This window comes from Phaenicophaeus curvirostris, chromosome 2 (genome assembly GCF_032191515.1).
Source record: "Phaenicophaeus curvirostris isolate KB17595 chromosome 2, BPBGC_Pcur_1.0, whole genome shotgun sequence".
In the NCBI taxonomy this organism is placed as follows: Eukaryota; Metazoa; Chordata; class Aves; order Cuculiformes; family Cuculidae; genus Phaenicophaeus; species Phaenicophaeus curvirostris.
The window spans coordinates 74841074-74960743 of NC_091393.1; the positions used below are offsets into that span (position 1 = coordinate 74841074).

Sequence of the window (119670 nt, forward strand, 5' to 3'; positions counted from 1 at the left end):
GGTTGCCTGCTTGTATTTCATAGAATCATAGAACCATAGAGTTGTTTGGGTTGGAATGGACCTTAAGGATCTTCTAGTTCCAACTCCCCTGCCATGGGCAGGGACACATCCCATGAGATCAGGCTACCCAAGGCTCCATCCAACCTGGCCTTGAACACTGTATTTGATTCTCCTGTCAAATTAGCAAAGTCTTTTTTAATGCAAATGACCATAGGGTGTCATTTAAATCCAAGCATAGTCCTGGAAGGCTGATATCCTCTTTTTTGCCACCTCTGGGGTCCTCCTGAACTGGTCTAATTTCTCAGAGCAGGCTTTTCTGTCTCTTCTCAAACCCAAACACTGGTACCTCTGCATGAGTAATATGATCCAGGAAACACATATATCTGACACTAATTCATGTCCTGGGCTTGCAAGTTCTTCATGAGTAATACCATACTCTGTGATTAAAGGATTGACAGCTACTAAGCCGCTCAAGAATATGCCATTATTCACTGCAAACAAAGGTAGCAAGTTTGATCTCTGTGGGAACAAAGTCAGTGGGCAGACATCAAGAAGTCCCTAATGGTAACACTTGGAAAAGTAAAGGAAGACGCTCAGGTCTGGTTCTGGTGTATGTTACCACAAGTTACAGGTGCTTTTCCAATGAACCTGTCTTTAACACTGTAAGCCTAAAAGGTGAAAGAAAATGACACAGTTTTCAGAAGTTCATTAAGTTAGTTTCTTTACATATTCAGAAGAGAACAGTCTGATCTTAACTGATGTAATGTTTGGGATAATCCCACCGCTATACCTTTTAACTAGGTATCAAGTCCTCTCACTCCAGCAGAGTCAATGAAGACATTATCTCCCCCAGGCAATGATTCACAACACCCAAGCTGGAAGCCTACAATCCCACACAGGAGACAGGGATGCTAGAAGTACACTCCAGTGAGCCCATGTCCATCCATTAATGGCATATGCATCATTTACGGCCAGGCAGGAGACAACCATGTTTGGACACTGACCTGCAATGTCATTCCCAGAACCTGAGTTATCCTGTTTGAAAATGTCTCATATCAGCTCCAGCATCACAAGCACCTCTTAGGTTGTTTTCTAGTCTACTTCCCTACTTTTCCCAAGTTTGCCTTGTGAGATTACACATAATATTGTCCCAGACACAATTCCCTACTATATCAAACACACCCTGTGTGTTTGGGCTGAATTTTTTTTCATCCTGCAGTGTTGCTACTATGAGAAAAAGCCCTTCACTACATAGGGACGTGTTGCATTTTCACACTGTGTGGTAAAAGGTGAGGAGGCTGCCAAGGAATTAATTTTAATGGATTCACGGCAGCCTTGCTTGGGCCTGAACTGAGACTGGATGGAGTGGGTTTCCCCTGTCCAGTGGAGTGGTGAGAGGAGGAGCAGCTCCACAATTCCACCCCCTCCTTGTTCTCCACACTGTGCTCAGCAGCCCTCCAGAGCTAGTCATGGGCTCCCTCTGCCCACAGGGCACTGGATATCACACCTGTGAGGGAGAACTCTTACTCTCTGGTAACCCCAGGAGAATTCTCTTCCTCATCTTCCTTATCTTCATCCTTTCTGACAGGCGACTGCCACAGTTTGGGATGTTACATCAGAGCAAAGCCCTCCTTACCTAATATGTCCAGTCACACATGCGTAGCCATGAGTTAATCTGTTTTCTGTGAAAGAAACTCCTGAAATGAATCCAGTCTTCCTGTCAAGAAAGCAGCTCACAAATGATTTGGAAATCTGCCTCTGCCAGAATAGTATCTCTGCCATTTGACCAGAAAATCTGTGTTTCATATCTCTGCGGGAACAGAAAACCTGTCCTTTCGCCAATTACAAACTTGGAAGGCATTCAAGTAAAGGAAACCAAGAAAATGTTGTTCACAGGAGATTTCTTTAGATGTGGGAAGCTGGTTCCACCAGGCCCACAGACAATTTTAAAATACCAGCAAACGTCGCTCCTAGGATAAAATGCTGGTTTGGAGAAATTAAAATACATTCGTGTCTCAGTGGAGCCACTCAATCTAAATCCCCTCTTCCCTCTGCTTGGAATTTATCAGTGGCATTCCGGTAGTAAATAGCAAAAATGTGTATTTCAGCACTGAATGTACTAATCCTTCCTTCTGTGTGACTGGGTGAAACCTTACCCTTGTGTGTCCTGGCAGCCTCACACACCAAGAAATGTTTCTGCCGGTGTTAACTAAGCTATGTTAGTCAGCCCTTGTACTTGTGATACAACTTTGATACAACTTTTTTTTCACAGCCAGCAAGCTAGAGGCTCAGTCCAAGGGTTTATTAGCATATCTGCAGACAAAGTCATAAACAGCAAAACACAGTGACTGTCCCAAAACTGAGATTGATGCCCTGGAGCTATCCTAATAACTCTGGGCTGAACCCAGGCTTGGCAATCATCACTTTGCAGCATGTCAAATGGTGATATTCTCCCTGACTTCAGCAAGGCTCGGGTTTTGCCTGTGTTTTCTCTGTTCAGATACATTAGTGGCCTGTAGTCAGTGATTTTCAACACCTTTCCTACTCAGCATCCAGCCGTGTGTTAGCCATAACAACTCAGGTGAGCTTCTTTTCATGAAGCAATGTTGCTGCTTTCCCCTGTTTCTGACTGAGATACTGTTTCACAGTTTTTTTCAGAATTTCTTCTCTGCCTATGTCTTGGGCTTGGGCTCTCATGCATTACCTGCAAGAGAGTGTAGAATAGACTGAGGTTGTACCACTATGGTTTTCCCTTCTTTTTGTAACAATAGCAATGTTTTCCAGTCTGGTTTAGCCACCAGCTCAAGTACAGACTGCCACTCCTGCAGCCCAGCTGAGAGTATCTGCCCTTCTGGCCGATTTGATTAACTTAAAGTTTGCATTGGTTTTCTCTTGTTCATGTGATCAGAACAACCTTCTTGAAGAGCTTCCTCTCCTTCAGTCCCCTCCAAAGTCTTCTGAAATGTGCAGTGTGTTGTATGGATCTGTGTCAGCAAGTCTAGCATCACCTTTCAGACTCCACTTGAGCTGGCAGTTCTTGAGCTGTGGCTTGGCCCTGCCATTGCCTGCCATGCTTTCCTCTGCTGCCTTTAAAATGGATTTCAGCATCTGCCCTCCATTTGGGGTATATGAGCTTGAGGCTCCCTGGGATGCTGCAGCTGGGTTTTTGCCACTTTTGGAGATGCAAGTCTGTACCCTGCATACTTCCATTATGCACCTACCCAGCATGCAGCCTACAATTTCAGGAGGAGAATACATGCCAGGAAAGAAAACTAACAAGAGTTTCCTGCTCTGAAAGCAAGTAAAGTTGGAAAAGACCAGAAAAGAGCTGAATTCCCACTCTTCAGCAGGTCACAGAGAAGGTGAATGCAGAGGCAACCTATTTATATCCCCTGAGAGGAACAAAAGGGTCAGCTTCTGCTAGGGCAGGGGGTCTGTGGCAGGATCAGCTTGCTGGGGACATCAGTGCAGGTCAGACAAGTGGCTCCATATAAAGTTCAATGACAGTAAGAATCAGGAAAGCTACATGGGAAGGTCGCTGGGGACTTTGAGGAGGGAGTTCAGGATGATGTGAAGGCAACAGCAGAGTCAGAGCTCCATGCCCAGAGAAGTCAACACCATCAGCTTTGACAGATAGCAGTGGATAACTCTGCATATTCAGGATGTCATCCTTGCTCTGAGCATGGTGTTATGTTCCCTGAAGTGGGGTGATGCTAGCTGTTGATTATAGAATCATAGAATCATAAAATAACCAGGTTGGAAGAGACCCACCGGATCATCGAGTCCAACCATTCCTATCAAACACTAAACCATGCCCCTTAGCAACTCATCCACCCGTGCCTTAAACACCTCCAGGGCAGCCTGTTCCAGTGCCCAATGACCCTTTCCATGAAAAATTTTTTCCTAATGTCCAGCCTAAATCTCCCCTGGCAGAGCTTGAGGCCATTCCCTCTTGTCCTGTCCCCCGTCATCTGGGAGAAGAGGCCAGCACTCTCCTCTCTACAACCTCCTTTTAGGTAGTTATAGAGAGCAATGAGGTCTCCCCTCAGCCTCCTCTTCTCCAGGCTAAACAACCCCAGCTCTCTCAGCCGCTCCTCGTAAGACCTGTTCTCCAGCCCCCTCACCAGCTTTGTTGCTCTTCTCTGGACTCGCTCCAGAGCCTCAACATCCTTCTTGTGGTGAGGGGCCCAGAACTGAACACAGTATTTGAGGAGCGGTCTCACCAGTGCCAAGTGGCACTGGTGATGATGGGCTGTGACTCCCCTGGGGCTCTCTGTTGGCCAGGGCTCTGTTTAGACCCCCTCTATCTCTGACTTATCCCAATATGAATGAATGACTCCTAGCTAGAAAAGCTACCAAGAACAAGTTTACTAATTGGACATCCTTTATATGATAAGGTGGATTCTGATGCTGCTCCAAACCTACAAGTTTGTCTAAATTTCTTCTGTTCTTGTAATCCAGACATCATCTGGTTAAATATAACTAATTGTTATCATTAATTTGCCACCAATATTTAGTGAAACCAGTCCACACCACCTGGCCAGACTCTGGGTTTACGGGGCAGCTGATGTCATAGCACCGTGTGTCCTTGGGTTTTCACAAGCTGTGAGCACTTCTCGTCTCAGGTCTATTGACACTGCATCATTGCTGCTGCTCAGAGGACATGATGAGCCCTTTGCTAGCCCCAGCCATCCCTGCTCCCCTGGGTGAAGCTGCAGCTGTGAACTGAGTAAAATGGATTTTGAGTAAATAAAAGGAATTGTTTTGCTTATGCCAGACGCCCTGGGCAATTACTGAGTCACAGAGATGGCAAGTCTTAACTGCAGCAGCAAGTCTGCCTGGGCATCCCCCAGGAGGGTTGCGAGCATGTAATGGTTTTTGATGAGAGCACCACACTTCCTCTACCCAACACACTTTTGTTTGGGATTTTCTGCTGTGCTTAAACTCCAAGAGGAGGAACAGCCAAGGAGGGATGACTCACAGCCATGCTGGAGACCAAGCCATGACTCAGAGGTGGAGCTGGCTCACAGACCCGCTGCAGCCTTATATCACAGAGCTGGCGTGGTTGGCTCAGGCAGTGGTGGGGCTGGAGAGGCTCCCAGCACACTCTCCTCACTAGCAACACTGACAAAGGATGCAGTCACTTCTTATTGGCACCTTTTAGCTCATTCTTTGCCAAAGAATGTCTCAGATGTTCACCTGCTTCCATCTGACTTAACTTTCCCTGAATACGAGTGACCAGGCTTAGTCACGGGATGGTGGGCCAGGGCTCATCCTCTGCCTTTACACAACAGCATCAAAGCCCACTGCAAATGCCTGGCCTTACAAATCCAACAACTACATTTACGCTGTTTCCTGTCTGTATCACTCTGAGGACTCATCACAGTCCTGTGCTTGATTAGTGCACCATAGTGACCATCCATGTCATCAATCAAGGGATCTCTGTGGGACTTGGAAGGATCTCCTGTGGAGGCTTCATCCAGCCTGGAGAACTGCTCAGCTTTGGCAGACGATCCTTGCAAGAAGCAACCCTTGGTTGTTTTAGGGAAGAGCTGTTTTAGGGAAGTTGTCATGAGAGCTGCGTGCACGCTTACTCTCCTGAGGTGGATGCAAGGCTGTTCCCATCCTGCTGGAGACAGTCTGTCTCTATGAAAACATGTCACCCAGGTGCTATGATGGGATATGGCAGGAAGGGCTAAGAAACATATTCAGAAGAGCTCAAAGAGTAAAGGAGACTCCTTCCCCTGGAAAAATTATAGATACCCAAGATAGGACACAGATTTATTTCCTCATCTTTTCTTTGAGTTGAGGAAGGTAACAGAAGCAATAATACATTATTCTGAGTGGAAATGGCAAAAGCAAAGGTATTTTGGGCCTGTTCCTCTCTGAGGAGCAAGAAGAGCAGAGGGCAGGTGGCTGAAGGAGCAGCTCATTCGCAGCACATTGTCTGAGCTTGGCCAAGCTCTGTGTGTCAGCTACTCTTGATGCTGGGTTTGAAACTCTTTGCTATTGTCTTTTATTTCTCTTGACTTGAAGGATTTCTTAATTTGAGAAAATTGTGTTTTGGTGATGTTTTTGTCCCTCAATTTGAGGCAACGTTGACAGACTCACTTCCTACCAACTGCAATGCTGTTATTGCTTAATACAGACTGTTGTCACACTACTAGTTTCTCAGACAGAACATTGCAAGTTTCTAATCAGTCATTCCAATGATTTGATGAAACTAGGATTGTTTTATTGCTATAGCCATAAACATCTAATGCTGTACAAGTTTCAGTCTAAAAAGCCTAAACCTCCATTTAATTCAATAAAATATCATGACTAATTTGTATCTTTCTGTTTGAGAATGCGTTCACACATGTAAGAAATTAACTGTTTTCAGATAAAATTACTTATTACCAGTAAATGACTATTATTTTGACTTGCACTAACAGTTGCTAATAATGCAATATGGGGAGGGAGAGGAATGTGTCTGAAGCAGCTGTTGTTTCACTTTTATCCAAAAAGCATGAAGAAGTTGTTGGCAGTCATCACAAAAAGATTTTCTTTCTTCCTCTTCAGGCACAAATGTAACAGCTGTTGCCTCTGGCAAGTGTAATTTTTGCCCTGTGGATGCTCATCCTACACAGAATTTTATAACAGACAAAAAAACCCACAACCCCAAAATATTAAAAGTTGTGCGATAAATCAAACTAGTTTCCCATGGTTGGCACCCAAATAAGAAAAAAAGAATAATCTGGCCACATGAATATGTAATGGCCCTGAAACCAGACCTGTCCCTTTCATTAAGTTAGGAAGAAGGGCAGCAGCACAAGAAATTATCACCTGATGACACTCAGCAGGGCACTGCCTCAGATTTCCTGCAAGTCCTTTTCTGTTGCTGCATCAACAACTGCACTCCTCCTTGGCAGCAAGTCACTTTCTTGATAGAAACTTTATTTGCTCTTTATTGAGCCATAATAAAATGCCCACCGTGTAATAATTAAACAGCAGATCAGGGATCCTCTGCACGTGGCTGCTCGCCTGCTCTGCTCTCTGCTGCTGGCAGACACTTGCAGACTCTGGTTCAGAAATATGATGACTCCTTACCTGAATGGACAAAATAGATGGAAACAAAGCACTTTGGTGGTGCAAACAGTATTTTCTTGTAATTGTTCAGTGTCATAGCCACAAGAACAGTTTTCTCAGGGGAAGCTCTGTCAAGGCAGCCTGGGTAGTGTAGCTACTACCAACCCATGTAGTGCTAGCCCTAGAGAGCAGCTAAAACTTTGCTGAGCAAACCCAATCCCTATTACTATGCATCACAAAAAAAAAAAAAACCAAAAAAAAAAACCACCTTCTCAGTACAGGGAATGCCCGAGTTCTGATTTTTCTTCTATTTTTTGCTGCCAAGACGCTAAGTTACTGTCTTCAGCAACACCTCTGATTTTCCTCAGCTGGCGGTGGTTTTAACACCAAATATAAACTCTGCAGTTTGGTTCCTTGCTTCTCCCCTTTTCATCCTGAGGACCTCACCTTTGTCTCTCTGTGTGTCTCACCAGCACATTGCACTGTATCCTGGTACTGTCCAAAAAGGCTTCAGGCTGAGATGAAACAATTTGAATCAGCTCACTGCAAAATAGTCTTAAGAGATTGACTAATATTAAGGACTTTGAACTCCCTTATTAAAAATGCAGTGGGTTAACCACAATAGAACTGTTAAGTATATAATTCTAAGTGCATGCCCAGGGATCAAGTGTATTAATCTCCGGGGTTATAATTCTTGAGTTATAGCAGTACTTTTTTCTGGCAGACCTAATGGAAAACACAGTCAAAACCAAATTCTAGACCTAATCCTCCTTCCCAGTGAGCTGGTTTTGATTGTAAATCAGAAAGTGCAGAGCAGCTAAGATTGATCAAATACACAAAAAGCTAAAATAATTTTTGATACTTTGGGACAAACTACATTCACTCAGAAGGGTAGGGGGGGGCTTGGGAGTAGGGTTTCCACTCCCATGATTTAACTCCACCTGAAGTGAGAGGTGTTCAGCTAGCATGCATACTCTAGCATTATAATTTGTCATTCAACCAAAAATCACAATCTTCATGCAGAAATGACTAGGTAAAATCCAGTGATTTGTTCTCATGCAGAAAGAGGGATTAGAATACAGAATTAGACTCTTATAGCTTGAAAAATCTACACATCTTTATTCTCCAAAGCCAGGGCCAAGTCACAGCAATTATTTTTAGGTTGAATTCCCTCTTGAAATCAAGGGTGAATGTCACTAGAAGCCAATAGTGCCATGTGACCCTTCGATAGGTCCTTGCATTCTGTTAGCATTGCAAATTTCAATGAAGGTGATGTAAATCATCCAGCACAAGCAACTGCTGCTGGAGCTGTTCCTTGGCTGAAGTGCTGCTCAGCCAGGGGCCAGCAATTCCTCCAAAGCATATTTAATTCAGCAGTGTAATTTTTTTCATATTTCTTAAGAGGCAGCAGCCACTGGTATGAATAAATACACAGATCCACCTGCTACCCACTTTGAAAGCAGGTCTACTTGGACAAGTGACAACAGGAACTGGGATTCCTGGCTAGTGTTTTGGCCCACCATTTAATCTGTTGCATGAATTTTAGCAAGGCATTTCTCATTATACATATTTCCCTTCCAGTCTGTCAAGTTGCAAGCACTTTGTGAGACAGACTGCATATAATCCTGTCTTTATATGACACCTAATGATCTCAGCCTGTGCATCTAGACCAAACCTGTTGAACTTAGGTTTTTTTAGCTAGGTACATCTGAAAAAAAGGCATGGCTCAGCAGCCTGCCTCCCAGCAGCAGCACAGCCAGGGACATACTAAAGTAACTGGGAGACTGCAAAGAAATCTAGGATCACCTTCAGGACTACAGGACAAGTCACATAGTGAAACCAGGCAATACTTGCTTACAGTGAGATCCCTGACCAGAATCCTCTCACAGACTGGTGCTGGTTTAGACACTACTGTAATATAAATGATTGTAAGTGACATCATACAACTTGCTCATGACCAGTTGTGGATCACACAACTGGTGATGTTTCTAACAGGACACATCTAGTGGCTTTTCTTCCTTGCTCTGGAAATCCCTGCCAGGCTTTAAATGCTCAGTCATTTACCAAATGCTACGAAATTCTGGATGGAAATAACCATCTACAGGAAGAAACTAAAATATCATACAGGTACCTGCTACCAGGGTGCCAGTGTGGCATTCCTGTGTTGCCAGTCCCACACAGATGTGTTGAATGTGGTGGCATCCAGGAAGAGAATCCAGCTCTGCTGGAGGCACTGGCAGTAGGGAAGCAGCACTCTGCCCTGCATCCCTACTCAGCTATCAAAATAATTCCTAGATTTGTCCACTGCTTGAAGCTTAGATTGCAAGGAGAGGGTAAAACCCCAAGAAAATAAATTGCTGTTTTGTCAGCATTTTTTCAGGCAACTCCCATGATTTTCCCACTGCCTCATGCTGACAGCCATACAAACCTGGGGCAGAAACGTTTGTTAGCAGAAGAGAGGGAATAGTAAATATACCCATTTGTTTCTTCACTTAAAAGAAGTGTTTGCTTACAATCAGCAAAGGAAAAGCAAACACAAGTCAGCAAACAAACTCATTTTAAATGCTATTGGTACAATATCAGCATCCATTTTGTTCCTGAAAGCTGCACTGACCTGTTTGATTAGCATGGTACAAGCTGCTGGTATGGTTTCTAGTGGAGATGATCCAGCTGATTCCTGCCTCAGGTGATGCATTCCAGTGGTGCTACGTACAAGCTGGGGCTCCCTGGCAGGAAAAAGACCCCTTCCTAGAAAGCCCCTAAGAGCCTCAAGCAAAGAACAAAGTCTGATGCAGGTCAACCAGTGCCAGTGGTGGGAGCTGCTCCAGTCGTGCCGTGGACAAGATAACAGCACAAACCAACTCATGCATGCAGGCAGGGGCTGCCAGGCAGGAGGGCAAAGCACAGGGTCTTGCTTTCACAGCTGGCCTTGGAGCACCGCTGGGCATCATCCCATACCTGAGGCTGCCTAGGGAGACCCACCACTCAGTTCATTCCCATTATGCCTCTTCCAGAAAAATATTTTCTAGCTTTGAAATGAAAGAGTAAGAGAAGCTAAAAAGACTGTTTACTCACAGGGAATTTTAATTCCAGCAGCTAATTAGCAGATTCAGCAGACTGAGTGATGTCATCTTCTCTAAACTGCAGGTCATAGTGGCTCTTTTGAGGGCTCTGGCTTTGTGTTATTTATCTCCATATGCAGGAGGATGGATAATTTTTATTTTTCAGTATTTGTGTGTCAAACCCAACAAAGTGCTGATCACTTCCTGCAAGGTATCAAGCACCCATTGGCAAATTAGGTTACTTAGCACCTCTCAGGAGGTGTTCAGCATCTGGCAGAATGAAAGGCTGCAGAGCTGAGCTACTCAGACAGCCCACACAGCAATAACCTAGGCACTGCAGCTGCTGTGCTGGCAAATTAATCTCTCAGTCAGCAGTGCTTCTCACACACATTGACATTAGACCTTACCTGCACAGGGAAATGACTCTGTCTCTCAAATATTTTCCAGACCTAGTCCATTGCAGATAGTTTGAGAAAATGCAGGATATCCTGCTTTACCCTGCACATGGCCATGAGGAACTCCTATAATTTGCCTTGTCTGCTTAGAGAGAAACTGCTGGATACTGCATGGTTTTTAAAAATCTGTACTTGACAGTCATTTCAACATATATATATGACAGCATTCCCTGTGAAAGGAAGTTTGATTTACTTTTGCAGCTTGTGTTTTCCAACATTCAGGTTTCTGCTGTGTAAGTTTGGACTTGATTGCCTCCAAGTTTTCTAGTTTATACCTTTTGGTATTTTGGCATAAGGTCACACATGAAGACTATAACAACCAAAGAATGCCTAATACCAACAATCTCAAGTTGATCCCTTCTCAGCTCAAATTGTGTTAAATTAGGGCACTCAAAATTTGAACACGGTATTAACCACCTTACACATGCAGCGTTTGCATAGTGATAATGAACTGCAGTCAGCAGAGTGATTTTGGTGCCAATGAGACAACTTTCCTCTTAATTTTTGGAGTGTTTTTATTTTAGACCTCACAAAGCACCTGCAGGCTAGTTTGCAGCAGCTCAGCATAGCAGCCCACGGCTCATTTCCAGCACATTGCCTATTGCTATTGTGCTGCATAAACCCAGTTTAAAAATCCCTCTGCACCAGAAATCATGGGGAAACTGTATTTCAAAGATAGCTTTTAAGACCTTACTCTTTAGGATTAATTTCTTTTTTTTCCCCAAATGCACAAACTCATTATTCCTTTGTTTCAATATGAAAGGTGATCAGGGTTTGTCAGAGCTGTGAAAGAGACCAGAAATGGAACCTCAGATCTGAATAACTTCTCTTTCATGGGAAAAGTTTGATTTTGGACTAATGAGCACTGAGCTTTATCAGCAAAACTGTAGGCATAAAAAACCATCATGCTCAAACAGCACAATTAATTAAGCCACATTGCACACGTGCTATGCAGGGACTGCTTTTCCTTTCCTACGTAAAGGATTATCTGTTGTTCACACCACCAAGTGTAAACTCTAATTTTCTCAAGATATGTGATGCAGACCAAGTGCTACAGGTAGAATGTGAATGTCCCACTTTCATTGTGTGACTTTAGAATCATAGAAAAACCAGGTTGGAAGAGACCCACCGGATCATCGAGTCCAACCATTCCTATCAAAAACTAATCCATGACCCTTAGCACCTTGTCCACCCGTGCCTTAAACACCTCCAGGGAACGTGAATCGACCACCTCCCTGGGTAGCCTGTCCCAGTGCCCAATGACCCTTTCTATGAAAAATTTTTTCCTAATGTCCAGCCTCAATCTCCCCTAGCAGAGCTTGAGGCCATTCCCTCTTGTCCTGTCCCCTGCCACTTGGAAGAAGAGGCCAGCACCCTCCTCTCTACAACCTCCTTTCAGGTAGTTATAGAGAGCAATGAGGTCTCCCCTCAGCCTCCTCTTCTCCAGGCTAAACAACCCCAGCTCTCTCAGCCGTTCCTCATGAGGCCTGTTCTCCATCCCCTTCACCAGCTTTGTTGCTCTTCTCTGGACACGTTCCAGAGCCTCAACATCCTTCTTGTGGTGAGGGGCCCAGAACTGAACACAGGATTCGAGGAGCGGTCTCACCAGTGCCGAGTACAGAGGGAGAATAACCTCCCTGGACCTGCTGGTCACGCCGTTTCTGATACAAGCCAAGATGCCATTGGCCTTCTTGGCCACCTGGGCACACTGCTGGCTTATGTTCAGTTGGCAACCTTCATGTTGTACAACCTTCATGTTGTACAATGATCCACATCAGTCATCAAAGCTGGGGGGCAAGTGAAACACTGCTGGAGAACTTGGGAATTTATTGTGTGGTCAACTAACAAAAACCCCTGAAAATAAAGAAGCTGTCTTACGTGTATTAACAGGTGTAAGGCATATCCACCTTAGCACAGCCTACCCTTAGTTTATTTTGCTATGTTGGTCATTTTAGACACATTGAAACAGTCACCTACCTTCACATTCAAGAACCTACAAAGAAACATAAAAGGAAGGGTAAGCAAATGTGGGCTATGAACTTTTCTGTAAAGACCTGTGATATGTAATTAGAGACTTCTGCATCTGGGGAGTAATTTTGTCTTTTATTTCACTATAGATAATTGCAAAGTCTTAGAGCAGCGTAACAAGGGCAACATATGGGAGAAGCTTGCTTTATGATTTAATTGACTGTGCACTAAACAAAGTGTAGCATGTAGCAGCTTCCTTGATGAACAGAGCGATTCCTCCCAGCTACTGGTAGCTACCTAAAAGTGAAGCACCCCTCCCTGCAATTTTTCTAGGTTCCCTCTAATGTTAGAGGGAGATCCAAGCACCCTAGAAAGACATTCATGTTGACCCACTCAGGTGGTTCTCCTGTGATGGGACAAATGAGGTCCTGAAGTGCGTACTCTTTCCTCCAGCTACAGAGGGAGCCAAGATGACTTCTTTAACTTATTGGCAGTGGTGCTGTAGGTGGTAGGGTGCAAAGCACAGGGCACTGCAGGGTTTTAAGTGTGGGAAACCTGATTTATGGATCAGTCAGCATAGCTGAAGAAAAACAGTCTTTTGGACACACTTAAACTAGATATTCCTCTTTAATACAGCTTAAGTTAGATAAGATAAATCCTGTCATAATGACCAGTTTGTTTCCAGAAGCTTCTCCCTGGAAGGTGCATCTGCATTCCTTCTCAGCCTTGCTATTAACAATATGAACTTGGGGTTAACATGAAGGTTATTGCATTGTAAAGAAATGCATGTACTTAAAGAGAAAAAAAATCTGCTTTTGTGGGCAATGTAAAATACTTGAAATCTCTCGTTTCCTCACTTCTAAGTGGCTGCATTTTGTAGATTTTAAGTAGATGACAAAGTGTCCCTACATTATGAAATGAAAAGCCTGAATGGCATTAATCAAGCTACTAATATTACTCAGAGGTTCCTGCCTCCCTGAAGCCAGACTTTACAGATTTTGTCTTCTCTCTGCTGCTCTATTAGGAATATGCGTATGTAAACTAAGTGTCAGAGCAAAGACAAGTCTTTTCAGCACCACAGCTCACACCAAACCTTCTAACTCCATATTTCTCCAATTGCCACGCATAGCAGAGAGGTGACAGAGGATCAGATTCAGAAAACATCTTCCTGTTTCAACTTGACTCATGAACAGAAAAGCCACATTAAATCAGCAAAAGGAAGATGTCTAGGCTTCAAACAATTACCTCCAGTGGGGAAAAAAAAGCTTCATAATATATAACTTTGTTATGCATAAAATGCAGCTGGTGGTAGCTCTGACAATCCAGCTGTAACATTTTTTACAGATGAAATCAAGATGCAACCAATACGTAGTGTGCTGCTCAAGAAAGCAGTTTTCAAGGTCTCCTGAGGTCCCTTTTTCTTCTTGAACTGAAATGCAGAAATGCAGACACTTCTTTCTCTCTCTTTTTTTTTAAATGGCTGCATGACTCTGTAGCAACCACCATTTAATTTTCTCTTTCTCTGGGAGATTCTGGTGTGCCTCTCTTTATATTAAATTATTGCTGCTCTAGTGGAGTATAGAAGAGATCTCGTTATGCTATTTTTGGTTCATTAAGTTTCTAATTACTTTGGGTTTGATATTGAAAAGCATTAATTAGTGCTTTTAAGGTGCAATGTTAGTAATGCCCTACAATTCAATTAATACTATTTTAAAGGACAAATAGAAAATATTTATTCCCGATGAAATATATAGTAGAATGAAAGGCTGAGAATATTTAAAAATTGTTAAGAGTAAAAAATGTATAGGACTAATCAGTAGTATCTCATAACCAGGCATTCTGAATCTGGAATATTAAATTAAGATTAGTCATCTATAAAACATGAAACAAAATAAAATTCTCAGTTGGAACAATTCACAATGAAACCTCTCAAACAGCCCAAATGGTTGCCTGTTGCTTCTGAAGCTTTTTAATATTTGGCTTTAAAGACACGGACATGTTTTCCAAACGTATTCCTCTTATGTAATTACTGGAAGGCAGTATTTAATTCTTGTTTTTAAACTTGTATCCTTGTAATTACATATTTAGATAAGTGTAACCACATCTCTGAGCATCCTGTGTTTATAAATAATCCTGTGCTTGAAAATAATTATTACGCCTCACCAGCATTTTCTTTTTTGTTTCACCTTTACATCCCTGATATACACTTCCAGTCTGAACTTCATTTTAGCACAAGGGCTTTCTTCATCTGAGGATTTGCTTAACTTTGGTACAGCTTACAAAAAATTTCAGATGTGAGTGCCAACTAAGAAATGTTTGTAGAGTATGCTACTGTATTATCTTTACAATGTTTTGAAAAAATTATTATCAAACATGCATCCCATTCCATTTCAGCTTTTTGAGGGAGATTCATAGATACATGAAAACAACATGAAGGCAAAAGTGGATGATGACTGATTACATCAAAGCAACAGCTACACCTCAATGCCAGGGTGGCACAAAGCAGGAGACCATGCTAGTGAGCCTCAGTTCCAATTAAATATTGACTTACTCACTTGGAAGGAAGGTCGTGTTGCCCAGGATGCCACTGGGGAGCCTAAGTCCCACCTCCAGCTTCCCTTAAATTCAAAAACTGCTTTGGGTCTCTTCCCCCCAGCTCTCCCAGAGGAGAGGGTGTGCCTCAGTGTGGAAGGTGGTGGCTGCAGTCCTTCCCCACACCCAGTGCTGTGTTCAGACTGGCCAGTCCTTTGGGGAGCGTGCATCGCCAGGGCTGGTTACCCCATAGGGTCCATCAGCACTGAGCACCCAGGCACCTGCAGTTGTGACCAGCTGAGTTAGTGCCTAGGTTTCAGAGGCCCCATTTCAAAACTGCTGCAGAGCTGACTCTGCTTGTTCCTTACTCAGCCCTAACAATTAGATTTGGCGATTATTAACTTATCTAAATAAGAACATTAGCTTTCAAATATAGCTTGTCCACCAGGTTTTCAACAATCTTAACTACATGAAACCTGACATCTTGCATGCCAAGCAGACTGATTTTTCCAGCTTAGCTGAACATTCAGTTTGCATACAATTTCAGCCTTAACAACTCCCCTCTTCACTGCATCTTCCTTCATTCTTTCCTTCTCTGTTTTCACAGTATCTCACCATTTCCTTTCAGTGTTTGACCCTGGATCCCAATCCCCTCTGTCTCATATCCACTTCCACTTATTCCTCTCCAATTCTTTGTTGGCACTAGAGAGATTTCTCTCCCTTGTTTTTGTCCTCTTGTGCCTCTGCTTGCTCCTGGTTCCACCTTCTCTCATGTCCTTAATTGCCTCACTCTCATTTTATCGCTTTAATCACTTACCCTTCTTTGGGCCTTCATAATTTCAATAAATGCATCTGTTAATCCTCTTATTTTTTACAACCAACCAAATTTCTGCCCTCTCCACCCCCCCCCGATAAGTATTTTTTATAAATTTTCTTTCTTTTAACTAACATGTACCTCGTTTCTCTTTGCTTTGTAAATTCAGTGAAAGCCTGGAGTCCTCCTGCTGCACTTCCTTCTCCCTCACCTGGCCTCTGCGCCAACATTCAGTCAGCGTTGCTTTTGCAAGAGCCTTGAATGACCTCCTCTTAGGCAGCTCCAGCTCTCCCCTACATCTCAATTTGCCCATCGGGCTCTTGCCACAAGTCAGCCAAGCTTCTCTCCTTGAGTGGTTATTCTCTCTGTCTTTTGCAGCTCTACCTTTCTCTTCCCTCATTCAACCAGTGCGGCTTTTGGAAGTTTCTCTTTATCCAGACTCCAATGCACGTGGTATAAAGCTCTATCCTTGTCCTCTTTCCCTTCGATGACTTATCTCTGGGTAATCCCAACTGTAAACATTTCTTCTCAGTAACTTAAAGATCCAGTGCTCTATTCAGATCAGTGTCTCAAGCTCAGAATAACCTGTGCTGAATCCAGCTAATCCTACAGGACATATCTAAAGCATGTTGGATGAATGGCAACCAGGAAAAGCCTGTTCTCCTCACCTACCAAAAAAAAAAAGGGAGCCCAGGTTAGTAGTTCTGATGCTGATAACTGCACTGTAGATACTTAAAACCAGGCAAGATGAATGCCAGGCCTTCTTTCCAAACATAGCCTTGTCCACCTCTCTGATGCTTGCCCAGATAAATCTCGCTGTCAGCTGAGGCTCAGCTAAACCAGATCACTTTATCATGACGCTCCCTAGTCACTGTTTATTTAAGTCAATGATCATGCATGCATATGACTGGAGAGGGGAAGAACATCTTTGGTCCAGGTCTCTTCTTGTGTCCTTATTCAAGCCATGCCTGAGCCTTGCGAGGTTTGCTTTCTACAAAATTCCTGAAACAAGCCTTTCTGTATCCATCCATCCAGCTAAGACTATACCCAACCTATTTTCACTTTGAATAGTGCTTATGGCAGAAGTACTTGTCCTGCCCTTAATAAATGCAGCCCTGTCCTGCATGTAACCACTCTAAATGCCTGGGTGAAAGATATGGCTTTAGCTGGTCCTCTGGTGCTGCCCTGCTAATCTGTGCATTTCTCCCCTAGCTCCCTATTCTCTGTCACATCAGATGAGATGCTTGTCCTCAATTTCAAGACCTTTTATAGTCCACCCCAGCTCTGCCTGTCTCATATACAGCCTCTCATGCATAACAGAGGGTCAGTCCTGCCATCACCCATCAGCAACTTGTATCACCCAATCCCTACGTTCTCATACACAGCCCTGTGGGCATCATGCTTCCCAGCATGTCTGGGAGGAGCTGTCTGCACACAGCTGCCAAAAATAATGTACCTTCAAAATTCCCCTTTTTCTCTCACGAAACATTTGACAACGGTTGGGCTTACTTGTTTTTGCAGGCAAATACTCTCTCACTCATGCCTTGTGCTCCCTCTCTGACTGTGTGCACAATTACTTCTGTCAGGTTAGGAGCCGGGCTGTCCCATGAGACTTTATCGCCTGGCATGGGGTTGTGTGTATGAGTGCTTCTTGTCCACAATCAGCACTCTCATATGCTACACTTGAATTGATCTAAAGTGGCAACAGCAGCCACCAAGTCATGATTAGCATTTGCATAATAATATAAAGAATGATGGACTTAACCTTAAGAGACACAGCTGTAATTTAGAGATAATGTATGCCATTAATAGCGCTGGGAGAAATCGAACGTGTTTGTCACACCTTGGATGATCCTGCCACTTCTTAGAAGCATTGCATATTTGTTTATTAATATCTGAAAATGTCTGTTTTAAAGTCAAAGAATATTACAATACATACACTCAAAGGCATTGCATTAGACTGGCCCTTTTCACTTCATCCTTAATTCCTGTCCTTTCAGTGACTAATGATGTAACCTTAATTTTATGTTAACTCTGTTGGGTCTTTACATATGCTTTCTTATTAAAAATAAGAGGAAAACTGAGGCTAAACAGCCTACCCCTTTAAAATCCAGAGGGACTTGGGTAGGGGCAAGCAGTTACCAGGCAAATTTGGGATATTGGTAGGGGCTTCCTCTCCTGGGAAAGGAGTGAAGAAAGAGGTGGGTATCTGCTAGTCATCCTTGAAGCACACATCTTAGATGGTTTGTGTAGACTGTATTCTAGATTGTTCAGTGGAAAAGTTTTATATTGAGGTTTTTTTCTTCAGAATATTGTGTTGAATAGTTTTGTGTCCTTAAGAAACTCTGAGTCTAACAGAGAGTGCTTGCTGTGATGGGAAACAGATTAGTCCTTACTTACAAGAAGCTATTGTTCTGAAAAAGTACACAGGAATTTCAAGTAGGGTCATTTACTGTTATTACCTGGTTTGATTTTTTTTTTAGTAAACCTTTTTTTAGCATATATTACTGTGACATGGGTTTAAACAGTCATCTCAAAGTTTACCTGCTTTACTCCAAAATCAATTAAACTCATTATAGGTGTGATGAAGAGGTCTAGAATGCAAGAACTGGCTTGTATTCTCATTTTCACTCTTAGTGTTTGTAGGGTATTTTAGGATATACATGTGGGAGTGTGAGAAAAAAGGTAGGTATTAAACTGCTGGATTGACATTTAATACCTCTGGTATTTTCTGGACAATCTGTAAATTGTAATGAAAATTACCTTGAATGTGATATGCAATTAATGTCTTTGTGAAGGATACTATGAGGGTTGGAGGAAAAATAGCATAAAAGTGAAAATTCTGTTAAACTGCCAAAGACCAAAATTCTCTCCTTTTGTTTTTAAAGTTGAGAATAGAATACGTAGTCCCTTGGTTTAAACTGATGGATGAAAAGAAATTATGCTGCTGGCACTACTGTAAGTTCAGTGAGCTTTACTTAACTTGTGACAACAGCAAAACAGTTATGTAAAAGAAATTAGGTGGCCGCCATTTAAGTATGTTAGTGACTGCATTACGCTCTGTTGAAACTGGGATGGCTAAAGGATTTCTTTTATTTAAGATAAAAGAAATTGATCTTTTTTGGTAGCTGAAATAAAAGGAGTACCATATTCTGTATAGGCATGTGCAGATTGATTAAAAAGTGTTGATGGAGATGAAAAAACATCATAAAAAAGAACAAAATGCCTGGTGCTTGGCTACCTGGAGGAAAAAATGGGGTTCCAGCAGTGATTGTTAGATGAAAAGGGGTTTTGGAAATATCTTGTCATCTAATTCTTGCTCAGTACCAGAAAGTGGGACTTTGTTCATTCTTTGTATATAGAGTGTTGCACAAGAGATACATCAGTCTGTTATCACCTTCTCATCCCAACTGAAACAATATCGACAGCTTCAAAAGTCATGAACTAGGATTCACTGAACAATAATTCGCAAGTACAATGATACTTCTTTCTCCTTATATTGCTTATGTTCTACCTGCAAGAGGTAAAATCCTGAAGGGTATCTTGCTGAGGTGATGACAACACGTACCTTGTGTTGTAAAGTAAATGGAAAGAAGGTCACAACTTAGTTTGGAATATCAACACAAGGAACTCTCATCATGATGGTTGTAAAGAATGGTTTTGTATAGGGAAGTACCTCCAGCTGCCCTCTTTTCAGTGGTAAATGTGTACAACAGTCATTGGTTTTGTTTGCAAAGAAGTGCTTATTTATTTTTAGTCTAAAATTTTATCTAATATCTAGAGCTAAAGTATTTTAAGTATTTTTAATTGCTGTATTATTTCCTTAAAATCTAGCTATGTTTCTGCTTTGTTGCTGTTTAGACCTTAGTCTACTAGAAACAACTGCAATAAACTAGGCACCAGGTATCAAGTGTGCCTGGAAAGCTGTTCATTTACCAAATGTCTTAAGTCCTCTTCTCATTGGCACTTAGCATACTTTATGAGCTAATATTCCTGGCATAAACCCAATCCCAACCACTGAAGGATGTTGATACAGAACCACCACCTTCACAGACACTTCATACTGGTACCAGGCCTAAGCTTCACTGAAATGTGGTTGCGTTTTCTCCTGAGTTTTCACTGACACTGCCAAGATTGTAGTTGTTGCTGAAACAGCTGGCCAGAGTCTGTAATGAGGTGTGAAAAAACACAAACCAAGCCTGCAGACTACTAGAGAAGTTTGATTACCAGGCTAAGCTCGCTGGGAGCAGAGCTAGATGGCAAGGGATGCTGCCCCTGCCAGCAGGGTCTTGTGCCTGGGGAGGCGTGAGCTCCTCTGAAACCCATTTTCAGCAACAATCAAGTGCCCCAAAGAGGACAGGCAGCCCCTGCAATCAAAGGGACATGCATAGGCAGGGCTGGCCCCAGCAGGCCATCTCCCTGCCATGGCAGGTTCCCTCCTGGTGGGACAGGGAGGCAGGTGTGGTCCCACTGGGGCTGTGGGACCAAGAGTGGGCTCTGCAGGGCGTGTGGTCTTGACATTGATGGGTGTGCTCCTTGTGGCCTCAGTGACTGCCCGCTTCCAGGCTCATAGAATTATAGAATGTTCTGAGTTGGAAGGGACCCTCAAGGATCATCAAGTCCAACTCCTGTCCTTGCACAGGACAACGGCAACATTAACACCATGTGTCTGGGGGTGTTGGTGAAATGCTTTTTGAATATTGTCAGGCTTCGTACCCTGACTGCTTCCCTGAGGAGCCTGTTCCAGTGTTCCACCACCCTCTGGGTGAAGAAACTCTTCTTAATAACCAGCCTAAACTGCCCCTGGCACATCTTCCTGGGTCCTATCCTGGGACCTCCCTTGGGTCCTATCATTGGTCATGAAGGAAGGAATAAATCATTAAGAATAATAAGAATAATAAGAATAAGAATAATAAGAATCAAATCTTGGCCAGCTTTCAGTAAGAAAGAATGTGATTGTAACAGGAATTTAGCTTGTTTACTAGTTAAAACAAGGCCAGTTGCCCCTGCAGGTACAAAGGACAGATCAGAACTCACCACGAGGATACTATGAATAAGGCGATAAGATAAAGAGCATCAGAGGATTCTGAAGACAAAAAGGAACTGTGATGTACATTCGAGAGTGGGTGATAAGATATGATAATGGGGGTTCTATATATGTTTAACCAGTATTTCCCAAATATGTAACCAGTGTTTCTCAGAATCTATATGAATATGTATGTTTAACCAGTATAAAAATCCTTTAACCAGCCTCAATGGTGAAATGATTCCCTGTGTGTCTGGCGTTGTATTAAGTATTAAAGCAATAGCTGCTTAATAATCAAATTGGCATAGATTACTGAGTTTGGCCCTTTTCATGGCATCAATTGCCAGAGAGATTAGCACCTGCACCCCCTCCTCCCCTTGTGAGGAAGTAGTAAAAAGCGATGAGATTCCCACTCAGCCTCTCCTTCTCCAGGCTGAACAGAGGGGCTTAAAGCAAAACCAGCTCAGAGGGCTGGAGCACCTCTGCTACAACGACAGGCTGAGAGAGTTGGGGTTGTTCAGCCTCGAGAAGTCTGCAGGGAGACCTTAGAGCAGCCTTCCAGTACCTGAAGGGGCTACGAGAAAGCTGGGGAGGGACATTTTACAAGAGCATGGAGTGATAGGATGAGGGGGAACGGCTTTACACTGGAAGGGGAAGATTTAGACTAGACATAAGGCAGAAATTCTTCACGATGAGGGTGAAGAGACACTGGCTCAGGTCGCCCAGGGAAGCTGTGGCTGCCCCCTCCCTGGAGGTGTTCAGGGCCAGGTTGGATGGAGCTTCGGAAAGCCTAGCCTGGTGGGAGGTGTCCCTGCCCACGGCAGGGGGGTTGGAACTAGATGGAACTTTAAGGTCCCTTCCGACCCAAACCATTCTATGATTCTCTGGAAAATGCTGCCTCCCCCACAACCCGCTGGAGAGTCGGCCGCTGTCATCGGCCGGAAACTACAATTCCCGGCAGGCCCCGCGAGAGGCCGGCCCCGCGCCCTAATAGGCCGGGGCGGGGAGCGGAAGCGGCCTGCCGCGCGGCACGCTGGGACACGTAGTCCAGGAGAGACGGCCGAGTTTGAACCGTCCCGCGGCGGCCGGTGGCAAGTCTCGCGAGAACTCCACCCCCCCCAACCCCGGCCTCACGCTCCCCCCTCCCGCACACCCCCCTCCCCGCGCGGCGGGCGGGTAAGCGGCCGAGGTGGGTGCCGCGCGCGTGGGGGCGGGAAGGGGCGCGGGGGGCGCCGGCGGCTCCGGGCGGTTGCGGCTGCGCAGGAGCCGAGCGGCAGGCGGGCGGAGGGCGTTGCGTTCGCTGCGGAGGATGTCGCCGCCTTTATCGGCACGTACCGGGGAGAAAACGGGCCGGGCGTTGGGCGGCGGGGAGAAGAAAGCGGAGGTGGCGGTGGCAGCGGCGGCGGCGGCGACGCCCTCCTGCCTTCCTTCTTCAAGGAAGAAGGTCGCTCCCGAGGCGCTAGGCCGGCGGCGCTGGCGCAGCGGGGCCCTGGGCGGGCCGAGGCGCTGCCGCTGGGCCCCTTTATGTAAGCGCCCCCCGCGTCGCACGTGGCCGGGGCAGCACACGTTGGGGGGGCGGCGGGCGAGGCTCCGTGACCGGGGTGGGGGGCGTGGGAGGTGCGGGAGCCGCCGCCGGGAGGTTCCCCTCCTGCCCGCCCACCCGGCGCGAACCGTGGGTATGTGTGTGTTCCGCCCCCCCCCTCCCCAGGTCGCTCCTTCGGTCGCTTCTTATAGGAGGGTTTTTCTTTCGCGCTTCCCGCTCGGTGTCGTTTTCCAGGAGGAGGCAGGAGAGGCGCTGCCTGGGTAGAGCGTCGATACCGAAAATGCCGGCGAATAAACTCTCTTAAGACTCGTTCTGGAGTTCTAGAAAGCGAGCATCCTTCATCAGGCCTGGGCGGCACGAGGGAGTGATCTCCATCCATCGCGTGCAGTGAGACAAGAGCAGGGATGGAGCCTGTTTCTACTTTATGTATTAGTGGCGATCACGGGAAGAGAACAGTTTTTAACGGGGAGGGAGAGCACTGCCTTACAGAAATCCAGCGTGTTTTGAGGGGGGCTTCTGGGTTTTCTGTGAAGCAAGTATCGCACAGCAAAGGTGCTGGCTTAATAAGTGAAAGTGCTTAATTTCTTCCTCAGTAAACTGGGACTCCGGGTCTGGAGCTCTTAGGGAGCCTGTAGGGAGAGGCGTGGTGTCAGTCTTTCAGGTTGCTTCCTGATCACATCTGCTGAGGTTATGGGAAATTTAGGGGCTTCAGTCTGTCGGCAGTGCCGAATGCCATTTAGGGTGTCTGGCTAAATGTGGTAGTTAGAGTTTCTTGTGCCCATTGCTCTGGATGGTTGTACCAGACTTGGCTGGCAGCTGTCACGTGTGTGTATTTGGGCAGGCAGTGCTGTGCCCTGTTCTGCTGAGGAGAGCTCCTCCTTCATGTTCTGCAGGAACAACTTCTCCTGCATGGTTTTGCCTGGGGTTTGCTTTTTTAACAGAATCACAGAATCACTAGGGTGGAAAAGACCCACTGGATCATCAAGTCCAACCATTCCTATCAATCACTAAGCCATGCCCCTCAGCACCTCATCCACCCCTTTTAAACATCTCCAGGGATGACGACTCAACAATCTCCCTGGGCAGCCTGTACCAGTGCCCAATGACCCTTTCCGTGAAAAATTTTTTCTGATATCAAGCCTGAATCTTCCCTGGTGGAGCTCGAGGCCATTCCGTCTTGTACTGTCCCCTGTCACTTGGGTGAAGAGGCCAGCTCCCTCCTCTCCACTACCTCCTTTCAGGTAGTTATAGAGAGCAATGAGGTCTCCCCTCAGCCTCCTCTTCTCCAGGCTAAACAACCGCAGCGCTCTCTCAGCCGCTCCTGGTAAGACTTGGTTCTCCATCCCCTTTGCCAGCTTTGTTGCTCTTCTCTGGACTCCCTCCAGAGCCTCAACATCCTTCTTGTGGTGAGGGGCCCAGAACTGAACACAGGATTCGAGGAGCGGTCTCACCAGTGCTGAGTACAGGGGGAGAATAACCTCCCTGGACCTGCTGGACACGCCGCTTCTGGTACAAGCCAAGATGCCATTGGCCTTCTTGGCCACCTGGGCACACTGCTAGCTCATGTTCAGTTGCTGTCAACCAACACCCCCAGGTCCTTCTTCTCCAGGCAGCTTTCCAGCCAGACTTCTCCTAGTCTGTAGCACTGCACAGAATTGAAACAAAGTTAATCAGATTTCTGCTAATTTTGTGTCTTCTGCCTAGTAAGCTGTTGGATCTAGTTTTAGAGCAATAACGGTGAAAAGCCTTTGCTGGTCCGATGGTGTTTTACTTGTGTGGTGGGGAGAAAACTGAAATCGGTAGAAGAGAGTCGCCAAAATCCTTGGCCTGTTGCATGTGTTGCAAATGTTTTTTGCACTTCAGGTTGTCAGGTTGCTGTTTGTAAAAGCGTGTTTCAGAATTAGATACCTAAAAGCCTGCTAGAGATGATACCAGGCATGTGACCCTGCTAAAGCACGATGGTTGGACCAGATGATGTCCAGTGATTGTAGAAGGCATTCCTCTTCAGTGTCATGTGGTGATTCCAGAAGGGGTAGTGGGAGAACCAAGCAGTGTGGTGCCATACTGGTGAGGCATGCTGTAAATAGCTTGTTAACTATGGTTGTCTTCTGTTTGGAAGGCTGCGTGTCTCTTCTCTATGGGGATGCTTAGCACCTGCTTCTGTCTGTCCAGGTATGCCAAGAAATGTGAAAAAAGAGCATAATTTCAGAAATTACTTTAGGAGCTTTTTCTAGCTTAGCCTTGTAGGACAGGGAATGCACCTCTGGAATGAAGGACAGTTGTGTGAAAGAATAACTTGGAGGTGGCTGGGTTAACTGGATATAGTGTCAAATTCTGGTCTGTGTTGGTTTTGTTTGGGTTTTTTTTTCATTGCAAAGGGAAATCGAATCTATGGTCTGCATTGGATCCAGGATCTCAGCTACTGGAAGCTGTTGGGAAAGGGAGCTGAAATGTTTTCTTCTTCTCTCCTTCTGCTGTAGGCTCAAGCTTCCCAGAGAACTTGTGGAGCATTCGCAGAAGTGCTGCAATACAATCTGTGGGCTGCACTTGAATGAAATAAACCTGATGGTTGAATTACGAGACAGATTGTCTCTGTTACGCTAGTAGCTTTTTAGACTGCTACTTAAATTTTAGGTTAAATGTAGGGGTTTTGCCTAAAACATCAGGAGGAGGTGTTTCTCCCCAAGTGGGAAAGAAAGGATCCAGTATTACTCACTCAGTCACTTGTTAACTCACTTGCTAAATCTTCTTTCTGCTGGAGTAAAAGATGGGCAGGTGCAAGTTCACTGAACCTCACTGCTAATATCTAGAAAGGGTGTCTTTTCCACCTGCTGCTCCTCCAGTGCTTCTAAGTTTTTTTCCTCTTTTTTTGGGGAAATGTCATTGGAGCAGTCATTAGTAATAATTAAAAAAATCTTTAGTTGTCATTTTTACCTTTCATTGGAGAAAAATAGCATTCACTTTCTTGAAAGACCTTAGTTTTTCTTCCACTTCTTCTTTGGCTGCTTCTTCCTTTTTGACCTGTTTCCTTAGAAAATGTGATCTGAATAGTGTCGTGCAATATTGCTTGTTCTCTGATCACCAAAGGACCCTTTCCTGACATTGCTGTGGCTTATGCATATGGCTCAAGGAACAAAAGGCACAGGTCAGCTGCAGCCTTTCTCAGTGAGAGTCTCTACTTGCAAGAAGGAGTTACAGGTTGCCTGCTTGTGTTTTGAGTGGTGGTGTTTCTAAAAGTGAAGGGATTTTTAGCTCCCCTTGCAAACTCAATGTGCAGTTTCACATGTGTGTGAGTTAGCATAATGGCTTACTGCCACAGAATGGATACAGGCAGATTCCCTCTGCTTCTTCCCAATGCATTGTCCTGCCTCCTTCATTGTGCCAACTTTTATGCTTGCTAGTTCTCTCTGCAAGCCGGTTTAACTCTTGCCTGGGGGAAACCTGTCATGTTTCCTGAATGCTTGGGATGTTAACTTGCCTCCTAAAGTGCTCTGAAAAGTGTTCAAGTCAGTGCAGGGTAAGCTGAAGGAAGGGTTAGGAGCAGAGGGAGAGATGGGAGGCAGCAGCAAGGCTTCTCTTTTTTTCATTCACTGCAATCAAATATGCTCTTTTCGGAATTTTGTGCTGTTCTATAAAATTCCTTAATGTATGTTGTTGTAGTCAGTGTTCTCCCTTAAAGGAGGATTGACAACTGAATGTTTTAAAATAGGCTGCTTTGGGGGAGGGCAGTGTTGCTTGTTCAGTGTTTTCATTAACAATCTAGATGATGGGGCAGAGTGTACTGTCAGCAAGCTGGCTGATGATACAGAATTGGGAAGAGTGGTGATGCACCAGTGGATTATGCTGCCATCCGGAGGGGTTTGGACAGGGTGGAGGAACAGGCTGACAGGAACCTCATGCAGTTCAACAAGGGGAAGTGCAAAGTCCTGCACCAGGGGAGGAACAATCCCAAGCACCAGTACATGTTGGAGGCAGTCTAGCTGGAAAGCAGCTTGGCAGAAAAGGCCTGGGTATTATGGTGGACACTAAGTTGACCGTGAGCCAGTAATATTATTGGGCAGCAACAAAGGCTTTGGGTATCCTGGGCTGCATAAGGAGGAGTATCATCAGCAGGTGGAGCGAGGTGACACTTCCTCTAGTTAGCATTGGTGAGGCCACAGTGGAAGTGCTGTGTTCAAATCTGGCCTCTCCAATCTCACGTGAGTTATGGAGGTGCCGGAGGGTGGGGTGAAGGGCCATAAAGGTGACTAGAGGGAGTTGGGGCACTTTTTCTGTGAGGAAAGGCTGGGAGAGCTGAGATTGTTCAGCTTGGGGAAGAGAAGGCTCAGGAGAGGTCTTGTCAATTCATATAAATAACTGAAGGGAGGGCATAAAGAAGAAGGAGCAAGGCACTTTTCAGTGGAGCCCAGTGGCAGGACCAGAGGCAGTGGGTGCACATTGAAACATTTGAAAGATGCTGTTCACCACCTCAGTGCATCCTTATTAGAATTTGGTATAATGGGTTACTCATAAAACACCTTGATTAAATTGGTACAGTTAAACTAAACCAGAATGCTGGTCAAATTTTGGAGCTCTTTGCTCTCTGGAGTCTGTGGATGCAGTGCAGAAGTTCATCCTTCTGTCACTCTGAAATGATGACAAGTACCAAAAAAGCAAACTCAACAAAACTACCGCAGACATGTTATCCCACTTGGAACTTGACCTGCGCTTGTTGTGGGTGCTGGCAGAGTGGTCAAGCTGGCTGGCTGCAGCAGTGTCCTGCAATACTGGCTTTGCCATTGGCAAAGTTTCTTCCAAAATGTTGACTTGTGCTTAGTGCAGGACCCTCATTTATGCTTCCTCTCTTTCATGTGCTTGTTGTCACACTGGCAGGAGATACTGGAACGTATTCTCAAATAGACTGCTTGTGACTTGAAAAATGGTACGTTGTAGTACCCAGGCTTAAGAGTACAATCTTTCTCCACAGAAGTACAATTTCTATAAATTGTATTATTTATAAACATTTCCTGTTAATAATGTTGTGTTGCTCCCATGTGTAACACCCAGGAATAGTGAACCACATATCCTGTCTTCCTCTTGAGACTTCAAGAAGAAAGCAGTGTTATTTGAATGAGTTTATGAAATCTGTCTTGTCCTCCAGAGGCTTTGTTAAGAACCCAGAGAACTTGGAAAGCATAGTTATTAAAAGTATTTTGTACTTCCATGTGTATGAAGTAACTCTTACTTAGCCACCTATTTAATCTTGTAAATCACCTCCACTTTTAAGTTTTTCCACAAAGAACCCATCCCGACATACTGCAGTATGAATGCCTTGTGGAACACCTGCTGAAGCATGGAAACTGTCTGAAAGGCCTAGAAATTTTTGTAAAACACTGCAGAGATGTGATAAAGACTGACAAGAGGAAGGAAGGGACTGTAATAAGGAAGATGAGTGTTTAAAGTGCTATGTTATATTTACATTGTATATATATGTGTGTATATGCATATATGGGAAACTACTTCCTAACTGATGATCTATGGAAGTCTGTATTCCTTGTCATGTAAAAATATCCACAGTACATTTTCTGGAAGAAGATGAGAATGAAGGTAATTTAGAACTTAGTATGCCTTAATGTTCAAAAGAAATGTGCTGAAGGTGATGTGTGACATCTATTAGAAGACAATTGACAAAAATATGCTACAGACTGGGAGAAGTCTGTCTAGAAAGCTGCCTGGAGGAGAGGGACCTGGGGGTGTTGGTTGACAGCCGACTGAATATGAGCCAGCAGTGTGCCCAGGTGGCCAAGAAGGCCAATGGCATCTTGGCTTGTATCAGAAACGGCGTGACCAGCAGGTCCAGGGAGGTTATCCTCCCTCTGTACTTGGCACTGGTGAGACCGCTCCTCGAATCCTGTGTTCAGTTCTGGGCCCCTCACCACAAGAAGGATGTTGAGGCTCTGGAGAGAGTCCAGAGAAGAGCAACAAAGCTGGTGAAAGGGCTGGAGAACAGGCCTTATGAGGAACGGCTGAGAGAGCTGCGGTTGTTTAGCCTGGAGAAGAGGAGGCTGAGGGGTGACCTCATTGCTCTCTACAACTACCTGAAAGGAGGTTGTAGAGAGGAGGGTGCTGGCCTCTTCTCCCAAGTGACAGGGGACAGGACAAGAGGGAATGGCCTCAAGCTCCGCCAGGGGAGGTTTAGGCTAGACATTAGGAAAAAATTCTTTACAGAAAGGGTCATTGGGCACTGGAACAGGCTGCCCAGGGAGGTGGTTGAGTCCCCTTCCCTGGAGGTGTTTAAGGCACGGGTGGACGAGGTGCTGAGGGATATGGTTTAGTGTTTGCTAGGAACGGTTGGACTCGGTGATCCGGTGGGTCTCTTCCAACCTGGTTATTCTGTGATTCTGTGATTCTGTGAATAATAAAGAATAAAATCAAGGGAAAGGACAAATGGAAACTTATGCTGGTTCCTTGGAAGCTTTTTAAAAAGATTATTTTTCTCAGAACCCATCTTACTAGCCTCTGTAAGTAGACTTGAGCCCACCGCAGGTTTGATTGTTTTTTTTTTTTTTTTTACTGGTCCTTATCTTATCAATACCTCTGGATGACTTGTTGGTGCTCTCATCGGCATTGAAAAGGGAAAAGGATTCTCCTTTTGCTCTGCTGTGGGATTGCAAGCTTTCCTGAGTCCCTTTTTATAAGGAAAAGAGCTACAAGCAGTGTATGGGAGATTTTTCACAGTGCGCTGATGAAGCTTGTGTCAGTCTCAAAAATATTTATGGCTGACATGAGTCTTATTTCCCATTTTTTTCTTTATTTACAGTGAAGAATGCGAGACCTAACAGCACAGGTGACGAGCAGCCTGCTGCAATTTCCAGAGGGGACTCTTCAGGCTCTTGGAGAAGATGAGATAACGCTAGATTCTGTGCTGTGTGGCAAGTTTTCTGGAGGTGAGCGTCTTCCTTTAACTTTGGTCTTGGTATAAAATGAATATTGCCTGGAGGTTACCTGAAGCACAGGGTCATAGGGTCAGGTGTGTCAGGTGGCTGCTGTTAAGATGTATTGGGTTGAGAAAGAACAGAAAGGCTGTTATAACCATTAAAAATGCTAGAATTAAAGGCTAGTCAAGTCAAAGTTTGAAATTACCACAGTCTATGCCAACCTGGTATATTAAAAAGTATTTGCTTAAACATTTGTATTTATTTGTAGCAGTTCAAGCTCTTTGACCATCATAACATCATGTACAGAAATAGTTTCTCTACAATGTCACAGAGGCAATGTCCTCTGCTTTTTCTTGTTCATCTGAATAAAAACAGAAGGAAGAGGATAACACGGTGAAGCGCTGCAGCCATACTTTCAAAGTATTTAATAGGATGCAGATGAGTATCTAGTGAGAGTTACTGAAAGTGGCTAAGAAGATTAGGTAGTGGACTTTCTAGCAGATCTGAAAGTAGAGCTGAGTGCTTATCTGGATGTTTAGGCTTATTTAAAGAGCAGATAGAGTCTATCTGCCAGACTGTAAATTAATGTACCTGAATGTAAATAGTGTTAATACTTTTCTTAAGCTTCAGGTAGTTCAGTGAAACAAAATGTGTTAGATTCTTTCTGTGATCAGCATGTGCAAAAGTTTATAAGTTTACTTATGCAGTGTTCATTGGAAGATAGTTTCTTGTTGGAAGTGCAAATCCCTTCCCAGAGTAGGCAGGTGTTGAGTAAAATTAAAAAAACTAGAAATTAATTGGTTTAGATTTGTTGCATTTGAAGTATGTTTTGAGACTTGTCTTCCTGTATGTATTTAGATGATTTCTAGCAAAAACCAATCTGAATGTAGTATAAAGACTACAGCTCAATGTATTGTAATACTTACCCTGGACAATCCAAAGTCTTCAGTGCAGGAATAACAAATGGGAATGCAACACACAAAGCTTGTCAATTTTAAGATGTATTGCTTGAGGGTTTCAATAAGTGATTTTAAATCATTGACCTGAATTAGGTAAGTCAGTCTGCCTCTCTTAGTTCATTTTGCCAAAGGAAAGGGGCAATGACTGTGATTTTTCAGTTGTTTTCCATCTTCTTTCGGAAACTTTAAGTTTTGGCTTCAGTCAGCTTTCTTTTCTCTTCCAGGGAGAAATGGCCTCGCATGGCTGGCACGTGGTCCTCACCTTGAGGTAGTGAACTTGGTGACAGGCGAGCGGCATTCTGCATACCGTTTCAGTGGAGTACAAGAACAGCCTCCCACTGTTCGCGTGGTAAAGGAGTTTTCCTGGCAGAAGAGAACTGGACTACTAGTTGGTTTGGAAGAAGCAGAGGGAAGTGTCCTCTGTCTGTATGACCTTGGAATATCAAGAGTAGTTAAAGCAGTTGTTCTTCCAGGAAGGGTACGTACTTCTTTATGAGAGGAATGAAGCTAGGTTCTTAGGTGCTGCATAATACAGTTTCAGGAAAAGCTTTGGAGCGTCTCTTTACTGCTGGTATTTTTTTGATATTTTGTTAATATGTTTTTACTTTGGAGTATCCAGTCAAGGGAGCCTTGATGTAAGATCTTGGGCTTAATGGTACCACTATCTTTTAAATTTACTGATAGTAAAACAAGTTTTCTGGGTTTATTGCACATAGTTACCTACTTACCTGCTTCCAAAAATGGTTGAAAAATGTCTTTGTTTGGCCAGAGTGAAAAAGAAAAAAGCCCACTCTAAAACTTTTCTAATACACGTTTCAGAAATAAAGTATTTAGGTCAGAAATACTGTCTTTAAAGGATGTCAGGCTTCCGTAGTTGTGCTGTAAATGGCTTAGACACGTTCCCATGAATCTCAGGCAAGCAAACAGGTGACTTTAGAGCAGAACACATTGTTATGTTGACTGTCAATAGGATAAAAGAGCTTTTAGGGAGTTGTCTGACAGATTGTTGACAGATCGACTTTAAGGCTGCAGCTTTTGAATCTCTGCTTAGTGAGTCTTGTGCTTGTGTGGATGAGGTCCATTGGTGTAATGTTACTATATTTTTCTGTTTTCTATAACCCGTAACATTAAAGGATGTGATGTCCCCCAGTCCCTTTATCTTAATGTAAACAAGGAATCACCATGAGTCAATAGAACATCAACGTTCGATGGGTTTTTGTCATCTTAAAACCTGCAACCAAGAAATACGTATTTATCACTCAGCTTTCCATAATGTGAACTCCACCAGGAACACAGGTCGAGTTTTGGTTTTTTGTAATGCTGCAGTGTGATGACGAGTAGTAAGCATTTGTATTGTGGCAATTTCTAAAGATAGGAGTCGAGTTGGTGCTCCACTGCATTAGTTTGCTTGTTGCCTTGATACATCTTAAAGTTTTAGCTGGAAAGGCAAGCTGTATGCTGACATAAGCTTATACACAAGAAAGAAATGCGGTTTGTGAAAAATGACATAGCTTTGTTAAGATTTATTTCTTAAATCTAAGTAATCTGGGCATAGGATAAAGAAAGGCTAAGAAGGATAGGGCCACATATCAAAGCTGTGTTAGGAGAGTGATTTAAAATAGAACGTAGTTGTAACTATCAGTTGGGTGAGGGAGTTTTTCTGTAGTGCAAAAAGTGGTTCACGATGAAACATGACGAAGCCTTGGGAAGGAAAGTTGGCTGGGTATGATGAAGGTTATGAATTTTGGAATAACACCAAAGATTATCTGAACTTCTGCTCTTATGCCATGAATGCTTTTCATTGAAAGCATGTTTGGTCTCATGGTTTCATTTTGCTTCCTATCTTTTTGCTATGAGGTTAGTCAGATCACCATAGATTATTATATTATATACTATATATTATATTATATTATATTATATTATATTATATTATATAATATATAGTTATATATATATATATAATATATATAATATTATATACTATTTCAAGGCTTTAATGAGCCCCTTAATTTTCAGACTGTTTTCCGTGCAGATATATCTTTTGTGGAAAAGTTAGTTGTACAGATTAACAGTAATTTAGGGTGACTCTGGTCTGAGGTGGAAGCCACAAGGGTGTTAATATTGGATATTTCTAGTGACTGTGTGATGGCTTTTTAGCATAAGAGGAGTTGTGTAGTCATTCACAGAGTAAAGGAAAGCATTGAAAAAACAAACTCACAAGTGTAGAAAAAATTTTGGTGCTTCCTTTTTTTTTTGTGGGAGTATCTCATTGTCTGGGTGAAATGCAGCAGAAAACAAAAAATGTTAATGAGTTATTTGAATGGGAATCTAGTTAAAGCCAATCTGAATTAAAAACATACATTGTATTAGTTTATAATCATTTTATATTTCAGAACTATTGAATGATAATTTCAGAAATTTTCCTGGTTTGCATAAGGCAAAAGGGTAGCATTCAGATTCATTGAGCTGAGAAAAGTTTTCTTTGTTCCCAGAATGAGTTGGCAGTAGTCTAGGAGAATATGAAAGGCCAGTCCATAGTGCAGTGGAAAAATATGCAGTTTCAGGAGCTTTTACATGGGAAATAAAAGGGTTAAAATTGGGAGACGTTTTGGGAAGACTGTGTCATAGCAACTGCTTGATCTGGGAGAGAAGAAAATTTCGGGGCTTAGTTATTTTTCCCCACCCTTTGAGGTAAAGAAAAATAGACTAAAAATCTACTTCCTTATGATGCTGACTGCTTGGATTTATTTTTGTGTAAAATCTTGCTGTTGATGTCAAGCTCCTGTTTTTATTGTATTGCATTTTGTAAGAAAGGTAAACAATAGCCTATGTTCTTGTGTTGTAGAGCTTTAGTGCAGGAATCTTATGTGCTTGTATGTTGCTTATGCTGTAGCTGTCAGTATTGTCCTGGATGCGTTGCAAGATGTACCAATGGGTTTCTCTTCACATTGTTATAAAGTTGCATGTAGACTGCTTTGCATGTTAAAAAGCAATGTGCGCTTCTTCCTTCACTGGAGTTAGCTTTTTACCTAACAAACTCCTGTGCTCGTTGCTGTTGTTTTAACCTGGCTTTTCAAAGTTGTGTTAACATTTTTAGAAGTGCTGGTGTGTATTTAAATGGTTTTTTTAATATATTTTATCTGGTTGTTACTTTCTGTCTAAATGAGGACCAATATGAATTACACTAAGCTCATATTTCCTTTCAAGACTTTCTAAAAATGTTTCATTCTGATGGAAATGGTGTGTCTACCATGCAACTTGACCGCTGCCTTGTCTGACTTACAGGTATGATTTATCCTCATACCTGTGTACAAAGAAGGCACAGCCTGCATCATAGTGCTGATGGGCTGTGAGCAGTGGGAGAATGAGATTTAGTGTTGTCTTTATTGAAATTCAGGAACTTAAGTAAGAAAGTTTCTTGCACCCAACTGATTTTCTATATTTTCTTAGAGTCTATTACCTAACTAGGTTATGGAAACTGGTAAGCTCTAATAGTAGAATGCACCATTTAAGATGAAGTTAATTCAGTTAAATAACTGTAGGAAACGTAGTAAATGTAAGGCATTAAGAGATTTTCGTATAGGTATTTTCTATTCCTGATAAAATGGGAAGCAATGCTTTGTTTTTAAGTTTCATGATCCTGTATTCACTTTCTTGTTTCTGATGTGCTAATTCTGACTTTGCTTTTGAATGATTTCTGTTTAGCTAGTCAAACAGTTTAAATATTAACGTGTGATTTTCCTGTAGGTAATTGCTATAGAACTTATAACTAATCACGGAGGAGCCAGTGTGAGCACTCGACATCTACATCAGAGTCTGCGATGGTTCTTTGGAGTAGCAGCAGTGGCTACCGATGTTGGTCATCTGCTTCTGGTCGACCTTTGTTTGGATGATTTATCTTGCAGCCAGAATGAAATAGAAGCGTCAGGTAAGCTTGCAGTTTTTAAACTTGAATTTAAAAGCAGGCAAACTTATGGCTTGTAAATAAAGATTATGCATCAGTATGCATCCCTCTTTGAAGACAGTAATGTGCAGGCATTCATGACTACTAGTTACGGGTGGTGCTTTATCATATAGTCCTGAACTGAATAAAAATGGGAGTGGCTTAATACTCCTCCTAGTGTTATACATGCCTCCCTCTCACCAAGATCCCTATGTCAGTACAATTCTTACCAGTGTAAGTCAGAAACTTACCATCTGAGCCAGTGCAGCTGCCTGATGGGAAGTTGTATCAGAGGTGCCCTGTTCCTCAGGAATGTTCTTTTGCTTCTGTTAATTGACTCACAGCAATGTTTAGGCTTGTTTTTTAAAATAAATCTGACGTACATGAAATCATGCATTTGGATGCGTGAAATCTCTAATTTGTGTATTCAAACTGCATATGCTGTTTTGGCTGTTACAGCAGTGTCTTCAGGAGATAATGTCACCTCAAACAGCTTCATCATGAGCTCCAGGCTTCTGATGTAGGGAGTCCAAGAAGTTTTCTCTGAAGGTTACACTTTTACCTGGTTTTGAAATACAAGTGAGAATACCTGCCTGATCAGAGATTTCTTTTGTTCTTTGAATGCCTACAGAATGGAAACAGGGGAAAAAAAAAAAAAGGTTGCATAAATGAATATTTTGCCAGGGATGGTAGAATTGGATTCTAGGTGTTGTCATGTTAGTATTTAAAATACAACCTAAATGGCATAACACATCCATTTACGCCATGGTTTTGTTTGTGTAGATCTAGAATTGGTCACTAGATTTCCTGCTGAAGTTCCACAAAGAAGAGAAACAGCAACCAGAGGAGGGAGACATCTGTCTTTTCAATTACAAAACCCTTCAGGAACAGCAATATCAACACTCTTCTACATAAGCAGAAGCAATCAACTCGTTGTGGGTTTTTCAGATGGCTACCTGTCACTATGGAATATGAAAACTTTGAAGAGGGAGTAAGTAGAGCTTTACGCTTGGCCATGCCTGGAGGGGCAGGGCTCTCATTTTTCTTTTTGCTGAAGGAAACATGTTAATAGGACTTTTCCAGGGACTGAAATGTTGAGTATAATTTTGGAATGTTTAGAAATCCTCTTCTGCAATAACTGTTAACTCAGAGATGGATTAAATGGACCACTTACTCCACGCTGAACTAAGATTGTTTTCCTTATTATGCCTGCGGATTGAGTAGTTGTGGAAAACATGATTCTTAGGATAATGACAAGCAGTTAGGATGTGATAGAGCTGATTCTTATAGCACAGTTTGTTCTATTGGTAGCATTGAGTGAAACCAGGAGCTGTGTGTATCTCGATGTGGTAGAGTTAAGAAATTTGTTTTCACAACCAGTTACTGCAATTTGGCTATACATTGGAAGGCTGAAGTATGTTAATAATGTGATTTTGGTGATAATGTTCTTGTGTCCAAAGTGAAACTAATGAGACAGGGAAAGTCAATAGCTGATCTGTGCCTGGAAGTAAATTCATTTCAACCTTGACCAAATAGGAGGTTGACCCCAAGATGCATGTGAATGAAATTTGCCTGGAACACTTGGAGATGTGAATAAGGGTCATGTAAACCTCTAAGCAGCAGGAAAATTATTAGGTGATTCTAAATCTGCCAAAGAGCAATCTCACTTGAAATATTTGACCAAATTTAGATAGGGGTTCACTCCCTCATACATGCAGCAACTCACTGGAAACTATTGGGTGGCTAAGTAGAAAGTGAGGGTATAGGTAGCAAGAATAGATTGTGAAGGTACCAATAAGATTGAGATGTTTGGAAGAAAAATGTTGTACATAGGCCAAGTAAATAATCAGTAAATTGCTTCTCTTTGGCACTGTTTTAAATGTGTTCAGAAGATATGCTGTCTTCGCGGTTCAATATTGAAGTAGGCCACAACATTAAGAACAATCTTTTGCCTGGCAGCTGAAGCAATCGTGCATGTTCCTCCTTCTTAGGCAGAGGAGGGCATAAACTCAGGTTATATCATTTGATGGGCAGTAATTTCCTTGCTTCTTGACCATTGCATATAAAGTAGTGACTTCTTTGACTTGCTTCTTTGAGATGGAAGTATGACCTTCTGTACTTGGAGGATAAGCTTATCAGGTGCTCTTTTCTCAGAAGATGCTTCTAACGAACAGTTAGGGCCAATAGGCTCACCTTTTTAATTCTTTCTTTTTCCCTTTTTTCTTAAACCTGTAGACACCACTGTCAGCTTGAAGGAGGAAGGATTCCAGTCTACACTGTTACTTTTCAAGAGCCAGAGAACGATCCTCGCAATTGTTGTTACTTGTGGGCTGTTCAGTCTACGCAAGAAAGGTGAATCAAAACTTACAGTGAGCCACTGATTTTTTTTTTTTTTCAGTATTTGTTCACATTCTGTTGGTATGTGTGTCTTTGTTTTGTTTATTTAGCTATGCAGTAGATTGTTTCAGGTATGGAAAGTGTTAAGCATGCAGTGCAATTTTTGACAGGACTTAACAGAAGTAGAGGTGGGACTTAGTAGTTCTTACCTTGTGAAAGAAGGCAAAACCACACTGGCTATTTTTTTTGTGCTTGCTTTCTTATATAATTTCTTTTGTTTCTTGATGACTGCTTCATGATTGGTTTTATACTCATACTACAGTATTAAAACACCATTAAAAGTAGCTTAGTCTACAGATCTAGAATGCTAAAGGCACCAATAGAACAGCTGCCCCTGAAGGAAAGAGGTGAAGGTATTGCAAATTCCCTTGCATCCACTTGAGCAACCTTCATGAGCCAATTCAGCTTACCTGGCTGAGAACATCACTGTTCAGCAGTTAAGAGAATGGCTTCCTGCTGGGCCGATGACACAAATCAGTATGTGGAAGGGTGCAGTGTATACAAGAGGGACTGGAACTTTAATGGAAAGGTAGGGGTGCAAGACCCCGCTCTCTCAGCTTCAGGAAGCTGTTTAATCAGCTCAGCTGTGCCTACAATGGCAGTCCTTTTGAAGTCTGGCTTTAAAGCAGTTTTGATTGAGAACTCCTCACTGTGAAGAACTACTTCCAGAAATTTTTAGTCCATACAGTGTATTAAAGCTTTCTAATTGTATGGTTAGCATTTGCCCCTGAAACTGTTAGTGTCAAAGATTCCTTCTTTATGGTTTGGTGTCTAAAGGCTGACCAATTATCCTGTTTTGTGAAGTGCTGTTTTTCTTTTCAGCAAAAGCATGCAATTAAGAAAACTTTAGTCTAGATCTAATAAAATTATAATGAGAAATATAAAACATCTTTGTAATCCCATTTCATCATTTATATCTTTTTCAGTGAAGGTGATGTTGTGAGTTTACATCTGTTGCAGTTAGCATTCGGTGACCGAAAACGCTTGGCATCAGGACAAGTACTGTATGAGGTGAGAGGTCTGTGTGTGTGAACAGATGAAAAGAGTAATTTTCTCTAAGTGATATATTAGTTCACAGTTAAGTTGACAGGGGTAATGTTTACTGTCAAAATTCAGAGCAGGCTTTAAAAAATATCTTTCGGTGAGTCTTCCTGGGCATGGTCTTTGTCCATACTTCTTGAAAACAAGTCATATGGTTTTACACTGCAGCACTTTGTGTTCCAAGCAGATGCATCTGCAAAGAGCCCGTATACACTGCATTCCTTAAAATTAAGCATCTTTTACAAATAAAATTATTCTGGGTTTGCATGTTGAAGTAATGGCTTGTAGGAAAAGAAGATGTGGCTATGAAGAGCTTTGTTTAACCAAACTGCAGATTTGAATAAGCTTATATCTGTCTCACTTTATTAAAATAGGGTCAAAAATATATATATATTTATTTATTTATTCTTTTCTGATCTTTGTTTCTTCTGTTGAGCTCTGTCAGGTGGATTTCAGCTGAACTATACTATAGTGTCTTGTAAGTTTTGATCCTGAAACTCAGTAGCTGTAAAGAGAACTCTTTCTAGCTTTTGACTGGATTACCTATTAAATATACTCTTAAAGCCAGCAAATTATGTAAAGGTGTAGTAAACAGTGATATGATTTGGTCAGATTAGTATACAGAACTTTTTAGAAAAGATGATCCAAAGATGATGTGTTTAAAATACAGAGGAGGTGTCATTGTATCTCAGAAATCTACCAGGAATGAGATGCTTCTGTATAATGTATAATTCTGTTCAGTAGTATGCTTGGAACTCTTCCAAAATCTTTTTGTAGGTGAAGGAATCTTAATTCAGAGCAATTCTTTCCTCCTATTTTGATACTTTCTCTTGTATAATCTCAGTAGGTATGGAATGCAATAGGAGTGATTCTTGTGTCATGATACTCTGTGTAGCGACTGTGCATTTTGATATTTTTGAATGTGTTTAAATATAGACCTTTTTCCCTATGTACAGGAAAGCTCCTTCTGCGTTTGATCAATGTTGCTGTTGAATAGATAAAGGTTAGGTGTTTGGAAAAGGTGGTGTGAGAGAGTGAAATGAGAACGAATCTTAAGGTTGAGAGAGAGCTAAAGAGCTGGACTCTCTGGGGAGAAAAGACTGGTTCTTCATCTAGCTTCCAGAGGAGCCACTTACACATGTAACTTCATACCAAGACCTGGTTATACCTACTGCCAGAAAAACCCCTCAAAACAACTCCCAACCTCCCCTGCAAAATCCCCAAAGATGCATTAGGATCTGTGTTCTACACAGGATGCATTTAGTCTCAGAAGACTCTCGTAGTCATGCATTGGCCTCCATGTCTCTCTGAGTCAAGTTTCTTCTCTATGTTAAGCAGCAGAATATTTGAGTTGTTCCCAATTGCCATGCCAAGTTTTAGCAAACAAGGTGGAATCTGCTGTTGATCCTTGTTCATTGAATATAGTTTGTAGGAACTTGAAAGACTACTGCATCAATGCTTTACTTTCCAGGAATGAGACTTAATTCTATGAAATGTTGCCTATTTGACGTTGTATCATGGTAAAAAGCCACAGGTGGGACTTTTGGAACATGTGGCACTGGTTTTATCAATGCATGTTAAACTTGTGTCTCCATTGCCTTTGAGGCTGGTTTAAGTCCGCTCAAGTAATTAAATATTAAGGTATGCTTAAGATATGTTTTCAAAGATCTTTTTTCATACCACCTCAGCTGTCACTGCTACTAGTGCATCCAGTCATCGTCATGAAGCACGTCTTTTTCTTCACAGTGCCTGTGGATGGACAGAGTACAGTCTCTACTTTCACAGTTGACCAGTACTTCTCATTTGAAAAGTGTCTTCATATTTTACTGGTGAATGAACTCATTCCTTAACATCTTCCTTCACGTTAGATTTGCTTGCCCCAGTGTGGAAAATGAAAAATATATTGCTTTACCTCAGAAACACTTTTTTAATAGTGGTAGACTTGATTTTTTTTAAGTTCTTTTTTTTTTTGGACGGCCTTGGTATTTATTTATAGCATTCCCTAGAACCATTAAGAGAAAGTCTGTCTCTTCTCAGACGTATCCTCTGAGATTGTAGGAGAATGTGTTGTTTCATGCCAGTTCATTTTAGAGCTCTGAAAGTTTAGGAAACTTGGGTTCTCTGTTTTCCCCTTTTGCTGTTGGCTGTGCTGGGTGATGCAACTGAGGGTGCTGTCACCCTATAGTATCTGACAAGATTAGAGGAGGAGCTGGTAAGAGCTTATGTGGTTTAGAAGACAACTGTTAATCAGTAAGAAATTCTCTGGATGCATTTTCACTCTAGTGGTGTGCCTGTAGGTAAGACCTCTCCCCAGAGCTTTAGCTGCTGTAGTGGCATGATTTCTCAAACTTCATCAGTTCTTTAATCAAGACATGGAGCAGAGCTTTGCGTGCCTATGGTACTGCATTCTTTCAGATATCTCTTTGTAGATCTATATTAAGGTTTGTAAAGAAGCCTTCACATTGCAAGGAATTCTGCAAAACATGTTTAGACACATTTAGACTGAATAATGTTAGGGAAATGCTAAATGTTGTAAGTGTGCAAAGCTGTTAAAGCCAAACTTACCCGCTATGATTTGACAACTCACTGGCATGTCAGGTATGGTATCTACTTGCCATCAGAAAGAAGCTCATGGAAAGTGTACACAATATAATATGCATATTATATCAGATACAGACTTTTTTTTTCTGTTTAGGTAGAATGTATGTTATCACCTCAAAATGACCTGTTCTCTCATCTTTTGTTTTCCCAGGGTTTGGAATACTGTGATGAAAGGTACAGTTTAGATCTCACAGGTGGAATCTTTCCCTTGAGGGGGCAGACAAGCAATACTAAATTACTCAGCTGTCAGACAATAGAAAAATTTCGCAACCATGTTGACAGAGAGGATGGCGTTAATGAAGGTTTGTTCTGATGTCTGTGTTGGGTTATTCTAAACTAAATGGTTTGGGAATCTAAGCTGTTCTGTACCCACAGTCTGCAAGTCTTAAACATCTATATAGACTAGTTTGTTTGGCTTACTTAAAAGGAAAAAAATGGTACATAAGTTATGTGGGACTTCTTTTATGGAAAAAATAGGTTTTATTTTATACTTGCTGGTATTCTATAGTAATGTGTGGTGGGGTCATCTGTATCATGCTTGTCAGTTGTTTTGTTCCTCCAGCTGTATTCTTTGAAGAATAAGATCATCCTCTCCATTGCTTGGCAGTGTTACCTGAATATTTACCTCCTCCCCCATTTTAAACCTATGTCTCCATACAGCTGGAGGCAGGTCACAAGCATTGTTCCGCAGGGCTCAGTATTGGGACTGGTTCTGTTTAAATCTTTATCAATGATCTGGAAGAGGGACTTGAGTGCTCCGTCAGTGAGTTTGCATATGACAGGGTAGAAAGGCTCTGCAGAGGAACCTAGACAGGCTGAATCAATGGGCCAATGCCATTTCTGTGGGGTTCTCCAAGGCCGGGTCCTGCACTTGGGTCACAACAATGCTCCAGGCTTGGGGAAGTGTGGTTGGAAAGCTGCCTGATAGAAAAGGACCTGGGGGTGCTGGTCAGCAGCTGGCTGAACATGAGCCAGCAGTGTGCCCACGTGGCCAAGTATGCCAAGAGTATCCTGGCTGGTATCAGCAATAGTGTGGCCAGCTGGACTAGGGAAGTGATTGGGCCCCTCACTACAAGAAAAACATTGAACTGCTGGAGCATGTCCAAAGAATGGCAGTGAAGCTGGTTGTCAAGCATTGGAGCTGGCTGCCCAGGGAAGTGGTTGAGTCACTATCCCTGGTGGTATTTAAAAGGCTTGTAGACATAGCACTTAGGGACATGGTTTAGTGCTGACCTTGGCAGTGTTAGGTTTACATTTGGGCTCAGTGATCTTAAGAGTCTTTTCCAACCTAAGTGATGCTAAGATCTGCCTGTCTATTTTTTCTTCTCTAAATCTAACAGATTCCTGCATCAACAAGTTCTAACAGCAATAGCTTTCCTTGTCCATACAGTTAAAATTCTTATGGTATCTTCCATTATCTTGCAATAATAAAGTATGCATCTTTGGGTTTAGACATTCAGTTATGCTCTGACCATATCTTTAAGCCTGCTGCAGTGATAACTTTCATATCCTTTTGTTTGACTGCATTCTTCACCTTCTTTCGCTTCTTGCTGGCCTTACCTTATGTTTGATGCTATAAAGATGATACTCGCATGATCTTTCTAGCCTATTTCTGTTTATTGTCTTTGATTTAGTCCTGAACTGTCAGTTTCCATCTCTTTTATGATGCCATTCTCTATCAACAGTGTGTCAAAATCTAATAAAAACACCTTTGGATTTTGGCACTTGTGTCATGTTTCTGAGCAGAGAGCCTTCTAGAAACTTGTTACGCCAAATAAACAACACTGCCCTGCCACCCCTTCACCCTCCAATAAAACCCAAAACAAAACCAACAAAAAGAAATCCTTTCTGTCTCATTTTTATTAAGTGAGAGACAGAGAGAAATACCTCTAGTTTTTCAAGTGTTTTCTAATTAGCTTTTATCCAGAGTCTGTTCAAGTTAAGTTCTAGGCACATAGGAGCTTCTGTTGAATGCAAGTTGAGGCTAGCAATGAAACCATCTTCTGAATTATGAAAATAATTGATAGCTTTAAAGGAAGTTTCAGCAGCTAACAAAACTGAAATGGCACAGGAGTTATGGTAAAGTGTGTGAGGATCCCCAGATGGTAGTGATGAATTCAACAGAGAAATGTTTTGCCAAGCAAACTGTCGTCTTGTTCCTTACTCTGAGGGTAAATGATCTACTTGCATACTTTTCTTACGTCCAGAGAATGCATTCTCCCCAGACATGAGCAACTATTTCACTTCCTCTGAGAAGTGGAATAGAACATTTTGAAAGTGTTTATTCCAGTTTCCTGTTTGTTGAGTGTGGGGGTTTTAATCCTTATGTTGTATGATTCTTGTGTTCTTTCATTATGAATATGCTGAAAAAGAGCTATTCTTAGAACTTGTAATAGAGTTAAATCTAGAAATTAATAAAGCCAGATGAGTGATACAAATGTATACGATAATTATTTGTATGCTTTCTAAAAGCAGCAATGTCTGTGTTCCTAGCATATATTTTGGCTAAACTCCTCACCTAGCTAAAGGTCTTGATCAAATCTTTTTGTATGGAAAACTTAATTAGCTAATAATTGTGTATTTGATTTGGCTTAGAACTGATACAGTTTGAAGACTAAAAAGGGTCAGTGTATCTGAAATATGTCACAAAGATGTTTGCTCTTCTGTAAATTTCTGTATTAGTCTTACTAAGTGCCGTGTTCCCTGAACTAAGCCAAAACAGAAAACAGTGTTTTAAAAATATCAGGCATATTGCATTTTCTACAAGTAAGAAAGAATGTTTTGTCTTTTACAGTAATATCTCCTGACATCAGTGTATCAGTCTTCAGTTGGCAAGTGAACACATATGGTCAGGGAAAACCATCTACGTATTTGGGTGTGTTTGACATTAATTGCTGGTACCATGCTCAAATGCCGGATTCACTGAGGTAGATTTTTATTAGGCTTTTTTCACTACTCCTACAAATACTTTATTTGAATGTCAGCTTTTAGCTTATGCACTTCTTTTTTTTTTAAGGCCAGAAGAAATCCTTCATGATTGCCCCTATTTTGCGTTATGGTCACTGGATACTATAACAACCATGACTTCTCCAGACCCCATTTTGGATATTCTGTTACATGAGCGGAGTCTAAGTCGGGTTGCTCCTCCTTCTTATCCACCAACTGAGCAGTTTTTTAATGCAAGCAGTTATAATTTTGGTAGGTATTTCACTGCTTTTTGTAGTAATAAGCTTAAATTGAGGTCAGATGCTGTTTATTAGTTCTGTTGTGATTGTCACTCAAAATGCAAACCAAACCAAAAAATCCTGACGCCTCACAAACTGAACTCTTGTTATGTTGTACTGATAAGGTATGTAATACTGTGAAATGTATCTGACAGTCTGCTGCACTTTGGGTTTTGATGCTTTTGTAATGTGTGCTGTGAAGCGATGATGGTCATAAAATTAAATGTCTTTGAACCAAAGCTCAAAGTATGGCACTTCAATAGCACTAGAGATGAAATTTCTACATGTAGTAATTATTTGTTTAAAAAAAAGTTTGTAAGTGATCTGATAAAGACACCAGCTACTCAGTTGTATCTTTCCATATACTGCTGTTTGAAAAAAAGAAGCAAACCTGATCATAATATGACTATGAGAGTAAGGAATGTTGTTCATACTTTCATTGTTTCTGCAGATGGTACATGCTTGCTGAGCTCTGGAGTTGTTCATATGACTTGTACTGGTTTCCAGAAGGAGGTGAGCTTTTACTGTCTCTTTTTTGAGAATGTCAAGCGACGTATCTTGTCTAAGTTTTCTGTTGCACTGCTTTCAGTGTCAGAGATCATTTTGTGCTCATCCTGCCCATCCACGTGCATAATTGTGACTGTAGTCTTCCAGTTCTATGCAAATGGTAACATTTTGGGTCCGTTCTTGGGACTGTAAACTACCATAGTCTCCTGTTGAAGTATGATCAGGAATTGACTGTTCAGAAAGGAATGCAACATTGCTATAGGAGCAAGAACAAAACTGTGAAGGAAGTTGGGGAAAGCTATTATATCTTCATTACCCATCTGTTGAACTGCCGGCATGCTCATGAGTTAGGGTCTTGATCCCTGATTAACTTGAAAAAGGAGGGCAGAATGGAGAAGATGAAAAACATTTAGCTGTTTGAGAAGAAATGAAATTTTTTTCTCCCAAATTTGGCCAAACTATAACTTCCAAGCCACTGCGCAGATTGTGACAACTAATTGTGAATGAAGTTTCAGCTTACTAGAGGTTTTCAACATAAATTAGCTTCTGCACAAACAAGCGTAGAAAGGATCTTCCAAAGTGCGATTTAAAGCTGTGTGCTAGTTGAGCTGATATAGAATGTATTTTGTCAGTGTTCAGGGAAAAAGAAAGGCCTGTGTATTGTCAGAGAAGCTAGAATATACTTAATTGAGCATGGCAAGGGCTGATAGTTTGGTTTACAGGTGGTTTTGTTTTGTTTTTTTTAATAAACTGTAACTGTTAGTTTGCTGCCATCTTGAAAACGCTACATAGTAATACTTATTCAGACTCCTAAGCTAAGGCATGTTACTGATGCAGGCTTTCTGACAGCTGGAGCGAACGTTTATATTATTTCTGTTGATGGTTGTTTAGAAACATAGTGATTGACTAATAATGCTGTCTTAATCTGTAGTTTTTGATTGATGTTTCAGACCTTGAATTTTTTAAAGAGATCTGGTCCTTCAATAAGGGAAGCCATTCATGATAGCTACAATAGGTGTCTTGTAGCTGGCTTGCTGTCTCCAAGACTAGTTGATGTGCAGCCATCCAGTTTGAGTCAGGTGAGTGCATTTCAGGGAATCAAGGGGGAAATCATGCATCTTGTCTGACAGGACTGTAGAGGCTGATCTGATTTTCATCATACAATTTGCATACTGGTGTTGACTTTTATTAGCAGAAGTAATAGTATTCTTAGATCCAAACTATGGAGCTCAACTGGGAACAGTCCGAATAGATCTGTCTTTAGAAACCTGTCTAATCATCCTGTTCCACAGGTACGTGCAAGGAAATGTGCAGTCAGTGTTGGTCATGCGCAGTTTGTAAGTGCATTAGGTTCGGTGCAGTAGCTGATGATGAGGGTGTCTCACTCTGATGTGAGCTATTGCAAACATCAGCTTGCAGCGCTTGACATGGTTATTTGCTTCCAGAGAAGTGAGCTGTAGTAAATGAATCAATTTCATCAGTACTTCCCCTCATTTTCCCTTCATCAGTCAGTTTTTCTGCATCCTCTTAAAGCAGACCTTCCCCTCTGTAGCCTTTGCCTTTTGCTGCAATAGCCTAATTTACTCCTCTTAGACTGCCTTCTTGTTGCCGCAAAACCTTAATCACCTTTGTCTCATGACACCCAGTCCCTTCTGTCTCCTATATCCCACCATAGTGACTTCATCCCCCTCTGCCATAGGTTTTCCATTTGCAGCGCACCAGCCTTTGCTGAATTGTGACTATATTGTTTGGAGACTTGTTATGCATTGGAGCAGTGATTTCTTTTGAATGTTAGTAAGCCAAGTTCCAGAATTATGGTCAAGAAGCTTGGTTTGGAGTTTTGTTTGCCACCTTAGGCAGTATTTGGTGGGTTTCTTTGCCTGAAACTAGTTTTCAGAAAAAGGTGGAAATAGCACATGTGTATTCCAATGGGTAGAAATAATTCTGTATGTAATGATTATTCGCAGAAGGGAAAGTTGCTTTTGAATGTGATTAAAACCAACCAACCAACCAGCCCCCAAACCCCTAAAACAAATAGTAAAATTTTGCGAAGGATCTTTTCACTTGAAAGAACTATCAGAACGCTAGCTGAAATAAGCTGCTACTTAATATCTCATGTCTGTGCATACCTGTGCGTTATCCTTCTAAAGGATTACCACTACATTATAATACAGTATTTGAACAGTGTAGAAGTTAAGCCTATGAGGATTTAAATGTTTCACTCCTTTTGTATTATTGTAGAAAATTATAACTTAATGTTTTGGGTGTTGTGTCTTTATAGTTTAGAAAACTTAGCTTCACGTTTTCCATGCAAACATTGCATAGCGCTACTTGTTATGTCCCCTACATGTCTTCCTGATGGCAAACTTACCTACACAAAATGCATAATGGGTATTAGCAGAGGGTGTTACTGAAAACAGTTAATTGGAACTCAGTAATACTATAATGCACAGGCATGTAAATAAAGACTAGAATTAGCCTCCAGTAAGTTGAAATGTCAGAGGAAAAATTCATGTGATCCTCAGACCAACAGGCAGCCCAGCCTGTGCCTAGAATTAAGAAAAAGTATGTGGAATTAGTTGCATGTGCTAATAGACTTTGTGATGTCTGAATGAGCATGCAGTTAGGAAGAAACATTTTTTGTTGGTCTTTCAGGTATTGAAAGTATGGAATGTTCTCATTTTATTTTCTCTCTCCTGCTTAGGAGGAGCAGTTAGAGGCTGTATTGTCCGTAGCTGTCCAGACAGGTTCTTTAAAGCTTCTGACTGGATGCATTAAACATTGGACATCTGAAGGTAAGACTTCTTAGGTTGTTTTGTGTTTTACATTTTTTAGTTTGATATTGTTGGTTCATTCCTTTTTTTTTTTTTTTAACAGAGCAGCCAAGTTCTGCAGCTAATTTACGGTTTGTTCTTGAGTGGACGTGGAACAAAGTGATATATACGAAAGATGAATTTGACCGAATATGTGAGTACTGGTGTAATCCTTCTGCAAACTTCAAATCATTCTTTCTAATTGAGTTTATTCAGTAATGTGCTGGTACATGGTATTGCATACGGTTCTTTAAGTGTACTTTGAAACTCTGAAATTGCTCTGTGGGCTAATGATTTAATATCTCCTCTTGAAAAGGTGTTCCACTATTTGACGGCTCTTGCAACTTCATTGACTCACAAACGTTGCAGTCTCTTCAGCACTGCCAGTGTCTTTTGAACAACCTTAGCACAGTCTTAAACTGTTTTCTAACAGAAGCACAAGAGCTTACTGAAAAAGGTTTGTATAATGATATTACTAAATCTTTGGCATGTTTTAGTGAGATATCAAATGATGCTTGGGTTATAATTGTGGAAACACGAGCTTTTGTTGTTTTTGATGAGTGGAAGACAGGTTCAGCTAGGAGAAGGGGCTTAAATCTGAGATGTGATTATCACTTAGCAGGCATTGTGTTCAGGCTGAGGAATTTCTTTTGTAGTTCACACAAATAGGTGGGGGTGGCTGTGTTCAGCAAGAAGCTGTGTAAGCAACTGGGTTGAAATTGCAGCAACTGAATGTGGTAATGCTGGAAATTATTTGTTTTCGTTCTTAGCTTGCAGTTGGTAATTGCATGCAAATATTACACTGCAAATACTAAAAATATGATGGTAACGCAGATTAGTAACTAGTAAAGTATGTTACTGGAGTTTCTATAGCTTTTTCTATTATCAAGTTTGGCTGGCATATTGAGGGGAAAAAAAGAATACCTCTTTGTTGTAGGAAGAAAACTCTGTAATGTGGAAACCAGATATCTTATTCATTAGTATCTTTAATAGTTCAGGCTTTATTTTTTTTTATTTCAAACTCAGTGAAACTGGTTCTTTGTAGGGGTTGCCTTTTGGGTTGGTGGTGATTGTGTTTGCTTTTTTTTAAATCAGGAAGTAATGCAAAGTGAAATTGCAGAGTGATTTCTACTGTGTTATTTTCATGCTTTCTTTTAGTATGACTAAGACAATTTTGTAAATATGGAAGGAATTGCATAATAAAAATCGTCTTACACCTTTTTTTCAGGTTTTACAGACTTGACAAATAAGCAGGTGGTAGCTAGCCTTCTTTCTTTGTATGCTCAAGTGGTCATCTGGTTCTGTCGATCCAGTCTCCTTCCAGAGGGCTTAGGTGAGCATGGACTGTAATATATTGATCATAAGGAGACTATCCAGCAAGTGATGCCAGTGAACACATTCTTGGCCATGCTTTTGTAAATGTTTTGTCAATAACAAGTCATGTTGGTTCAGTGACTGGCACGTGTGCCGTAGTTCTCTTGGTGACACTGAGATATTACCAGATTTTCAAATGCATAGTATAGAATGTTGTAAGCAGTTTCTTGCCTGGATGTTTCTTAGAAATAGCGATAAGTCAAGGAGTTGCTTATGTCCACAGCCTGAAATACTTAGGATTTTAAACAAAGGACTATTAATCAACAAAACCTGCATGTTTTGAACTTTTTATTTTTTGAAAACTGTTTTTTGTTTTTTTTATAGTGAACTTTAGCTTACACTACATATTCTGAATGCTACATGAACTGTAAACTTGAAATGGCACTTGAGACAAGAAGGAATTGAGTTGTCTCACATCTCTTAGCAAAGGCAGAAACAGGATTGGTTTATTTCAGAGCTGGAGGCTTGCCTGTGCTTCTTGATGCTTAGCTTGTATGTTAACAATTTGACTTCTTTAACTTGCTTTTACTTCATTGCCTGTAGATGAGGATTTGCATTTATCTAGACCTTTCTACAATTATCCTCTGATTCAGAGCTACTATACCGGTCAGCGACAGAAACTTGAGCGTTTATCAAGGTATGCCTTTCAGGAAAATTCTGGCACACTTCCACTGCAGATTCAGAAGTGGAAGTGAATAGATTTTATATCAACAGCTGTATTTGCTATACTTAATGCATTTGCCGGCAGTACTCTTGACTCTGGTTATGCATGTGCTCTGTTGAACACTGAGGTTACTTTCCAGTGTTAGAATGTTTACTTATACCTCTGCTTAGTACCATTTCTTGGTATTGTCGCTGTGTTGTCGTGTACTTAATTCATTGGCTAATCAGTATAATTCTTTTCACTGAAAAAGGTCGTGTCATTGGGGTAGAATCAGTCGTCTCCGGTTCAGCACAGAACAACTGTGTTGGACACAGATGGATGTGTTGCTGTTCTATAAAAAAACCCATCTCTTCTATTGACTAGTAATAGATGGCAATCATTGTTTTGGCATAAATCTCCTACTTACTAGTTTGTTTGAGTAATTTAGTAAAACAGACATAGTTGGCACCCCTAGCAATCTCCTGGCTATTGGATAAAAGTTACCTCCTAATGTGAACTCTCTCTCCTGGAGCAGCTTACTAGCATATAGATGATACACGCTTTGGATTAGATGACAAGAGTTTTTCCTCTGTAAATTGTATAGAAAACTCTGTAAAGACCTAAGGAAGCTTAGTCTCTGGCACTGTGAAGAAGATGCAACAAGATGAATTATGGTGGAAGCTGCAGTGTATTAGAGATTGACTTGAAAGTTTATCTCACTGAGCTTACTTCTCAAGTAATTAGATACAGGCTCATGTGTTCCTTAGAAGCATAGGAAGTTTTAGTTAGTTTGCTTTTTCTGCATTTTTTTCAGGAAATTGAAGGGTAGTGTAGCATTAAAAGGTAGCAGGAGACTGTGATGGAGATCTAAGAATGTAGTTTTCAAAAGATCAGCTATCCATCATTATAATGGTCTGTATCTAGAAACCTATATGCTGCTCTAGGATGATTACTAAAGTTTACCTGTAAGCTCAGCTGCCTGAAAATAACTTATTTTCGGTAACAGAAGTGAGATACTGAGAGTAAAATCTGAGATTTCCATTGTTGTCTCACATCTGTGTATCAGAACACTACAATTGGAGGCATTAGATTTGTCTTAAAGAATAGTCCTGCTATTTTGATACTGTTAGGTTTCTCCTGTTTGCAAATATGAAAGTAGTTATTTTGGGCACTTAAACTCTCTTTATACTTCCTTTGTACTACAAGTAATACAACAGTAAAGAAAACCCGAGAAATGAAAGGTCATTGCAACTTTTCCATTTGTAAGAGGGCTTTTAGGATTTCTATTTTGAACTCCTTTAATGTGTCAGTATGATCTAACGATAGTCTTTCATCTGATTCAAATTTCTTCACGTGCATTTCAAGTCATAATCCTGCCTTTGTATATTTATTACTTTCATTAACCCATGGCAGCTTTCTGGTTTTGTTTTGACTGGAGGAAATCCGTTGCTGGAATTAGTGTTTTCCTCTGTCCATATCCTTGCTACCTTTTGTTTCAGAGGAAAATGGGATTCTGACTGCTTGATGATAGATGGAATGGTTTCCCAATTAGGAGACCAAGTTACAAAGTTGTGGCAGAGAGAGGAAGGAGGGACTGGGAAATATCCCCCTCCCAGTTTACATGTGAGTGCCATGTTCACTGAAAACACCACCATACCCCTCCCCACCCAAAAGCCAATGATTTTACGAAAGACAGAAGTATGTAAAAAAAACATTTAATTTTTCCCTTCAGGCACTGTTGGATCTCTATTTACTGGAAAGCATCGAGGAAAGCTACAAACACGCAATTGTATCCTTTCTAGTTATTCTTATTACATCCTCAGTGTATGCACTTAAAATATTGTTAAGTGTTTATCACCTATGTGTTTAAGAATGTATTTTAATTTATACTTCAGACACAATGCAAGTAAAATCATTTAGTTTAGGATTTAGTTGTAGATGGAAACATTGTTTCATTTTTTTGTACTGTGGATTTTTATGATTTTTTTTAAGTTGTTTTATTACAAAGTCTTTTTTGATGTATAGTGTGTTTACTGAGAAATGTTGAAAGTAAGAAAACCCTTTAGTTTTTCTCAAAATTTAAAGACTGCTTTTAATTTTTTAAAGCATCCATGTCTGTAGTGAATGGGTACTTACTAAAACAATGCACTAAAACCTGATGCTTTATAGCAAAAGTATTTCTAACAGTGGCTTACCAGCACCTCATTGTTGCTGAAATCATTGTTTTTCCAACACAACTAACAGTGGTCGCTTTTATTCTGTTGAAAGTGCAGGGGCACAAAGTGATAAATGAGAGAGAAGAGGAAAGTCATTGGCAGACACTTAATTTTTAAGCTATTGAAATACACAGAATCTGTTTTCTTTAATGTTGCCACACCTGAGATGGCAGCCCAGAGGGAAAGGGCTTTGAAAACAGTGGATAGTATAGAGCTCTCTTCTTAGAATATGTCACTTAAAACTGGTGTCAGAAAAAAAATGACACTACCGATGAGTGATCTGCATACTATTTTAGGTCCAGTTTCAGTCATAAAGAGCTAAGTTGTATTGTAAGGACATAATAATTAATGTTGTTTTATATACTCTGGAAATGAGGAAGAAAACTAACCATAGAATTTGCTTCCTTTAATTGCTGAGCATTGGATATTCTACTGTTTTGAATGTCTAGCAGATAGCTCCACTGACTAAAGAGGGAGCCTGAGTTTATAACCAAAGTATTTAAATATCTATAGCTAACCTTTCTGGATGCCTTACAGAAATCAAAGTGTATTTCTTTCTGGTTATTTATTCAGAATGCTGTTTTGTCATTAGGACCTGACTGTCTTCAGATTAAAATACCTTAAAATGACAAAACTAAGCCATTAGTATTTTCTGCTTCCTACCAGTTCTTTATTCTTATTTAATTATATTTTTCTAAATGCAATGGGTTAAGTTGTTGGTCTTAAGAATTTGTTAGCCTTAATTATATACTTGATATCAGACAATTTACTTGCTGCTAGATATCATGCATTCCATGCCGAATAAAACAGAAACTTCAATTGACTCCTTCCCAACTGCCTTTGCTATCCCTTGGGGTCTTGTTAAGCTTATTCAAGGGTTTTGGCTTCTAGATCACAATGATTATGAAGTAAGTATGTTACTGTTTAGTTGGACATAAATTACCACACAAAGCTGTCATCTATAAAATGATTTTAAGAAGTTGGTGCTTAGCTAATAACAGGTGCTAAACTATGAGATGCTTTTTTGCATCTACTACATCTCGAGCTATAAATTATGATTTGAAATTTTGTTTTAATTACTTAAAACCCGGGAGGCTGGTTAAAACAAAGAAGAAATCAACTTGAATACAGCTTGATAGCTGAATTTTCAAACGTTGCAATCTGTTTAGGTTGTTTTCAGCAGACCAGTTGAAGACCTTCTCAAAAAGTGTTTTCAGTACTTTCAATATTAAAACTGTGATCATAGCAGCAAGGTTTGAGGTGGAAGACTGCAAAAGTGACTTTTCAACCTACTTTGTGTTCTTTCTGATGCTCAAGTCTGTACTTTGTCATGATGTTAATAGGATCTGTTTGTCTTGGAGAATAATTTTCTATTTATATATTTCTTTTTATTAATTCGTAGAAAGTGCTGTTTGTATAAAGAGGTTTGATTAACCTAGAAAAGTATGAACTAATTCTTTTAAAACACTACCTTTGTTCTGTATGGCTAACTGAATAGATTTTCTGGAAATACACTAAGAATTTTTATTAACACAACCTGTATCAAGTATTTAATTAGATAGTCATGTAAGTTTATTTAATAAACATTCACCCTTACTTTAAGAAACTTGGATATTTGTGTTGCATGAGTGTACATATATATCTTAATAAACCTGCTCTCTAACTTCCACAGAATTCACTGGCCCTGCTCTTTCATCCCGCTACAATCAAAACTGTGTCATTGCTACATATGAGAATTATTCAATCTCTCATGTGTCAAGGAGAACATAAGCGCGCCCTCAGATACATACAGATGATGAAGCCATCAATGTCAAGCAGTAGTGAAGTGCAGCTTTGCCTCACTGTGTTGTTATCCAATAGGTAAAGAAATATCTCCCACCATTTTGACATTAAAATATTGTGAAAAGTGGAGAACAAATAATATAAATCACAATCCCCTAAATCTCCTTTAAACTTGCATACAATAATTTTGGACATCTTTTTGATTATACTATTACTTTACCTTTACCTATCAAAAAAATGAATTACAGGTGCGTGGTGGAGGCTTGGGCTGTTTTACAGCAACATACCACAAAGTTAAATAGAGAAGAGCTCCTAAAACACATGTATGAAAGCTGCCAGGAGATGGGACTGATGGAAGACTTATTGAAGCTTCCTTTCACCAACAGTGAACTAGTAAGCGTGGACAAAAAATCTTCATCATCTCTTTGAAAAGTGGAGAGTCAGAATCATAACAAATGTTTGAAATGTGTTATTTCTCATAGGAATGTTTGGAGAAGTTTTTACAGACAAGGCCTGGTGTTCAGAACCATGAGTTTCTTCTAGTTCACCATCTGCAGCGTGCCAACTATATCCCAGCACTACAGTTGAATCAATCAATGAAGGTTAATCTTACAGTGAGTATAAAAGTTCTGTCAAGTGCGCAAGGTTCTGTTAGGTGTTACTGTTTTGGATAGTCCCCAGTAAAAATGCAGCTATGTTTTTTATGCTGTTCTTTGAAATACTAGGAATAAGTTTCTACGCTTCCAGTTACTGCTGAACATAAAAGTTTAACAACATCCTTCCCTACTCCAAAGATCCTCTGTGAAGTTATAAATTGTTACAGACCATTGTTGACTCCACTTGAAGTAATTTGTTTGCATCTTAGGAATAAATAGATATTTTCTATCAGCCAGTCTCATCATTAATTTATTCAGATACATAGGTTAGCTAGGATTTACTCTTCATTCCACAGACAGAATAATCTATGTTGCATGTCATCGCTAGCACCTTGCATGCAACTTTGTTTTCCAGCTGAGAACAGTGGGGATGCCAGCCCACAAGTGAAATTTGCCTGGTGGATGGGGTTTAGTTTTTATTATTATTTCCTCAGGTTATAGTGTCCTCTGCAATTCCCCAACTTTCATTTTAATGCTTTTATGACCGAAACCTGTATCTAACTTCCGAGAACAGCCAGATTAAAATTGGTGTTATGTGAACTTTTGTTATGGATCTGTGAAATATTTGCAGTTTTCCGGAACCATAGTTTTCCAGTGAATCAAACTTATACGGTAATTTTGGAAGTTTAGGTCCTGCATTTGAAAACTTCCCTCCAGCCAGATGTGTGTAGGTAGCTTTTTCTTTCTCATTGTAATATTCACATCATTATGTCCAAGTTAATTTGCAGTTACCATGTATATTCAGTCATCTTTGACAAAAACCAGGGGGAAGCCTGCTATTTTTTAAGCCATTTGAAAATTACAGGTGATAACAGGAGTATCAGAATAAGGTCCTGCAGAGCACCAGGCTTGTTTTAACTTTTTGCTGTAGGTTCTGTTATTGTTCCAGTCTTCCTTTGACTTCATTAAAAGCACTAGGTGAAAATGGGCAGATCTGCAGAGTAAGCTTATTCACTAATTAGAAATAGTGCACATAGTTCTGTGCATTGAACTTCTTGTAATAAGTAACCTTTTGCTTCATGCTTTTCATTTATCAGAATGATCGTGATCCTCACTTGAAAGAGAGAGCGGTTGCCAGAAATTCTATACTAGATCACTATGGCAAAATTCTTCCTAAAGTTCAAAGGAAGCTGGCTATGGAGAGAGCCAAGCCTTACCCTTTGCTTTCATCAGTCTTTAAAGAAGGTAATGTATAGGGGGCGGAATGTAATGGAGAACTAACCAGTATTTTGATTACACAAGGCTGATAATTTTTTCCCCTCTTGCTTTACAGTCTCAAGACCAAAGCCATTGTCAACAGTAATAAAACATGCTAATGCAGGGAAAGTGCACACAAGAGCAACTTTCATCAGTAATGTGTTGTCCAAAATTGGGGAAGTATGGGTAGGAAATGAGTCAAAAACCGGTTTCTCACGATGTGATAGGTAAGCAGCCTTTTAACAAAGGTTAGTCTTGAGCTATGTGCTTAGGGAAAGAAAGATCACTTTGAACTGTGGTAGTGTTTTGAGGGAAGTGTTTTGAGCTGAATATAGCTCTGTTTTGGCTTTTTTGTATGTACAGTATATACATTTAAGAACCAATACGTATTGCCATATTTCTAAGACATATTTGTCTTGTTTACATATTTGTCTTATTTGTAAGACAAATAAGTCAGATTTGGAGATTTCTGCTATGATACTATTATACAAATACACATATTTACATTATGGTAAATGTATTTACAGAATTTAAGATAGCTGAAACTGAAACCAAAACTATGATTTCCATCAAGCTATCTTTTGCCGCTTCTGGCCCAGTTTCTGCCTTGTTTCTGCTTTTTTACTTAAAAATTGGCAGAACTATATACAGACCCAAAAAGAGACTGGTAGTTGTCTGATGATTTTCCTTCAGGTGCTATGGTCAAATAAACTTGTATTCTGATATACTTGGACTTCAGAGAAATGAACATCAGTTATGTTTTTGTTTTAATTCTAGTCCTAGAGCTACAAAACCACCAGACATAGAACAGCCTTTCCCTGATACAGAGCTGCGTGATGCATTTGTTGGGACACCAGTTACAAAATTTTCACAAAAATGTTCCAGGTAGAGTAGATCTGTGGAATGAATATTTCAAAAAGGTGTTGCTTCTACTATATGTGTGTGTCTGCTTTCTATGTTTTCAAAGAGTTCTGTTTGCATTTAGCTTTGTATCTGCTAAAGAAAAGGGAAAAAAAGTGAATTTGAAGTGGTCCCAGCATGGAAATGCAGATGCATTTTCTTCTGACATGAGAATTATATCACTTGGGCAGCTTAAACTGGATCACTCTTGCCTCAGAGGCAGTGACTTAGGAACATAGGTCTGAAACCTAAAGAAATAATAATGAAAAAAAAAGAAGATGCCTGTAACTTGTTCATGGGCCTGGTACATCACCTAAACAATGAGGATTCACCTGTAGTTCTTGTTTGTTGAAAGTTTGTTATGTATCATCTTGAGTTTCTTGAATGCAGCATTTCTTTTTCTCATTTTTTTATTTGTGTTCATATTTTAAATTGTGCTCTTAACAGATTACTGGATTTGGTGATTCGTCCTGTTCCTTCATGTTCTGCAACACAAGGTGGTAGCTGGCAGTCACCATACGGAGCTTCTGCTTCTTTCATGTCATCCAGGCCACTGAAATCAAATCTGCATGGCTCCATCTTGGCAAAGAATTTTTCAGGAACATCAGAGCTGAATTTACTAGAGACTCCTCCTGTGGTTAAGGTTTGTGTTTTAAAGAAACAGTAACAACCAACCACACCAAAAGCCTATGAACTTGGTTTAAAAGGAACCCCCCAAAGTATTTAACACAAACATTGTTGGATTTGAATTGTGGAATATTTTCAGTATGCCTGTGATTATTATACAGTCCTTTTGGAAGCAGTACATTGGGAACAGTCTTTGAAGAGGGAAAGCCTAGTTCTAAGTTAGTTGCAGTATGCCCATGGTCCCATAGCTTCATGACATACACTTGTTTTGTGGGTGGAACAAAGTAAGTTCCATGGGAGTTTTCAATATACTTGGATACTTTAAGATACAATTTGAAGCCTAAACGTCTCACTGTTTAAGTGCTTGATAGCTCTGTTTAGTTTGACTTGCATACCTACAAGCAAATATGTATGTTTCAGTTTCTTGATCTGTTTAAATGAATCACAACAAAGTGATTGCTGTGGCAGTGTACCTGGGGTGACATTTCAAGTTGTGTGCCTTTTAGAAGGGCAACGTAGAAATTTGCCAGAATTATTATGATTAGAGATTACATTGCAGGCGATGAGATGCTATATCCTTGTTTTTTCAAGTTAATTTCCTGAGCAATAACAATTTATGTTGGCATTAAAAATATATCCAGGAGAAACATAAAAACATATTTTATCATCAAGGTTTCTGTACCTTTAGAAAAAGAGCAGTGCAGAAGCTAAACTTTTTCCTCTCTGCTGGTACAAACCTACTTTGTAGTTTGAACTCATACTTTGCACAAGGGCAGGCTTCTGTTATGAAGATTTCACTGTTTTTAAAAGAAAAGTTTTTCTTTCTTTCTTTTTACAGAGAGCTAAAGTTTTGGCTGCATCTGCCACTGGTTTTCCTGGCTTTACTCCTCAGTCTATTCTCAGATCCAGCCTTCGTACCACACCTCTAGCAACTCCCTCTGCATCTCCAGGACGATCAGTTACTCCTCCTCTACGAGCAAAGGAACCTAGAATATCTTTCAGGGAGGAGAACTCAAGTGCAAAATGGACTGTTGGGGTAAGCTGGGCTGTGGTTAGTGAATTTTACAGTTATGGGCTTTATAAATTGTGATTTGATTTAGGCTTTTTTCAAGTTTGCCCACTCCTTATGTTGAGAACTGAAATTACAAATCAGAATGGCAGGATTGAATTTAATCAGAAAAGGTTGTTCTGGACATTCTGTAACATCATGTGTTACAGGACCATACTTGTAATAAATGCCCATGACCTTGGCAGTTTTTACTCAAGTGTCATTACGAGCTACGATTGTTGCAAATTGGCGGTTCGGCTTCCTGCTATTATTTTCAGATGGTGATATGGCAGGAAGGTAAGAGCCATTTGTTTGGGTTTATTAAGCTTTGAGAATCAAACAGCTTTGAAAGCAACTCATGAGCTGCATTTTACTTCTAGTCTCTCTTTTCACGAGTCTGCGTTTCCTTCAGTTATGGTAAAAATAGACTCCTGAGGAAGAGAGCTGTGCAATTGTCTGTTCTCTAGCCCAAATGTTCTTGGGTTTGCTTCCTGCCTTGCACCAGGGATAGCATTCGTATAGTACCCAAATGAATTTACTCCATCTGAAAACTGCCCACTTCTCCTCCTTTTGTTACGTTGCATTCCGTTATTCAGCTGATCATGCAGTTGTTGAAGTAACGTACCAAAATTGAGGGTACAACAGGGGTGCGTGCAAGTTTCCATATATGTAGTAAGACCTCAACTGTAGCAAGAGACCCTGTCTCCTGTAGGAAGTCCTTAATAATACAGTGTGGCCAGATTAATTTACTTGTTCCATGATACAAGCATAGTGAACACTGAAATATTTTAGTTGTGCATACAAGTTGAAAAGGCTAGCCAAAAAAAGAGAAATTTTATGTGTGATTTTAAGTATGCTAAATTATCTCTTCTTGAAAACACAGTAGTGAACCCTATGAACAGCCTTGAGATGACAGTATAAGCAAGCACTTACAAGACCCACTTCATCTTAATTCTTCAAGGTTGTGGAAACTCAATAAGCAGTCAAAAGCATGATAAATTTTTGCACTCAGCTTTAAAAGCTACGGTAGTGCTAGAATGAGAAATAATTTTGTAGCACCTTGCTTAAGGTGACACTTGTAAAACTTAAAAATAGCAGCATATGTTTGTTCTTTTTTTCCCTTGCTTTGATGAAAAGCATGTGCGTGTTATTGATGAACACTTTTTTTTTTTTTTTTTTTTAAATAAAAGGTAACAGAAGATTATGACGCGCTGCCTGGAGCTTCATCTGAGTGTCATCATGGTTTGGTGCAGGATGCTTGGTCTGAAAATAGAGATAAACCAACTCTGTTTACTCTGAGCAATCTTGAGGATGGTCGTGCTGAAATGGAGGAGTCTTCTGAAAACATACATGGAGATGGATTGGAGAAAATGGATGTCAGCAAAGAGAACAGTAACTTCTCTGCCAGATCCGACCAAACTACTTTGGAGTACCATGATGCAAAATCACCTGGTGATTTTGAAGATGATGTCATCTTTATAGCTGCTAAACCAGCTAATTCTTCTGCTGAAGAAAATGCCAATTTTGAAGAATCGGAGAAGGAAGAAAACAATGAAATAATTGAAGATAAACCTTTCCAGATGGAACAACCAGATTCATGGGAACTAAGAAAAGAAGCTGGTGCGTTTCATCTTATGATAACCTAAGTTTCTGAATTTTTCAAATACCTTCAAAAGGGGTAATTGGTCGTGAGTGCAGCAGTATTTAACTAGGAGTGTTTATAAATGTCCAAGGTACTTCCTTGTCCTAGGCTTTCAAAATTGCCATTGTGCTTTGAGTCCCTTTTAGGTATCTTGGACATCATGAATGTATACTGCTTTCGACTGAGATTTCTTGTGTGTAATTGCGGCTGGGAGGCAGCAGTGATTTGGCAGAGTTGCGAGAGGGGTAAAAGTTGAGAACTTAAGATTCTGCTTCTGTTTTAGGGACACTTCTGTAGCCTGCAGGGGTTTTGTTTGGTTGTATTTTTTTCAGAAAGTTCAGTGTGTAGCATGCTTTTACTAGGTTTGGGTTTTTTTTTCCTCCTCTACCTCATTAGTACTCAGTTAAATAGTTTTGTCTGGAACTGAGTCTGTGTGTGTGTCTGCTTCTCATTACAGCTGTGCTTGCTCATTTTTCTGGCTCAACAGATGATGTAGCCTTTTCCATCCTATTTCATTTGGTCTTTGGTAATTATATAGCTCACTAGCTGAGCACCATTAAAGAGTTGGGAATGAAAGTAGTGCAGGAACAGGGAGATGTGCAAACAACTACAGTCAGAGCAAAGAGAGCTCAGTTCATTAAACTTTTTTTTTTTTTAAAAGAAAAAAAAGTTTGCTTTCCTGGGATGTGTGTGGAAGTATCAGAGTTCTGTGTCTGAGTTCATGAAACAGTTTGTAGCGAGGAGTGTTGGCTCAGTGCATCATGTGCAGCCTGATTCAGTCCTAAGTCTGAGAAGATTTTGGAGCATCTTGGAAAGTGATTGTTACTATTGAAGTTCCACAGCTCCTTTTGTTTTTAAATAACAGGAGTGCCCAGATACAGACTCCATATACGTAAGTTAAAGGGATTCTCCAGATCTGAGTGTTTCTAATAAGAAAGGTCAAAACATCTCCCTGTCCTATTTTAGCTGTCTTGTATTTTGACAAGAAATCAAAGGTATTTTTTCATTGAAAATGATAATAACAACGTAATGATCATTAAAGAATAACCTTCTAAAGAAACTTTGTCGTTGCTGGACTATGGTACAAAGAGTTCTGTACAATTTCAGTACTCTTGAAGCATTAGAGGGCAGTCAGTATAGCTCTTGTTTGGCCTGAGCTAGCAAAATTATCTCAATCCTGTATCCTTTCTGCAAAGGGAATTGCTGGATCTGGAGGAAGCAAAGAAGAGGAGGAGAATGTTTCTAAAATTGAACCTTTTGAGATAAAAACAGGTTAGCAAGCAGATGGTTTTCAACCACCAGAGAAAAGAGCACAAAAAGACCTTAGATGCATTGTTGTAGAAGAGGGGAAAGGGAGTCAAGAAAGGAAAGAAGCATTGCTGTTGATAAATAGCCAAAGAGAAGTAAGAAAACTTTCTGACCAGTTTGTAGAAGGAGGGATGTTTTCTGAAGTTTTTATGTTAGGTCAGTAATGTATCAAGTTCAGTTTGTAAACAGAATATCAGTGGTCATTTTGTTTTCTTGACTGAACTTGCACATCAGACTGTTCTACTGAAAAAGAGGAATTCAGACCTTCTGTACGTGGGAAGTCTTGGTAGCATTATTTTGTTAGATCGCTATCCTAGATGAAATGCTTAAAGGCTCAGTCAAAAACCATATGGGCATTTCAAAAGAAATTAGGTGCAATAGGGAAGTCATCCATCTGTCTGGTTTTGTAGGATTTGTGGAAGAATCAAATAATGAAAGTCCCGAGGATGATAGGTTGGTGTTTAAAGCTGCTGAGACTGCTGCCTTTGGAACTGCAAGTGAAAGGTAAGTTTATGAAACAGGTACATCTTTGGGTTCACACAACATGTAACTACTGTCTTTCTGTGCTTGAAAACTATGATTTTGATCTGGTATTGGTTCTTCCCTGTGTTCCTAAATACAACTGCTTTTCTATTCCTTTCTGTCTGTGAACAGGACTAATTTGGCATGACTACAAGTCAAATTGAGCTGTTGATTTGAGCATTTTTTTCACAAATCATTGCGGACCCCAAAGGTGACAGTAATAGAGACTGCATTCAACAGGCTAAATCAGCCTTTTCACAGTTTGAGGGCTACTAAGCAGATACTGTGAAAGCCCTGCTTTTGTCTGAAAATTGTGTTGCTAAAAATTGCACTGGATGTTCCTGTAACTTTAGTGGGTTTATGTGGGGGTTTGAATACTTTTTGACAGTATTTCATACACTTACTTTCTGGTTTCATTGTGTGCTCAATTAGCATCTATTTGCTTATGGAAAGGGAAACAGCTTTCTAACCAGATACTTTAGAAACCACAACTACTTAATGATAAAGACAAAATGCTAGTAGTGAAATAACTGCTAATTCCAAGTGGAAGCATGGTATTACACAAACTGTTGTTCAGTTTGTTCTAAACCTGCAATGTAGCAGTTGCACTCTTTTCTGCAGAAGACAAATAACGTATTATTCTTTAGTAAAGCTCTGTTGTTGTTTTACTATCTAGTGTTAGATAGCTGGGAAGAACGTTAAGTACTTGATTCGTTGGATAAAATGAGTCACAAACTTATGTAGGTATGTCAGTAAAGGAATTTCTAATTTTTCTTATTTTTTTCTGGTTTGAAATGTGAAGACTACAGTGAAAAAGTAATTTGTAAAGCTCTTCAAGGTTTGTTTTGAAGCTTTATGATGAATTTCTCTCTCTCTGTTTATGAAGTGAAACAAACCACCAGGAGTCCAAAGCATCTTCCTTGCCAGAAGAAAAAGCCATACCAGTTGCAGCAAATCAACAGCTTTCTGAATCCCCAGAGGCAGACAGCAAATGTATGTACAATGTATTGGAGATGTTGTGGGTTAAGGTAGCTGAACTCCTGAAGTAAAATGTGTAGTTTGACACTACAGGTGACACAGACTGAAGTAGTACTAGCATATTACTGCAAACTTGCATTAAACTGTGGAGAGAATACCCTCCTGAAAGAAAGTCCTTGGAGGAAATGGATAGTGAATGTTCCTGTTCTTGATAAAGAGCTTGAGAAAATTGGTAGGATTTAAAATATAGGAGGAGAGATCAGTACTTACTTTAATATTGTATACTGCTACTCATTTGTGTGCTATGGGATCCGCTACCAGAGTTACTATTTTAAAAGGTGATGCATCTGTGGTATTCAGAATGTGAAGAAAACCAAGCCATTAGTGTGTCTTTCCAGCTACCCTTTCCTCTGCTGTTCTTGATCTCTATGGACTTGGCAGCTGACTTACGCCTTCCTTTTATTTATTTATTTATTTTTTTCAATCATGGGACTGCCTCCTTTGCCAGAGCAGTAGTTCTGGCTTTAGTTTTTTGAGAAAGCCCAGTTTATGTGGCAGGATAGAGAACTGTACCATTGGCTTCTGCTCTCTCTGTTACTTCTGTTGCTTAAACCTGTGTCATTTATATACCAGTTAAGTTAAACCTACATCAATCTCTTCCAGCTGTGAAAAGTATCCTTGACAGTGAGGAAGTGGTCAGTACTTCTTCAGAAAATCGCCTTGAGGATGTACCTAAAACCCGTAACCTAGAAGCAGCTGAAGTTAAAGAAAATGTTCCTTCTGTGCGGAAAGAAGTAACCGTTTCTAACAATATTCCTAAAACTGAGGAGATTAATGTAAGTAAACTATTCGTACAAAATAGAAAACATTTTGCAAAGTGAAGACAGTCCTATCTTCCTGACTGTTGGAAGGCACACATAAACATCTCCGTTTCTTTAGGTGCTTAATACAAGTTAAAACCTATACATAAGGGCAGATACATTTTTCTCCTATGCATTTTCTGTATCTGTAGTACAGAATAGAACCTGTCAAGACTCAAGCCTTTGAGAGCTGTAGTACTACCAAAAATACGCCCAAACTATCTTTTAAAATGACCATGCATTCATTTTGTTTACTAGAATTTAAATGTTTCTTTTTTGATTTAAAAAATGAATAGTTTTAATGCTAAAGACAGTGAGAAAAGGTGGGGAGTGCAGCTTTTTTATACTGGGGGCCATTTACCAAATGACAAAATTAGGTGGGAACCAGACTAATTTTCAGAACAGTTTAGCTGCTTAGATCCTTCGCTATTTATTCCTTATGAATGTAAACAGAATTCCCACTAATGAGTTAAATTCAATGTGAAGATATTTCTGACTACTTCAAACTATTTTTAAACCACGGTTTCTTAACATTAAACATTATAAAATACCAATTTTAAAAGGTTATTCACATCAACTGAGAATTAGAGCTAGAGATTCTCCAGTTGCCCTAGGTTCTCCCCTGTTGTTCCGCTGATGCTGGTGAGTTCTTTGAATTCACTGCGGATGTCCTTGAAGTACCACATAGAGTATGCTATCAGTTTCCTGTAGGCTTATACTCACAAGAATTAATAATAGACTGAAATACAAACTGAAAGGTAGGCATACTGCAACTTGGTCCTAAGTAACAGGCAGTGCTTTTCAGTGTTAGAGATTTCAGATGAAGTTCAACAGGTTGATGCTTATTTAGCTCGTCTCGGCTTTGGGATTTAGGACAATGCTGTAGAGAAGGTGGTTATAGACTTGGAAGTACATAAAACACTTATGGGAGTAACGGAAAATTTGTGATGGGATGAAGAGAGCACATATGTGAGATGATCACAAAGCTGCAGTCATTCTTGTAGCAGTACAGTGGAGGTTTTTCTGCTTTTGTTATAACCGGTACTTATTGATTGATATGTAAACATCTCTTGGCTTGTCCACCTTCACTGAATTTAGGGCAAACTGCTTAGTACTTTCTTGTTTGTAGATTTGTAAACATAAAAGGGAAGTCTATGTAGCCTAGTATTTAATTAATATAGTTTTTAAGCATGGCAGGTTGCTATAATATGATGCTTTAGAAACTTCTGACAAGACAGGAGGCAAGAATATAAGCAGCTCTACGGAGACTCCTGTTGAGTGGCTTCTTTCTTCTGCCATTGTTGGCTAGCACTAGAACTTAGAGGGTTGGACAAAGGTCTTTACACATTAATTAAATTATCTTGACCATTTGAGTCACTTGAAATATGTAGCAGAGAGCACTTTTCTCAGCATTGAAAGCTCAAATATCTCATGTGGACCTCGAAGGAAAGAATAATTGCTTAGGGAACTACTTGAGGTGGAGGGATTTAGAATGGATGTGTTGTCTCATGCAATCTAAGTGATTCCGCGAGGCACAGTCTTGAGTTGTTGGGTGGCATACCTGGACAGTTTAAGTAAGTGTTGCAGTCAAGTATCGTGAGTGAAACTTTTAAACTTTGGGGACATGGTTGTATTGTATCATGTTAGATGCAGAGCTGTTTACTCTGTGTGTCTTTTGTAGTCAGTCCAGGAAGTACTGCAGTGTGATGATGACTGCCAGATGTTTGCACAGCTTTCATTGAAACACTACTCACTTTGTTCACTGGGGGCAGCAAATAGTCATGAACAGAAATACCGGCAATGGAGCATGTGATTGCATACACTGAATACTGTTCTCTGGCCCTTGAACACAAACTTTTCTCTCTAGTAGAGAGGACAGTACAAGTTTCTAACTTTACATTCGGTAGTGATCTGAAAGGAAAAGCAGCATGTCACTGTCCTCAGTTTCATATAGCTCAATTTGAAGTTGGTCTGGCTCATAATTAATAATGCATTAACAGACTTTTTTAATTTTAGGTCATTGAAGATAACACGGTTAAGGCACAAACCTCGGAAGAAGCACTTGAAAGGTCACCATACAGTAAACTACATCCACCAGGCGACCTTCAGTACAGCTATGACACTATAGAGCAACGGTTTGCATGTGATTTGCCTGATAGTAAAGATGGTGAATGTGATGTGGCTGAGGGAGATGGAGAGCTTTATATATGTCAGAGTAATTTTACTTTAGTGCTGGAAGGAGAGGAAGGTGAAGCAGAAGTGGGAGATCCTACGCTAGCAGATGCTTCAAAACCAGCTGGCATAACAACAGAAGAAAAACCTGTTAGCCATTTAGGAAATACTGAGACCCAAGAGCACGTTACAAACTCAGTGTCCACTGTAACTAGTGATCAAGAATCTCAGAATATTGCAGGGTCACTCCCATATGTGCCTGAACCTATTAAGGTAGCTCTTGCTGAGAACTTACTGGATGTAATCAAAGACACAAGAAGTAAAGAATTTACATCTGAAGTTGTAGAACAATCTCTTCATGAAAGCGTAGGTAAAAAGATTACTAGATTCCAGAAGGCAAAAGCTCCATTAGCAGCTGTGTCAGGAGTGGAAGATGAAAGCAGCAGACTTGCTCAAGTAGAGCATGTCATCACTCCTAGAGCTCGCACAAGAGGACAACTGAGTAGAAGTCTTTCATTGTCAGGTGATCAGCAACTACTGAAGAGCGATAACCCAGTTCTGTTTGGACTGTCTCCTAGGAGAAGTACTAGGCGAACAAAAGAAGCATCTGAGTCTTCTCATCTTCAGACAGAAGAAAATGCTCAAGATGAGCAAATACCTGTGACACCTGTTACTGCAAGGAGAGGTAGGAAGCCTAAACTGACTAATTTAGAAAAAGTAGAAAGCAGCCATTCTGATGGAGAAGGATTGTCCGTCAGTGCAAAGTCAATAGCTGTTACTCCAAGAAGAGGATTAAGGAAAGCAAAGGAAGCTCTGTCTGCGCTCTTGGAGGAATCTAATGAGGAAACAGCTCTTGCTGAAGCTAGCACTGTTGCTTCTGCTAATTCCAAAAGCACTAGAGGAAAAAGGTCAGCGGGAGATCGAGAAACTGGCCAGAGTTACACTACTCCTAAGACAAAACTGGCAGTCAGTCCTAGTAGAAGAGGAAGAAAATCGAAAACCACAAATTTAGACTTCACTGAAAATCTTGTGAAGGATGAAGAGGTGCAGCCTAGTGACCAACTCGTTTCACCTGTGTCAACTAAAAGAGGGAGAAGACGAAAGATGAGTTCAGAAGTTCCAGAAAATTCTGACCTCGATCTGTCTAAATCATCACTTCCTCAACCAGAATTTAACCTTCCTGTCACTCCTAGAAGAAGTGCTAGGAAAGGGGCACAAAGTCTCTTGGCAGACACAAGCTCTGTCTCTACTCAGGAAGACATACATTCAGGTGGGAAAGTTGAAATCCTTGACAGTCCTAAGAGAAGAACAAGAAGAGTTCCACATGCTACACCAGAAAAAGTGACTACTTATGAGCAAACAGCTGCACAGCGAACTGAGGGATCAACCCCGCCCAGGACAGCAAGGAGAGGTCGTCCGGGCAGAAAAAGACTGTCACCATTGGAGGAGAGGACAGAGGGGGAGGCCCTCCCTGAAGGACCTGGTGGTAGTCCTTTGCTACTTGAAGAAATAAAGCTGTCAGGATATGATGAAACATCAAGAACTGTAGCAGATCGTTTTACACGAACCAAATCCCGCAAAACTGCCAGGCATCAGCAACTGTTTGTTGAGGAAAGTGAGCCCTTCCTTTTCTCTACTCCTCTCACAAAGAAATTCAAAGGTAGGTGTACTAGGTGTATATGCAAAGGAGGGCGTATTGCTGTTTTGTAAACGACAGAAAGCAGTCTGTGAGGGTGGATTTAAGTATTGTAAGGAATGTAACAATGCAAAATAAACATTTAGACAGAGGCAAGTCCTCTTTTTGTGAACTCTACATGACAGGCTCACTGGTTGTGGAGGGAATGGGTGAGGAGGCTGATCTGAGCAGAGTGAAATTGAAAGTTCAGTTTTTGTCATGAGCTTAATTTCTGTCACTTCTGAAAACTGGAGGGTATCTGTTAACAGGTGATTGCCATCCCTTCATCCCAACAGAGAAATAAAGGAGACTCCCTTCCAAATTCTGTTCAGCTCTTAACTTAAAAGGAGCTGTAACGAACTCTACACCTATTTAATTGCATGATTGTTTTCCATGAGCATGTACTTTGTTAGTGAAGTTACTGCGCATAGGGTTCTTTTTATTAGAGTACATGACAAGAACATGTTTTGAGATGCGTAAGATGTGCCAATGCCTCCTGAGCGTAATATCTTTGATTACGTAAGTGCAGGAAAAATCACTGCACTGGATTCTTTTTGTTTCACAATTTAAGTCTAAAAGAATAGATTCCCAGAGGCAGTTCCTAGGGAAAAAATACCTCCACATGGAGTGTTTATAGAGTGAGTTGGACCTCTTATTTCAGGAAGCTATTAAGTTCTTAATTATCAACAGTAAATTACAGTCATTGTCCTTTATGTATAATGTACATGTGTGTTAACAATATATTATCATTTTAGCTGGAAAAGCAGATCATCCTGTGCAGCTTCAGGATTTAGACCCGGACTTGTCTTCTCAGTTTGTCTTTTCACCCCCTCTTTTGAGGTCAAGGAGAAAAAATGTATCTAGCATTTCCCAGATTGTGAAAGAACCAGTAAGTAAAAACTCTGGTTGTTGTATGTTCTTAACTTTTGCTCTGTACCGCTTTTTCAAGTCATACTTTGCAATGCCTTGCCTTTTCCTTGAAAGTATATCTAGAAAGAGGGCTTTAATCAGCTAAATAATTTTATTTCATTCATGAAACCTAGCTACAAAAATCAATTTTTAATCTATGTAAGTCAGGAAATAATAAGGATTGGCTTTGCCATGATTTCTTCATGAAAGAAACATTCATTTGTGTTTTGTAGAAGTGTAAAATCTTCTGCGTGAGTAACATCTTTTGTTGCCTTGATATAGGAGTTCCCAACTGAAGAGGAAGAGGGTACCAAACCCATAGAGTCTGTGGGAAAGCAACAATTGAAAAGAGGTAGAACCGCAACACCAAAACCAAAGCGAGCAAGCAAGTATGAAATTATTTTTGAACACTTTATTTGTGTTCCTTTATTGTTGTAGTGATTCAGCTGTTAGCCACCTGCCTTCCTCTTCCTTCCTTGGCTGGGCAGTTCTGCTCTGATTTTATAAGCCTGTTCAGCTTGCTGTTCCAATAGGCCCCCTTCTTCCCCACGTAACGCTTTAGTTTTCTAGTGGAAACCAGAGAGGGAGAGGATAGAAGATGGCCACATGGCTACTACTCTTTGCAGTGATGGCGTGCTCTTATACCGCTATGAAACCACACTCTACGGTCTTTAGTTCCCCAGACAAGGCAGAAGAGGGTCAAGACAGTGAGCGAAGAAAACTACTTGTTTCTGGACATCCTTCTGGAAAACTGTATGAGGACATCTGCCTCTTAAAAGCTGGGGGGAGGGGCTCTAAAAGCTCATAGGAATAGTGGCTGAGGTAAGGATTAAAAGCAAAAGGAAGCTTATTTCTGTACCTTTTCTGCCTTGATGCTGTCTGCAAAGAAGGCCGTAAATAATTCTTTGGCATTGATTTTGTAATTCCATGAGGGTTTTTTTTCCCTGTACTTAATACAATTGGGAATAAAAATTCAATTTCACACTTCCCTTTATTTTCAGAGCCACCAGAAAAGAAGGTTCTTGGTCACCTCCACCAGTGGAAATAAAATTAATCTCTCCATTAGGAATTCCAGTGGATGGAACAAAAAACAAACAGAAAGAAGCAGCAGATGTGGCAGAAAAGACACTACGAAAGAACAAAAAAAGACTGTCTAATTTTCCAAAGCCAGTTGTGCGCCGGAAGATGCTGTAACTTGTTTTTAAAGTTTATAATGTTCACCACTGTTTGTAAAGTCATCAAAGTTGCGTGGGTTAGTAAAAAGAAAAATAATCATCTGATCTGGAAGAGATAATTTATATAAATTATTGTAAAATTTCGTAAACAAATCATCTTCGGTAAGTAACTCCATATGGAGTGTGATTTCCTCAGTCAATGCAGTTTTCTATTTTATATTAAGACTTCATACATTTCTATAATATGTAAATACAGCTTATTTTAGGAATGTTAAATAAAAATGTATACTTCACAATATGTTTACTGTCTGATAGCTTTTTGAGGGGGTAGTGGGTTCAATGGCCTGTATCACTCAGAAATTTTAATGTTGGTTTGCAAGAGTTGCTGACCCTCAATAGTGCGTCCAAACACTTTTTAAGCTTTTTAAAAGTTTGCTTAGAATTCCTATAACAAGTAAACATTTAAAATTTAATTGTTCAAATTTTATAAATGATGTTTGACCTTCTGGCACAAATAATTGGTCTCACAATACAGACTAGTATTTCCTTACATTGAGAGTTAAGTTGTACTGTATTGAAGTCAGAGTGTCAACAATTGTATCCTAAGCTGTGCAATATTTTTTATTTGTCTTAAACTTTGGGAAAGCTGCTTTTTAGTTCATAAAACTAGATCACACCTTGAATGTTTCACTATTTCTTATAATTTGTTGTCAGCAAAAAATAACTGCATAGAGGGTGTGGTATGTACAATAGCATATCAAATTTAAAGGGATGTTACGCACGCACTTTGAAATTTGAGCCAAGATTACTTTCATAAGGTTAATAAGAATGCTACTACAATTGAAATATTATCTGTAAACATATTTTGCAGTATTTGAAGCCTGCATATTACAGCACTGAAAACCTGATGGTAAAGCTAACATAATAGTCTGAAAAAGGTACAAAAATGTACAGAAATCTTAGTCACAAACATATTTTTGAGTAATTATTTCATTAGTAAACTTGGGTTGTGGAGTAAATGTCCCTGTAAAGCTTCAATTTGTAAAAATAAATTCAAAAAGCTATTCTTTTAAAAGCAGACATGGAAGTACTATTTTGATGTGCAGTCTTTTGGACAATGGATTATTTTTATGTATGTTAATTTATATATGGATGCAACTTTGAAAACCAGAGAATGGTGGAGCCTGACATTAAACTTTCAAATTAGTAAAAACTACTGCAGTTATTCTAAGAAATAATTATTGGTTAATTAATACCTTGTACCTAATGGATTAATGTATTAATGACAGACTAAGCTTGTAAAAGAAGTTTCTTCTGGGGCCATGATTTTTCTATTTCAGAGGAGTTCACTACAGAAGCAGTTGCATGCACTTGGATATTTTTCTCATGGGGAGTATGCATGACTAAATGAAAGCTTTAAAAAATAAAAAGCCAAATGTTGGCACTGTGAAAGTGGCAGGTCAAGTGAGACCTTTCTGTCAGGTTAGTAATGATTTACTCTGAATATTTTGTACCTCAACGACAACGTAAATATGGCTAAGGAAGAAAGGAGGGGCGAGTTCTAGCAATATTTTTTTATTATTCAGATTTTACAGTAATGCAGTAAATGGCTCAAAATGGAGTAGAAGATAAAACTTCCAAAACAAGAATTTAAATTGTCAAATATGAATATACATTGTGTAGCGTGCAAGAATACAAAATGCTCAGATTCCTGATGAAGTAGAATTGGCTGATAAAATACTAATGAAGATTGCTTAATGTAGCTTTAACATACTTCTGTTGTTTATATTTGCACTGTATTTTTTGGTACGAAGACCAATTGGAACAAATGAAAGCACAATATTATCTTATTTTATTAGTAATTTGTAGTCATTTTTAGCCTCTTTATTTTATAACCCACTCAACTGAATGATCCTCATTTGGCAGTGCTTTGGAGGAAAAAAGAAAACAACAGTAACAAGAAAATTGGCATGAGATTTAATAAGTTCTTAAGGGTTTAACTGTCCAGTAATTTTTTATTTTAAAGGAGTTTTAACCCAGTTATATAGCAGACAACTCTTAGGAAGAAGAAAGTGTCAACTTGACAAAATGCTGTAAGGTACTTTCATCCTTTTGCCCTGGTGCAAATTGCAGTCAGGTTCTGGGCAAAATGACAAAAGGTACCAGTTCAAAGCGATGGACAGCTCAGAGAGAAGAAAGAGTGAATCTCTCACTTAACAAGGGCAGCATATTAAGTGCTTATTTTTCTTCTTATTAACACCATATATTTTTCCAATGAAGTTTTATGACAGAGGCAACTATTTTTCCTGATAATTCTGACTCTCTCTCATATGTGTGATTTATATGCAGCATCTTTCCTTCCCTTTCTCTCTCAGTGATGCAACACCTCTAAAGCTAAACTGTAGTTTGGGGTCCCACAGACCCCATGGTTGAAACGTAGAACATGCAGATGATCCTTGCTGCCAGGCATTTGTCAACTTTGCTTCCCAGATCCCAGCAGCAGCACCACACTAGCTATCCCTTCTCACCCAGGAGCAGGTTGCTGCCCAGCCGCCTTCCCAGTCTGTCTGCTCCTTCTGGAGAATGTCCCCTCTCTCCTCCCCTTTGCTTTATGGTATATAAGAGCCAAGGACTGCAGGACAGGCATGATTTTTATTTTGTATTAAGACTTTGTACAATCCTATACTATGCCAGATGGCTACAAACTGAAGCCAAGTTGTGGATCTGTGCCTTTGGGGCCCTAAGCCCAGAGAGAATTCTACTGGAAGGTTGACTGCCTAAGGATAGCAAGCTCTCGCCTTTCAGAATAACTGAAAATATGTGTAATGGCTGATTTTATTTTGAAGAGACATGTAGTAGGAGACATTGGTGAAGAGAGAATGAATATTAAAAAGATTAAAGGCTGTTAGATGGGAATTGGTCAAGAAAAGAAATGTTTCTGTATAAATGGTTTCCCAAGTTACCTGATGGAGTCAACACACACGTTCATGAGACGTTTTTCCTTCAAATGTTTAGAAGTCAAGGCTGCTGAACGTATTCATTGCAGGTTATAGCATGAAGGAGAATTAAAGCAAATCTATTTTACTTTTGATAGGTAGAGGGTATTTAAAGTGTTAACTGACTCACATTGACTTACTTTATTTGCTTTAATATCTGTATATGCCCAGTGGGCCACAGGTAATGAATTTAATCCCCCATCAGAACTTCATCTCATGGAAGACTATTCTCAGAGCTGTCAAGGCAATAAATTTATTTGCTGCAATGTCATCAGTTCCCACATAGCTAATCAAGATAAGCTTAGTTGTTGATTTCTGGCTACAGGCAGAAGACAATCCCTAGTTTCTCTCTCTGGTTTTGGCACTGTCTCACACAACATTCTTGTTTCTAAATTGGAGAGACAGGGATTTGATGGATGGACTACTCAGTGAAGAAGGAATTGGCTAGATGGTTGCTCTTAAAGAGTTGTGGTTCAGTGTCCAAATGGAGACCAGTGATGACTGGCATTCCTTGGGGGATCAGTACTGGGACAGGCGGTGTTAAACATCTTTGTTGCATACACGGACGGGGGATTGAGTGCACCCTGGAGGGCTGTGTCCCACTCTGGAGTCCTCAGCAGAGGAGAGACGTGGTTCTATTAGAGCAAGTCCCGAGGAGGGCTATCAAGGTGATCAGAGGGCTGGAGCACCTCCCGTAAGAGAAGAGGCTGAGAGGCTGGGGGTTCAACACAGAGAAGCCTCCAGGGAGACCTTACAGCGATCTTCCACTACTGAAAGGGGCTACAGGAAAGCTGGGGCGGGGCTCTTTAACAGAGAGCGCCAGGAGAGGACAAGAGAGAACGGTTTTACGCTGAAAGAGGGGAGATTTAGATGAGATAGTAGGAGGAAATTCTTTACTGTGAGGGTGGTGAGGCAGTGGCAGAAGTTTCCCAGGAAAGTCATGGATGCCCGACCCCTGGAGGAATTCAAGGCCAGGTTGGATAGGGCTTTGAGCAACCCGATCCACGGAGGCGTCCCTAACCCTGCGAGGTTACAAGTGGCTGGTCCCTTCTGACCCATACTAGCCTGTGACTCAACGAGATGCCGCGAGGCACCACGGGAAATTGAGTCCCACCCGCCGACGACTCCCAGCGCGTCCCCCCGCTCAGAACTACAACTCCCGGCGGTCCCCGTGGCGCGGACAGCCCGCTCCCTGAACGCGCGCCCTCCCGCAGGGGCCTACGGGAGAAGGAAGCGGCCCCTCCTCCTGCCACGACGGGCGGAAGCGCCGCTGCCCGCACCGGATGTGGCGGCCGCGACGCCGGAAGCCGCCCCGGAAGCCGCCCCGCCGCTCCCGTGATGCCCCGCGGCGGCGCCCGTTCGAGCCGCGTCGGGCGGGAGGCGGCGGCTCCGCGCTCCGGTCTCGGCGGCTTCTCCCCGGCCCTGGATCGCCGCGAAGGGGCGAAGCGCCGGCGGAGCGAGCCGGGGGCGGCGTGCCCTTCGGTGCGGGTGTCGTTCCCGGGCGCCGTGAGCCGTGAAAGCGGCTGCCGCTTCGCCCGCGAGCTCCTCAAGCACGTCCTGTACCAGCGGCAGCAGCTCCCGCTGCCCTACGAGCGGCTCGGCTGCTTCTGCCGTCGGGTGAGGAGCCGGGAGGGAGCCCCGGGCCGGTTCTGCCCCGGCCGCGCGTGTCTGGGCGCGGCAGCCGCTCCTCGAGCCGAGCGCTCGCTGGGGCCGCGTCCCCCGGTGCCCCCGCAGCGGCGTTTGGGAGCCGAGCTCCGGGTTAAGGGCCGGGAGGCCTCAGCCGCTTCCTGGGGATCTCTCGTCGCCCCCTTCGTGCTCAAAGCCTGTTACTGCTTTGTTTGTTACTCAAGCGGCTCGAAGAAGAGAGCACAGTTAACGTTCTGTGGCTTTGGAGTGGCGGCCGATCTTTAAAAGATGGGGCTCGTAATTCCCGTGGGAATTCATTAGTGATGTGGTTCAGATTCACACTGAGTAGTGACAGAGCGGCCTTTTCTGGGTTCCTCTTGGGTCTCCTGATTCTGTATGTGGGTACCGATGTCTCTTACAAAGGAGCCCTCTGAGTGTTCCTTGATTTCCAGGGATGGATGGGCCGTGCTTTCTGCAGAGCGCGTTGGGACTAATGCCTCCTAATGAGGAAATGTGCTACTCCTCGTTTATTTTGCCTTCCAGGATGAAGATGCGAGTAAGAAGCCACCCTTCCTAGACCCGACAAGCAAGAAATGCCAGCAGCTGCTGATGGACCTAGAGGGACTGTTCCAGCACATGGAAGTGATGTTTAGTTTGACACGTGTTCCTCGGGTTCTTTTTCTACTTGGAGGCAATGTTATGAGCCCCAAGGAGCTCTATGAGCTCAACTTGGAGAGTATCTGTGAGGGCAGTGCTGAGGAGAGCCTGGAAACCGCATCCTGCGTTCGCAAGCTTTTTCACTCCCTCTTTGTTGCGGATGTCTTCAGTGAACTCGAGGATCTCCCTGTCGTGGGCACTGTTGTCATGCTCCTGGGGCACCGCGGCTGTGGTGTTGACTGGTTCCGGCCCAAGCTCAACTATAAAGTGCCGACGCGAGGGAGGAAACTGACCGTGAACTTGTCCTGTGATGGAGGCATCGACGTGAGCGCCTTGGCTCATCAGCACATGGCTTCTGCTTGGGAGGATTATGTCTGGTTTCAAGCACCGGTGACCCTCAAAGGCTTTCGAGAATGTCCTGTGCTCTGTGGAACTCTAGTGGGATACTGAATGAACTTTGGTGGTGCTTTAAGGGACAGCGACTTTCTCAAATGTAACCGCATATTCTTGTCCGTTTGGATCTCTTCTCCAGGGCATCTCCTGTCTTCCTACAGCTCGACCCTGTTCCTCTGTCCTCACCTCTGGAATTGTTGATGAAAGCCAATACCCGTTAAGGCACAGCCGCACGCACACGCGCCCCCAGAGTGTATCTATAGGGACCCGAGTTGTGGCACAGGAGATGAATTACTGTGTGGGGAATAAAAGTTTCCTGTTGCATGCTCAGTGAATTGGCAAATACTGGAGACAGTCTTCTCTCTCCCGACTTTTAATGTGTCCGTATGTGAATACACTTGGCTTTTGCCATCAAGGCCATCACCGCTCTTATCTGTTCTGCTTCTGTAAAAGGAGAACTTCCCCTGCAGGCTGATCAGGCCTGAGTACTCAAGAGTTTGCCCATCTCTCTGAGAAAATTAACTTCCCTGTAAATCCTTTCAGTTACTTAATAATCCAAAGAGCGGGATTGCTCAGTGACGAGGAGGTCTCGTACTTAGCACCACCTGGTGCTGGTGAGAAGAGGCTGAGCAGCCCTGTGGGAATCGCATCTTCCTATTTTTTTAACTAAGCTTTAGTCCAAGAGCCCTGACAATCAGTTAGACACACAGTTACAATTAAAAGTAAGCAGTTTCTGCTCTAACCCTCTTCAGAGGAAGCTGGGACACCTGCCGCAATATCCCAGTTTATGTTTGCTTAAAACAACAACAACAAAGTCAGTTTCTTGTTTACTTTCACCTCTTAGAAGTGTTAAGCTCTAAATGTTTCTGAAAGGTGAAGAAAAGGGGAGGGGAGTGTGATCAAATTCCACATCAGCTTTCCCTGTCACATTGCCCTTCCAAGCCAGAATGTCCCTGGAAGCAGAACACGAGCCTTTCCTTCTGGCCTGTTGTCTGGTACAAGTGGGAGTAGGAGGGAGCAGAGCAGTGTGTCAGGACTAGGCAGTTGCTGGAGGTCTCTTCAGTCGTCTGGGTGCGTCTGCAGCTTAATGAGCTTAACGGCTCCAATAACTGTCCTGTTTGAAGAGAAACTCGAGCCTCCTGGTAGCGAGGTCCTGGCTGACTGGGGAAGTTCCACTGGACTGGGGGCTGACTGATGCTGTGCACGTCTACAAGAAGGGTCGGAGGGAGGATCCAGGGAACCACAGGCCTGTCAGTGTGACCTCAGTGCTGGGTAAAGTCATGGAACAGGTGATCTTGAGTGCTCTCATGAAGCACATGTAAAAGAACCGGGTGATCAGGCCCAGTCAACAGAGGTTCACGAAAGGCAGGTCTTGCCAAAGTAACCTGATTGCCTTGTGTGACAAGGTGACCCGCCTACTGGACAAGGGAAAGGCTGTGGGCGTAGTCTTCTTGGACTTCAGTAGAGCCTTTGACACAGTTTCTCACAGCATTCTGCTTCAGAAACTGTCAGCCTCTGGCCTGGACAGGCGCACACTCTCCTGGGTGGAAAAGTGGTTGGATGGCCGGGCCCAGAGTGTGGAGCTAAATGGAGTTAACTCCAGCTGGAGGGCAGTGACAAGTGGTGTCCCCAGGGCTCAGTGCTGGGTCCAGTCCTGTTCAATGTCTTTATCAATGACCTGGATGAAGGCATCGAGTGCACCCTTAGCAAGTTTGCGGATGACACTAAGCTGGGTGGGAGTGTGGATCTGCTGGAGGGTAGGGAGGCTCTGCAAAGGGATCTGAACAGGCTGGACCGCTGGGCTGAGACCACTGCATGAGGTTTAACAGGGCCAAATGCCGGGTCCTGCACTTGGGGCACAACAACCCTGTGCAGTGCTACAGACTAGGAGAAGTCTGTCTAGATAGTTCCCAGGAGGAGAGGGACCTGGGGGTGTTGGTTGACAGCCAACTGAACATGAGCCAGCAGTGTGCCCAGGTGGCCAAGAAGGCCAATGGCATCTTGGCTTGTATCAGAAACGGCGTGACCAGCAGGTCCAGGGAGGTTATTCTCCCGCTGTACTCGGCACTGGTGAGACCGCTCCTTGAATCCTGTGTTCAGTTCTGGGCCCCTCACCACAAGAAGGATGTTGAGGCTCTGGAGCGAGTCCAGAGAAGAGCAACAAAGCTGGTGAATGGGCTGGAGAACAAGTCCAGCGGCTGAGAGAGCTGGGGTTGTTTAGCCTGGAGAAGAGGAGGCTGAGGGGAGACCCCATTGCTCTCTATAACTACCTGAAAGGAGGTTGTAGAGAGGAGGGAGCTGGCCTCTTCTCCCAAGTGGCAGGGGACAGGACAAGAGGAAATGGCCTCAAGCTCCGCCAGGGGAGGTTCAGGCTGGACATGAGAAAATTTTTTTTCACAGAAAGGGCCATTGGGCACTGGAACAGGCTGCCCAGGGAGGTGGTTGATTCACCTTCCCTGGAGGTGTTTAAGGGACAGGTGGATGAGGTGCTGAGGGTCATGGATTAGTATTTGATAGGAATGGTTGGACTTGATGATCCTGTGGGTCTTTTCCAACCTAGTGATTCTGTGGGGTTGTTTGCAGCTTCTGGCTATCAAGAACTGCAGGGTGGGGTGGTGGAAATCCTTTGAAAGGAGAGTAAATGTTGAAGTAACCCTCTGTGCTTGGTGCCTATTTTAACTTTGGCATTTTGGAATGAAATGGGACTATAGAACTAGGAGGAAAGGTAGTTGATATTTTTGAGTTTGGAGAACACTAGGGGTGCTGTCTCTGCCCTCTTATCCATTAACAGCTGTTTTGTGCAGTAACTGCTAAAGCTTCTCTGGAGGAGAAACTGCTAGAATGCGGAAGGCTGCTGTGCGTGCAGCTGCCCACTTGAATGTGTAATTGCAGGTCTCATGAATTAAATGTGACCTGAATGTAGCATGAGGGCAGGAGATGAAAACCCTTTCCACTTCCACCCAAGGTGCTTGTAATGCATATTTCAGGATGCTAACACTCATGTATTTAAAGAAGGTTTTGAGCAGAAGCCTTGGTTCTGAGGAACCCAGTTCCTTTCTACTCGCTTCCCTGACTGAATACAACGTGGCTGTGGTGAACTGTTTACATATTCTGTTATAGTTGAACTATGAATGCAGCAATGAGGTAGTGCTGGGAATGAAAGACAAGATGCTTTTTTGTGTTGTTGTTATGAAGAGTTTTTGAGGTTAACAAGTTTAGAACTATAAGTTATCCAAATAAAATATTGGCTTCTGTGTGTGATGACCTTTTTTTTAATTTAATCCCTCAATATAAAGGCTCTGCAGGTGGCAGAGGAACTCACTTCCATTCCATGTGTGTATTTAAACTGCATGTTCACAGCTGACAAACAAAACACTGCATGTTTCTGACAAAGTGCATGATGTCTTGTGTCAGAAGCTCTGGTTCCTCAAAGGTGGCAAAATGCCCTCCATGTGGCATGTAAGAGTAAGTCACGATGTTCTTGAAGGTCTCCTTTGCCCAGGCACGTGGTGGATGCACTGGCTCCTCAGGGAAGCCGCAATCCCTGTGGGAACGTACACTCCAGCCCTAGAAGACTCAACTGCACCTTTGTTATGCAGTTAACTGCATCTTTGGACGTAGTGCTGTGGAGAGTCTATAGGAACCTTCTGACTTTGGTGGCTGCCACAGTCACCTGGAGAAGTTTCACCACAGCATTGGACATGGTTCTTGTCCCCGTCTCTTGCATTCAGTCACCAGAACTCATTGCTTCTCAAACACAGTTGGTACTTGTGCAACTATATTTCTATATAGGATAAGCAGTTAATATAGTCTGTTCATAGTGATCTAGAGAAGGTTCATTACCTGCAGTGTCTGCTTTGGTGGCTTGGGTATGTGAGTAACCAGACTCTTGCAGGTCATATATATTTTGCATGAAAAGGTATGTATGTTGAGCATCTTCATTTGCGAGGCCTCCAGGCCATGGTACATAAGCCCCAAGCATCACAGAAATAATCCTTCTCAAACCTTGTCTACAAACATACAGGTTCTGAAGACCTTGAGCAGATCACCTGTGGCCACAGTGCTCTGAGAAATGAGAAACACAACTGCAACGGGGAGCAGTGAGCCGCTCAGCCTGCACTCTAACTGCCTTAAGAGCTTTCCAATTCTCTGAGCTAAGCAGGGATGTGGTGCCCACCTTTCATTAAATACGAAAGAATGAGCTGTTGTGCCATCTTCTTCACAAGGTAATGTGTTTCTTTTCCAATCAGTCTCATCTCTGCATTTTAGATAGGAAAGTCCTACACTTGATGGTACTGAACGGTACCTTGGGCTGAACCCCTTTTGGGGTCTATGGTTCAATGTGGTTGTGGCAGAGCAGTAATGGTGAGAAGCCTCTGCTGGTCTAGCACTTGTGTTATGGGTGAAGACTGAGACTGGGAGTTGAGATTCAACAAACACTGGGCCTGTTGTGCGTGCTGCAAATGTTTTTGCAGTTCAGCTTTTGGGGTTGCTATATGTAAATGTACATTTCAGAATGAGATACTCAATAGCTGGGCAGGTTGCTAGGTGACCCTTCTTGACCAGGGGTGTTTGGACCAGGAGACGTCCAATGAGTTGAGAAGGCCTTCCCTTTCTTTGTGATGCGGTCACCGCGTAACCCGTGGTGAGAGGAGCGAGTGGTGGGTGCGATGCCACACCAGTGCGGTGACTAGAAGAGACTGGTTGGCTGCTGCTTGCTCTGTCGCAAGGCTGTGAGTTGGTTGTGTACGAGGACACTGAGGACCTGTGTCTGCTGCCCAGGTACTCCAAGCAATGTAGAAAAGAGCATCATGTGTAGAAATGAGGAACTTTTTGGAACTTTTGCTAGCTTAGCCCTGTTAGATGGGGAGGGTACTTCTGGAGGGAAAGGGCAGTTGTGTGAGAGGAGACCTGTCGGAGGTGGCTCCGGTGTCAAATTGTGGTCTGTGGTGCTTTTGTTTATTTTTGTCATGTAAAGGGAAGTCAAATCTTTGGTCTGCATGGATGCAGGAGCTTAGATGTTGGGGATTGAGAGGATACGGAGCTGAAATTGTTTCTTCTTCTCCTCTTCTGGTGTCGCCTTGTGCTTCTCAGACAGCTTGTGGAGCATCCACGCAAACACTGGAAGCCTGATGGCAAAATTCTGAGACAGACCGTCTCTGTTAGGCTAGCAACTTCTTAGACTAGAGCTTAGGGTTTGGATTAAACATTGGGGGTTTGCCTGAGATGTCAGTGGGAGGTTCTTCTGCCCAAGTAGCAAAGAAATGACCCAGTGGCACTCCCTCAGTCACCTGCTCACTTGCTCACTAAATGCTCTTTCATAGAAACATAGAATCATTGGGGTTGGAAGGGAACTTAAAGATCGCCCAGTTCCAAGCTTCTTGCCGTGGGCGGGGACACTTTCCACTCTGCAGAGATGTGATAAGGAGAGAAAGGAAGGAACTCGAATGATGAGGATGAGGATTTAACCATAGAAAACCCCAGCAGTTTCAAGTGCTGTGTTCTTTTTACAGCATAAGGGTGTGGAAAACTGCTTTCTAAGTGATGAGCTATGAAAATCCGTATTGCTTCTCATGTGAAATTATCTGTGGTACATTTTTTCTGGAAGGAGTTGAGGATGAAGGTCGTTAAGAACTTAGCATGCCTTAACAGTCAAAAGAAAGGTGCCAAAAGGGAGCACAACTGAAGTGATGCCTGATAGCTACTCAAAGACAATTGACAGTAAAGAATAAATTATGAAACCAAGGGAAAGGAGAAATAGGAACTCATACCTGGTCCTGTGAAACTTTTCAAAAGATGATTTTTCTCAGATCCCACCTTACTAACCTCGATAAGCAGACTTGAACAGAGCGTCTTGATTTTTCCCTGATCTTTATCTTGTCAATACCTCCGTTTCACTTCTTGTTGTTGTGGGTTTCACAGGCAGCAGCAAAGCAAAGGATTCTCCCTTTGCTCTGCTGTGAGATCCTAAAGTGTCCTGAGAGCCATCTTTGTAAGGAAATGAGCTACACACAAGGTAGAGGAGGTTTTTCACAGCGCACTGATGAAACTTGTGTCAATCTCAAAAATGTTTATGGCTGACATGTGTCTCTTCCTAATTTTTCTTTATTTAGAGTGAAGAATGCGAGACCTAACAGCACAGGTGACGAGCAGCCTGTTGCAGTTCCCAGAGGGGACTCTTCAGGCACTTGGGAAAGATGAGATCGCCCAAGGTTCTGTGCTGTGCGGGAAGTTTTCTGGCGGTGAGCATTTTCCTTTAACTTTGGTCTTGGTATAAAGCAATTATTACCTGGAGGTTACCTGAAGCACTGGTTCATAGGATCGGGTGTGTCAAGTGGCTGCTGTTAAGATGCATCAGGTTGAGAGAGAAGGAAAAGGATGTTTTAACCATTAAAAATGCTAGTCTTAAAGGTTAGTCAAGTGAAAGCTTGAAATGAGAACAACCTGCACCTATCCCGTGCTAGGAAAAGAATTTACTTAAAGATGCGGAGTCAGTCAGCCCTCCTTCGATTTTAGTTACATCAAAGGCAGTTTTCAAAAGAGTAACAGCGTTGTTTTGGGCCATAGTTACTCAGAGCTCAAGCTCTGTGACCATCATAACATCAGGTGCAGAAATAGTTCTTGTACAATGTTAGAGAGGCAACGCCCGATGCTTTTTCTTGTGAGTCTGAATAAAACCAGAGGGAAGAGGATAACACAGTGAAGCGCTGCAGCCATTTTCCCAGAGTATTGAATAGGATGTAGATGGGTACCCAGTGAGAGTTGCTGAAAGGGGCTGAGCAGATTAGGAGGTGGACTTCCGAGGTGATCTGAAAGTAGAGCTGGGTGCCTATCTGCATGTCTAGGCTTCTGTCAAGAGCTGGTAAAGTCTGTTTACGTGACTGTAAAGGCAGTAATTGAGTCAATATTTGCTTTGAGCTTAAAGTTGTCGAGTGCAATGAAATGTGTCTAAAACCAGGAACGTGCAGGAACGATAAGTACAAATGCAAAACACTAAGTCTGCCCATTTGAAGAGGTATTACTGGAGCATTTTGGTGGGTGATGTGAAATAGCGGACCAGAATTAGGTTAGTCTGTCTTCCTCTCTTAGGACCTTTAATTGAAGGAAAGGAGCAGGGACCGTGTTTTCAGTCTTTACTTGGAAACTTGCTTCAGGCAGCTTTGTTTTCTCTTCCAGGGAGAAATGATCTAGCGTGGCTGGCACGTGGCCCTCACCTGGAGACAGTGAACGTGGTGACAGGACAGCGGTTCTCTGCGTACCGTTTTGGAGGAGTGCACGAACAGCCTCTCACTATTCGAGTGGTGAAGGAGTTTTTGTGGGCGAATAGAACTGGACTGCTGGTTGCATTGGAAGAAGCTGAGAGAAGCGTTCTGTGCCTGTACGACCTCGAAACATCAGGAGTGGTTAAAGCAGTTGTTCTTCCCGGAAAGGTAGGTACATTTTAATGAGAGGAACAAGGCTTTTATTTGTTATGTGCTGCATAACCAAGTTTCAGGAAAAGCTTAGGAGCATCATTTTGCAGGCGTGTTTTTTCTGTATTGCATTAACACATTATCACTTCAGAGTTTCCAGCTGAGTGAGCCTCCATGTAAAATCACGGGCTTAATGATACCATTATCTTTGGAGTTTTCTGGTAGTAAAATGAGTTTTCTGGGATTTTTATAGAGCACATAGTTACCTACTGCTCCACTTACACAAAAAGGCATTGAAAAATAACTTTCTTTTGTCCAGAGTGAAAAAGTAAGAAAGCCTACTCTTTGAAGTGTCTGTAGGATACATTTCCTACATGCTTAATTTCTGTCAGAAACACTGTCTTTAAAAGATCTTATAGTCCCCTAGTTCTGCAGAAAATGGCTTAGACACATTCACATTGATCTCAGGCTAGCAAGCAGGTGACTTGAGAGCAGAAGACATTTTGATGTTGACTCTGGATAGGAAGAAAGAGCCTTTAGTGAGTTATCTGAGAGACTGTTGTCCGATTGCCTTTCAGGCTGCAGCTCTTGAATCTCTGCTTGGTGTGTCTTGTGCTTGTGTAGATGGCGTCCATTGGTGTAATGTTCCTATTTTTTTCTGTCTTCTCTAACCCATAACCTCAGAGGATGTGATGTCCCTTTATCTCAATGTAAACAGGAATCAGCGTAAGTGGATAGAACATCAAGATTCACCCGATTTTTATCATCTTGGAACCTGCAAGCGAGAAATGCTTATTTATCCCTCAGTTTTCCATAAGGTGGTAGGGTTGGACTTGCTAGAACACAAGTGGAGTTTTGTTGGTTTGTAATGCTGCAGTGTGATGACGAGTAGTAAGGGTTCGTACCGTGGTAAGTTCTAAAGACAGGAGTTGAGTTGGTGCTCCCCTGTGCTAGTTTCCCTATCACCTTGGTTGTTCTTTGGGTTTTGGAAAGGCAAGCTGCCTGCTGACAGAAGTGTGTAATCCAGAAGTAAATTCTGTTTGATTGAAAAATGCCATAACATTGTTAATATTGATTTTATCATTGCTGTCTCAAGGCTTTAATGAGCCCCTTATCCCGTGTGTGTATAGCCTCTGGGAACAAGTACGATGTGCATTTTGTACAAAGGCTGAGGACAGCCCGTGTTCTTCCATTGTAGAGCTTTAATGCTGGAGTCTGCGTGTGCTTGTATCGCTGCTAGAGCAGTCAGTCTTGTCCTGGGTGCGCTGCAAGACGGGCCAAGGGGTTTGTCTTCACCTTGTCGTAAAGTTGCAGGCAGAGTGCTTGGCATGTTAAAGGGCAGTGTGCCCTTCTTCCTTAGCTGGGGTTAGCTTTTTACCTAACGAGCTGCTACTCTTGTTGCTGTTGTTGTAGCCTGGCTTTTAAAAGCTTTGTTAACTCTCCTAAAAGTGCTAGTGGGCATTTAAAATGTTCCCAAAATGTTGCATTCCCACGGCAATGGTGCATCTGCCAGTACCAGGCAACTTGACCACTGCCTGATTTGACCTACAGCCAGGATCTACCATCACACCTGGCGGGCAAAGAAGGCACAGGCTGCATCACAGTGCTGGTGGGCTGTGAGCAGTGGGAGAATGAAATTTAGTGTTGTCTTTCTTATTCACTAGAATAAAGATTCTTGCACATAACTGATTCTCTCTCTTTTCTTAGAGTTCATTACATAAGTAAGTTAAGTTTGCGGATGACACTAAGCTGGGTGGAAGTGTTGATCTGCGGGAGGGTAGGGAGGCTCTGCAAAGGGATCTGAACAGGCTGGACCACTGGGCTGAGACCAATGACATGAGGTTTAACAGGGCCAAATGCCGGGTCCTGCACTTGGGGCACAACAACCCTGTGCAGTGCTACAGACTAGGAGAAGTCTGTCTAGATAGTTCCCAGGAGGAGAGGGACCTGGGGGTGTTGGTTGACAGGGACTGAACATGAGCCAGCAGTGTGCCCAGGTGGCCAAGAAGGCCAATGGCATCTTGGCTTGTATCAGAAACGGCGTGACCAGCAGGTCCAGGGAAGTTATTCTCCCGCTGTACTCGGCACTGGTGAGACCGCTCCTCGAATCCTGTGTTCAGTTCTGGGCCCCTCACCACAAGAAGGATGTTGAGGCTCTGGAGCGAGTCCAGAGAAGAGCAACAAAGCTGGTGAAGGGGCTGGAGAACAAGTCCAGCAGCTGAGAGAGCTGGGGTTGTTTAGCCTGGAGAAGAGGAGGCTGAGGGGAGACCTTATTGCTCTCTATAACTACCTAAAAGGAGGTTGTGCAGACGAGGGAGCTGGCTTTTTCCCAAGTGACAGGGGACAGGACAAGAGGGAATGGCCTCAAGCTCCACCAGGGGAGGTTCAGGCTGGACATCAGAAAAAAAATGTTTTCACAGAAAGGGTCATTGGGCACTGGAACAGGCTGCCCCGGGAGGTGGTTGATTCACCTTCCCTGGAGGTGTTTAGGGCACGGGTGGACAAGGTGCTGAGGGTCATGGTTTAGTGTTTGATAGGAATGGTTGGACTCGATGATCCGGTGGGTCTCTTCCAACCTGGTTATTCTATGATTCTAAGTAGGAAGGGGAAAGTGGTGAGCTGTGGTAATAGAATGCATGATCTAAGCTGATGTTAACTCAGTTAAAAAACTATAGGAAATCCAGTAAATGAAAGCAATGGCAGATTTTTTTTGGAGAGATTTTTTTTTCTTCATCTTATGGGAAATAATGCTTTGGTTTTAAGTCTCATGATCCTGTATTGACTTTCATGTTTCTGATGTGCTAATTCTGACTTCACTTTTGAATTATTTCTGTTTAGCCAGTCAAACATCTTAAATATTAACTTGTGGTTTTCCTGTAGGTGATTGCTGTGGAGCCCATAAGTAACCATGGGGGACCCCATGTGACTGCTCAACACCTACACCAGAGCCTGCAGTGGCTCTTTGGCATCACAGCGGTTGCTACAGATGTTGGTCATCTCTTTCTGGTTGACCTTTGTTTGGATCGTATATCTTGCAGTCTGAATGAAATACAAGCATTGGGTAAGCTTGCAGTTTTTAAACTTGACTTTGACAGCAGGAAAATGTGTGTCTTTTTGATAAACAATATTTTCCTTCCTCTTTGAAGGCAGCAGTGTGCAGGTATTTGTGACTGCTGATTACAGAGGGCAGTTTGACATCCTACAGTTCTGCGCTGATCTAAAATAGGAATGGCTTAATCCTAAGGGTATAATTGTCCCCCTCCCTCCAAGATTCCAGCGTCACTATGATCCTTACTGTCGAGGTGCAGGAATTTTACCATCCGAGCCAGTGCAGCTGCCTGGTGGGAAGTTGTGTCACAGGTGCCCTGTTCCTCAGGGATGTTCTTCTGCTTCTGTTAATTGACTTGGGGCGAAGTTTAGGCTTGATTTTTAAAATAAATCGGACTTATCCAAAATCATGCATTTAGACACATGACATCTCTAATTTGTCTATTCAGATTGCAAATGCTCCTGACTGTGAGAGAATTGCCTTCAGGAGTTGAGGTTACTTGAAACAGCTCCGTCATGAGGCCCAAACTGCTGATTTACAGAGTCCAAGGAGAAGTTGTCTGTCTTTAAGGTCTCATCCAACCCAAACCATTCTAGGAAGGTTACACTTTTACCTGATGTTGAAACATAAGTGAGAATACCTGCCCGACCAGGGAGTTCTTTTGTTCTTTGAATGCCTACAAAATGGAAAAGCAAAAACCAAAGGGTTGCTTAAATGATATTTTGCCTGGGACGGTGGAATGAGATTATAGGTGTTGTCACATCAGTGTTTAAAATGCAACCTAAATAGCACAACACGTTCATGTCTGGTTTTGTGTGTGTAGATTTCCACGTTTTCGCTATGTTTCCTGAGGACATTCCGGCAAGAAGACGAATTGCCACCATGGGAGGGAGACATCTTTGCTATCGACTACGAAACCCGTCAGGAACACCGATAACAACACTCTGCTACATAAGCAGAATCAATCAGCTCGTTGTGGGTTTTTCGGATGGATGCCTGTCACTCTGGAATATGAAAACTTTGGAGAGGGAGTAAGTAGAGCTTTAGGCTTGGCCATGCCTGGAGGGGCAGGGCTCTCAATTTTTTGCTGAAGGAAGCATGTTAATGGAAAGAGAACTATTGGAGGGACTGAAATGTTGAGTATAACCTTGGAATGTTTAGAAATCCTCTTCTGAAATAACTGTCAACTCAGAGGTGGATGAGTGGGTCACCTTCTCCCCACTGGACTAAGATTGCTTTCCTTATTGTGCCTGTGGATTAAGCAAATGAAGGAAACATGCTTCTTGGTTTTTTTTCAAGTGATTGGGATATGGCAGAGCTGTTCTTTCTAGGACAGCTTGTTGTATCGGTAGCATTCAGTGGAACCAGGAACTGTGTGTATCTCGATGCAATAGAGTTCAGAAATTAGCTTTCAGAACCAGTCAGTGCAATTTGGCCGTACACCGAAAGGCTGAAATGTGTTAATGATGTGATTTTATTAATAATATTCTTAAAAGTGTCTGGGGTGAAACTAAGGAGACGGGGAAAGTCAATAGCTGATCTGTGCCTGGAAATAACTTGTTTCCTACATTTCAGCCTTGACCAAAAATAGGGGATTGACCCACTCTAAGGCAAAGATACACGTGAATGAAATTTGCCTGGAACACTTGGAGATGAGAATAAGGGATAAGAGAGCTCTAAGCAGTAGGAAAATTAAGAAGTGATTTTAAATCTACCGAAGAGCAACCTCACTTGAAATATTTGACCGGATTCAGATAGGGGTTCACTCCCGCAAATCTGCAGCGACTCCTCGGAAGCTATTGGATGGCTAAATAGAGAGTGAAGGAATAATTAGGTGGCAAGAATAGATTGTGAATGTAGCAGTAAGGTTCAGAAGTCTGGAAGAAATATACATAGTTCAAGTAAAGAAAGAAGAGCCTACTTCTCGTTGGCGCTGGTTTAAGTGTGTTCAGGAGGTATGCTGCCTTCCTCAGGTCAGTGTGGGGGTAGGCTACAACAGTAGGAACATTCTTTTGCCTGGCAGCTGAGGGCAGAGGAGGGCATAAATCCAGGTTATATCATTTGATGGGCAGTAATTTTGTTGCTCCTTGACTGCTGCATAAAGCATAGTGTCTCCCCTGACTCAGTTCTTTGAGATGGAAGAACGACCTTCTTCACTTGGAGGATAAGCGTGTCAGGTGCTCTTTCTCAGAGGATGCTTCTACCCTTCTACAAACAGGGACAAATCACTCACCTTTTTTCTTCTTTTATTCCCACCACCCCTTTTTCTTAAACCTGTAGGCACCACTGTCGGCTTGGAGGAAGAAGGATTCCCGTCTATGCGGTTACTTTACAAGAGCCAGAGAATGATCCTCGCAATTGTTGCTACTTGTGGGCTGTTCAGTCTACACAAGAAAGGTGACTTAAAATGTGTAATAAGCCACTGACATTTTTTTCAATATATTTGTTCACATTCATTTGATAGATGTATCTTTGTTTTGTTTATTTAGCTCGGCAGGAGATTCTCTCAGCTGCACAAGGTGTTAAGCTTATAATGGGATTTTTACAGGACTTTACAGAAGCAAGGAGGGGCCTACTAGTTCCTACCTTGTGAAAGAAGGCAAAACAACACTGGCTACATTTTTGTGCTTGCATTTGGAAAAGATTTCCTTTGTTTCTTGATGAGTGCTTCATGATTTGCAGTTTTAAAATAGCCTCACTAGTAGTTGAGGCTGCCGATCTAGGACACTGAAGGTGTCAATAGAGCAGCTGCCCCGAAAGGAAAGAGGGGATGGTATTGCTGATTCCCCTGTGCAAGCTTCAGCCGTCTTTGGAGCCTTGATGAGCCTTTTCAGCTCGCCTGGCCGAGAGCCATCACTGTTCACTAGAAAAGTCAACGTTTTCTGCTGGGCTGATGAATCAAATCAGTGTGTGGCAGGATCCAGAGTAAGCAAAAGGGCCTGGAACTTTGGTACAAGGGCAAGGGAGAAAGACCTCTCTCTCTCAGTGTCAGCAAGCTATTTAACCATCTCAACTACCCCTGGAGTGGAATCTTTTGAAGTATGACTTTAAAGCAGTTCTGATTGAGAACTCTTCACTGCGAAGAACTATTCCTAACAATTTTTAGCCCATCCAATATGTGAAAACTTTCTAATGGTGTGGTTGGCATTTGCCCCTGCAGCTGCTAGGGTCAGAGTTTCCTCCTCTACGGTTTAGTGTCTAGAGGTGACCAGTTATCCTCTTTTGGGAAGTGGTGTTTTTCTGTTCAGGAAGAGCATGCTTTTACGAACACTTCAGTCTTGACCTAATACAATTATGATTAGGACTGTAAAGCAGCTTTGTAATCACATTTCATCATTTATACCTCTTTCAGCAAAGGCGATGCTTTGAGTTTACACCTGATGCGGTTAACATTCGGGGATCGAAAACGTTTGGCATGCGGACAAGTCATGTATGAGGTAAGAGGAGTGTGTGTGGGAAAAGCTAAGCGACTCTCAGTGAAGTTGGCAGGGATAATGTTTCCCATCAAAAGTCAGAGCAGACCTGAAAAACCAGAAATCCTTTGCTGAGCCTTCCTGGGCATGGTCTTTGTGCATACTTTTTCAAAACAAGTTTTGGACTGCAGCACTGTGTGTTCCAACTGGATGCATCTGCAAAGAGCCTGTGAACATTAAATTCCTGAAAAGGAAGCAGCTTTTATGAATACAATGATTCTGGATGTGAACATTGAATTAATGGCATGTAGGAAAAGAAGACAGGGCTTTGAAGGGCTTTGTTTCACCAAACTGCAGACTTGAATGTGCTTCTGTCTCTTTCCTCTTCTTAAAATGGGGTCAGATAAAGGTATCTCTTTATTCTTTTCTGATCTTTGGGTTCATCTTCTTGGTTTTCTCTTGAGCTCTGTCTATTTGCCATCAGAAATAAACTCATGGGAAGTGTATACAATACAATATCCATCTTATATTAGATAGATACGTTCTTTCCTATTGAGGTCAAACCTACGTTTGTATCTCAAAATGACCTTTTCTCTCGTCTTTTCTCCAGGGTTTGGAAGGCTGTAAAGAAAGGTTCAGTTTAGATCTCGCAAGTCAAATTTGTCCCAGGAGAAGGCAAACCAGCAACATTAAATTACTGAGCTGTCAGACCATGGAAGACTTTTATGACTGTGTTGACAAAGAGGGTAACACTAATGAAGGTTTGTTCTGATATCTGTGTCATCTAAGCAATGAAAGCTGTTCTGTACCCATAGTCGACAGGTCTTAAATATCTGTGTAGGCTGGTTTGTTGTGTTTATTTTTAAAAAAAAAAAAAAGAGTGCTTAAGTTATGTGGGACTACATTCAGGGAAAAAAAGGCACAGAGAAGGCTGATCACTCCACTTCTTGACAGAAATGGAGCGTTGTGTTTCCAATTTATATAACAGAATTAAGCGAGAGTAGAGAGGGATGTTTTAAAAATATCAGGTGTATGGTATTTTCTACTAGTAAGGAACAACGTCTTGTCTTTTACAGTACCATCTCCTTACACCAGCATCTCGATCTTTTGCTGGCAAGTGACTACGTACGGTCAGGAAAAACCATCTACTTACTTGGGGTTGTTTGACATAAATTGCTGGTGTGACGCTGAAATGCCGGATTCCATAAGGTAGAATTTTATTAAGCTGTTTTCACTATCCTCACAAATAATTCATAGAAATGTTGGCTTTTAGCTTATGCACTTGTTTTCTTCAAGGCCAGAAAATTTACCGCTCAACTGCCCTTATTTTGCCCTGTGGACACTGGATAATGCAACCAGCATGGCTTCTCCAGACCTCATTTTGGATGTTCTGGTCCACCAGCCGAGTCTAACGTGGGGAGCGCCACCTTCTTACCTACCACCTGACCAGATTTTAAATGCAAGCGGCTATAATTTTGGTAGGTATTTCACTGCTTTTAATAGTGATAAGCTTAAACTGAGCTCAGATGCCATTTCTTGGTTCTCTCATTCAATGTTTGTCACTCAAAATGCAAACCAAACCAGAACACCCCGAAGCCCCACAAGCCCAGCCTTGATGATGTTGTACTAACGAGGTATTTAATATTGTGAAAGGTATCTGACTGTCCGCTGGGGTTTGGGGTTTGGTGCTTTTGCACAAACTTGTAAGTGATCTGATGAAGACAATGGGTAGTCAGTTCTGTCTTTCCAGTTACTGCTGTTGGAACAATGTAAACTAATCATGACATAACTCCGAGAGTATGGATTGTTGTCCAACGTTCATTGCTTCTGCAGATGGAGTGTGCTTGCTGAGGTCTGGAGTTGTCCATGTCACTTGCACCGGTTTCCAGAAGGAGGTGAGCTTTTACTCTCTCTTTCTTGAGAATGCCTAAAGAGATGATCCTTGGCTACGTTTTTTCTGATGTGCTGCTTTTGGTGTCAGAGACCATTTTATGCTCATTTTACGCTCATCCCCCCACATAATTGTGATGCTATCCTGCCAGTGTCCTGCAAATAGTAATGTTTTAGGTCCACTGTTGAGACTGTAAAATTATCATTGTCTCCAGCTGAAGCCCGGCCAGGGACTGACTGTCTAGGGAGAAATAGAGCAGTGCTGGAGGAGCAAGAGCGGAACTCTCGGGAAAGTCCAGGAAAGTCGCTACGTCTTCATCTCCCATCAGTTGGACTACCTGCATAGTCATGAGTTAGGGTTTAGATCCCTGACTAACTTGAAAAAGGGGGGTAGAATGGAGAAAAAGTAAAATTATGTAAATGTTTGAGACGAAATGGATTTCCGATTTGTGGAAGTGTGTTGGGGCAAGTAACAGTTCTGCACGGTGTGGTAGCTAAACCCAAATTTCTTGGCAAGTTGGCCTAGCCCCTACGCTGTTTGTTTTGGAAGCCTGGTGCAGACTCTTCAGATTCCAGTCAGATGTTCTAGTTTCAGCTCCAGCTTGGAAGTAACTTGGGAAATCAAGACTTTTTTTTGTTCCCTTTGCTGAATTGTGTTGATCTCGTTCAGAGACTTGTACTGTTGATGGCTCAGATGTTGAAAGTATGGAATGTTCTCATTTAATTTTGTCTGTTCTGCTTAGGAGGAGCAGTTAGAGGCCATGTTGTCTGCGGCTGTCCAGACAGGTTCTCTAGAACTCCTGACTGGATGCATTAAACAGTGGACCTCTGAAAGTAAGACTTCTAAGGCTGCTTTTCTGGATTCTCTTTTTCAGTTTGAACCTGTTGATTCATTTCTGTTTTGTTCTCTTCTTTTAAAGAGCAGCCACGTTCTGCAGCAAATTTAGAGTTTATTCGTGACTGTGCGTGGAAAAAAGTCATCTACACGAAGGATGAATTTGATGGCATATGTGAGTACCAGTGTAGTCATTCCGCAGATGTAAAATCATTCCTTCTGTTTGAGCTTATTCAGTAACCTGCTGGTATGTGATATGGCTCGTGTGTACCTTGAAACGCTGGAATTGCTCTGTAGGCTGATGATTCAATATCTCTTCTCAAAAAGGTGTTCCACTATTTGATGGCTCTTGCAACACCGTTGACCCACAGGTGCTACAATCCCTTCAGCGCTGCCAGTCTGTCCTGAGCAACCTTACCAGGGTGTTAAAGTTTTTCCAAAGAGAACCACAAGAGCTCACTGAGAAAGGTTTGTCTGATAGCATTACTAAATCTTTGGTATTTTTTAGTAAGATTTGGGATGATTGTGGTTGTTGCTTGGGTTCTGATTGTGCAAATGTGAGCTTTGATTGATAATTGTGTTGAAATGGTGTATTGGCAATATTAAACTTTAAGGCAGTGTAAATGAGTGACTTGTAGATTAAGTTACTTAGGTTTCTACATCTCCCTCGGTTATCCATTTTTATTGGTGGATTGAGGGAAAAAATGTCCCTTTGCCACAGAAAAAGTCTCTACTACAAGAAAACGTGATGTCTGAATCATGAATGTATTTAGTAGTTCAGGCTTTGATTTTTTATTTTTACCTTAGCATATCTGATTTTTGAAGGGGTTGGTTTCTGTTTTGCTGGTGATTGTGGTTCTTTTTCTTCACATCGGAGAGTGATACGGAGTGAAAAAATAGCAAAGATGGAGAATTGTGCCATGTTATTTTTATAGTCTCCAGTTAGTATGATGAAGGGACTTTTGTAAAAATGAAAGGAATCGCATACAAAACTAATCTTATGCCTTTTTTTCAGATTTTGCTGACTTGAAAAATAAGGAGGTGTTAGCTAATCAGTTTTCCATGCATGCAGAAAAGGTCATCTGGCTCTGTCAGTCTAGTCTCCTTCCAGAGGGCGTAGGTAAGCATGAACTGTAATGCATTGGTCACAAGGAGGCTACCCAGCAAAAACATCTTTTGGAGAACTGGGTTTTTTTGATAGTGAACTTCAGCTTACGCTGCGTGTTTTGAATGCTACACTGAGTGTAAATTTGAAACAGTACTTGGGACAAGACGGAATTGAGTCTTGTGTCTCACATCTCTGGTAGCAAAGGCAGGAACAGGACTGGCTTCGTTCAGGGTTGGGAGCTTGTCTGTGCTTCTTGGTGCTTAGCTTGTATGATCTTTTATCTTTCTTAGTCAATGTTTTTAGTTTACAAATGTGATATTACTTCTTTAACTTGCTTTTACTTTATTGCCTGTCGATGGGACGATGCATTTGTCTGCCTCTTTCTACAATTCCAACATAGAACACTGTGGGAAAGTCCTCCCTCGCCTTCATAGAAAGCTGGCAGTCAAGAAAGCTAAGCCTTACCACTTACGTTCATCGATCTTTAAAGAAGGTAATATTTGTGGGGTGGAATGTAATGGAAAACTAAGCATCACTTTGATGACACAAGGCTGATCTATTTTCCCCCCTCCTCTTTTACAGTGTCGACACCAAAGCTGTTACCAACAGTAGTAAAAAAGGCCAAAGTCAACATACATTCGAGATCAAGTGTAATCTACAAGATATTATTGAAATTGGAAACACACGTATAGGAAGGAAACAGAAAACCGGTTTGTCACAATTTGCACAAATTTGTCACAAAGCAGCTTTTTAACAAAGATTAGTCTTCAGCTACATGTTTGGAGAAAGAAAAGTCTATTTGAACTGTGTGAAGGTTTTGAGGGAAGGGGCAGCAGAATAAAGATCTGTTTGGGTATTTTTCACGTATAATACGTAACACTTAAGAATCAATACACCATTAGTCATGTTTGGAGAGAGAGTTTTCCTGCTATGATAATCTTATTATTGCAAATAGATGTATTTATATTATGGTAAGTATATTTACAGAATATAAGATAGATGAAAGTAAAACTACGATTTCAACCAAGCTGCTGGTGTACAGATTATTTTGACAGACTGGATTGTGTGACCAAATAGGAACCTTTTACTATTTCCAGCCCAGTTTCTGCCTCATTTCTCCTTGTTTACTTAAAACCAGGCAGAACTATAAAGAGCCAAAACCTGATAATTTTCCTGCAGGTGGTCTGATCAAGTAAAGTAGAATTCTGATATGGTTGGACTTCAGGGGAATGGAAGCCTGTTAACATTTTCCTTTGAATTCTAGGGCTCCAGAACCACCAGCCATGATACGTCCTCCCCCGGAAATGGAGTTGAGTAACATCTTTGTTAGGGCACAAGCTACAAAATATTTGTTAACATCATAGAATCATCAAATCATAGAATAACCAGGTTGGAAGAGACCCACCAGATCATCGAGTCCAACCATTCCTATCAAACACTAAACCATGCCCCTCAGCACCTTGTTCACTCGTGCCTTAAATACCTCCCGGGAAGGTGACTCAACTACCCTCTTCTTCAGACCTGCTATAATGGTCAGCGACAGAGGCTGGAGAGTTTGTCAGGGTAAGTCTACAGGTCTGGGGCACTTCCACTGCAGATCCAGAAGTGGAAGTGAATGGCTTTTATGTCAACATTTGTATTTGCAGCCGGATGAGTTTCAGTGGAAGCCGCGGTGTATTAGAGAGTGACTTGAAAGTTTGTCTTACTGAGCTTGCTTCTCTAGTAACTCAGATAGAGGCTGGAGGAAATCTGTTGCACTGAGGGGCTGGAATTGTTTTCCCCTGTCCAAATCCCCGCTATCTCTTGTTCCAGAGGAAAGTGGGACTCTGACTGCCTGATGATCGATGGCACAATGCTAGCAAAAACATGTAGTTTAGAATTAAGTCGTAGAGAGAAGCATTGTTTTAATTTTTTGTACTGTGGAACTTTTACGATTTTTTTTTCTGTGTTCTGTTGCAAGGTCTTTTCTACTATGAGAGAATGGCTTTGCTAAGAAATGTCATAGGTAAAAAGCCCTGTTAGTTTCTTTCTCAAAAATTAAACACAGATTGTAATTTTTAAAGCACTCGTAGCTGTAGCAAATAGCTTCTTACTAGAATGACACACTGAAATCTGCTGCTTAAGAGCAAAGGCATTTCTAACAGTGGCGTAGCAGTAGATGATTTTTGCTGAAATCATCTCTTTTCCGGCACTGCCAACAGGCTTTGCTTTTGTTCTGTTGGTAGTGGAGACACAGAGAATAAGAAGAGAGAAGAGGGAAGTCATTGGGCAGACACTTAATTTTTAAGCTGCTGAAATACTCAGAATTGCTCTTCTGGTTTGTTACCTGACTCAGGAGGGGAGCCTAGAGAGCGAGGGCTTTGAAACCAGTGGTAGCCCAGAGCTGCCTTAGAACATCTATTTAAATATCTGAAGCTAAACTCTTTGGATGCCTTAGAGAAATCAAAGTGTATTTCTATTCTTCTTCAGAATAGAGTTTTGTGGTTAGGACCTGCCTGTCTTCAGGTTTCAACAGCTTAAAACGGCAAGACTAAGACATTAGTATTTTCTGATTCCTACCACTTTTCTATTCTTATTTCATTATTTTTTTCAAAATATAATGGGAAAAACTTGTTGGTCTTCCAGATTTATTAGCCTTAACTGGATATTTGATATCAGACAATTTACTTGCTGCTGGACATCTTTCATTGCTGGCCAAATAAAATAGAAAATGTAGTCAAGTCCTTTGCCACCACCTTTGCTCTCCCTCAGGGCCTTGTAAAGCTTATTCAAGGATTTTGGCTCCTTGATCACCATGACTATGAAGTATGTTACTGTTCAGTTGGAGGTACATTACTATGCAAGGCTGTCCTCTATAAAATGGTTTTCAGAAATTGCTGCTTATCTAATAACAGGTATTAAAACACCATAGGCTTTTTTCATAGTCCTGATGCAGCATCTTCAGCAGTTAGTTATGATTTGAGATTCTGTTTTAATTACTTGGACAGGTAATTGATAAAACTTATTATTTGTAATGTGCTTATAAAAAGTGCTGTTTGTATACAGAGATTTGATTAACCTAGGAAAGAGTGAATTACTCCTTTTAAAACACTCCCTTTGTTCTGTACGGCTAAGTGAATAGGATCTCTAATACATGTCCAGTATCAACTATGTCATTAGTAACTCATGCAAGTTCGTTTAACAGACTCTCGCCTTTACTTTAATAAACTTTTGAATAGTTGTGTTGCAAGAACGTATGTATTTATCTTAAGTAGCCCGGTCTTCAACCCTTACAGAAATCACTGGCCCACCTCGGTCATCAAGAAACAATGGAAGTAGCACTGTGGCTACAGATGAGAATTATTCAATCACTCGTTTGCCAAGGACAGCATAGGCAAGCCCGCAAATACCTACGGAATGTGAAGCCATCCGTGTCAACGTGTAGCGAAGCGCAGCTTTGCCTCAGTGTGTTGTTGTCTAATAGGTAAAGAAATATCTCCCCCCATTTTGACATTCAAATATTGCATAAAGTGGAGAACAAATACTTTAAATCACAATCCGCTAAACTTCCTTTAAACTTGGAATACAATAATGTTGGGGCGTCATTTTGGTTATGCTATTACTATATGCTTACCTATCAAAAAAAATGAATTACAGGTGCGTGGTGGAGGCTTGGGCTCTTTTGCGGCAACATGCCACCGAGGTAAATAGAGAAGAGCTCTTAAAACACGTTTACGAAAGGTGCCAGGAGATGGGACTCATGGAAGACTTACTGAAGCTTCCTTTCACCAACACTGAACTAGTGAGTCTAGACAGAAAAAATCTTTATCGTCTCAGTGGAAAGAGAAGAGGCAGATTTGTAACAGGCTTTTGAAATATGTTATTTCTCATAGGAGTGCTTGAAGTCATTTTTACGGACCAGGGCTAGAATACCAACCCATGCAATTCTTTCAGTCCGCAACCAGCAGAGTGCCTGCTATTGGCCAGCAGACCAGCGGAATCAATCAATGAAGGTTCATCTTATGGTGAGTGTAAAAGTTCTGTCAAGTGCACAAGGTTCTGCACACTGGTTTGCTCAGTGTAGAGAGGGAGGAGCTCCAAGAAATTCCGTGTTTGAACACTGTGGGAAAGTCCTCCCTCACATTCAAAGAAAGCTGGTGGTGGAGAAGGCCAAGCCATACCACTTGTGTTCATCAGTCTTTAAAGAAGGTAATGTTTGTGGGGTGGAACGTAGTGGAAAACGAACCATCACTTTGATGACACAAGGCTGACATATTTTCTCCCCTCTTCATTTACAGCCCCAACACCAAAGCCATTACCAACTATAGTAAAACAATCCGAAGTAAACGTATGTACTATAGGAAGTGTCATCACTAAGTTATTATCGGCACGAGGAATACATGTATAGGAAGGAAACAGAAAACCGGTTTATCACAATATAGGTAAGCAGCTTTTTAACAAAGATTAGTCTTGAGCTACATGTTTGGAGAAAGAAAAATCCACTTGAACTGTGTGAGTGTTTTGAGGGAAGGGGCAGCAGAATAAAGACATGTTTGGCTTTTCTCATTTATAATACTTAACATTTAAGAATCAATACACCATTAGTCATGTTTGGAGAGAGAGTTTTCCTGCTATGATAATCTTATTATTGCAAATAGATGTATTTACATTATGGTAAGTATATTTACAGAATGTAAGATAGATGAAACGAAAACTATGATTTCCACCAAGCTGTTGGTGGACAGACTATTTTGACAGACTGGATTGTGTGACCAAATAGGAACCTTTTACTATTTCCAGCCCAGTTTCTGCCTCATTTCTCCTTGTTTACTTAAAACCAGGCAGAACTATAAAGAGCCAAAACCTGATAATTTTCCTGGAGATGGTATGGTCAAGTAAAGTAGAATTCTCATGTGGTTGGACTTCAGGGGAATGAAAGCCTGTTAACATTTTCCTTTGAATTCTAGAGCTCCAGAACCACCAGCCATGAGAAGTCCTACCCCGGATATGGAGTTGTGTAACATCTTTGTTACAACAGATGCTACAAAATATTCATTAAAATCTTCAGTATAGAGTAGAGTTATAGCATTAATAAAAATGTTGTTTCTCCTACGTGTGTGTGTGCCTGTGTCTATGCTTTCTGTGCTTTCCAAGTGTTCCGCAACACTGCCAGTCACGGTCATGCTGACAAACCCTGCTCTTTGTGCTCTCTCTTCTCTCCTTATCGGGAACAGCTCAGGGCAGGCAAGCTAGCAAGGGTGAGGGTCTACACACCTTTCAGACAACAGCACAGAGTCACCAGATCTTCATAATGACCCAGGGCTGGGGGAGTGGTGCTGGCAGCCGAAAGACAGAAGTCTTGCTTAAGCTCTGAGAAACACAAACTCCTCATTTATTTCTCTTAGAGGCATTAAGGCTTTGACAGTAAGATCAGTGCAAAGTACCGGCACCTCTCCCAGACAGGCAGGAGGACTAACTGGTGGTTTCTTCCGCTAAGGCCCCTGTTACCCAAGGCCTGCCTGCCTTTAATACTTGGGGAATGGGGAGAAGTCAGAAGGCTGTGCTTGTGAAGCAGGCGCTTTAGTGGCTAAGCAGTAACTTAGAGGAAAGAGATCAAACAAAATTCTAAAACTAGTACCCAAGAAGTCACTCATTTACCATGACTGTGAATTAAAACTCGGTACTCTGCATGTGTGTGCTCACTATAGGCAAAAGGTATTTTTAAGTCAATTTCTCTTCTGTTTCTCCTGCCAACAATAGCACAGTGAAACTATTTCAGGATTAGGCTTTTACAGCAATTATATCGCAGTCCTCCTGCCTTACAATAACTTCTAGCTCCTCTTGTTTATTGCCCACATTGCATGCATTGCTGTAGATGAGCTTCACCTGGACTGTTGTTCCTGCTACGCTCCTAAGGGGAACAGTCTTAATTCCTAAGTGACTACTCACTGAATTCTCTAACCCCTCTGCAGTTAGAACAGCACATTTAAGTGCTATTCCTCACTTCCTGTGAGGTGGCAGACCAAGGTCCTTTCCCCCACACCACCCCTCAGAAACAGGAGCGACATTCCCAAGATTTTTTCAGTCTAGCCTGGTCTTGTCCCCCTCCCCTTCACATCTAGTTTAAAGGTCTATTAATGAGCCCTGCTACCTTCCTGGCTAGTATTCTTTTGGCTCTTGGGGACAGGTGGACCCCATCCTTGGATAACAAGCCTGGTGATTTTCCTGTCAACCCACAATCAAAGAACCCAAATGTTTGCTCCTCACACCCGTTTCGGAGCCAGTTATTTCCCAGCACTTCCTATTCGTTCCCTCGTCATGTCCAGTAGCTGGAATGCCAGAGTATTGTCCCAAATTTGTCCCAAAGAAGACAAGATGCTTTTTGGTTGTTATGCAGAGCTTTTGAGTTTAACAAGTTTAGTATTATAACACTTATCCAAATAAAATAATTGCTACTGTATGTGATAACATTGTTTTTATTTAATCCCTCAACCTAAAGGTTCTGCTGGTGGCAGAAGAACTCGCTTCCATTCCATATGTGTATTTAAAGTGCAGGTTCACAGCTGTTCCACCTTTCTGACAAAGTGCATGATGTCTCGTGCCAGAAGCTCTGGTTCCTCAAAGGCAGCAAAATGCCCTCCCCGTGGCATGTAAGAGTAAGTCACAATGTTCTTGAAGGTCTCCTTTGCCCAGGTACGTGGTGTATGTGCTAGCTCCTGAGGAAAAGCTGCAATCCCTGTGGGAACATACACTCCAACCCTAGAAGACACCAGTTAACTACATTTTTTAAAGTGTTGGGAAAAGTCTGTAGAAAGGAGGTTATAGAAAGGAGGTTATAGAGAGGAGGGAGCTGGTCTCTTCTCCCAAGTGACAGGGGATAGGACAAGAGGGAATGGCCTCAAACTCCACCAGGGGAGGTTTTTGGTCATTGGGCACTGGAACAGGCTGCCCAGAGAGGTAGTTGAGTCACCTTCCCTAGAGGTGTTTAAAGGACGGGTGGATGAGGTGCTGAGGGGCATGGTTTAGTGTTTGATAGGAATGGTTGGACTCAATGATCCGGTGGGTCTTTTCCAACCTAGTGATTCTATGATTCTAACGGAGTTTAATGATTCTGCGATTCAATGATTCTATGAAACATTCAGACTTTGGTAATGCCACAATCAGCTGGAGAAGTTTTGCCACAGCAACCCATTTTGTGGTCTGTGCTCTGCTGAAGAGCTGCACTTGTGCAAGGATCTCCTTGGTTCAAGAATGTCACACCCCAAGACCTGTAAAGTAGAGCCAACTTTGCACACAGTTCAGTCTCGAACTGTTGCAGATATTCCAGCTTGCCTTGTTCTCTAGTCTTGTGATAGGTGGCATGGAGGGTTGGCACTGGATGATCTTGAAGGTCCCTTCTCCCCCAAACCCTTCGATGATTCCAGATAAGGTGCCACCCCTCTTGCTGAAAGTCAGAAATGAGCTGCCTCCCGTTCCCTTTAGAATTCATGGTACCAGTGTAAACAAATGACTCTCCCAAGAGGAGAGGTAAACTGGATGAGTCTACAAAGAAAAGGACTCCTATTTGTATGCCTAATCCCTTGGAGAATTCTGCTTAGCAGCATTTTCCTGTGCAGCATCTCTTACAGTCATCTGCCCACCAGCAGCTGTTGGAGGTGCTTGGTTTGGAATACTGCTCTCCCAGCCGCTTCCCTAAGTTCATGCCGAGCACTTGTGGATCTCACTTTATCCCCCAGGAAGCCGTATCCTTCCTAACGGAGTTTAAACTCCTTAGAAATGCTATTGGTTTTCTCTTTTGTTTTCACTGAACGGAGCCACAGGTTACGTTTGCTTTGTGAACAACTACGTAGAGCTGTACTTTGAACACCAACAAGACTGAATAGACTTTGACAAGTCTTCTGCACCTTTTTGGCCACCAGCTACCTTGTGTGAATTACAGCTTCAAGACAAAAGGGACCCTTGAATATATTTCTCTAAAGCAAAGAACTGCTTGGATTTCTTTTTAAACTATTTAAACTATCTTTTGTAATGGGTGTAAATGTTTATAGAGTTCAATGTGGTTCAGTCTCATTTGCAAATCTGCCTTGCACCTACTGCTTCATTACCTGGAATCAGCAGTTAGACCAGGGTCCCTGGAGAAGTTCTCCTTGTAGAAGCGCATTGAGGGCACAATGGAGGATGTCACCCAATAAATCATCACATTGGTCAAAAGCTCATCAAGAGAGTACTTGCTGTTGAGACACAAAGAGAAGGACATTTCCTGGGAAGCTCTTTCTCAATCCACTCCAGGGGGCTCATGGCCTGAAGAACAAATCTTCCTCTTGTTCTCCACGCGTTTTCAAGCAGCAAATGAAATCGGCACCCTTGTGTCCAGAGCAAAACTGCCTGCTGCTTGAAGCAGCCATTTGCATGTGGTCTGCTCTAAGTTTAATTGACTACTTTTCACTGTCATCCTTAAAATTCAGCTTTGACTGCCCTGTCTTTTCCCTGTCTCCTCATTAGTTAGTATTACCCAATATTTTAATGAGTCTTCTTGTGGAAGAGCATCTTTTTTCCTTACCTTTCCAAGCCTCCATCATCTTTATGCAGAAATGATCTGTCTGTCCACGTAGAGAATTTCTCCAAAACGTATGCAGCAAGCCCCACGGGAGAGTCATTCAGTCCACAGCCTAGCTCAGGAGAGGAAAGGGAGAGCTCTTGCAGTGTCCTAGCACTGCAGTACTTCAGGGGAAGTTCAGCTGTGTGGAATTTCAGGTGGAACTGACAGCACCCCAATCTCAGGTAATTCCTATACAGAAGAAGCTTGGAGGGAAGGAAGTCCTGTTGTCTTCTTGGTCATGCGTGGCAGAAAGAGAAAATTTGGGTGCCAGTGGATTATGCCCTTGGGAAGCACTAACACCATAAACACAGTGGGTACGCCGCATATTGTATCTGTGTTCTTACCTGTGAGACAGGGACAGAAGTGACTTCAGCTTTAGTCCAGCTATGCGCAGACGCTCCCATATGGCAGCAGCCCAACTAAAGCCCATTGTGATTTTCTTCCTGTACTGCAATTGCTTTGGACTTTGCTGACATCAGTTTTTATTGGCCAGTTTAATCAAGCGGGTTTGCAGCTCTCTGCAGTGATCGTTAGAGTAAACCAAACCCTGGCTAGCTATCGAGTTTTCACTTAATCATTAACTTCCATCTGCAGAGAAGTTAGGATCATGTTGAAATGTATAGCTGCTAGCACAGATTTTTGTCATACTCTCCCTCCCCTGGAACTTGCTTCCTTATTGCTGTGCTTGGATCCTCACGGTAACTAGTTATTAATCCATTAACTTAATCCTTCTCTTAAGACAGCTTTGTTTCTATGGTCTCCACATCTACACCAGTGTGAGACAGCTCTTCTCTCTTTCCCCAGGATGGATTATTTCAGGAAAGGAATACCCCACAGTCCTCGCTAGCGGGAACTGACGCAAAGAATTCATTCCACTTCTCTGAGATGGCCACAGCTTTCTTCACACTCCTTACTTACTGGCCACACAAACTATGTCAGGCTTCTGGCTTTCAGGTGCTAGGGCTTAGGCCATTTAAAAGGCTTGGGCAAGTGATATTTGTTGTCTCCATCTTTTTCTAAGCTGTTCCTTTTAACTTCCTTCCCCACAGTTCTTGTCTCTTGCGTTTGTTCACCAGAGCCCATTGCTTGTCAAACACCGTTGGCCTGTCTTCAACTCTCAGTTTTTACAGACTATAGCAGTTAATATACCATGTTCATAGTGATATAGAGATGGTTCATTACCTGCAGTGTCTGGTTTGGTGGCTTGGATATGTAAGTATCCTGACTCTTGCAGAAGGTTGTAGATATTCTTCTGGATGAAAGGGTACACACGTCGAACATCTTCCCTCGTGAGACCTACAAGCCATGGGATGTAAGCCCCAAGCATCACAGAAATGATTCTTCTCAAACCTAGTCTGCCGATGAAGATGAGGTTCAGATGCAGCCCCTTCACCGATCTAAAGTTAAGTTAATGAAGAGACGGTTACATCAGCAATTTTCTGTCTCCAGGTTTTCTGGAAAATAAGTTTGACCAGAGCTGTGATAGAAATTCACTGAGCAAAATACATAAAGCCCTTCAGGATTGCCATGGTTGACTGAAAGTAATGATGGGAGTTAGAAATGGTAGAGCTGACGCTATCTCCATCCAGCAGTACCACTGGTGCAACGCTATCTTTAGGCACTCAGTTTCTGGATGTGCCGTAGCCCTGATGGGAGTGCTGGCTGTTGCTTTTCAGCCGCTCTGTGCTGTAGGTAACAGGCTGCATCCGGTATTTTCTGAAATGCTTGAGCAGGTCACATGTGACCACAATGCTCTGAGTTCTCTGAAGTACAACTGCGATCAGGAAGATTGAGCTGCTCAGCCTACAATCTACCTGCTTTAAGAGCTTTCCACCTTTATCTGTTCCTTGACCCAAGCTTTGCTGCGGTGCCCACCCTTCATTAAATGCTAAATCATGTGCTGTGATGCCATTTCTAAGGAAGGGGTCGTGCTTCTTTTCCAATCAGTCTCAACTTTGCATTTTGGATAGGTAGGTCCTATATTTCATGGTGCTATTCAGCTGCCGAAAGGTTGAGCTCCTTCATTCTCTCCCTGCTGATGTTAAGTCTCTCTCCTTCCCCATTTAGAATAATGATCTGTCTCAACTGAAAATGCAGCAATGTGTACTTCCACAGCTTGTGAAAGAGAAGCCCAACAGCACTGGAATTCAGGAAGCACGAGAAGTGGGCTGACATCAATGCAAAGCGGATGAATACAAATGCATGCCCAGGGTTGTGGTTGTCCCAGAAGGAAACAAAACGGAACGGGATGAGAGCGAGGGCAAACAGAAGGCCGGCCCAGGACTGCTGGGTCAGAAGGCAAGGTAAGAAGAGGAGGCAGCTTTTCTGTGCTGATGCCTTTTGCTACTCACTGTGGCAGCATCTGGGCCATGTTTGTGGTAATACGTGAGCCCCAGTCTCCTCCCTGTAAGTAGTATTGCTTGAAGCCCAATCTGTTCATCAGCTTATGAAATATCCGCGCAGCGGCTATGCTGTCAAAGCCTGCAGGTAAAGAGAAACACTGGCAGGAGACCTGTTTGTCTTAGCCTTCATAACTTGGCCAAAGACACTGGCCTGGCAGAGGCACATGGCTGTGCCAGTATGTCAAGGCACAGTGGTTTCCTTGACCTAAGCTTGGCTGCAGTGCCCACCTTTCATTAAATGCTAAAACACCACCTAGTTTCTGGATGTTGCATACCCATGCTGGGAGGCCTGGCTCTTGCTTTTATGTCACTCTAGGTAATAGAATGTCTCACTCGTGGCAATTGAGCAAACATAAGGTGATGGAATTCAGTGGGAAGTCGAGAGAGCCAAAACCAGACCTGGGCTTCCTGCCGCCGTTGCTTTCAAAATCTCCACAGCCAGCCCCAGAGCCTCAGCCACATGGGTGTTAGTGCAGAGACAAGCATCTGCATTCCAAATCTGCAGTGCCCTGGGGTCCTGGGGGTGACTGAGGTGTTACTACAAAAACCTTGCAATTCCATCAAAGCCTTTTCATCGCTTACCTTTCTGGTGCGGAGCCTCTGAGAAGCCGTAGCCTGGGATGGATGGGCAGATGACCTCAAACACCACATCACCCCCATCCAAGCCATGCCTGGCTGGCTCCGTGAGCAGAGGGATGATCTTGTAGAACTCGTAGAAGGAGCCAGGCCAGCCATGGACCATCAGCAGAGGTTGAACAGCTCGACCGTGAGGGACATAGGAGGGCTTCACGTGGATAAAATGGATATCAATCCCTGCCGCACAACCAAGACAGATAAATTAATGCTCTGGTCCCATCACAGTCTCTGCCCTGGACTCTGAACAGGGAGGGTGGCAGAATTCTAATCAGCATTCATTACAGAAGTTACACAATCAAAACAAGGCAAAGAGATGTCTAGCTGAAAAGGGATGCCTAGTCTATGTCTCATCTTTTTCATACAAACACAGGTATTGATCCTAGCCTCAGACAGTGGGGTCACAGGAGACTGAGCATCCATCTCCTGAGAAACTGGTCTCACAGTATGTAAGCAGGGCTGCACTTAAATGAATAGTGTAATGCAGGTAAGACACAGGTGAAAATACGGCAAAAGCACAAACTATGTGCGGGATAAAGAGAGATATGAAAAAGTGCATGCAAGATAGAAGTTTAACCTGCAGACCTTTTATCCAAAGTGTGGCTGATGCCACCTGGTTAAATTGGGTGGTGGTGGTGGAAACTGTAGCCTCAGAGTCTGGGTAAGTATGCAGTTTTCAAAGGTGGCTTCAAGGCAATAGCAGAAGAAAAATCTCATCATGAGGCAGTACAGATTCAGAGCCAGACGAAGGCCGTCTTGAAGCAGGCCTAACCTTATTGCCACTATCTAACGGCCACCATCCATAGGATGGAGTATATTATTAATATAGCCTCCACTAGCTATATTTCACTCCGAGCTGTTATGTATACAGTTGTCTTAAATATTGTAACCTTTTAAATGCCCCCTTCTCTCCATGCATTTCAGAGCAAGACCTACTCAGGCCACAAATACCCCTCACCTTCAATGGTTGTTTGGAAATGTGGGTATTTGTTCAGGACTTCCACTTGTTTGTGCCAGTCAAACTGGTTCCTCCAGTAGGCCACCACCTTCCGCAGGCAGCTGGAGTTGAAGCCGTAGTGGAAGGCAGCCCCTTCCAGCGGTGGCGTGTAGCGTGCCTGCTCCAGGCGGCGGTGCAGGTCCTGTGGAGGGGAGCCTTTCTTGGGAGGCTGGCCAGCGGCCGACACGTTCCCTACACCAGGGTGGGCAGAGAGGGGCTTTCCTGGCTCTGCCAGCTTTCATACCGCTACCTGGGACACCACGAGCGCTCCTGAAGCAGTGATATACTCTGCATGACCCCCTGAATAGTTTATATGGAGAAGATATTTTTCTGCAGTCTACCAGTTCCTCTAGGGTGCTCAGGAGTACTGGATCCTACTCTTGCCTTGCTGCTAACTCTCTTTAGGGGTTTTGACATTAGGAACTTGCCAGCAATGCTGGCTGGAAGAAGACTAAGATGCTCAGCCTGGGCTGCTGACTGCTGGTTGGCCAGAACATTAAGGCCAGACACATAGAGGTGCTGTGACTCAACCAAGACCCCTTCCCTCTTCACCCCTCCAGCCCTTCCCTCAGTACTGCCCCACTGGTGCCAATGCTGTCATACAACACTCTCACCTGGCTCCACCATCTGCTGTCAAAATCTGCTGCTCAAAGCACCACCTTTTTGCAGGAGCAGCTCCAGGTTGCATGGAAGGTCTCAAGTCTCAGAAAGTCTTTATGGGACATAGCAATGAATCTGAGCTCAAATCCCATTTGGAAAGGGTGGTGAGCCAGAGTATCACTTAATGGTGCTAGGTAGCTGCACTGGCTTATATAAATCCACTGCTACCACCTCCAAGATGTCAACTTAAAGCAGCAAGGTGGGTGATGGACTAGTTCCACCTTGCAGCTTCCTGCTCCTCCCTACATCCCAGCCATCAGTACCTCAATTTCTTTGTCAGATGTTTCAATCTTGAAGGGACGGATACTTTCATCTTCTTTCCCTTTTAAGGGTCTTTCACCTGAGCCCCACCATCCATCACCCATTTCAATAGTCTGGATCTTGTGTCTAGACCTCAGCCAGAAAACCAGTATCCCTCCAAGCCCCAGGGCAGCTGCAGGGACCAGGGCTGCATTCTTCTGAGAACATTCAAAAGACCTAGGGAGGCATAAAATTGTTGACGTTCAACAACAGAAGTGTCAAGGGAAAAGGGACTATGCTGAAATTTGTACTCACATCAGTTGGGCCTGGACAGTAACAAATCCCTACAAATCCCATGGAGTAAGCAAGGGCTGGGGGTTTCTGTTATTTTTTAAGAGTACAGGCAAGATTTGGGCCAGGGTTATACCTACCAATGCTTCTTCAGGACCTCAAGTCTTTGCTGCTCAGGACTTGGCAATCACAAGGCTTCCTTGGCCCTCTCCTTGTGAGCCAGAGTGTTCTGGAGGGCAGGGGTCTATAGGATATGGGCCGAGGTAGGTACTGGAGTGAATGGGATAGTAGCATCCGGACTCCTCCAGCAATAAAAATTGTACAGACAGAACGGGCTGAGGAGTAGGAGCAAAGACAAGGGTCTTCAGCTGCTGGAGTGAACTGGGTGTATTAGACATGCCCTTCTTGACAGTGCTCTATACAAAGCTCTCCTACAGATTCAACCATCTTTTAGGGCACACTGGTCCTCTGCTGTAGCTCTCCGTGACTAAGGGTCTCAGCCTGTCCGCCTGGTGCCCCTGATTCTGTTCTAGACAGCAGAATTTCAGACTTCCTTTTAGTGTGGGAAACAAGACACCAGAGCTGGTTTTAGCAGACAGGCAACAGGATTCAAAACTGTGATATTTAAACAAGTTACCACCAACAAAGCTTTGAACAATTTGGCAGTCAAGCTTAGAAGAGCGTAGAATGTTGCTCTTACCATTTTCTGCAATGATGTTACAGCCAGAGAGGCTCATGGAGGGAGCCCAAGCTGCTGCACTGCAGGAAACCCTTCTGAAGGCAGCCCCAAAGTCCAGCTATCCATCTGACTGTCCAAATAAAACTCAGCAACAATAGAAATGGAATTCATTAAACTAAAATAGACATGATTTTATCCTTGTTGGCCTAACCTTGGTTCCTTGTACATTGAAACCTTCCATTTGTGGGCCTGGACATGAACAGATGAGTTATTAACTAGCCGTGGCTAATCATAGATAGCTGTATAGCAGGACAAGAGGGAATGGCCTCAAGCTCCGCCAGGGGAGGTATAGGCTAGACGTTAGGAAAAAATTCTTTACAGAAAGGGTCATTGGGCACTGGAACAGGCTGCCCAGGGAGGTGGTTGAGTCACCTTCCCTGGACGTGTTTAAGGCACGGGTGGATGAGGTGCTGAGGGATATGGTTTAGTGTTTGATGGGAACGGTTGGACTCGATGATCCGGTGGGTCTCTTCCAACCTGGTTGTTCTGTGATTCTGTGATTCTGTTGAAATGCTTGAGCAATCAGTTCCGAATGGAGTGCACCTTCCTGTACCTCTGACTCATGCCTCAAGCTCTCCAGCTTCCCTTGCGCACTGGTAGAGGTGTCTGCGGCTATTGCAGGGGGCTGCAAAGGGGACTATGAAGATTTGTTGTTATCATCATACAATGTAGGGAAGGGACTATGCTGAGCCCCAGCCAGAATGCTAATAAAAAGTTGAAGGCTCAGCCCAGAGCATATTTCACTCACCTGATGCGGGACAAGATGTTCTCCCTACAAGAGGGAAGAAGAAAAATAGATCCTTATAATCTGGTAGTGTTGTCTGAATGGTACCAGCCCTCAGGGATGCAAACAAGATCACCTGCCGGCACCGTTTAGTGCCCAGCCATGGGATCACAAGCCATTTAGCCACCCAGGAACATTCTTTTTCCTACTTTTTGAATGGGACAAAAAGAGAGGGGCTCAGAGCACTGCCTCTGCACAAGGAAACAGTGTTCCTGGAATGTGTTTCAGCTCAATAGCTTGGTGGCATAATATCACTTCCTTTGACACAGTGCAGATAGAAGGCACTAAACAACCGGGTAGGTGTCCTTGTGATGTTCCATCCTTCCAGCGGCTGTGCTACTTCAGCCAAGGAACTAGCTTATTTTGACTGCCGTGTAGCAATAGGTGCACAGACTTGGCAGTGGAATTTAGGTATCAAGAGTTATTCTGCTGCCAGTCACGTGGCACTGGTGGTGCTGCAGGGCTGGCAGGAGGAGAGGCTTGTGGAACCTTGCCCTGTTCAGAGCTCAATGAGCTGCTATACCTTTGCTATGTCTAACTACCCCTGAATGGATACCAAGCTTTTAGGTCTCATCTGGCTGCAAGAAAAAGAAAACACCCTCCTTGGTTCTCTTTCAGATTGGTAGATTCTCTTGCAAGAAAAGCAAGCAGTCTGAAAACTAGCAAAATTAGAAGCAGCAAGAGAAAGTCTTGTTGCTCTGCTTGTGGAAGGCAGCTAGATTAGGGAGCCATTTGGTGTCATAGTCATGATACTTTGAGCCAAAAGAAGAGGAAAAAACACCAACATGAAAAACCAAGCCTGCTGGCTGTTTCTTTTTATTCGGTATAGTTTCCCCTGATACTTGTGATGCAGAAAAAAGTGCCTGTACTGGAGACCCCAGAAGTGTCCAAGGCAATTTGGTAACAATATATAAGGCAGCCCATGTGTGATTTTTAAGGAGGCATCTACTTCAACCACTCCCAGACAAGGAAGAACAGGACTCATAAGAGGAAACAGCGTCAGCCTCCACGTCCCTGGAGACTGAGCAGTTTATGCAACAGGAAACATTATCATCCCCCTGCACTTCTATCCCAGTTTAGTGAGTCAGAGGCATGAAAACGGTTATTCTGACAATAGCACAAACTCAGCACTGCTTACAGAGCAAGCAAGCAAGCATGTCCCAGAAACAGCTCTTTAAATGACACAAAACAAAGCTCAGTCTAACAAAACCTCCTCCCTACTCATGCTCAGGAGAACTCAGCCTCATGCTCCCACCCTCTGATGGCCTGATAATCCCACAAAGACTGTCTCCTGCTCCAGCCCCAGAGAGCCCCATTTGGAGTCCCTGCGCCCCGTTCTGAGGAGATCTCACCAGGTGTTTGGAAGTAACTCCTGCCACATGTCTGCTTCTCCTTGCCTGGCCGCTGCTCTGAACAAAGCAACTCAGGTGTCTCCTCTGCTGGCTTTCTCTTTGGCAGTGACGCTTTCTCTTCAAGACAAGGCAAGCTGCATCATCCATCAGTGCCACCTATCGCCTAAGGGGGCAGCTGCCAAGGGAGTTCAACAGAGGCAAAAGCAAAGTCCTCCATGGGGAGAGAACAGCCTCGTACAACAGCACAGGCAGGATGCCAAGTGCTAAAAAGCAACTCTGCAGACACTGCCTGGAGGTCCCCCTTTTATGTTTTTGCTTCCCCCGTGTCAGAACAGCACCTGAAAGAGCAAAGTCAAAATTTTAATGCCTCCAAGGATGGAGATGTAACATCCTCTCTGGGCGCCTGTCCCAGTGTCTGAATACCTCTATGGTGAACTAATTGTTCCTCATAGCTAACCAGAGTTTCCCCTGTTGCAATTTGCCTCCGTTGCCTTTTGTCCTTCAACAGTTGCTCCTCCAAGACGAGTCTGGTCCATTTTTTCCTACACTCTCCAGGTAGCTGTAAACAGCAATTACATCCCTCTCTGCCTTCTCTTTCCCAGGCTGAACAAGCTCATGTCTCTCTGTCTCTCCCCCTGTGATGTGCTCCAGTCCCCTGGCAGCTTGGTGACCCTCCACCACCAAGGGTGAGCTGATTCCAATTGTTCGTCTGCCAGCAAGTCTAAAACTGGACGTGGCAACCCAGTGATGGTCTGACAAGTGTTAAAGAGAGTGAAGCATCACTTTGCTCAGCCTGATGGCTAATGTGCTTCCTGTATAGTCCCATATGCAGCTCACCTGGGCTGCAAGGACAACTGATTGACTCAGGCTCAGCTGAGAACCTCAGGTCACTGTATGCAGAGTTGCTTTTCAAGCATTAGGCATACCACCTGTGCTGAAAATATCCCACACATTCTATTACCTAGAGTGACACAAAAGCAAGAGCCAGGGCTCCCAGCATGGGTAGGCAACATCCGGAAACCAGGTGTTTGAGAAGCAATGGTTTATGGTGACTGAATGCAAGAGACAAGCACTGTGGGGAAGGAAGTAAAGAGGAACAGCTTAGAAAAAGATGGAGACAACAAATATCACTTGCCCAAGCCTTTTAAATGGCCTAAGCCCTAGCACCTGAAAAGCCAGAAGCCTGACATAGTTCGTGTGGCCAGCAGGTAAGGAGTGTGAAGAAAGCTGTGGCCATCTCAGAGAAGTGGAATGAATTCTTTGCATCAGTTCCCGCTAGCGAGGATTGTGGGGTATTCCTTTCCTGAAATAATCCATCCTCGGGAAAGAGAGAAGAGCTGTCTCGCACTGGTGTAGATGGGGAGACCATAGAAACAAAGCTGTCTTAAGAGAAGGATTAAGTTAATGGATTAATAACTAGTTACCGTGAGGATCCAAGCACAGCAATAAGGAAGCAAGTTCCAGGGGAGGGAGAGTATGACAAAAATCTGTGCTAGCAGCTATACATTTCAACATGATCCTAACTTCTCTGCAGATGGAAGTTAATGATTAAGTGAAAACTCGATAGCTAGCCAGGGTTTGGTTTACTCTAACGATCACTGCAGAGAGCTGCGAAACCGCTTGATTAAACTGGCCAATAAAAACTGATGTCAGCAAAGTCCAAAGCAATTGCAGTACAGGAAGAAAATCACAATGGGCTTTAGTTGGGCTGCTGCCATATGAGAGCGTCTGAGAGTCCTGCATAGCTCTGTGAAACCTCAGACGGCTCAGAGTTTAAGAGAATCTCACAAGCTGTTAAAGGAAAGGGATTAAGACAGCATAAAATCCATTATGTTCAGAATCCATTGCCCCCCTGCCCCCCTGTTTCAGGCACATGTTTTAGAATCACAAGAGTACAGGAAGGGGAGACAAGGAAGTCTGAAACGAACGAGCAGCTTCTGTACAAGCTCTGCACGTAATCTAGGAACAAGAGGAGTGGGGATTTTGTAGCACACCAGAACTATGAAATGTAGAAAATGGATTTGGGGGCGTAAGGAAATTGATTCCCTACTCAGCCTAAAGCAATATCAACATGACCAATTTAGTTCCCAAGAGGCAGGTTTAAAGCAAGGGTAAAAGATTTTCACTCACCACCAGATGTGGTACCCAAGGTGTGGTACTGGCTGGATGAGTGAAGAGTTCCAAATGAGACCGGTATTTCTGAGCATTGAATCAGGGATGTTGAATACAGCGGTTCAGAGGGAGCTTTCAGCCCCCAAAATGCTCACCTCCAGCTGGCACGTTTTAGCCTGCCCAAATGACTCGGGAGAGTCATTTGTTACCTATCTCTGAAAATGCAGATCTCCTAACCCCGTGCAGTTCCGTGTTACTTCACCCACATGGCTGTGCAAGGAATGTAGTTCAACACAAACTGATTTAAAGCCGTTTATTCATCATTTTACTTTGAGTTTGAAAGGATGTACTCATAGGATGGATCTCGTAATGCACCTCTGAATACAACCAGACTGACAAGTTCCTCCTGTGCCCTCCTGTGGGACAAAGTGATTTTTCTTTCCTGGGCAGGGAAACCCACCTTTGACTACAAAGCAAGGTGTCTCTCAGCCACACTACTACTACTGTTTTCCTCTTCTGATTTTCATTGACAGAGGTAGCGTGTGTTCTCCAGGAGCTGCCTTCTCTAAAACAAAACTGATTGATCGCCTCAACAAATGTGGTGTTGAGTTCTCCACTATTCAAAGGCCTGAGGATTGAAGTAAAAACATAAGTGTCTGAATGAACACCTCTCCTGGTTCTAACTACAATAAATAAACTCTTTTGGCTGTAAAAGCCTAATCCTGAAATAGTTTCACTGTGCTATTGTTGGCAGGAGAAACAGAAAATGACTTAAAAATACCCTTTGCCTATAGTGAGCACACCCATGAGGAGTACCGAGTTTTAATTCACAATCATGGTAAATGACTGACTTCTTGGGTGCTAGTTCTGGAATTTTGTATAATCTCTTTCCTCTAACTTACTGCTTAACCACTAAAGCGCCTGATTCACAACCACAGCCTTCTGATTTCTCCCCATTCCCAAGTTTTAAAGGCAGGCAGGCCTTGGGTAACAGGGGTCTTAGCAGAAGAAACCACTAGTTAGTCCTCCTGCCTGTTTGGGAAAGCTGCCAGTACTTTGTGCTGATCTTACTGTCAAAGCCTTAATGCCCCTAAGTGAAATAAATGAGGAGTTTGTGTTTCTCAGAGCTTGAGCAAGACTTCTGTCTTTCTGCCGCCAGCACCAGTTCCCCAGCCCCGGGTCATTATGAAGATCTGGTGACTCTGTGCTGTTGTCTGAAAGGTGTGTAGATCCTCACCCTTGCTAGCTTGCCTGCCCTGAGCTGTTCCCGATAAGGAGAGAAGAGAGAGCACAAAGTGCAAGGTTTGTCAGCATGACCGTGACTGGCAGTGTTGCGGAACACTTGGAAAGCACAGAAAGCATAGACACAGGCACACACACACGTAGGAGAAACAACATTTTTATTAATGCTATAACTCTACTCTATACTGAAGATTTTAACGAATATCTTGTAGCTTCTGTCGTAACAAAGGTCAGACCACTCCATATCCAGGGGAGGACTTCTCATGGCTGGTGGCTCTGGAGCTCTAGAATTCAAAGGAAAATGTTAACAGGCTTTCATTCCCCTGAAGTCCAACCATATCAGAATTCTACTTGACCATACCACCTGCAGGAAAATTATCAGGTTTTGGCTCTTTATAGTTCTGCCTGGTTTTAAGTAAACCAGTAGAAATGAGGCAGAAACGGGCTGGAAGTCATAAAAGGTTCCTATTTGGTCACATAATCAAGTCTGTCAAAATAATCTGTCCACCAACAGCTTGGTGGAAATCATAGTTTTAGTTTAATCTATCTTAAATTCTGTAAATATACTTACCATAATGTAAATACATCTATTTGCAATAATAAGATTATCATAGCAGGAAAACTCTCTCTCCAAACATGACTTATGGTGCATTGATTCTTAAATGTTAAGTATTATAAATGAGAAAAGCCAAACAGGTCTTTATTCTGCTGCCCCTTCCCTCAAAACACTCACACAGTTCCAGTGGATTTTTCTTTCTCCAAACATGTAGCTGAAGACTAATCTTTGTTAAAAAGCTGCTTACCTATATTGTGATAAACCGGTTTTCTGTTTCCTTCCTATACATGTATTCCTCGTGCCGATAATAACTTAGTGATGACACTTCCTATGGTACATACGTTTACTTTGGATTGTTTTACTATAGTTGGTAATGGCTTTGGTGTTGGGGCTGTAAATGAAGAGGGGGGAAAATATGTCAGCCTTGTGTCATCAAAGTGATGGTTCGTTTTCCACTACGTTCCACCCCACAAACATTACCTTCTTTAAAGACTGATGAACACAAGTGGTATGGCTTGGCCTTCTCCACCGCCAGCTTTCTTTGAATGTGAGGGAGGACTTTCCCACAGTGCTCAAACACGGAATTTCTTGGAGCTCCTCCCTCTCTACACAGAGAAACACCATAATTCTGATGAATGAAAAGCATGAAGAAAAACCTAATTACAATTGGTCTGTAACAAATTATACCTTTACAGAGCAGCTTTGGCTTTGGGAAGGATGCTGTTAAACTTCTAGGTCCAGCTGTAACTGGAAGTGTAGAAACTTATTCCTAATATTTCCAGGAATGGTACAAAACCCAAAGCATGATCTTTACTGAGAACTGTGCAAACCACTGTGCAGAACCTTGCGCACTTGACAGAACTTTTACACTCACCATAAGATGAACCTTCATTGATTGATTCCGCTGGTCTGCTGGCCAATAGCAGGCACTCTGCTGGTTGCGGACTGAAAGAATTGCATGGGTTGGTATTCTAGCCCTGGTCCGTAAATATGACTTCAAGCACTCCTATGAGAAATAACACATTTCAAAAGCCTGTTACGAATCTGCCTCTTCTCTTTCCACTGAGATGATAAAGATTTTTTCTGTCTAGACTCACTAGTTCAGTGTTGGTGAAAGGAAGCTTCAGTAAGTCTTCCACGAGTCCCATCTCCTGGCACCTTTCGTAAACGTGTTTTAAGAGCTCTTCTCTATTTACCTCGGTGGCATGTTGCCGCAAAAGAGCCCAAGCCTCCACCACGCACCTGTAATTCATTTTTTTTGATAGGTAAACATATAGTAATAGTATAACCAAAATGACGCCCCAACATTATTGTATTCCAAGTTTAAAGGAAGTTTAGGGGATTGTGATTTAAATTATTTGTTCTCCACTTTATGCAATATTTGAATGTCAAAATGGGGGGAGATATTTCTTTACCTATTAGACAACAACACACTGAGGCAAAGCTGCGCTTTGCTACACGTTGACATGGATGGCTTCACATTCTGTAGGTATTTGCGGGCTTGCCTATGCTGTCCTTGGCAAACGAGTGATTGAATAATCCTCATCTGTAGCCACGGTGCTACTTTCATTGTTCCTTGATGATGGAGGTGGGCCAGTGTTTTCTGTAAGGGTTGAAGACCGGGCTACTTAAGATAAATACATATGTTCTTGCAAAACAACTATTCAAAAGTTTATTAAAGTAAAGGTGAATGTCAGTTAAACGAACTTGCATGAGTTACTAATGACATAGTTGATACTGGACATGTATCAGAGATCCTATTCAGTTAGCCATACAGAACAAAGGGAGTGTTTTAAAAGGAGTAATTCCCTCTTTCCTAGGTTAATCAAATCTCTGTATACAAACAGCACTTTTTATAAGCACATTACAAATAATAAGTTTTATCAATTACCTGTCCAAGTAATTAAAACAGAATCTCAAATCATAACTAACTGCTGAAGATGCTGCATCAGGACTACGAAAAAAAGCCTATGGTGTGTTAATACCTGTTATTAGATAAGCAGCAATTTCTGAAAACCATTTTATAGAGGACAGCCTTGCATAGTAATGTACCTCCAACTGAACAGTAACATACTTACTTCATAGTCATGGTGATCAAGGAGCCAAAATCCTTGAATAAGCTTTACAAGGCCCTGAGGGAGAGCAAAGGTGGTGGCAAAGGACTTGACTACATTTTCTATTTTATTTGGCCAGCAATGAAAGATGTCCAGCAGCAAGTAAATTGTCTGATATCAAATATCCAGTTAAGGCTAATAAATCTGGAAGACCAACAAGTTTTTCCCATTACATTTTGAAAAAAATAATGAAATAAGAATAGAAAAGTGGTAGGAATCAGAAAATACTAATGTCTTAGTCTTGCCGTTTTAAGCTGTTGAAACCTGAAGACAGGCAGGTCCTAACCACAAAACTCTATTCTGAAGAAGAATAGAAATACACTTTGATTTCTCTAAGGCATCCAAAGAGTTTAGCTTCAGATATTTAAATAGATGTTCTAAGGCAGCTCTGGGCTACCACTGGTTTCAAAGCCCTCGCTCTCTAGGCTCCCCTCCTGGGTCAGGTAACAAACCAGAAGAGCAATTCTGAGTATTTCTGCAGCTTAAAAATTAAGTGTCTGCCCAATGACTTCCCTCTTCTCTCTTCTTATTCTCTGTGTCTCCACTACCAACAGAACAAAAGCAAAGCCTGTTGGCAGTGCCAGAAAAGAGATGATTTCAGCAAAAATCATCTACTGCTATGCCACTGTTAGAAATGCTTTTGCTCTTAAGCAGCAGATTTCAGTGTGTCATTCTAGTAAGAAGCCATTTGCTACAGCTACGCGTGCTTTAAAAAATACAAACTGTGTTTAAATTTTGAGAAAGAAATTAACAGGGCTTTTTACCTATGACATTTCTTAGCAAAGCCATTCTCTCATAGTAGAAAAGACCTTGCAACAGAACACAGAAAAAAAAATCATAAAAATTCTACAATTCAAAAAATTAAAAAAATGCTTCTCTTTAAGTTTATATTAACATATGTCCTTAAGCATGTAGGTGACAAACATTTAAGAACTTTTGTTTGCATATACTGAAGGTGTAATACAGGTAACAAGGAAGAATACAACCGCATGTTTGTAGGTCTCCTCAATGCTTTCTAGTAGGTAGAGATGCAGCAGTGCCTGAGGGGAAAAAGTTAAAGTTTTTTAAAAACTCCCGTTGTTCATAAACCATTGGCTTTTGGCTGAGGTTGGGTGGGGAGGGGGATGGTGGTGATTTCAGTGACCATGGCACTCACATGTAAACTGGGAGGGGGATATTTCCCAGTCCCTCCTTCCTCTCTGTCCCACAGCTTTGCAGCTTGGTCTCCTAAGTGGGAAACTATGCCATCGATCATCAGGCAGTCAGAGTCCCACTTTCCTCTGGAACAAGAGATAGTGAAGATTTGGACAGGGGAAAACAATTCCAGCCCCTCAGTGCAACAGATTTCCTCCAGCCTTTATCTGAGTTACTAGAGAAGCAAGCTCAGTAAGACAAACTTTCAAGTCAATTTCTAATACACCGTGGCTTCCACCAAAACTCATCCGGCTGCAAATACAAATGTCGACAAAAAAAGCCACTCACTTTCACTTCTGGACCTGCAATGGAAGTGCCCCAGAGCTGTAGGCTCACCTTGACAAATTCTCCAGCTTCTGTCGCTGACCATTATATCAGGTCGGAAGAAGAGGCTAATTGTAGGAAGGGGCAGACAAATGCATCGTCCCATCTACAGGCAATAAAGTAAAAGCAAGTTAAGGAAGTAATATCACATTTGCAAACTAAAAACATTGACTAAGAAAGATAAAAGATCATACAAGCTAAGCACCAAGAAGCACAGACAAGCTCCCAACTCTGAAAAGAAGCCAGTCCTGTTCCTGCCTTTGCTACCAGAGATGTGAGACACAAGACTCAATTCCGTCTTGTCCCAAGTACTGTTTCAAGTTTACACTCAGTGTAGCATTCAAAACACGCAGCACAAGGTCAAGTTCACTACCAAAAAAACCCAATTCCTGAAAAGAAACAGGCTGCCCAGGGAGGTGGTTGAGTCTCCATCCCTGGAGGCGGTTAAAAGGCAGGTAGATGAAGTGCTTAGGGACCTGATTTAGTAGTGGGCTGGTACGGTTGGACAAAGAGGGGATCCTTCCTGGGAAATGCTGCACCACCTTCCAGCAGGCAGCTCCGCAGACAAGAGAAGAGGTGATCTTGCATTCTGCCTTTCCAGACCTTTCCCCCTTGCCGCTTTTTCCCCCTTTTCCCTTTCCCACCCTTGCCCTTTCCTAACGTTTGCCCTTGCCACTGTTCCTGACTTTTCCCCTTGACGCTTTTCCAAATTTTCCCCTTTCCCACTTTCCACTTTCCTGTCTTTCCCCCGGCTGCCTTTCCGGCCTTTCCCCCTTGCCACCTTTCCTGAATTTCCCCTGTCGTCATGGCCCCTTTCCTGGTTTTTCCATATCCAGCTTTTCCACTTTTCCCCCTTTCCCACTTTTTCGCCTTTCCTGCCTTTCCACTGTGCTACCTTTGCCAACTTTTCCTCTTGCCGCCTTGCCCCTGCTGCTTTTTTGGCCTTTCCCCTTGCTGCCTTTCCTCACATATCCCAACATTCCCTTGTGGCACCTTTCCCTTCTTTGCCTTTGCCACCTTTCCTGCTTTTCCCTGCTTCCCCCTTCTGATCTTTCCCCGGCTTCCTCCTTTCTATCTTTCCCCTTTCTCCCCTTTCCCTTTCCTGACTTTCCCCCTTGTTCTTTGACACCTTCCCTGCCTTTTCCACTGTCCCCTTTCCCTCCTTTCCCCGTTGCTGCCATTCCCCATTCCCACCTTTCCAGCACTGCCCCTTTCCTGCCTTTGAGTTCTCCACTACTCAAAGGCCTGAGGTCTGAAGTCAAAACAGAAGTGTCTGAATGAACACCTTTCCTGGGTCTAACTCCACTGAACTCATGTGGCTGTAAAAGCATAATCCTGAAATAGTTTCACTGTGCCTTTGCTCTCAAAGCAAAGGTTTTTGCTGGGTAGCCTCCTTGTGACCAATGCATTACAGTTCATGCTTACCTAAGCCCTCAGGAAGGAGACCAGACTGACAGAGCCAGATGACCATTTGTACATACACAGAAAACTGGTTAGCTAACACCTCCTTATTTCTCAAGTTTGCAAAATCTGAAGAAAAGGCATAAGATTAGTTTTGTATGCGATTCCTTTCATTTTTACAAAAGTCCCTTCATCATACTAAATCGAGAGTATAAAAATAACATGGTACAATTCTCCATCTTTGCTTTTTTCACTCTGTATCACTCTCCGATGGGAAGAAAAACCCCACAAAAAGGATAATTGAGGAAGCTACAGAAACCTAAGTAACTTACTCTACAAGTCACTCATTTACACTGCCTTCTTATTTTTAGTATTGCAAATACACTATTTCAACGCAATTATCAACAAAAGCTCATGTTTGCACAATCAGAACCCAAGCATCATCCCAAATCTTACTAAAACATACCAAAGATTTAGTAATGCTGTCAAACCTTTCTCATTGAGCTGTTGTGGTTCTCTTTGGAAACACTTTAAGACCCTGGTAAGGTTCCTCAGGACAGACTGGCAGCGCTGAAGGGACTGTAGCACTTGTGGGTCGACGGTGTTGCACGAGCCATCAAATAGTGGAACACCTTTTTGAGAAGAGATATTGAATCATCAGCCTACAGAGCAATTCCAGTGTTTCAAGGTACACACGCGTCATATCACATACCAGCAGGTTACTGAGTAAGCTCAAATAGAAAGAAAGATTTTATATCTGCAGAATGACTACACTGGTACTCACATATGCCATCAAATTCATCTTTCGTGTAGATGACTTTTTTCCATGCACAGTCACGAATAAACTCTAAATTTGCTACAGAACTTGGCTGCTCTTTAAAAGAAGAGAACAAAACAGAAATGAATCAACAGGTTCAAACTGAAAAAGAGAATCCAGAAAAGCAGCCTTAGAAGACTTACTTTCAGAGGTCCAATGTTTAATGCATCCAGTCAGGAGTTCTAGAGAACCTGTCTGGACAGCCGCAGACAACATGGCCTCTAACTGCTCCTCCTAAGCAGAACAGACAAAATTAAATGAGAACATTCCATACTTTCAACATCTGAGCCATCAACAGTACAAGTCTCTGAACGAGATCAACACAATTCAGCAAAGGGAACAAAAAAAAGTCTTGATTTCCCAAGTTACTTCCAAGCTAGAGCTGATACCAGAACATCTGACTGGAATCTGAAGAGTCTGCACCAGGCTTCCAAAACAAACAGCGTAGGGGCTAGGCCAACTTGCCAAGAAATTTGGGTTTAGCTACCACACCGTGCAGAACTGTTACTTGCCCCAACACACTTCCACAAATCAGAAATCCATTTCGTCTCAAACATTTACATAATTTTACTTTTTCTCCATTCTACCCCCCTTTTTCAAGTTAGTCAGGGATCTAAACCCTAACTCATGACTATGCAGGTAGTCCAACTGATGGGGAATGAAGATGTAGCAACTTTCCTGGACTTTCCCAAGAGTTCTGCTCTTGCTCCTCCAGCACTGCTCTATTTCTCCCTAGACAGTCAGTCCCTGGCCGGGCTTCAACTGGAGACAATGATAGTATTACAGTCTCAACAATGGACCTAAAACGTTACTATTTGCAGGACACTGGCAGGATAGCATCACAATTATGTGGGGGGATGAGCGTAAAATGAGCATAAAATGGTCTCTGACACCAAAAGCAGCACAACAGAAAAAACGTAGCCAAGGATCATCTCTTTAGGCATTCTCAAGAAAGAGAGAGTAAAAGCTCACCTCCTTCTGGAAACCGGTGCAAGTGACATGGACAACTCCAGACCTCAGCAAGCACACTCCATCTGCAGAAGCAATGAACGTTGGACAACAATCCATGCTCTCGGAGTTATGTCATGATTAGTTTACATTGTTCCAACAGCAGTAACTGGAAAGACAGAACTGACTACCCATTGTCTTCATCAGATCACTTACAAGTTTGTGCAAAAGCACCAAACCCCAAACCCCAGCGGACAGTCAGATGCCTTTCACATTTCTGTATAAGAAATTCCTTGTGCCCAGGCCGTTAGGCACTTGGATTTTCTGAGCCAACCCTGGAAGCCTCCACCACA

At 42.3% G+C, this 119670-nt stretch overlaps 5 protein-coding genes and 1 long non-coding RNA gene across 12 annotated transcripts; 3 read left to right on the forward strand and 3 right to left on the reverse strand.

The window, feature by feature from the left end:
* Positions 1-22095: 22095 nt before the first annotated feature.
* LOC138718208 (protein ELYS-like) lies at positions 22096-69770 on the forward strand. Of its 3 annotated transcripts, none has more exons than XM_069852530.1 (36): positions 22096-22114; positions 29268-29394; positions 30569-30822; positions 34092-34272; positions 35071-35278; positions 36523-36639; positions 37611-37695; positions 40478-40628; positions 43121-43253; positions 43343-43524; positions 44002-44063; positions 45008-45136; positions 46762-46852; positions 46935-47024; positions 47187-47327; positions 48099-48203; positions 48788-48881; positions 50387-50510; positions 50620-50676; positions 51865-52011; positions 52776-52963; positions 53134-53278; positions 53368-53499; positions 54579-54726; positions 54815-54965; positions 55516-55623; positions 56086-56281; positions 57104-57301; positions 58504-58933; positions 60674-60767; positions 61672-61778; positions 62427-62599; positions 64640-66455; positions 67226-67359; positions 67662-67768; positions 68381-69770. In XM_069852530.1, exons 2-36 carry the CDS (start codon positions 29274-29276, stop codon positions 68571-68573), a joined length of 6792 nt encoding a protein of 2263 aa, XP_069708631.1. In that variant the 5' UTR covers positions 22096-22114; positions 29268-29273; the 3' UTR covers positions 68574-69770. The 3 variants fall into 3 exon arrangements, with proteins under 3 accessions (XP_069708631.1, XP_069708630.1, XP_069708633.1); XM_069852529.1 differs by lacking the exon at positions 22096-22114 and adding an exon at positions 22161-22252; XM_069852532.1 differs by lacking the exons at positions 22096-22114; positions 45008-45136 and adding an exon at positions 22162-22252.
* LOC138718243 (protein ELYS-like) lies at positions 37155-91125 on the forward strand. The gene is made up of 6 exons (XM_069852597.1): positions 37155-37213; positions 87645-88124; positions 88711-88861; positions 89934-89995; positions 90734-90824; positions 90911-91125. Exons 2-6 carry the CDS (start codon positions 88068-88070, stop codon positions 91063-91065), a joined length of 516 nt encoding a protein of 171 aa, XP_069708698.1. The 5' UTR covers positions 37155-37213; positions 87645-88067; the 3' UTR covers positions 91066-91125.
* LOC138718231 (MAD2L1-binding protein-like) lies at positions 72811-74576 on the forward strand. 2 transcript variants are annotated; one of them, XM_069852575.1, is made up of 2 exons: positions 72811-73032; positions 73720-74576. In XM_069852575.1, exons 1-2 carry the CDS (start codon positions 72889-72891, stop codon positions 74281-74283), a joined length of 708 nt encoding a protein of 235 aa, XP_069708676.1. In that variant the 5' UTR covers positions 72811-72888; the 3' UTR covers positions 74284-74576. The 2 variants fall into 2 exon arrangements, with proteins under 2 accessions (XP_069708676.1, XP_069708675.1); XM_069852574.1 differs by having other exon boundaries at positions 72818-73167.
* On the reverse strand, positions 77363-108709 carry LOC138718220 (epoxide hydrolase 1-like). 4 transcript variants are annotated; one of them, XR_011337025.1, is made up of 11 exons: positions 108610-108709; positions 107222-107245; positions 105467-105680; positions 104505-104685; positions 103496-103726; positions 102863-102992; positions 101694-101908; positions 100473-100581; positions 100018-100143; positions 98382-98671; positions 77363-77491 (listed from the first exon to the last, which is right to left on the reverse strand). XR_011337025.1 is itself a non-coding variant. In XM_069852561.1 (10 exons), exons 1-10 carry the CDS (start codon positions 108636-108638, stop codon positions 77697-77699), a joined length of 1356 nt encoding a protein of 451 aa, XP_069708662.1. In that variant the 5' UTR covers positions 108639-108709; the 3' UTR covers positions 77615-77696. The 4 variants fall into 4 exon arrangements, 3 of the variants coding, with proteins under 3 accessions (XP_069708662.1, XP_069708661.1, XP_069708663.1); XM_069852561.1 differs by lacking the exons at positions 77363-77491; positions 98382-98671 and adding an exon at positions 77615-77793; XM_069852560.1 differs by lacking the exon at positions 77363-77491 and having other exon boundaries at positions 98351-98671.
* A 3433-nt stretch (positions 108710-112142) lies between these two features.
* On the reverse strand, positions 112143-113119 carry LOC138717496 (uncharacterized). Its single transcript, XR_011336875.1, has 3 exons — positions 113000-113119; positions 112767-112910; positions 112143-112247 (listed from the first exon to the last, which is right to left on the reverse strand). It is a non-coding gene; the product is annotated as an uncharacterized lncRNA (long non-coding RNA).
* Positions 113120-116219: 3100 nt separating this feature from the next.
* On the reverse strand, positions 116220-119437 carry LOC138717667 (protein ELYS-like). Its single transcript, XM_069851307.1, has 5 exons — positions 119342-119437; positions 118513-118603; positions 118337-118426; positions 118044-118184; positions 116220-116257 (listed from the first exon to the last, which is right to left on the reverse strand). The coding sequence occupies exons 1-5, from the start codon at positions 119435-119437 to the stop codon at positions 116220-116222; spliced, it is 456 nt and encodes a 151-aa protein (XP_069707408.1).
* Positions 119438-119670: the final 233 nt, after the last annotated feature.

Excerpts from the sequence above, each read along its gene's own strand:
- LOC138717667 (XM_069851307.1), bottom strand. The coding sequence starts at position 119,437 with ATGGATTGTTGTCCAACGTTCATTGCTTCTGCAGATGGAGTGTGCTTG. Across the intron at positions 118,604-119,341 it reads GCACCGGTTTCCAGAAGGAG|GAGGAGCAGTTAGAGGCCAT; the intron begins GTGAGCTTTTAC and ends TGTTCTGCTTAG. Across the intron at positions 118,427-118,512 it reads TAAACATTGGACCTCTGAAA|AGCAGCCAAGTTCTGTAGCA; the intron begins GTAAGTCTTCTA and ends CTTCTTTTAAAG.
- LOC138718208 (XM_069852530.1), top strand. The coding sequence starts at position 29,274 with ATGCGAGACCTAACAGCACAGGTGACGAGCAGCCTGCTGCAATTTCCA. Across the intron at positions 30,823-34,091 it reads CAGTTGTTCTTCCAGGAAGG|GTAATTGCTATAGAACTTAT; the intron begins GTACGTACTTCT and ends ATTTTCCTGTAG. Across the intron at positions 52,012-52,775 it reads TAGATCACAATGATTATGAA|AATTCACTGGCCCTGCTCTT; the intron begins GTAAGTATGTTA and ends TAACTTCCACAG.
- LOC138718231 (XM_069852574.1), top strand. The coding sequence starts at position 72,889 with ATGCCCCGCGGCGGCGCCCGTTCGAGCCGCGTCGGGCGGGAGGCGGCG. Across the intron at positions 73,168-73,719 it reads TCGGCTGCTTCTGCCGTCGG|GATGAAGATGCGAGTAAGAA; the intron begins GTGAGGAGCCGG and ends TTTGCCTTCCAG.
- LOC138718220 (XM_069852560.1), bottom strand. The coding sequence starts at position 108,638 with ATGTGGCAGGAGTTACTTCCAAACACCTG. Across the intron at positions 101,909-102,862 it reads ATGGCCCAGATGCTGCCACA|ATCGGTGAAGGGGCTGCATC; the intron begins GTGAGTAGCAAA and ends ACTTAACTTTAG. Across the intron at positions 100,582-101,693 it reads CACCAAACCAGACACTGCAG|GCTGTGGACTGAATGACTCT; the intron begins GTAATGAACCAT and ends CTCCTGAGCTAG.
- LOC138718243 (XM_069852597.1), top strand. The coding sequence starts at position 88,068 with ATGCGGTTAACATTCGGGGATCGAAAACGTTTGGCATGCGGACAAGTC. Across the intron at positions 88,862-89,933 it reads AGAGGGTAACACTAATGAAG|ATGGAGTGTGCTTGCTGAGG; the intron begins GTTTGTTCTGAT and ends TTGCTTCTGCAG. Across the intron at positions 89,996-90,733 it reads GCACCGGTTTCCAGAAGGAG|GAGGAGCAGTTAGAGGCCAT; the intron begins GTGAGCTTTTAC and ends TGTTCTGCTTAG.